Source organism: Mustela nivalis (genome assembly GCF_964662115.1).
Source record: "Mustela nivalis genome assembly, chromosome: 15".
Classification (NCBI taxonomy): domain Eukaryota; kingdom Metazoa; phylum Chordata; class Mammalia; order Carnivora; family Mustelidae; genus Mustela; species Mustela nivalis.
The window spans coordinates 45,260,300-45,404,478 of NC_139034.1; the positions used below are offsets into that span (position 1 = coordinate 45,260,300).

The 144,179-nt window shown below is 36.4% G+C and overlaps 2 protein-coding genes across 2 annotated transcripts; one reads left to right on the plus strand and one right to left on the minus strand.

The window, feature by feature from the left end:
* Positions 1-25,314: 25,314 nt before the first annotated feature.
* On the minus strand, positions 25,315-31,308 carry PCDH20 (protocadherin 20). Its single transcript, XM_082701497.1, has 2 exons — positions 30,486-31,308; positions 25,315-29,407 (listed from the first exon to the last, which is right to left on the minus strand). The coding sequence occupies exons 1-2, from the start codon at positions 30,615-30,617 to the stop codon at positions 26,681-26,683; spliced, it is 2,859 nt and encodes a 952-aa protein (XP_082557623.1). The 5' UTR covers positions 30,618-31,308; the 3' UTR covers positions 25,315-26,680.
* Positions 30,747-117,693, plus strand: LOC309849169 (uncharacterized protein; the record flags this gene model as incomplete). Its single annotated transcript, XM_082701498.1, has 7 exons — positions 30,747-30,950; positions 32,820-32,924; positions 37,263-37,433; positions 60,380-60,575; positions 102,017-102,124; positions 116,816-116,903; positions 117,002-117,693. 3 exons carry the CDS (start codon positions 30,747-30,749, stop codon positions 37,281-37,283), a joined length of 330 nt encoding a protein of 109 aa, XP_082557624.1. The 3' UTR covers positions 37,284-37,433; positions 60,380-60,575; positions 102,017-102,124; positions 116,816-116,903; positions 117,002-117,693.
* Between the last annotated feature and the right edge of the window lie 26,486 nt (positions 117,694-144,179).

Here is a 144,179-nt window from a genome sequence, read left to right on the forward strand (position 1 = left end):
GAACAAGATCTAACTACTGGTAAATAATATTCCAGAATGTTTGCTCTATATCTATTATGGGTAAGCCCAATGTGAAAAATTTTAAAAATGTATATCTCAGAGAATAAAAATATTCTAGGGTCGCCCGGGTGACTCAGTGGGTTAAAGTCTCTGCCTTCGGCTCAGGTCATGATCCCAGGGTCCTGGGAAGGAGCCCCGAGCCCCGCAGGGGGGCGGGTAATCTCTGCTCAGCAGGGAACCTGCTTCCTCCTCTCTCTCTGTCTGCCTCTCTGCCCACTTGTGATCTCTGTCTGTCAAATAAATAAAGAAAATCTTTTAAAAAAAGAAGAAAAATATTCTGTCATCAAAATATTACAAAAAAGCCCAGTTATTTTACTGTGAGGTTATAAACATAACTGAAGAACTTCTTGATAGAACAAAATGATTTCTTACTTTGAGTAGAAATTAGTGCCTCTTTGAAAACTCTTCACTTTTCTTTTTTTAGGAAAATTAGCTCAATTTTTAAAAAAGATTTTATTTATTTGAGTGAGAGAGACAGAGACAGAGACAGAGATAATGAGAGAGAGCACAGGTGGGGAGGAGAGGGAGAAACAGTCTCCCCATGAGCAGGGAGTCTGATGCAGGGCTCAATCCCAGGACCCTGGGATCATGACCTGAGCTGTAGGCAGACAATTAACCGACTGAGACACCCAGACACCCCAATAAGCTCAAATTTTTATATTGAAAATGCCAGGTAAACCCTTGCCTTAGATTGTATTTATTATATAAACCTTCAGCCTCCTATCTCTTTTCCCAAGTCCAATGGCATGTGCTCCTATTAAAAGTTAAAGTAAATGACCAGCTACCTCGAAGATCAAGGGTGACTGACATTAAAATAATTCAAAGCCAGATTTCTAAAGTGATGTTATTAAATATTAAACATCATTATAATAATAATTTAATAAAAAGTCATCTATAATATATAATAAAAAGTTCTATTTCATGTAAAATTAGAAAAATGGTTTATTTTGATGGATTAAAAAGGTAAAAAGGGCATTGTTTTAATATAGATTTCATGTCATGTATTTAATTGATGCAGTTATAGATGCATTTCAAGTGATCTTTTGTGAAAGAAATATTAATACTCATGAAAAGGCGAACTCAAGTGATTGTAGGTAGTGTGCACTATATGCTATTTAAGAGACATTTTTTAAAATGCACAATTACTTTAGTATTTTCTAATTCAATTACACAGAGAGTGACAGGTTCTGGACAGACCCTAGTGGTGCTAAGGACAAATTCCTGGTCTGTCAAGAGACACGACTGGGCCCATTTGTGGCACAGAGCCATCAGGACACTGTGTATCTGTCCTACCTCTATTCCTGGCTCAAACAGAAGCCGGATCTCCCAATTGGTCACCTACCACTGCTGGGACATCTTCCTGTGTGTGAGGAGAGAGAGAGAGAGAGGGAGAGAGAAAGAGAGAGAGAGAGGGAGAGAGAGAGAGAGAGTGTGTGTGTGTGTGTGTGTCTTCTATATAAAATTCCCTTTTAATCCACACCAAAGATCTGAGAAAAATTTTGTTAGAGAATCACATCAGTCTTTCAAAGAATGCAGCCTACTTTCCATGTTGCTGTAATACTGAACATGCATAGATTTTCTCCAGAAAACATGAGCAACAGAAAGCATATCCTACAAAAAAACATCCTGCTGATAAAACACATGTGGCAACCAGGTCTCTGGAGATTTGGAGACGCTGCCTTCCTTCAAAATAGATTTAAACTTAAAAACAGAAAACACTGTGAGTTCTTTTCTTCATTTGAACGAAGACTACATTGCACTTGTAAGTACACTATCTAGGGAGTATTCTTAGGAATGGTTTGCACATTTCAATTTAATTTCATTTTAAAACATTTTATAGCCCTTATCTTGTGTCAGATTTTTTTTTTAATTCATGCATTGTTCCTAAAAACATACCAGGTAAGAAGATATTTTTACTCTATTTTACAGATGAGGTGTATAGAGTACTTTTTTTTTTAATTTTTTATTTTTTATATACATATATTTTTATCCCCAGGGGTACAGGTCTGTGAATCACCAGGTTTACACACTTCACAGCACTCACCGAAGCACATACCCTCCCCAATGTCCATAATCCAACCCCCCTCTCCCAAACCCCCTCCCCCCAGCAACCCTCAGTTTGTTTTGTGAGATTAAGAGTCACTTATGGTTTGTCTCCCTCCCAATCCCATCTTGTTTCATTTATTCTTCTTCTACCCACTTAAGCCTCCATGTTGCAAATATCATTCTCAATGGAGAAAAACTGAAAGCTTTTCCACTAAGGTCAGGAACACGGCAGGGATGTCCATTATCACCACTGCTATTCAACATAGTACTAGAGGTCCTAGCCTCAGCAATCAGACAACAAAAGGAAATTAAAGGCATCCAAATCGGCAAAGAAGAAGTCAAATTATCACTCTTCGCAGATGATATGATACTATATGTGGAAAACCCAAAAGACTCCACTCCAAAACTGCTAGAACTTATACAGGAATTCAGTAAAGTGTCAGGATATAAAATCAATGCACAGAAATCAGTTGCATTTCTCTACACCAACAGCAAGACAGAAGAAAGAGATATTAAGGAGTCAATCCCATTTACAATTGCATCCAAAACCATAAGATACCTAGGAATAAACCTAACCAAAGAGACACAGAATTTATACTCAGAAAACTATAAAGTACTCATGAAAGAAATTGAGGAAGACACAAAGAAATGGAAAAATGTTCCATGCTCCTGGATTGGAAGAATAAATATTGGGAAAATGTCTATGCTACCTAAAGCAATCTACACATTTAATGCAATTCCTATCAAAGTACCATCCATCTTTTTCAAAGAAATGGAACAAATAATGCTAAAATTTATATGGAACCAGAAAAGACCTCGAATAGCCAAAGGGATATTGAAAAAGAAAGCCAACATTGGTGGCATCACAATTCCGGACTTCAAGCTCTATTACAAAGCTGTCATCATCAAGACAGCATGGTACTGGCACAAAAACAGACCCATAGATCAATGGAACAGAATAGAGAGCCCAGAAATAGACCCTCAAATCTATGGTCAACTCATCTTCGACAAAGCAGGAAAGAATGTCCAATGGAAAAAAGACAGCCTCTTCAATAAATGGTGCTGGGAAAATTGGACAGCCACACGCAGAAAAATGAAATTGGACCATTTCCTTACACCACACACAAAAATAGACTCAAAATGAATGAAGGACCTCAATGTGCGAAAGGAATCCATCAAAATCCTTGAGGAGAACACAGGCAGCAACCTCTTCGACCTCTGCCGCAGCAACATCTTCCTAGGAACAACGCAAAAGGCAAGGGAAGCAAGGGAAAAAATGAACTATTGGGATTTCATCAAGATCAAAAGCTTTTGCACAGCAAAGGAAACAGTTAACAAAATCAAAAGACAACTGACAGAATGGGAGAAGATATTTGCAAACGACATATCAGATAAAGGACTAGTGTCCAGAATCTATAAAGAACTTAGCAAACTCAACACCCAAAGAACAAATAATCCAATCAAGAAATGGGCAGAGGACATGAACAGACATTTCTGCAAAGAAGACATCCAGATGGCCAACAGACACATGAAAAAGTGCTCCATATCACTCGGCATCAGGGAAATACAAATCAAAACCACAATGAGATATCACCTCACACCAGTCAGAATGGCTAAAATCAACAAGTCAGGAAATGACAGATGCTGGCGAGGATGTGGAGAAAGGGGAACCCTCCTACACTGTTGGTGGGAATGCAAGCTGGTGCAGCCACTCTGGAAAACAGCATGGAGGTTCCTCAAAATGTTGAAAATAGAACTGCCCTATGACCCAGCAATTGCACTATTGGGTATTTACCCTAAAGATACAAATGTAGTGATCCAAAGGGGCACGTGCACCCGAATGTTTATAGCAGCAATGTCCACAATAGCCAAACTATGGAAAGAACCTAGATGTCCATCAACAGATGAATGGATCAAGAAGATGTGGTATATATACACAATGGAATACTATGCAGCCATCAAAAGAAATGAAATCTTGCCATTTGCAACAACATGGATGGAACTAGAGCGTATCATGCTTAGCGAAATAAGTCAAGCAGAGAAAGACAACTATCATATGATCTCCCTGATATGAGGAAGTGGTGTATAGAGTACTTTTTAAAAGTGTTTATGGTTGTCATGAGAATGTACCTGGTATTCTGCTACTACAGAGAATATAATTGACCAAGGGTTCTAGGTGCTGTACTTTGAAATCCATCCCCATGTTTGTACCATGGCTGTACCTCCCACAGGCTGCTCTAGGACAGTGACTTTGGGATACTATGGCAAACTGTTTTCTGGCAAACATATGGCCGCCAGGACTCCTAGATGGCTGACTTGACCAAACATTCTTGAGACTGCTGCTTGAATGGTGGTATCAGATGCTTCCACTCTATATTTTCTTTCTTTCTTTCTTTTTTAATGTATATATATTTTTTAATTTAAAAGAGAAAGCAGGGGCAGGAGCAGAGGAAAGAATCTTAAGTAGACTCCTCACTGAGTGCAAAGCCTGATGTGGGGCTCAGTCTCATGACCCTGACTGAGAGGATGACCTGAGCCAAAATCAAGAGTCAGACACTTAACCCACTGAGCCACCAGTTGCCTCTCCACTCATCCTTTCTAAGCTCAGTTCTGCTTAACTGTTCCAAAGGATGAAATGCATGGAAGTGTTTCATTTCATGATTTTAGTTTGTCCCTGCATTGTGAAAGTTTTTAAAGAATGCGATGAATGAAGAAGAAGAAAACAAAAATAAATGAAAGAAGAAATTAATTTCCATTGTGTTCAATTTCACTTATTAATGTAAGTGCAGAATCATAATTAATATGCCTGAAAATAATTCAACACCATATTCAAGAAAAATCAGAAATGAGTATCAATAGTGTTTTTAAATATGATGAGATACCACCTCATACCTGTCAGAATTGTAAAATTAATAACACAGGAAGCAGCAGATGTTAGTTAGGATATGGAGAAAGGGAAACCCTTTTGCACTGTTGGTGGAATGCAAACTGGTGTAGTCATTCTGGAAAACAGTATGGACATTAGTCAAAAGTTAAAAATAGAAGCATACTATGATCCAACAATAGTATTATTAGGTATTTACCCAATGAATACAAAAAATACTGATTGGAAGGGGCACATGCACTCCAATGTTTATAGTAGCACTATCAACAATAGCCTAATTGTGGAAAGAACCCAAATGCCCATAAAGTGATGAATGGATAAAAAAGAAATGGTATGTATGTGTGTGTGTGTGTGTGTGTGTGTGTGTGACATTACTCAACTATCAAAAAGAATGGGGGAAATCGGAAGGGGAGGTGAACCATGAGAGACTATGGACTCTGAAAAACAATCTGAGGGGAATGAAGTGGTGGGGGGGTGGGAGGTTGGGGTACCAGGTGGTGGGTATTATAGAGGGCACAGATTGCATGGAGCACTGGGTGTGGTGCAAAAATAATGAATACTGTTATGCTGAAAATAAATAAATGTAATTTTTAAAAAAATGGACTTTGGAAAAAAAAAGAATGAAATCTTGCCATTTGCAATGACATGAATGGAGCTAGAGTGTATTCTAAACAAAATAAGTCAGAGAAAGACAAATACCATATGATTTCACTCATATGTGGGATTTAAGAAACAAAACAGATGAAGCTAAGGAAGAGTAAACAACGAGAGAGAAGCAAACCATAAGAAACTCTTAACTATAGAGAAAAAACTGAGGGTTGCTGGAGGGGAAGTGGTGGTAGTATGGGCTAGATGGGTGGTGAGTATTAAGAAGGGCACTAGGGATGAACACTGGGTGTTATAAGTAAGTGATAAATTGTTAAATTCTATTCCTGAAGCCAATATTACACTATATATTAACTAACTAGAATTTAAAAATTTGAAAAAAAAAGTGCTGAAATACATTTGCTAGTACTCAAAATTAACTTTTCAAAAGAAACTAGATTGGTAGTGTGAGATTATTTTTTAACATGATAAAGAAAACTATCTCATATTGTATTAAAATTTAATGTCTTTTAAGTTTGTAAATGGGACCAATCACTTTTCAAAAATAACTGTTAAAAAAAACTATTACAATAACTGCAAAAAAAATAAGGCATAAAATAAATGTAAAAACTAAGGGAAAGTGAGTTTTTAAAATTTTTAATGTAAAGGCACTAAACATTAGCTTAGTTTTTCTAGTTGAAGAGAAAAGCTCTAAATGCAAAGCAGCTTACCCCTGAGTTATCAAAAGTCCTAAGTTGTGAAAGACCGTTATATTCAGGCACCTAACATTACCTGATGAGAATGTCTGCAAATTCTAAGTGCTCTTTTTCTGTTAAGAGGAGAGAAACACAATCTTTTTAAAAAGGGATAAAATTCTGGATTTAAAAAATTATAATAAAAAGATCATAATCAGGCGCCTGGGTGGCTCAGTTGGTTGAGCGACTGCCTTTGGCTCAGGTCATGATCCCGGACTTCTAGGATCGAGTCCCGCATCAGGCTCCCAGCTCCTTGGGGAGTCTGCTTCTCCCTCTGACCTTCTCCTCGCTCATGCTCTCTCATTCATTCTCTCTCAAATAAATAAATAAAATCTTTTTTAAAAATGATCATAATCCAAGTGATAACTCAAAATATAAAAATAATTATTAAATTATATTTTATTATTACATATTCATATGAGAGTTTGTAATATGAAATGTGTAAATATATAACATTATTTTGTCACTTGATGCTAACTTTTAATATTTTAGGTAAAATATAGTGCTCATAATAAAACAAAGTTAAGATTGAGCCATATTATTATTCTATTTATTAAATATAAGGTTTCATTGCTGTCAAGGTCTTGTGCATGAGTAAATTAACTGACCTAGAGCTGAATTCCAAGCCACAGTAGCCTTTTGCAAACACATTCCATTCACTTGTCTTCTTACTAGATTATAGATGATTTGGGTATGAGAGCCAAGATTTAATCACTTTTGCATTCCAGCCAAGAGGGAACCACATATGAAACTGGTTTCTTCTATTAAAATCTTTGTAATACTTACTGTATTTTATTGGAACTTAGGTATCATGGATTATAACATGTACTGCTAAGACAGCAAGAACAATGCCAACTCCAAGTGTAAAATCCATCTCTATTTTGGAGATGATACATGTACAAAATTTTGCCTCTTAGAATTCATGAGCTATGATAATATCACCTTTACTATCAGTTCTGCAATCCTTATGGAGAGCTTTAAAAGAAATACCCATGGTCTTGAGCCTTGGTCTGCTTGCTTAAACTCTTGAACTCAGCCAAACCATGATCAGCACCTTTCAAGACTAGAATATAAATATTCACAGATTCTGATCCCTCGTGTAACTTCTCTTCAAGTAAACCCTAAGTGTCTCGAGTATCTTCTTCTCCCAAATTCCCACCTTCTATTCTCTATGGGACCACCAGGAGTAATTTTGTTCATCCTAAACCCACCATTTTGTATTTGCATGGTCTAATTACAGATGCATCCCTCTTTAGTCCTCTGTTCAACTCATATTGTCCTTTCTTTTGAGCCGGTTTCCCACTCCATCTGTCCCCTAGTTTTTTAACTTGCCTGACCCAAACTCTATTGTGCTTGTAGCAAGTACATATTTTACAGTTTATATGTTCACATGTATAAAAATGCAACCATATTTTTCTATATCTCAATTTAACTTCTATTTTAAACATCATTCCACTCAGTAATGGAAAACTTAATCTTGCCAATTCAAAGTGAATTCAGTCAAATTTGTTATTTCTGTTTAATATGGGTTTATAATTCAATCATTTTAAGATTTAAATGTACTTCTGAGGTCTTCTCCTTAGCCTTCCATAATGAGGTTAATTAAATTTTAAGTCCTGCTAGGCACACCTCTTGCTAGAGTGTCATTGTGGACATAGGACTCTCTAGATTCTTCAGGATATAAAATAAAGCTGAGGTCTTATGCTTGGGCATAAGAATGGTGAGCTGAAGAAATTATATTATTCCATTTCCATTTCGCCTTCTGCTGCTAATGACCCAATAATATATGAGCTATAGCTTCATAAAATTTCCAGTGGGGGTGGTCCAGGCTATCCTGGGGAAATCATCTCATGGCAGGCTGAACTCAGATTTAGAAGCACAGGTTATCCTTACTCTTGGACTCCAACTTGCAGGGTTCCAGACCGGGAGGTGGAGGCAGTGATTTCCCACCACCACTCACCCACCATCTCTCACCCACCTATCCTCTGTCATATGCACAAATTACTTCTAACACATTAGCCTTTCTTCCCCCAAACTTTTTCTTTTTCTTTACACATCCTGAGTTTTCTAGCTTTCTAGATATGGGCTTTTTTCCTCACATCTGAATCTTAAGCTTTTGTTCCTGGAAGCGGAAAATGTCGTGTCTTTTGTTCCTGACGTGAATCCAACTATTCACTGTTAAGAGTGGTGATCCTGGCTCCTACACTCTGAATTTCAGTGATCATGGGTAGCAGAACAAAGATTCTACAATTTATGTCTTAGATTAGTATTCTGTCACACTCAGTTAACATCTTCATTCTCTAATTTTTTCTTTCATTTTCTGAACTAAGCAGAAACATGGCTTTTTCTAGATAATGCTACTTCTCTAATGCCCTTAATTCTCTAATTCCCCATACTTCATGTGGCTCGGGGTCAAGGGATGCCCTGTATCCTCGTTATGAACCTGGTAATAACTTTCATCACCCCAATTTCCTGTAGGAACTCCTCTTATGGACATTCCCCCCCAAAAAATTCAGGGCATTGGAGTGCCTGGGTGGCTCAGTCAGTGGAATGTTGACTCAGTTTTGTTTCAGGTCATGATCTCGAGGTCCTGGGTTTGAGGTCTGCATCAGGCCTCCCACTCAGCAGGGTGCCCGCTTTCTCTTTGCCCCGCCCCCCACCGCTTGCATGCTCTTTCCTTCTGTCTTTCTAAAATAAGTAAATCATTTTAAAAAACACAAAAATAGAGAGCATTTATAGGATGGAATTTTAAAGAGGACACTAATCTAATGAGATATACTTGACATCACTTTTCAAACTGTGATAACAAAAGTGAGAATTTTCAAATAATTTAAATAAAACCAGTCACGTTACTTTAAATGGCCATTCAATTTAGGGGTATAGAAATCTTGAGAATGAGAAGGTGAATGAAAACGGATTTAGGGTGGAAATAGTGTGTTGATATTTAGAGTTGATAAAAGGTGGGGTTTTTTAAATTTTTAATTAAAAAATAATTTAGGATTCATCAGAGAAGTCATAAGACCTGTGATTTTTCTGTGGGTACAGTGAGTAAATAAATAAATGCTAAGGAACAGTGGGGGGAAAAAAACCAAAGCTTTCTGTTTCATGTCACAGTGTTTTAGAAGGATACATTTATATTCTTTTTTTTTTAAGACTTTATTTATTTATTTGACAGACAGAGATCACAAGTAGGCAGAGAAGCAGGCAGAGAGAGAGGAGGAAGCAGGCTCCCTGCTGAGCAGAGACCCCCTGATGCGGGACTCAATCCCAGGACCCTGAGATCATGACCTGAGTCCACTGAGCCACCCAGGTGCCCTGGATACATTTATATTCTGCTATAATTTTCTTGGTCACTGCCAACCCCAAAGTTCATTGTCTTTCCCACTTATTCATAGAAGATATAGCATATTCCTTGCAGTCATCCCTATTTCATTAACTCCTGACACTCTCTGGGTTACTTTATCATCCAGGTAGTTGATCTAGGCACCAGTGTAGTATTTCATTGCCTTCTATACAGTGACCCTCTTACCTACAAGATGTAAGCCTCTGCTTCCCCTCCCCCTCCCCCGGGGCACACTTTGGACCAGGCATTTGGCCAGAACTGCTCCACTTCTAAAATAAGAAATATATTGTTTTGTCTGACCATAACCTTCTAACCTACTCTTAACTTAAATAACTCAATTCCTCCACCTGATTATGTATTCCTAACCTATGGTGTCCTCTGCTTTCTCCAACTCAGCTCTCTCATCAGAATTGTCTTTCTCAAGTTTAGTGTTATGTCTGCTTCAACCACTCTAGTATCTTCTAGTATCTTCATCTCCTCTGCCCCATTTTCTTTTCATTACTACTGTCTCAGAAAATCTATCTAGGTTGAGATTCATAGGTCCCTTTTCTCCCTGCTGGCATCTGTGTGCATGAAGAGTGATATAGAAGATCACAAAATCATGCCAATTCATGTTTAAAGCATCCATCACTGTCCTTTTCCATAATTAGCTCCTTTTCCTTTTCCAAAAGCAGTTATTTCAAACATCCTCCACTCTCCACAAATTTCTAGCTCTACCATCTCCCCTTAATTCTCAACAGATGATTTCATCTTTCTACTTCTTTGTCCCTCACAGAGAGAATAGGTAATTACTCCTTTAAGTTCCTTCAACCAACTTATAATTTCACCTATTCTATAATATCATCCATCTCTGACCTTTACCTCTTCTTTGGATAACATGCTCTGTGCCTGAATTATCTTCAACCTGAGCTATTGATTCTTCTTTATTTTCTCCTTCTTTATCTCCCTTCATATTAATTCCACTGCATCCGATATTTTTCCAGGAGACAGGAAGAAAGAAAACTTCCTTCAACCATATACCACTCTTCAACTTTGCCTCATATTTCCTCCCTCTCTCTCAAAGCCACTTTTCCAAAAGGGAATTGTCTGTTCCTATTTTTTGACGACTCTGAATTCTACTGCAGTTTTGCCTTCCCTCACACCATGCCCCGAAACTCCTCTTGTCAAGGCCACAGTGACCTCTTTGCTGCTAAATCAAATCTAGCATTTTAAAATATACAAATTATTTTCACCTGCCTGATGTTCTTTTAGTATTATTTCAATCTCATAGTATTATCTACATTTTCTGAATAAGAAACTGACACTCTGAACTCTAATTTGGTCAACATCACAAACATAACTACAGCTGGCAAAAGTTGAGCTTGAATCAAGGGATTCTGATTCACGATCCTCTATTTTGTGATAATAAAATAAGGTGAATCAATTATATTCTCATATTCATTATTCCATGGATATTTACAATTTATTTTTTACTTACTATCCTATATTTCCATGGCCTACATTGATAGCAGATGCCACAGCATCTGAAGTTATTAATAATTTAGATGACCCAGAAATTTCTGGGAAAAGGGGAAGCTAATGAGAATAGTTTTGCCTCATGAATTTCTGAGCAAACATAAAGACACTGAACATGTTAGAGACAGACTAAGTAATGTAAATTGACTCGGGCAAAAAATCTAAAAAAAACCCAAAACAGTGAAAGAGTAAAATCTCACCCATTGTGAGAAACTAGTTTGGGCTTAAAAAAACAAATTTTGAATGATTTCTAATCTGATGGGGGAAACAATTCCAATCTTTTCTCTTTTTCTTTATGAATCTCTTTCCATGGAGAAACTTATATTTTGGTGATAAGAAAATCATGCGGAAGAATAGATACAACCCACAAGAATTTTCAGTGCATCACTATGGCATTGGTCTGTGTGAAAGGCCCTGAAAAGTGGAAGAAAGTAAGCTCTCCAGAGTAGGCTTTTCTAAAGAAATTGCACTTGAGCTAAGACTTAATCGATTGCATATGTTTTTCAGATGGATAAAGAGGAAAGGCATCTAAGCAGAGGGACCAGCATGTACAAAATGCAGAAACATAGATATCCTGATGTGTTTAGAGAACACAACTACAACTAGTTGTCCCAATGAATTATTCGTCAAGGCTTTAAAAAATATAATTACCAGGGTGACAATTCAAAATAGTTTGGAGGACTAAAATCAGCAGAGTGGGTTTATTGTTCACACACTGGAAAGTCTCCAGAGTGGCTGGTTTCAAGCACAGATGGATGGGAGGACTTAAAAGATGCCATCAGTTCATTGTTCTGTTTCCCTCTCCTGTCTTTCTCTCCCTTTCCTTTCTCCCCTCCCTCTCCCTCTTTTCCCTTCTGTGTTATCCTGATCCTCACAGAGGCTCTTACCACAGAGAAATCAAAATAGCTACCAGCAGTGCCATATTCCCATATTCCTGGGTCACAAAGTATGGATTCATTTTATGACTACTATCCTGTGCGTGAATGCAGATTGCTTGATAATGTGTCCCCTACTGGCCTGTCCCACCTTATTTTTTATTGTCTACACATATTTCAGTTATACACATACCAGATTAAGAAATTCTGTTCTAGATGAATGGGGAATCATTGTCAGGAGTGTGATAAATTCATGTGTGAGAAAAACAAGATGACTCTAATAATTTTACAGATAACATAGGAAGACAAAAAATTGCTATGGCATCTGTGACAATTCAGACAATTATTGTCTTTACAATGTTTATGTCATAATCTAACCAATTATATATTGATGTAAATATGGGGTATTTTCATCACTGTTAAACTCTGTGATAAAAAATATGGTCATACACGCAAGTTTGAAGCTATTTTCTTTGGTTATCTTTTTAGAAGTGAAGTGCAAAGGGGAAGATAATGCACAATTTAGAATGTATGCATACATTCTAAATTATTAGAATGTATTCTAATACATTAGCCAATATGCCTTCCAGAAAACAATTTGGCCAATAGACTTCCAGAAAACAATTCCCAGTTTTTACTTGCATCCGCAATCTACTTATTTAAATTTTCCAGCAGCACAGACTCCTTGAAATTATGTAGCTTTGTAATTGTCAATATGCTAATGCAATTATGTTAGAAGAGAATTTCTCTATGTGTATTTTCACAAAGCAGGATCTGTCTGTAGTTATCTTAATGTGTCCATTTATGGTTTGGTTGGTAAAGGGTGAAAGAGATGGTTGTCTTAGCACATTTACTATCTGGTGACTTAATTTTTCATCATAAATATGTCAGTGTTCTACCTAAAGCAGTATGACAGGTGTGAGAAGGAATTGACAAATCAAACATTTTTACAAAAACAATAGGTTAGCAGCGCAGATTAGAGAGAAAGGAGCCAAATGAAGATGGCATATATTACTGGCACCATGTCTCAGATGGAAGGGCCAGGAAAACAAATGAGAGAACCATTTGGATGTAATTAGGAAGCAGGAGGCAGGAAAAAGAAAGAAAAGTCTTGTAAACTAAGAAGCAGATGATGCCTCTCTAGCCAACTCCCCAAATCTTTCAGCTTGCCTTTCCTGCTTGTTCTGCAATAACAATGTACATGGACACTCGCTGAAAATGTATTCATCCTGGAGATTATTAATAATTTTGAAACTGAAACCAGCTGCATACAAAATACTGTAGGCCAAATGCTTCAATTGATTCTCCTGGCTTTTATGCATTCCCTATTAAGACATTTATCTCATTAAATTGCAATTTTATTTTTCAGTGTCCTTAACTAAACTCTGAGCTCCAAAGAAGAGTTCTGATAGCATGTTTGGATAATATCTCTGTACGTGCCACATCTTAGATGCTTAATGAAAGTTCTTAGTAAATTAATTTATGAATTACTTTTCACATATCTCCATGGGCTTCCTTCCCACCCGCCCCCCATTCAAAGCAACTGAAACTCAGAATGAAACACACCACTTTTTAAAATTATTTGTCCATTTCATCAGATATTTAGGGCTAAGCCCTGAGGATACAAAAAATTGGCCTTGGAAATTTCTATACCCTTGAGGTATAGTACTTTAAATAAGGCAGCGTGGGCAAGGGGAAGTAAAAAAGAAACCAATTTTTGAACTGTGTCCAAGATCTAGTGTTCCGCACTTACGTGCATTATTTCCAGTCCTCAGAACAACTCAAAAGGCATCTTCCTGTGTGGATGCTTTGAGGACTGTGGGGCTCATAGGTACTTACAAAATGTACTTAAGGTTTTAACACTGGTAGTTGGAAGATCAGGATTAGTAAATGCTAATTTTCTATACCTCGTCAAATGCTGCTGGTCCTTACTTACTTTCTGGAGCTCGACAGTATTTTTCTATTTCTTTCCAGTCATACAAAACAAGAGGATGAATAGGGAGCTTGTCATCAGCACCTCCTTCATTCCTAATAATTAAAATTGATAGTAATTCTGGTTTGGTCGCCCTCAGATTTTCATGCTTAAAATAGATTTTCTATATTTTTCTCTTACTCTTCTTCCTTACTAAATACCTCTCATATTGGTAGTTGAAATGGGATCCTAGAAAAGACAGCCTCCTGAATAACTACATTTCTTTCGTTGCCCTAGTGGCCATATGTGAGACTTCTGTTACCCACTCCCTCGCTTTTGCATGAGCCGGAACATACGATCTGTGTATGCACTCCCAGGCTTAACTCCAAGCCTCTGCTCAGTTGCCTTTTAAAGTCAAGATATGACAGTTTTCTTCTAAAGTCCATAATTATTCCAATTTATGTGTAAGGACCGCCTGCCATTCTTGCTTTCATTCTTTCCACAAATATTTGTGTAACTCTCTCGTGGGTAGAAGACATTATTTAGGTCCTAGAATGACAGCTTTTTATTTTTAAGACAAAGTTGCTATGCGCATCAGGTTTACATTCTAGTAACTGTCCTAGACCAAAATCTCCAGACATATGAGTTACCATTCTAGCTACTTTGCCTGCTTTTGATGATGATGATGACAACATTCTGATGAGGGAAGAAAAAAACAAATCAAAACAAAAAGACCTGATTCACGCAAATCTATAGGTTCAGTCTTTAGGGAGTGTTGGAAATTGCATCTTTTTTTAATAGCAGCTTCGGAGAGGATGCCAGTGATGAAGTAAATCCCAAATAGGCTGAATAGTAGAGTTCAAATAAAATTGGCAAATTACAGGAATCACGGGACTCACACCTGGTGATTCTCAAACTTTGTTTCACATTCAGGTCACCTAGAGACCTTTTAAAAAATCTTGATTCCTATCCTATACCCCAAACCCATTCAATCAGAAAGTTGGTGGGTGAGACCCAGGTATCAAGTTGCTGTTTTGTTGTTGTTGTATCTTTGTTTTAACTCCCTGGGTTATTTCAGCATGCAGGCAAGCTTGAGAGCCAATGATCCAAACCCATTTTTATCAACCTTTCATGTACATGCAAATCAACTGGGGATCTTATTAAATACAGATTCTGGTTTCATAGAGCCTGGGTGGGCCTAGGTTCTTCATGCCCCAGGACTAGCCAGATGTTTTTACTGCTGGTCTGAGCTGCACACACTGAGGGTCAAGGCTCTAACCAATAATTCTCACCTTATCAGGGCTGGAAGATCTCTGGAGCTAGCCACTAGCCCTTTACTGGGCAGTGGTTACTTCACAACCCATTCAGGACAGTGGAGGCATATCAGCATTCTCTGACAAGGACAACTTAGGGGAAAGCTTTCAGGGAAGAGATTCCACACCCAAGCCTGAGCAGGAACTGCTAGGACCTAGATCTGCAGGTGCTGATCTCCTTGAAGGTGTTCTGGAAATACCATCATCAGGACACATGGTTTGCTTACTGATGTTTACCCAATGGCCAAGTCTCCAGAAGAGAAGAGAAGACCAGGCTTTTCACCTACATGAACTTCAGTTCTGTAGTTTCTGCCTATTCTAAATGTATTTTATAAGTTAATAACCTGACTACAAATTGTTCCACAACCTAGTGTGTGGTTAGACAGCTGATGGTAGAAAAGACCTGTACCTTTTGTAGAAGTAGAGCTTAGAATCGAGCAACTTCTAGAAATGAGTTATTTGGCCCCAAGAGTGATCACCCCAATTTCTTATAAAAATGTGTTCTAGCTTATCACATAAGATCCCTTGTCTCTCCAATTCTTTCTCCTTAATTTTTTTTTCCTTAACTATGTGAAAATTCTATTCTTGGAATATGTTTTTATTTAAAAATTTTTTAATGTTTGAATTTCAAACATACTTGAACTAGTGTTCCCAATTTTTTTCTTAGATTAGAATTTAGAACAAAAATGCTACTCTCATAAAAAATGGCTGACATACAAAATGGAAGAGAAATGTATATGTTTAAGAAAGGGACCTGTCTTTTTGCCAAATGAGGAATAACGTGACTTTGAATTTTAACCTTTCAGTCATAGGAGTCCTGATAGGAATCCAAAATATTTGACAGTTCTTGCAAAATGATATTATTCTACCAGTACAAAATGTATTCTATAATAAAATTCTATTGGACTATTACATATTGGCTATGCCAATAATAATGTTCAATAAAAGTCCATGCATACTTAATCAATGATTCTAATGAACTTCATCTTCTGTGAATTTATTGTATAGAGGTAAACAGCTTTTGAATAGGAAGTCAAGTTGGTAGAAAAGGAGAATAAGAATGTATTTAAAAAAAAAAAAAAACTCCCAAAGTGCTTGTTTTCAAAGAATTAAAGATTCCAAATCACTTCAAACGATCCATCGATTAGAGAGACTCATCCATTAGGAAGGCTCTTTTTTCTGCAATAACAAAAGAAAGATACATCATGCATCTTTTTTTTTTAATCAGAGCAACCTTTTACATATGCAATCATAACACATCCACCCACAGTGTATCTCAGTGACAAATATCAGCCATTCAATTCATCTCATCCCAAACTGGGTCTGAGATGAATTCAACAATTCAGCACTGTTCATTCCAGCTCTAGTCAACCGAGAAAATCCTTTATGGTAATAAAAGCACCTCTGGTTTTCTGTTTATTTCTGTGACTTAGTAAAAGTAAAATGAACACAGAATCTAACTGGCAGGGTTTCGCTGACTAGAACACTGTACGTTTGTAACACATGATTTTATTTTCCATATATATTTATATTGATTATTTTTTTTCTTTACTTAGGAAAGCACAATTAGGTATGTACTTAACACTCCTGTAAAGAAAAATTCAAACATCTGTTGTAAAAATTGCCCAAAATACAACCAGATTTTGTTATAATCATTCAGCTAAACTAAGATTCATGCCCTTAGTGGATCTGTAATATGTTTTTCAGGATACTGTCATAGTTTCTATTACTGCTTTAACAAATTACCACCAAATTAACAGCTTGGAGTAACACCCATTTATTAACTCCCCTTCCTCTAGTCAGAAGTCCCAATACAGAGTGACTCAATCAGTCCTCTGTGTGGTGCTTTGTAATGCAGACATGGAGGTGTCAGCAGGGCTCTGTGGCTTTCTGGAAGCTCCTCAGATGTCCACTTCCAAGCTCAGTCAGGTTGTTTGTGAATTCAGTTCCATGTGGTTACAGGGCTGAAGCCCCTCCCCGTGATCTCGTTGACTGTGACTTAGGAGTCTTATTTCCTTAAGTCTGGCTATCCCCCCAGTTCTAAGATCCATAATGTCAATTACATTTGTGAGCCCCCTTTTGCCGTGTTAAAGAACATATCCATAGATCCCACGCACAAAGAAGGCATGGTATCTTTGGGGCATCATTCTTCTTCCAGATAGACTAACAGAGGGATTCTGAGAATGTTGAGCTTCCGTTAGGAAACACTGACAGAATGGTTGAGTATGATCAAGGAAGCTCAAAGGTGAAGAAAACATTGCTGTCTGAAGTTTCCTCCTAGTTCAATGAGACAGATATTTTATAAGTTTTCCTAGATATTTTACCTGTCTTTTCATTTTCTTTCTTTTTTTTTTTTAATTTATTTGACAGAGATCACAAGTAGGCAGAGAGGCAGGCAGAGAGAGAGGGAGGAAAACAGACTCCCTGCTGAGCAGAGAGCCCAATGTGGGGCTCAATCCCAGGACCCTGGGATCATGACCTGAGCTGAAAGCAGAGGCTTTAACCCACTGAGCCACCCAGGCGCCCCTTACCTGTCTTTTCTAATATGTACCTTCACCACTAAGGTCTTTTAGAAATCATCTCCAGTTGAGTTAATTGACAATCACCACCCAATGGTTTGACAGAGAATACTGATATAACACGGCACTTCAAACTGTGTGTCCTGAGTCAGGCATAAAGCACAAAAAAGAAATGAATTCGACCCATTTAAGTTGTATTCAATGTCTTATTTCAAAGAATCTTACAAGGCAACTTATACTTAGTTATTCTTCACAGAAATCTGTGCTTTAAATTGCTAACCACATTCGTAAATGAGATGGGGAAAATGGTAGGTTCTATAGTGCTTTTTGAAGGATAAAGTCTTTTGTGGACTAGATAGAGAAATCAGACATAGGCAGGACAGTTGGCTTTGCTAAATTTGAATGCTCAGATGATTCAGTGTAAGTATTTTAAAGATAAGCTAAATACCTGTTATTGAAATCCCTCTCCTTGCAGTGAATGTTAACTGCTATTTACAAAAAAAAAAAAAAAAATCCTGTAAATAAAATGGAATTTTTACTGTCAAAAAATGAAGGATCATAAATTGAAAGCTGTCTCAAAGCAATAGTGTTTTTTTAGCACCTGTTTTATGGTTAGCATTACTCACATTCATTTAGACTCTGAAAACGTTTAGGATCTTATAATTTAACTATAAAATGTGAAGGAAACTGATTTCCCAAATTAATAAGGCAGGCAGGGGTGTGGGGAGTATGGTGAGGAGGACGGTGAATGCTGCTTTTCAAAAGAGAAAAAAAAACTTTAATATAATTTAATTTTTTTTTAGAATTTTAAAATTATTATTCACTTAAATTTTTATTTCTCTGCCCATCCCACTGTACCTTTAAAATATAATTTTTTTCCCATGAATTTTCTAGAGTTTCCTTCTCTGGAGTATTTTTTCTTCATAATAAGATGGAGAATTCAAAATGTGTATGCAGTAATTTTTATATATTAACATTAAAATGTTCTCTCATCATACATTTCACCAGATCTCATAACTTTGAAAAAAAAAATAGTGTTACATAGTAATATGTGAAAGATTTACATAACAATTCCCAGTGTGCATTTTATATTCCTATTAAATCAAAGCTTCACATTGCCAAGAAAGCACCTTAAGAAAACTTATTAACACAAAACTATGAATTTGAAATGATTTAAAGTGTATTTGCAAAATAGAAATCAGTGCTATTTGTGAAACATAGTGTGGCAGGTTGCTTGTACATATGTAGAGTCAATGAATATCATAGTTACATTTTAATTATTCTGAAATCTAAAATTTATGATCTTTCTAGGGGGAGTAACTGGTTTACAGTGCCTCTTGCATTTCTTTCGTTTTTATTTTTCTATTGCATTTATTTCTTTAATTTTTTAAGTGAAAGTTTCCTTTGAGAGTTATAGGGAATTCCAGTTTTCAAATTGAATGAAAGAAATATGTTATAAAATTCTTTAAATTTACCCATTCTACCCACAGAGAACAATTTCTATTCATTAATTCATTTACATTACAAAGATGATATTCCCCCAATAATTTTTATATTCTTCTTATTAGCTATTGATATACTGCATATCTCTGGGTAACACCCTGATTTGCTGTCATGACCTTTGTCTCTCTGGTAGAGGTACGCAAGTGAGAGGCATAGGTGATGAGCTGATAGAGGAAGCAACATACTCATTTCTATATTTGAGTAGTTCCCATTAGGTTTTCCCCAGCTGGGGAGTAACCTTTTTGGGGATGGAAGAAGACTTACCTTGTGACTAGCACAATATCTTGCTTGTAATAAGCATTGGCTGATATGTTTAGCAAAGGTGTTTAGTAAATAAATAGTTAATGATAATAGTTTTTAACTTTGTTGAGGATTCAGGATATTGTACCCAAATCTGTAAGAAGGACAATAATCCAAAGTTCCTTTGAGGTAGTGAAGTTTGTGATTTAGTGAGTTCCTAACATTCAGTCATTCTGGGTTTATCTTCATTTACCTTACTATATAGGTAAGCCTGGTCATCTTTATTTTCTTTCTGGTGTTTTTGTTGTTGTTTTTTGTTTTGGAGGGGATTTGTTGTTGTTGTTGTTGTTGTTGTTTTTGCTTTTTATTTTCTAGAAAGGGGGAGAAAGAGAGAGAGAATCCCAAGCAGGCTCCATGCCCAGTGCAGAGACCAATGTGGGGCTTGATCTCACATCCCTGAGAGCATGACCTGAGCCAAAATCAAGAGTCCGATGCTTAACTGACTGAGCCGCAAAGGTGACGCAATTCACTGTCAAATCAATCACATCCTTTCATCCACACTTGGACTTACATTTTCTATAATATAAACAAGAATTTTGCACAAGTAAATAGTTATTCCTACATTTTAAATCAAGTTTATTCCTTCTGTGTTTCTGTAGGGTTCATAAAATTGTCCTTGATTATTCTCCCCTAGTCTCTAATCTTTTAAAGTTTTATGTTTTCTTACTATTTTCTTGCAATTACCATATCTGTCAAATTGTAGAGGCACCTGGGTGGCTCAGTCAGTTAAGCATCTGCCTTTGGCTTATAGGATTCTGGGATCAGAGCTCAGCATCTATTAGGCTCCCTGCTCAGCGGGGAGTCTGCTTCTCCCTCTGCCCCCACATCCCGTGCTCGCTCTCTCTCTCACTCATTTTCTCTCTCTCAAATAAATAAAATCTTTAAAAAATTATAAAATAAAAAAATACCTAATTGTATACTTTTCTATATTTTTGTTTTTAATATAAGAGAATAATAAAATAATAAGTTATCTTTTTCTTTACCTTTAAGCTTTATCTTTGAAATTGTGGGTTTTTTCCTCCCAGTGCATGCAGGGAAAATACATGAATCTCAATAATTCAAATGAATAAATTAGTTTTGATTGACCTCATTTTTAGCTGAGATTTCATCTCAGAGGTTTTTTATGTTAATTTTTGCTATTGTCTTTGTAAGTATAACACTGGTTAACTTTCTTATGAAGATAAGAGGAAATATATGTTTTAAGGGAAATATTTGAAGGAAAAGTTGGATTTTGTTTTTAGTAAGATTTTGAATATTTTTTTCGTTCGTGATTCCTGTTTTATCTTCTAACCCCTTATATTGTCAAGTTTTTTCCTAGGTATTCTATAGCTTAGTTTGTTCAACTGAAAAAATGAGAGGGTTGGACTACATTATCTCTAAAGTATCGTGGTCTGACAAGTTAAATCAAAGTCCTGTCCCTCATGAGATTTCCAAATGAGAAAGGACATACGAATTCATTGTAAAAGGAGGGAAAAAGTCAAAGGACTCAAGAAGTGAATAAGCTCATTAGATTGCTTTGACTATATGGGCCTTTAATGTAAAACAGCATCAACTTTATGGATTTTTATTGTGTAATAAAGATATTGATTCAATGAATTTGAATGAAGAATGAGTAAAAAACTGCTAAGATAATTTCATGACATGCTAGTTAATTCCAAAAACAATAGTAATAGCTAATTTTTGTGGAGTACTATACTTGTGTGAAATACTTTGCATGAATTAACTTATTTGATTTGCAAAATGTTACGAGGAGATAGAACAAATTCATCATTTCCACGTGGATGAGATCTTTGGAGGGGCAATTTTTTCAAAGAGAGGACAAATAACTTTTCTTGAAGCTAGGACTGCATACAATACTGTTTTTATATCTTCTATACATTTATTTAGCCTAGATTGGAAACTTCCACCAGTGAGTACTAGATACTAGTAAATTATTCATTCACACAGGATAAACTGAGGTATAAGATACGTTAAATGACTTCTTTCATCCCAAAGTGATGTTAAACCTCAAGACCTATGTACTTCTTGACTGTAATTACCTATTTCACCTGCCCCTAGTTCTTGGATCTTGTTCAGAATTGCCTGCAACAGACATATCACTGTTTCTTGATATGCACACAACATTTGAAATTATATTTGCATCTTATTGATTTGTCCATTTGATATTTTGTTGCCTTTTTTCTTAAAATTTTAGTATGACTCTTCTGCCTGTGGAGATGTTTAGTGCAACTACAAGCAAAATATTGCAAATGGACAAAATATTCTTCATGAGGTCAACTTCATGTTGGAATATCTACCACATGGACACACAATAATGTTTGTTAAATTGAATAGAATAGACAGTCATAAATACGAAATAAACTGGGTAAATTAGTGCCCTTTATATTTCCATCTGTGTCATAAAACCCAAGATTAGAAAGAGGGTTATGGCTCCAGTGCTCTCATTGCTTCTTTAATGTTTAGTAAATGAGTTCCCTATCCTTAGCAAATTTGTAAAATAGCCTCGAAAGCCAATTTTGAAAATCGTGAATTTTCTGGCTTCTCACATGTGGATTTTTAATTTCTATTGGTCTCACAAGTTTATAGCTTTCGTGTATAGCTTTGTCAGCTATAACTTATTTACCTGCTGTATTCCATACTGAAATATATCTCATTCGTATTCCCTTGTTTAAGGCCCAACCTTTCCCTTGAATTATCACTACTACCAGCTGTGGTCTCTAGAATCTTTTTCAACAGAAGCTTCATACATGCCCCAAATGATCTTTTTAAAACACAGATTCCCTGGGATAAAATTGGAACCTCCAAGTATGACAATGAGTCCCTTCATTATCTGAAGTACACCTACAGCTCCAAGCTCATTGTTCATTCTCTGCATCCCCTCAGCCACAATTATGATTCTTTGAGAGGGCCCCAGTTAGAAATCGGCCCCTTTGGGAAGCTTTCTCCAATACTTTCTAAGATTGGGTTAGGTCCTGTTCTTTTGACGTCCTGGGAGTAGGCATTTTCCCCATGCAGTGTTTTGAGATTGGTAGGTCTTCTTATTGGCCTTCTACACCATAATCTAAAGTCAGGGGGGTTGGGGGGGGGGTTGTGCCTTGGTGGCTCAATCGGTTGAGCATCTGTCTTTGGCTCAGGTCATGATCCCAGCATCCTGGGATTGAGCCCCACATCAGGCTCCTTGCTCAGCGGGAAGCCTGCTTCCCCCTCTCCCACTTCCCCTACTTGTGTTCCCTCTCTTGCTATATACTCTCTCTGTCAAATAAATAAATAAAATCTTTGAAAAAAATAAAGTCATCAAGAGTCAAATACTCTGTCTTGCTCTCAGTTAAATCCCTGGTAATTAAGAGTACTAAAATAAATACGAATGGAATGAATGAATGAATGAATGTTTGTTTTAATGATCCCAGTATTTAAATTCTTGACACTAGTGGGTTTAAGGCTTAAAGTTCATCCAATTTTGTTCAATACCCTTAAAGGAATACATTCCCAATTTAGGGGTTTATCAGAGAAAAAAAAATGCTACTATTTTAAAAACAGTTCTGTACAATGACATTTAAAAATTATTTTAGACTGTATGCATGTATGTATATATTGATCTGAAAAATAAATATGATCTTTTCTTATCAGATATAAAGACAACTATAAAAGACATTATAGGAGTCTTCTTTTTTTGAGAAATTATCAATTTTCAAAATTTTTTTCTTGCTTTGAGTCTATTTGTATGACTGTCATTTCTACCTTTTAATAAAGATTTATTTATAATTCATATTGTGAAAGCACATGGGTAAGCAGAGATTGCACAAGTCAGCCAAATGGTATTTTGCAGCAATTGACTGTTTTTTTGAAGTGAGCAATCTACCTTAGAGGGGAGAAAATTCTCAGGTATCTGTCTCTGGCCCCTGTGAACTGAGATTGCCCAATGTTGAGTTGAAAAACACCATATGTTCCATACTGTCTTCCCTTACATTCTCCATGGTCTGTCAAAGTTCAAGACCCCACACTCTTCACTTCTCCAACAAGAGATTAGAACGAGTGTCCATTGACTCAGGAGAAGATTGCATAGTTCCTCCTTTTATAATTGTTAATTGAGACATTTTCTGGGAGCACAAATTGGAATCCTTATGAGGTATCTTACTGGAATCAAGTCAACTTTATACCATCCCTAATATTGTGCCAGTGATTTTTCCATAACAAGATTATTTCCGTTGTTTTCATAAAATTCATGAAGAACACCCCAAAACACAAAGGATTTGAATGTCATTTTCATTACACTCGTACTACATAAAATTGTTTTCAAAGAAGAATATATATTTTTTCCTTTTTAACCATTATTGATAGAAGCATAACTGCCAAGACAACTTTTTTTTTTTCTTTAATAGGGTCAGGGAATCTACTCTGAAGACTCAAGTAACGTAAATTGTTTTTTCCCCCTGTAGCTGAAATTGCTATGTTGCTTTTAAATTTCCCAATTCAAATTAATGAACAATTTTCTCTGTAGTATGAGAATGGCTTTGGCAGTGCAAAGATCAGAGCAATCTCTTCTTCATTAAATTGGGCAAAGAGGATTCACTGGTTCTCAAACTGTTAAATGGATATTGGGGTTTTTAATGAATGGAACATTTATTTTTGTGCCAACTCAACTAACAACATTGACATGATTAGCATACATTTTGGCAACTGTTCTAGCACAAGGTGTTAGTAAAAAGGGGCTTTTATCTTTGAGCTTAATTTACTTAAACTTTCCTTGTTATAAATGCTTTTAATGTGAATGAGATGTTTTTTGGAAAGGAAATCCTGGCACAAGAGGTTGTTCAGAAATACGCCTTTTTACTAACGTTACAGGCATTTCTCATGCTAGAGATGAAGCCTATACCTCCAAACACATGAACTTTCTTCAAATTTAGAAATAAACAGAATATTTTGTTACTTATACTCATGGTGAAATCACTGCCCTTAGGATGTTTTTTAAATTTGTGGTGCTACGTATTTCAGATGTAGTTCCTTTCTTTTAAAAAGAGAAAGAAGATATGAAAATAACTAGAGTATGGTTTCCTCCATTGCTATACATTAATTATGAATGAAAATTTTTGAGGGCTAAATGATCTTAGTTTCTTAGCTCAGGTGCCTCTCATACAAAAGAAATTTCCAATAAGAATATATTTCCTTTTTGTAACAAACAGTACTGCTTCTGACTCTTATTTATTCAAATTGTCAAACTGAAGAAAATAAGAAAAATGGGTTAATACAAATTTGAAAGGTCCTGGGTGTTTGTATTCAATTTTTTTTTTTGCAATGTAGTTTTAAAATATATTGAAAGCTATTGTAACACAGCTAACAAGAGATTTGTCAGAAGTATGTAGTAAAATGAATGTGTATAGTTGATACAAAGCCAAAAATTAATATGCATGTGCACACGCATGGGAATAAATTTTCATCCAAATGCCTGTCAAACATCTAGGCATACTCTCTATTATTTACATATAATAAATATATTAGATATATATCTATATATATATCTACACACACATTCAATGATTTACCCAATGTTTAATTGAGTAATGAATTAGTTTAATATAAACTTTAGCAAATAGCATATTTACTTTGCCCACATTTACTTCTAAAAGCAAACAAATGACAGTAGCAGGCACTTCAGTGAAAGAACAAGCCCATGTTCAAATATAAAATGGTAAAAATGAGAAAGAAATTATGAAAATATATACCTTTAATTTGCAGACATATAAACACGTTTGGTACAGTACAGACACATGAGGCCAAAAAAGTAGAGTGATCCAGCTTAAGCTAACACATTCCTTGTTTACACAGATATTTTGCTATAGCTCTCATATAAAATAAAATTCCCAGCTCAACACAATGAAGTAAAAGAGATCAATCACTAAGGAACCAGCTTGCTTCATTGCAAAGGATTCAGTAAAAGCTAAGTTATCAAAGAAATCTGCTGCTGGGCTTACAAATAAACTCTTGGACCTAATCCAAAGCCAAAGAAAGGAAGCCAGAAACGGTAGCCAACAAACCCAAACAACAAAAAGATAAGTATAACTTTTATATAAAGGGCCCAACTAAAACAACCGGTAGTGTACACTAGCTTCTAGAATAACTCCGCTTTAATATGATTTTTATTTTCTCAGGTGATAAATGAATTCAAGCACATAAAAACCTAATATTTAACCCAACTATGAAGTACTACCGACAAGTTGTCAGAGCATCAAAATGTCATAAACACCTACGAAGCAACTAAGGATTGAAACAGGTCTTTGCTCCTGGCTGTTTTCCTTGGACACAATTTCCAGTTACAATGTCTGTAAGGGAGAATATACACATTTCCCCTGTAATAATAGCAAGCGCAGTGGTAAAGGGAACAGAAAGCCATTTGAGTACATGGAGAGCGAAATACTCTTCAGCAGGTCAACTCTAACACACACGGCCATGTTTTCACCCTTGCTAAAAAGAAATTGCGCTTCTTTGTAACACCTTCTCTTTCAAACTATACATGATGTACTTGTGAGGTAATAAACATTCTGTTTACAAATGCATTTCTTTTCTTTCTTATCATACATTGAAGTGCAGTGAAATTCAATTTATTTCAATTTCATATCTCTTAAATGTTAAAAACAATATATTTAAAATATACTCTTTCGTTAATTTCATGTACAACAACTGTCCTGTACAATACCGCAAAACAGTTCCCTGCAAAGGAGCAGCTGATGCCCTCTTGTGGTTAAAGGACTTTTTAGACAAAAAGATGCAATGTACCATTTTCTTACCTTATTCTCAGGTTATATCATTCTGCTTGGTGAATGAAAGCTGCAAACCATGTCCAAGCTTTTTTATAACAGTTCTATAGCTGTTAGTACTAACTTTCATTAAAAAATGCTGTACACATTTTATAACCTCTGATTTTAAGTTTAAAAACTTGTAAACAGCTTATTTACAATATAGTACAAGTTATAAATTAGTCGTCCTTCATTGGAACTGTCATCTACACACTCTTGTTTAGGTGATAGAAACTACCTAGAGTCAGCTACATCTCTGTGCTATTCCACAATGAAATATCAAATATTAGAAATAGCCATTGGTTTCCTCTCTCTCATATGCAAGTCAATTTTTCCTTTGAGTGGAATTTGTACTTCCAAATTTTCGTCTTCCCTGTGATGTTTTTTCCCTCTCCTTAAGCAGATGTATATGCCCATCCCTGTTACAAGTGTGAGAGAACCCAAGCTTATTACAGAGAGTGCAACTAGAGTGGGCACACAGGACACAGACTCAACTTTCCGATGAGTTGGTTCTATTGAGATCTGTGGTTCTTTCTCCTCTATGTTGATTTCTGGTTCCTTTCTTAGAAGACTCTCAATGTAGCTCTCATTACTGACAGTGTCATTGACAAATAAGTTCACCATGACTGTGGAATGGAGAGGTTCTGGGTAACCATGGTCGCTCACTTTCACCAGTAAACGATGAAGTCCATAGTCTGTCTGCAGCAATGCCTCTTCCAAAGTAATATTGCCAGTTTTAGGGTCAATCCTAAAGGACTCAGGCCTAGGACCTCTTCTTCCTATGATGCTGTAAGCTATGACAGCATTCATGCCCGTGTCTTTGTCAACAGCATAGACCTCTGTAACTGGGGAGCCGGGGAGAGTAGAAGGCAGTACCAACAGGTAGGACATGTTGGACTGAGGAAATAAAACCAGAGGAGGATTGTCATTGATATCTAGAAGGAGAATTGTGATTTTTGCAGTCGAAGAGAGGGCAGGCTCACCCCCATCAACAGCTTCGACCCACAAAGTATAGGAGCTTTGCTGCTCTCTGTCCAAAGAGACTTTAGCTCTCAACATGCCCTTTCCTGTGTCTATGACAAAAATATCACTCTGGTTCACCACCGAGAGGGCTACCCAACCATTTCGTCCAGCATCAGCATCTGTGACACTAATTACCCCAATTTCACCATATCCTGGAAAGTTTTCTGGCACAAAAAAGCTGAAGTCCTTGTTGATGAACCTAGGGCTGTTGTCATTTTTATCCAGCACGGTGAGAGCCACAGTGGCAACTGATTCTCTGGGTGGCTTCCCAGAGTCAACGGCTCTGACTGTGTACCTATACTTTTCTTTCTCTTCTCGGTCCAGCTGAGTGGAAACTGTCAGAATTCCTGTGACACTGTCTAAGGAAAAATATGAGGGGGCATCAGGTCCCAGGAAATAGGAAACTTGGCCTCTCTCTCCACTGTCCGCATCCGTCGCGTACAGCTTTGTCAAAAAGGCATTGGGCGCATTATTTTCTTCAATCGTTAGTTCCAGCAAGGGTTGCAGGAAAATAGGAGCATTGTCATTGTCATCTAAAAGTTGCACTTTAATAATTTTTTTGACATGAAATCCCTCTGAGTTCCAGGCCACCACGGCTATTTCATAGAACTGCTGTAGCTCATAATCCATCAGTTTTGTGGTTTCCAGCAAATATTCATTATTGTATGGTTTGTAGGGTGATAACCTAAATGGTCCTTCACCGTCCAGGTAGCAGTTCACCTTGTATTTACCCTCTGGATCTCTTATGGTGAAGAATGCAATTGGAGTGTTAATGGGCTCCAGTTCTTTCAGGTAAACAATACCATCTACCTCATTGGCTATATAACGAGGAACAATTTCAGGTGGTCTGAAAATGACTTTGATGATGGTCACCAGTGCCGTGGTCACAGCAGGGATGCAGCCTGGCCCGTTAGCAAGGATGGTGAGCTTGTGCATTTGCAGAACACTTCCCCCAATCTTACTGAAAAGTTTAATGACTCCGGTGGTTTCGTCCAGATGGAATAAATCCTTGGATGCTTGTGGAACTTTCTGGCTGTAAGCGTAGGTGATCTGAGCATTGGTTCCCAAGTCTCTATCCACAGCCTGAACAGCTGCAACCGGTGTGCCCACTGTAGCATTCCCAAACACAGTGACATTGATCTGTGAGTCTGTGAAGAGAGGGCAATTGTCATTAATGTCAGTTATGCCGATGGTGAGAGTGGCGCTGCCCAGCAGTGGTGGAGACCCACCATCCTCTGCTATGATGATGCTCACATACTGGTCCTGGGTCTCCCTATCCAGCAGTCCCATGACAATTAGGTAAGGGGTGCGCTCCCCATTCTCATTCTCCTCCACATCCAGCGTGAACATGCGGTGGTAGTCCAGTAAGCGGTAGGTCTGCACTCCGTTCGTGCCTACATCTGGGTCCATGGCAGGATGCTCTATGGCGAGCCGAGTGTTTATAGGTGCATTTTCTGGAACCCAAACCGAGATTTGGGAAACGGGGAACTGCGGGGCATTGTCATTGATGTCCCGGATAGCGATTTTCACCTTCACAAACCTAAAGTATTCCTGAGGCAGGACCAGCACATCCAAAAGCAAAAGACAAGAGTCAGAGGAAGGGGAGGAGGAGATGGAAATACTGCCGCCCCAGGCTGCTCCTCCACCTCCTTCAAGACACAGGGCCTCCCTGTCGATCTCCTGGGCCGAAGTGTGCAGCTCCCCGGAGCGGTTGTCTAGGGTCACGTACTGACCACTCAGTCCCCGGGAAGCCAGGCTGAAGGAGAGAGGGGGGTTCCGCTCAGCCACCGGGCGCTCCGGCAGCTGCGACAGCTGGTCCTGCCTCCCGGCAGCGCGGGGCACCAGCCGCAGGTCCTCCGCCAGGCTGCCGATGAGCACCCCCGCGGGCAGTCCCTCGTTCAGGCTGTACAGAAGCTCCGTGGCCCGGCTGTAACTCGCGAGGCAGTTGAAGGGTCCCACGAAGAGGAAAAACAGAAACAAATGCTGAAAGGGGAGGGGGAAGGGAGAAGGCTCGTTACACACACGCGGAAACACGGAGACTGGAGTCAGAAATCAGGGCCACAAGGTCATATTTGCCCCCATCCCCATTACCAAAGGCAAACCCTCCAGTCGGAGAGGGATGAAGAGGAAAACTTGCTGCAAAGAAGAGATCTATGGGGCAACACTGTCGCCAAAACTTAATTTTTTCTGTTCACTATCTACCCTCCCCCTCTTTTCCCCAGCTCCCCAACGGCGCCCTTATTCAATTAATAATCGGAATCCCCAGCCATAAAACATTCCTGGAAACACACGCCAGAGTGGAGAGCACTCAACTCAGGGACTGCGCAACGCCGCAGGGAAACCACCCGTGTAGGTTATGGAGAGAGAGAGGTTGGTAGTGGAGAGGGGACTGAGCGATGATGGGCAATTCATCATTTATTTCCCATTGAAATGTTTCTACCACTAAGGTCTCCGGAACGCGAAATGTGTCACATCCCTTATTTTGAGAACACCACCACCAACAATATCAATAACAATATTGTTATTATTATGTGCAAAAACACAGTGACACTTTCCCTTCGGAACTAGCCCCCCCCCCCCCATTAAATAAACACTTTAGGTCAGAGAAGTAATTTTCATTTTAGCTCTCATCCAGGGTCAAATCGAAAGGATCTGAATCTCCACCTCCTAACAAGCCCTCCCTAGTCTCCCTCCCCTAAGGAAAAAGAAGTAAACGCAGAAAATGCTTATGCAAAAACAATTTGCCTATTACAGCGGACAGTCCTAGCAGGTGCCGACAGCAGCAGAGAAATCTCCGCACCCCAGTATCTCAAGCGGATCGAGCCCCCCCCCCCCAACATCTGCCTACATTCCTATTTCAGAAACTTACTTTCCCGACCAGAAGACGTGCCTATTTCTTGCTAAAAGGAAGACACCTTATGCCAAACTCCCTTCCCCTCCCCCCCAACCTTCCCGTAAAGTTTGGATTAAGGGAAAGGTTTGAAAACCCATCAAGAGTAGCAACTGCCTCACCGGACTGCAACTTGTCGGGGCTGCAGGGCTCCCGGACCCCAAGCCTTACCGGCAGGTTTCTGTGACTGGTGCTGCTCCTGGGACGACTGAGACGCCCCATATCCAGGCGCGGGTGCCAGATCGCCGGGCGCCAGCTCACTGCCAGGGCCCGCGAGCTGCGCGCATTCCCTCGGCCGCGCATTCCCGGGGAGGCTGCAGTCAGCGCGCTCCTGTCGGGAGGGCGGCAGAAGACACTCCCTCTCTGTTCATGCAAATCGCTGGGGGAACTTCAGCCAATAGTCACTGGCTCGTCAATTAAGGACGCGAGCTAATGGCGGGGGGCAGCAAGGCGCGGGGCAGAAGGGCACGGTCATGGTTTCCTTCCCCGGACGCAGCTAAGTCCAGACCCCGCCAGAGGAGCCGGAGCGGGGGACTTGCCTCTGAAGACTGCGACGAGGTGCCACCCGGTCGGGCACTGGAGCGCGTGCCCACCAGCCTCCCTCCTCGCCGCACCAGTCAGAACTCCAGTCCACAGGTTGCGAGCGCGGGAGGGAGATTAGAATAAATAAATAAGCCTGCACGTATATCTGAATAGAGAGGGAGAGGAGGTCGGCGCTACAGGGCAGCCACAGGCGCGATCCCCAAACGCTTGCTTTTACCACCAGTGCTTCGGAGAGACTTGCTTCCAGCGGCGTGTGCACAGAGAAAGGAAATCCACTCTTCTCTGCGGAGGGAAGGAACTTCAAACTCTTTTTAAGGTGGTTTGAGCCGGGAGAGCAAATAGATGAATTCGGTGAGGGTTTTGACATGCTCTAATTTTTGAATCTTCGCTGTTGGTGGTGGCAGGCTTCTGCTAGGTTCCTAGTTGTAAGCGCAAGGGTCTCTGGGTGTCTGCCCTGTGGTCTTACTTAAGAGGCAGTTGTGGCTTCTGGCCAAGGGAAAGAGCCCAGGGGGAAAGTGGAAACAATTGTGTGGTAACTAACACAAGTAGTTCTGCCTGTGGGCAATTTTAACGTAATTCTCAAAGGGGGGCATTTTCTTTTTTCACTCACTGAAGCTTAGGTTAAAAAAAAAAAATTGGTTACTTTTCAAAAGGTCGCTTTTTTTCTTTCTCTTGGAATGCTTACTGGAAAGCTTTCCTCTAGAAAGGAGTCCTGGAGGGATGTGGTGCAAAAATGCTTGGATATTTCCTCTGATTCTCACACTAAATAGTCATGTGACCTGTATCTTCATTTATAGAATCAGGGCTGGTGAGAGAATCCAATGCTATAAGTCTGTGAAACGCTTTTTGATCTTCAGGGTGCTGTAGAAATAACGGAAAAGACCACGGGCCTTTCCCTGAGTAGATATTTCTCTTCATCACTGGGTTTCCAGATAGACTCTGCACTGCCCTGAGCATAAAGTCCTCCCCATTGCATATTTAGTGACTGAGCCCGAATAGAAAAATCTTCCTCTTGGGTCACAGAAAGATCTGACATCCTGTGCTTTCCATAAGAACCACCTTAATGTTCCTATTCTGCCCTATACTGACTAGAATCTAAATTGGTTGGCTGAACTAATTGTTTTGCTCCTTCCTATTTTCTCTTCATTTCTACTAATTGTAGAGACATGGAGTCCTAAATATTGGCAACACACTACATCAAAGCACCTGGTGTGTGGAACAGTTACTTACTGTGCAAATGGGACCATACATGGAGTACACAAAATTCCCTGTGGTATATATCTGGCGTATGATATGGATCTGATTTATAAACTTAGCTCCTTTAAGCTCTTTAGAATGAAATCGGAGTTCTGATGAAGAGGTGAACACGCAGAGGAACATGTACACGTGGGTGTGAAGCCATTATACTGCTGATAAACAAAGCACAGTCAGGGAATTAGGATATGTCTTTTCTTCAGCTGCTAATTCTGCCCTACAGATGAACTTTTACCATAATTGGTAAATCTTTACTGAGGGATCTGTAGTTGAGACACGTCTGACTCTTAATCAGAACCAAGCTGCTTCTGAAATGTGTTTATGTCTTCACACAATACCCATAGCTTCTGGAAGTTTGGGATACATGGACAGAAGCAGGCAAAACATCGGCAGTGAGAGTACATGCAGCCTGGACCCCCCCCCCCCAGTCTGAATAACTTTTATGTCTACCCAGAAAGCAACCGTGATAGACTGTGTATCCCCCTCAGTTGACGTCCTCTCTCATAGGTTAAAATCACTCACCTTTTATTTTGGTGGAAATATAGGACTCTCTTACCTTAATTTGTTCTTTGTTTACAATGACAGTACACTAGAGCTGTCATTTATGAAGATAATCCAGTTGAAGTGACATCACCTCTTTGTAATTATTTTGTTGACTATCTTTGGTTTCCCCTGGACTCATAAGCTCTTTCTTTCTCTACTTTGCAGTGGATACTTTCGGCACAGATGCACCATTTTCAAGTGTCCCCAAACCACACCCCAGGGGAGTTTTGGTGTTCTGACCATATCATCCAGCTGATCTCTATGGAAAAGGTTAGTACTTCTCCTCCCCTTCATTATGTAGGCAAGAAATCTAATCTATATATTCTAGAATACATAGATTTAGCAATAATTTTTCTAGAGTCTTTCTAGAAAGCATGACCATATTAACTATAATGTAAGTTGAAGCACAGTAGTTCAACATTCTGGAGATAACGTTTACAGTGACAATAATAACTCCCATGGCACTGTGATTGCAAAGTCCCTGGATGGAAGTTTGTCATCAAAATTGGAAGAGCTTGGCATGATTTGAGGTAAAAGCTTCATGTTGCAATCCAAACTCTTAACTGAGCTACTTGTTAGCTTCTTTCCTTTTTGAAGATCTAAGCAGAGGTTTCATGCAGGATTACACTGTAATTAGGCCTCAGAAAAAATAAAAGTCCAAATATTCTTCTTTCTTCTCTTGTGCCTTCATTCTGGGTACAGTGAAAACATTCCCAAACTCCTGTGCCTGAGGATGGCAGCCCTGTGACCTACCATCTGGTGTGACATATTTCTTTCTAAAGATGATCTGGGGAGCTTCTGTGCTATTCCTCCCTTGAAAATAATACTTACATACTAGTCAGATATCTCAATTGCTCTGGGCCTGCTTCCCAGGTGTTTTGTAAAAATTGATCTAGAAGAATAGTTAGATTATATGCCTCCCAAGCCTATTTTTTCTATAGACAAGGAAAACAATTTGATACAATAGATGGTACACTGAACAGAACCAGGAAATTTGGATTCCATTCCCTGGGTTGCTCCTAGGATACTGTGTGACTTTAGGTAAGTAATCACACCTCTCTGTTTCAAATTTCCTATAAGTACACTCCTACATACTACATGGACTCATATGCATTAAGTGGCTTACCTAATATCTGTCATTAATAGACACTAAATAATGATACACAGGTTACTTTGGTAAGTATTTACTGCCTGAGATCACTGAAAGTTAATAATAATTTTCATTTACTGCAAGTTTCCTCTCCTTGTAGTCTTACCTCTTTATAAAGTATAAGCATGCTTATAAGTGTTCATCAGGATACCATCTTCAAACTTTGTCCATTTATCAAACATACCCTAAAATTTTAAAAATATTTGAAGTACTGTGTTTTCCAGGTAACTTTTATAACTGAGCCATTTAAAGTTTTTCAGTAACAGTATGGTATCTACAAGTTTCATGTAATCAATATGAATACACAGATAGCTAAACTTATTTTGAACTGTAGTTCTATAAATGTTTTAAGTAATTGAAAGGTGTAAATAAGTATAAATTTAGCATATGACCTTATTTTAAGATCACTCCATTTTTACTTGTTAATATATGAAATTAATGATCCTTTTGGATGACTCACATGTATGTGTGTATATTTAGGATATATATTATATATATGTAAGTGTAAATCATAAAATTTAGGAATACAATATATAGTATAATATAAAATAATAAATACATAATTAAATGTTTTATATACAACATATTTTTTAAATATATTCTTTTTTTTAAAAATTGTATCTATTTATTTGACAGAGAGAGAGAGAAATCACAAGTAGGTAGAGAGGCAGGCAGAGAGAGGCGTGAAGCAGACTCCCTGCTGAGCAGAGAGCCTGATGCGAGTCTCCATCCCAGGACCCTGAGATCATAACTTGAGCCGAAGGCAGAGGCTTAACCCACTGAGCCACCCACGTGCTCCGAAAACATATTCTTTTATAATATAAATTATATATTTATACACATTATATATTTATATACATTACATAATACATATACATAACGAATGCATACACACACACATTCTTTTTCTTATCCAACAATCAAGACTGAGAGATTATCACATTTATAAAATTAATACAACACTCAAAAAATAATAAAATCAACCATTTATTATCAGTTATGTTTTGAACATGCTACTAGGTGCTTTACATGTTTATTTGCTTACTCTTCATAACAGTTTTATAAGGTAAGTATTATTATTTTAATTTCTCAGCTATAAATTGCAGGCTTGTCAGTATCTTTGGCCCTGAACCGTGGCCACCAAAGCACATGTTCTTTCTACTCCATACACCATAACACCATCTTCTCACCTGAATGGATGGATCTAGGGCTTATATACATTTAAATGTATTTCAAGCCAACAAATGTTTATCACTCACCTGTAGCAGGAGAAACATTGGAGGCATAGATTTGCTATATGATGCCTTTTTGAAGTAAAAACTTCATTAGTCAATTACACATAAACAGAAACACACCCTCCTCTGTGTTTGGCCAGCTTTATTCTTCTTATGACTTGTGGGCCGAGAATATATTATGTGTATAGATGTATTGTATGTACATGAAAGCCCTGAAAAGTTCTAAGTAGTTTTATGGATCGCCTCATTAACCCTCATTTTGTATATTAGTTGAGAGCAAGAGAAGTGCTGCATAACTAATTCAAATCTTAAAAGTATTCCTATTTCTTGGAATAGTAGATCTTGGCCTCGGGATTGGCTCTGATATTAGAGAATAACTTAGAAAAAGCAGTTGCTTTCTCATCATCTATGACTTCCAAAAGCCTTGATCTTAAAAGTTGCCCTAAGTACCAGTTAGTTACTTTATATTATTTTATTTTTCCAATTTACAAATATACTTAAGAAACAGTCATGGAGGAGCTCCCCCTCTTTCGTAGGGCAGATGTTCCAAGACCTTTAGGGGATGCCCTGAAACCCCATGTTGCACTGAAGGCTGTTTCTTCTATACACACATAACTATGAGAAAGCTTAATTTATCAGTTAGGTACAAGAAGAGATGAACAAAAACTAACAAGAAAGTAGAACAATTTTAACAACATACTGTAATAAAAGTTATGGGAACGCGGCCTGGCTCTCTCAAAACATCTTACTGTACTGTATACTCACCATTCTTGTGATGGTGTGAGATGATAAAATGCAGACATGATGAGATGAGGTGGGGGGGAATGAAGTGGGCGGGCACCGTGACTAACATTAGGCTACTATTGACCTTCTGATATATGTCAGGAGGGTCATCTGCTTCTAGACTCCAGTTGCCCGTGGGTAACTAAAACCCCTGGGAGAGAAACTGAGGGAAAGTTGTGTGTGTTGGGGGGGGGGGGGCTGTAATTTAGGTAAATTGTTATTCAAGTATATCAAACTTGGAAAAAAGCTTACATTGCACTTTACCTACACAATTCAGAGATTGTAAGGCTAATAGCAAATTAGCATATTGGTTCTTTTGCTAAAACAGCTTTACAGTTGCTTTAGTAAGTAAATATACTATTTATACTACGTGCACAAAAGGACACAATTAAGATAATTTACTATAATACAAACTTGTATTCTAAAACATTGAATACTAAACTGTGCAATATATGTGACTTTAGACTATACTAACTAGTACGGTCTTTTTGTTTTAGAAAACTGTGTAAACACATCTTATGTTTCTCCTTTTTCTCTGCATATTCCAGTAGGAAGGGTAGAGTAGGGTAGAACAGTTAGGTAGGGTAGAATAGTTCTTTTATTTTCAGGACTTAATTAGCCTCACTTGAACAGGGATACGTATAGCTGGGCAAATCATCAGAAAACCCCAGGCCTAATTTTAGCTCACATTTTCAACTTTCTTTCCTGATCCTCAAAATAAATTTTGAAAGTCATTTCCAACTCATTTAAATTTCACATTCTTTCTTCTCACTTCTGGTAGAGGTGATAATGAGCAGTGAAATCATCAAAAGAAAGGTAGTAGGATTGAGGAGGAGACAAAATGAAAGGCGTGGAAAATCCACAAAGTGGATCAGCCGCTGAATAATGAACAGTTAAGGGAATGCAGTTTATTGATGACACATGTGCCTTACTTCCTGGAGTCAGACCCTGAGAGACTTGAAAGAAGGGAGAGGTATGGGCTGTGAGAGGATAAAGTAATCACAAGCCCTGTAAATTAGCATAGAAATTAGGTCAGGGGCAAAACAAATCCATTGAAGGAAAGAAATCATTTTATGTTTTATTGTAGGGCACTGATCCCAGCCCCCCGTGTCCCTCGGATACCAATTCTTCACTCCCAAGCTGGAGTGTAACATTTGGAAAAGCTTCATGAAAATTTGTTCTCAGATCGTGTTTTTACACGGATCGACGGATCTTTTGCCTGGCTTTATAACATCTCTTTTTATCTGATTCTTTGACTTGACGCTAAGGTAGGATTGTTAAAACCTGCGTGGCTCTTCTGATCTCACTGTGTGGGGTGTATGAAAGCCCTGAGCTGGTATCGCAGGGTCAACGAAAGGCTCTTTCAGTGACGTAAAAAGTCAACATTTTCACGGGGTGGAACTCTGATCATTAGCTGCTTCTTGCTGGATATCATTTTAGGAAAAGGGAAGAGAGTGCTGACCTCAGTTTCATTTACTGCTAACGTCTACCAATTACGGAGTATGGAACTTCTGCCTGGTGCACGGGGAGCCTTAGCTCTGATCTTCACAAGGACCCCACAAGTTAATGATGACCCCGTTTTAAAGATAAAGAATCTGAGAATTCCAGAGGGTAAGTAGGTTGCCTGAGGTTGCACAGCTGGGAAGTGGCCAAGCTAGGACTGAACAAGAAAAATTTGAGGTAGTTTATTGTAATGTTGGTGAATCTTTCTTTTATATATCCACTGAAATAAGCACATGTATTGAATATTGAATACATGTACATTATAAACAATGCATAGAATGTGCTAGCAACAGAATTATTAAAAAATACCAAACTTGTAGAAAAATTGAACAATTATTGACAAAATGTAAATGTCATGTTTTTGAAATAACACATTTTCTTCTTTCTTTATTTGGATTGTCAAGAAAAGGAAGTTGATTTTAAAAATGAATTTTCATTAATGGTTTGGAGTTATATACCAATAAGACATTTAGGTAAAAGTAATATTCTTCTGGATGATGAAATCATAAATATCTTAAAGGCTACCCAATTCTTAATTATAGATATTTAAATATGATCAAGTTGGTATCAACTTTAAGTGCAATATTAATAAATATAGTTTTTTTCTTCTTAATGGATAAGTAAATTCTTTGTTAACTAGATTTTAGTGAAGCATCACTAATAATAATTAGCTTTTTTAAAAAAGTTTTTATTTATTTATTTTACAGAGATCACAAGTAGTCAGAGAGGCAGGCAGAGAGAGAGAGGGGGAAGCAGGCTCCCTGCTGAGCAGAGAGCCTGATGCCGGGCTTGATCCCAAGACCCTGAGATCATGACCTGAGCCCAAGGCAGAGGCTTAACCACTAAGCCACTCAGGTGCCCCTAATAATTAGTTTTTAATGACAAAATTGTGTTATTAATTTATTTTAAATATTTTTGTGTCTTTAGAATTTAAAGTAAGACCAATGTAGATAAGGTGACTATTACTAGATAATATTTGTCCTAATGCAGAATTTTGATTTTGTTCTATTTAACACTCATAAAGGAGAAAAGAAAGCTAGAAAGAAAACAAAGCATAAAAAGAAAAAAAAAGATTGATTTGTGTGGGAAGCAAACTTTTTCTGCAGTATTTTTCTCTAAATGGAAAGGATTAAAAATGCCTCGAATGTGCCATAAGCATGACATGTATTTTCTATAGAAGCAATTTTTTTATTCTAAGTGAGGAAATATATGACATGTTTTCTTGAAACAAACAAAAAAAAATTGCCACTTCCATATTCCAATAGATTAAAAAAAAAAAAGAAAACACCCAAATCTATTAGAGCTCTGTCAGAACTTGTTAAACGATTAAGTAATGATTGTAAAAGGCATTTGACACACAACATATACTAGTCATAAAGCTGAGAAACCTAAGACCGACTTGCTGGATGTGAGCATGAATATTCTGGCATTTTTGTAGTATTTCTGGATCAAGATTGATTCCAGGTACCATCTCCACATATCTGTCCATAGATAAGGCAATCTCTTCTAGGCTAGACGTGAACAGATCCTTGGACTCTGGATCACTGCCAGTCTGGTTCTCTGAGGTGTGAAACCACAGCCTACTGTTAACTTCTCAGTAGTAATCAAACCAGGAGCGAACTTTTATTTATTTATTTATTTGTTTGTTTGTTTATTTATTTATTTATTATTTAGTAAAAGAACAGGTTTTCACTTCCACTTAGGTTAGTCAAAAAAATGTTAGCTATCTTGAGTCACCTTTATCTTTTTCCCTCCAATAGATTTTGGCAAGTAGACTGCCTACTCCTTAGACATTTTCAGATGCTGAAGGATGACAGAGACAACACAGAAGATGCTAGACTCTTTTTATTGTCGTTGCTTCGTGTATTTACAGCCTGCTCTCGTTGACTTCACCTGTTCGTGGTCCACTTTTCCTGACTCTGTTACACTACACTTAAGTATGTTTTATAGATAATACCTCTGACCTAGATTGACTTTGTTGGATTTCCTCTTCTTACCATGTAACTATTAAGTTTCTCCAAAGATTCTGTTTCCTTCTAATCACTCACCGGAAAGCCCTTCCATTATAATTCCAGTCATCTCTTTCTATATTTAGGCTACCCAATGCCCCTAAATTCTATACATCAAAAACTTTTCCTGTTACCAGAAGTCATCTGCTGGTGAAAATGCCTTTCTCCCAGGTTGACATCTAAGCTCTTCCCTTAAGAACACTTGCTCCTTCTTATTCAAAGTGGCCTGTTCTTGGTCAAATAATGTTAACATGAGGCTGTGCTTCTAGCACAGAACAGAAATATTCATGCTTATAAACATACTAATTACTGAAAGTAGTTCATAAATATCCTGAAGCCAGTAAGTACTCTTGCCATTTGTTGAGAGAGGGCAGAACTGAGGTGCCTAGTTTTGTTTTCACCCTATCAATACATACAGAACTGACTGTTGAAACATAGCAGATACAGAAGTTTGACGAAATCACATAGCATTACTGAGCACTGTTGCCTGAGAAAAATCAGCAGTCTGCCTCCCAAGAGGCCCCAGAGAGTTGAATTAGAGTCCTGAGGATATAATAACAGCTACCAGGTTTTGAACATTCATGGGACTAAGATATACAGTTGACCCTGGATCAACACAGGAGTTGGGGGCTGAGCCTCCAGGCAGTTAAAATTCATATACAACTTTTGACTCCCCCAAAACTTAACTGCTAATGACCTTCCCAATAAGCATTAAAAAATCAATTAACACACACTTTGTGTAAGTATTACATTCTGTATTCTTATAATAAAGTAAGCTAGAGAAAATAAAATGTCATTAAGGGAACCATAAGGAAAAAAAATACATTTATACTATACTATATTTTAAAAATCTGCATATATGTAGACCTATGCCGTTCAAACCCATGTTGTTTAAGGGTCAACTGTATCTACATATATGCATATTCACATACAGAGACACATACTTACATGTGTACATATGTGTGTGTGTTGTACATAAATTCTCACAATAGCCCTATCAAATAGAAATAACTGTTTCCAAGTTAACAATGGGGACCTTATAGCTTAAAGCTTTATGTACATTATCCAAGATCATACAGCCACATTTAAAGAGTTTTTCTTTTATTTTATTTTTAAGTAACCTCTATATACAATGTGGGGCTTGAACTTACAACCCCGAGATCAAGAGTTGCATGCTCTACTGAACTGAGCTGGTTTAGGAACCCCCACACAGCCATATTAAAAACCTTCCAAGCATAACCTTAATTCAGGCACTCTATGATACTAGACTATACAGTTGTACAAGTTGAAAAATCTAATTTGGGGAAGGAGGGGAGACAGTATTTTAAAATCTCAGACTTAACTCATATTGACCCAGTCTGACTATATGTTCCAATTTCCTAAGTCTGTTTCAGCCTACTGGCTCAGGGTATCGATAATACCAATTTTCACTCTAAAATACTGTGATTTAGATAATGAAATATAAGGCAAACTTAAATGAGCCATATTTATAAGATTGGTGTAGAAACTTCAATGTACAATTGAAAATATAACTGTTACAAAGATTTTCTTACTTCTGTGGCATGGTCAGTGCATTCTTCTCTGAAGACAGATCTAAGTGGGAAGCAAAAGAACTAGGAGAATCCAACCATAAAGTGAATCAAATGTTTATTCATAGCAGGCTGAGTCTAGGATGGTGCAGCCAATGAGAATGGGATACTCGCGGCCATTTGGCTTCAGTTCCAGGTCATGGCTCAGTAGTTTGATCTGTACTTCCTCTGGGATGTTCCCTTTATTGTTTCCAAAGTTGGTTGTTCTCTCTGCTGATGAACACATGCTTTAAAAAAATAAACCAACTGGGGTGCCTGGGTGACTCAGTGGATTAAGCCTCTGCCTTCAGTTCAGGTCATGATCTCAGGGTCCTGGGATTGAGTCCCACATTAGGCTCTCTGCTAAGCAGGGAGCCTGCTTCCTCCTCTCTCTCTCTCTCTCTCTGCCTGCCTCTCTGCCTACTTGTGATCTCTCTCTCTCTGTTAAATAAATAAATAAAATCTTAAACAAACAAACAAACAAATACTTTAGGGTATGACAAGAAGCCTGAGGAACCATTGTACTTTCTTAAGTGAGCAGTTCCATGCTTTTGCTGGGATTGTGTGATCGGTGAGAGGGTGTTTTTCCTTAAGGTGGAGGTATGGAAGGGCATTTCACTGTAGTCTTCGTAGGGAAAAGGGGACCACATTGTGCTTTTGAGCCTCTTTGCAATCAGATGGACCTGGCTTCAATACTCTATACTCCAAGTTACCCATGGTGTAGCCTTGAATTTTTTTTTTTCTTTGCTATTTTTTTATTAACATATAATATATTATTTGTTTCAGGGCTACAGGTCTGTGATTCATGAGTCTTACACAATTCACAGTGCTCACCTTAGTATATACCCTCTCCAGTGTCCATCACCTAGCCACCCCATCTCTCCCATCCTCCTCCACTCCAAAAAACCTGTTTGTTTCCTGAGATTAAAAGTCTCTTATGGTTTGTCTCCCTCTCTGGTTTTGTCTTGTTCCATTTTCCCTCCCTTTCACTATGATCCTATGTCTCATTTCTAAAATTCCTCATATCAGTGAGATCATATGATAATTGTCTTTATCTGATTGACTTATTTTGCTTAGCATAATACCCTCTACTTTCACTCATGTCCTTTCAAATGGCAAGATTTGGGGTTTTTTTGATGACTGCATAATATTCTATGGTATATCTATACCACATCTTCTTTATCCTTTCATCTGTAGATGGACATCTGGGATCTTTCCATAGTTTAGCTGTTATGGAAGTTGTTGCTATAAACATTGGGGTGCACGTGCCCCTTCAGATCACTGCATTTGTATCTTTGTGTACCCTTGAGTTTAACAATTCTTTTTGAAGACTCAGATTTTCCATTTGATAAAAATGGTTGAAAATTTTCCACAGTCGTCATTTGCCAGGCACTGTCACAGGAGCATTACCCATCTTAAAGAATCTAATCTTCATGCCAGTCCTATAAACTAGGGACTATGAACAGTCACTGTTTTAATAGGAGGTATAAAGAGGCTTCATAACTTGCCCCAGATCACTCAGCCAGTGGTGGAGGAGCTGAGATTGGAAATGAGGCAGTGTGCCTCCAGAACTTGCCTCCCCAACACCCCTGTTCTTTGGTAAAACAGGATTGAGAGTACTTACCTACCAGTGGTACGTATTTAAATGAGGGGATGTGTTTAAAGCATGTCACGGTCCCTGGCACAGAGAAAGGTTCAGTCAGTGCTAGCTGTGAAAATTGTAGCTCCATTCGCTCCTTTCCCTCTCCTTCCCATCCTTCATTTTCACTCAGATTAGACCATGGTTCTTCTATTTCCCGCACCACATAATTATCACTATTGCTATACCTTTTTCTTCGGTTAGGAAGTCCTATATTGTTTGCTTTGCTTTTTCAAAACATGCATATTCTCCACAGTCCAGTGCATGGTACCTTTTTCATTCTACTCTTTTGTGCCTTCATCCACATCAGTCTTGATTCCTTTGAGATTTATTATAATTAGATTATTAGAATAAGTTATGACCATTTTGCGTATCTCCACACATTCTTCTATATCATTTTTAGAGAGAATAGAATATTTTTAAAAGACTTTATTTATTTGACAGACAGAGATCACAAGTAGGCAGAGAGGCAGGCAGAGTGAGGGGGCAGGGGAAGCAGGCTCCCTGCTGAGCAGAGAGCCTGATGTGGGGCTCGATCCCAGGACCCTGGGATCATAACCCGAGCCGAAGGCAGAGGCATTAACCCACTGAACCATCCAGGTGCCCCAAAGGTTTTATTTATTTATTTGACAGACAGAAATCACAAGTAGGCAGAGGCAGACAGAGAGAGAGAAGGGGAAGCAGGCTCCCTGCTGAGTAGAGAGCCTGATGAGGGGCTCAATCCCAGGACTCTGAGATCATAACCTGAGCCGAAGGCAGAGGCTTAACCCACTGAGCCACCCAGGGGCCTGGACAGAATAGAATTTACTCATATAGGTTTGCCATGTGTATATACACATTTTATTTATTTCAATATTTCGTATAAATATCTTTTCAATGAAGCATCCTTTACCACAAAAAATTTGCAAAAAATTATTATTTAGTATATTACTACATATTGGATATCTCTTTTGTTTTTTTTTTTAAAGATTTTATTTATTTATTTGTCAGAAAGAAAGAGTACAAGCAGGGAGAGCTTCAGGCAAAGAGAGAAGCAGGCTCTTAGAGCCTGGAGTAGGATTCAGTCCCAGGACCCTGGGATCATGACCTGAGCTGAATTCAGGCACTTAACTAACTGAGCCACCCAGCATCCCTGGATATGCATTTTAAATAGGATATAAAATTTAAGGTTTTCTGGTATGTTTCAGTAAATATATCTCAAGAATTTTTTTGGTAGTTTGTAGTAGCACTTGTAGTATATGAAGGTAATCATTTGTCTATTGATATCAGTACTAGAGAATATATATATATATATATATATATATATATATATATATATATTTCCAATATGAGAGTTCCAAATAACATGTATTATTGTTTTGATTGGAATGGTAATAATTTGGGAAAATGGAAAATTTCTTTTATGTTTTTCATTTTCAGCAGAAATTGGTAGTTTTTCTTATTGCTTTATAGAGTTCATTATACAATAGGAGTCACGGGGCCATTATTTTCTTTCAGATATTTGGTAAATTTTTAAATTATTTGCTCTGTCTTGACTTGTAGTTCCCCAATTAAATAACAAGCTCTGTATATATCATGGTTCATACAGACTGGGCAAAAGGTTAATGTTCAACTAATAATTTTTAAATGGCTGAAAGCACTTAATCTCTTAGATTTTAATTATTTATTAGATATTTTTAAATGTCTTTAAGTTTCACTAGCAACACAGATAATAAATTTCTAAACACAGGAGACTCTGCCTATTTATGTAGTACTTGCATAGCACTATTTATTTAATTTAAATGAATATAATATGTATTAACATTAATGTACTTTGACTATAATATGTATTATGTAGTACTCTAATGTGAGCATACACGGTATAATTAATATTCCTTTACCAGAGTTAAAGTGTAATGTGGCTAACTCTGTTTATTAAAGGAATATGAAATTCTTTCCTTCCAGATTCAATATAGGAAGTGTCATATTCTTATTTTCATCTCTGCTGGATGGGACCTCCTAGCATCCAGAGACAGTTGGTCCTGTGAGATCTGCTAATCCATTTGTTCCTTTCTTTGGTCAATAAATTCTTCCCTAGAGTTCAGCAAAATGACAATAATGTAAAGACACTTTGCTCCTCCAGGGAAAATGTTTTCTTTTTTTTTCTTGGCTATGATACACTGTTCTTTTCATTTGGGGCTCTAGTTTAAAACATGAGGGAGAGTGGTAAATGACCAACTGAATGAAAATGAAAACTTAAGAGTTGCTGTCCCAATAGAGTAAAAGCCTTTGGGTAAGGAGTGATTTTCTTTTATTCCTCTTGTGGTCTATGGTATATATTTCTTATCTGCAAAGTACAGAAAATAACCCTTTTCTCTGATGTCGTGCATATTAATGAAAAGTGTGTCTATAAAGAGCTTAAATTTCTATAGTCAAAAAAAAAAAAGTTCTTTTTTCACTTTTAGGGTTCAAGTAGTCTTCAATCCCAAATCTTGACAGATAAAGCTATTACCAGAGCATTACAGAAGAATCCTGCTGTAATCTTTTGTACTGCCATGTCTGTTAGTCTTCACTACTGTTTCTTTCTACCTTCCCCTACTTCTCCATTTTATCTGGCTTATAGTCCACTATATAATAGAAAAAATGTATTGTTTCTAAAAACCAAGGTTATTATTAGTAAGTCAGTAACTGGGATATTTCACATGACAAAAGTATTATATATCCTAGTAGAGCTATTTTCTATTACAGCAGAATTTGAGACTTTATTTTTAATTTGAGATGATAGGCATTGCACAAATGTGAATTCACTGCTGGCTAAATCTGGACTTTATGACAGGTATAATTATATTCTATAATTTAAAATCTAATAAGTGAAGATATATATAAAATATTACTATTGATAGGAATTTTAAAACTGTACTGATTGGGGCACCAGGGCGGCTCAGTCAGTTAAGTGTCTGCCTTTGGCTCAGGTCATGCTCTCCATCAAGGTCTTGGGATAGAGCCTCACATTGGGTTCCCTACTCAGCAGGGAGTCTACTCCTTCTCCCTCTAACCCTCCTCACCCCCTAACTTGTGTTCTCGTTCTCTCTCAAGTAAATAAAATATTTTTAAAAAACAAAACAAAACAATAAAAGCATATATTGATCTTATGCTTAATAAAGTCTTCCTGATGACCATAAAACTAATTAGATATTGTTATTATTCCAGATACAGATGAGGAACTGAGACACAGTGACTATGTTAGCTATATTAGGCAAGGTCATGCTGCAGTAACAGATTAATCCCAAGCTCTCAGCAGCTTCACACAAACCATATTTATTTCTTGCTTATATTACATGTCTACTATTGGTCTCCATGTACTGTCACTCAGGACCACGTTGATGGAATTTCCACTGCTTATGACCCCTCCATCCCATTTCTTTTTTTTTTTTTTTAAGATTTTATCATTTATTTATTTATTTATTTATTTATTTAACAGAGAGAGAGAGAGAGTGAGAGGGCAAGAGAGGGAATACAAGCAGTATTTCACTGCAGAGAAAGAAGCAGGCTTCCCGCTGAGCAGGAAGCCTGAGGTGGGGCTCGATCTGAGAACCCTAGGATCAGTATCTGAGCTAAAGGCAGATGCTTAATGACTGAGCCACCCAGGTGCACCCTTACATCCATTTCTTAACTTTGAGGGACACTGTTTTGGGAAGGAGAAAACATGGAGAACTCATGCTGATCTCTGCCCCACTATGCTTGTATCTTTTCCACTCATAGGCCATTGGCCAGAACTCAACATATCTCTTTCTCATCTGTAAGAGTTAGAGAAATATAGTCCTCTCTGTGCTCAGGAAGGAGAGGAGAATCACATTTAAACCCTTAGAATAATTTTTTAAAAAAGTTTAAGTAACCTGTCCAAAGCCCAATAACTGATAAATAGTGGAACTGGGGTTTAAATCCAGACAGACTGGTTTCAGACCCTGTATTCTTTTTTCTTTTAAATTAACATATAATGTATTATTTGTCCCAGGGGTACATGTCTATGAATCATCAGTCTTAGACACTCACAACACTCACCATAGCACATACCCTCCCCAATGTCCATAACCCAACAACCCTCTCAATACCCACCCCCCCGCAACCCTCAGTTTGTTTTGTGAGACTAAATGTCTCTTACGGTTTTTCTCCCTCCCCATCCCATCTTCTTTCATTTTTTCCTTCCCTACCCCACAAATGCCCCACTCTGCTTCTCAAATTCCTCATATCAGGGCAATCATATAATTGTCTTTCTCGGATTGACTTATTTCGCTTAGCATAATACCCTCTAGTTTCATCCAGGTCATTGCAAATGGCAAGATTTCATTTCTTTTGATGGTTGCATAGTATTCCATTGTATATATATACACAACCTATTGTGGACATGGCTTCTATAAACATTGGGGTGCACGTGCCCCTTTGGATCACTACATTTGTATCTTTAGAGTAAATACCCAATAGTGCAATTGCTGGGTCATAGAGTAGCTCCATTTTCAACTTTTTGAGGAACCTCCATGCTGTTTTCCAGAGTGGCTGCACCAGCTTGCATTCCCGCCAACAGTGGAGGAGGGTTCCCCTTTCTCTGCATCCTCACAAGCATAAGTCGTTTCCTGACTTGTTAATTTTAGCCATGCTGACTGGTGTGAGGTGGTATCTCATTGTGGTTTTGATTTGTATTTCCCTGATGCTAGTGATGTGAAGCACTTTTTCATGTGTCTGTTGGCCATCTGGATGTCTTCTTTGCAGAAATGTCTATTCATATACTCTGCCCATTTCTTCTTTTTTTTTAATTTTTTAAAAGATTTTATTTATTTATTTGATAGAGAGAGATCACAAGTAGGCAGAGAGGCAGGCAGAGGGAGAGGGGGAAGAATGCTCCCCGCCGAGGAGAGAGCCCAATGTGGGGCTCGATCCCAGGACCCTGAGATCATGACCTGAGCCAAAGGCAGAGGCTTAACCCACTGAGTCACCCAGGTGCTCCCCTCTGCCCATTTCTTGACTGGATAATTTGTTCTTTGGGTGTTGAGTTTGATAAGTTCTTTATAGATTTTGGATACTAGCCCTTTATCTGATATGTCATTTACAAATATTTTCTCCCATTCTGTCAGTTGTATTTTGGTTTGGTTGCCTGTTTCCTTGCTGTGAAAAAGCTTTTGATCTTGCTGAAGTCCCAATAGTTCATTTTTCCCCTTGCTCCCCTTGCCTTTGACAATGATCCTAGGAAGAAGTTGCTGCATCTGAGGTCGAAGAGGTTGCTGCTTGTGTTTTGCTCAAGAATTTTGATGGATTCCTGTCTCACGATGATGTCTTTCATCCATTTGGAGTCTGTTTTTGTGTGTGGTGTAAGGAAATGGTCCAGTTTCATTCTGCATGTGGCTGTCCTATTTTCCCAACACCATTTTTTGAAGAGACTGTCTTGTTTCCATTGGACATTCTTTCCTGCTTTGTCGAAGATTAGTTGGCCATAAAGTTGAGGGTCTATTTCTGGGCTCTCTATTCCTTTTCATTGATCTATGTGTCTTGATGATGACACTTTGTAATAGAGCTTGAAGTGTGGAATTGTGAAGCCATGAACTTTGTCTTTCTTATTCAACATTCCTCTGGCTATTTGAGGTCTTTTCTGGTTCCCTATAAATTTTAGGATTATTTGTTCCATTTCTTTGAAAAGCATTGATGGTATTTTGATAGGGATTGCATTAAAAATGTAGATTGCTTTAGATACCATAGACATTTTCACAATATTTGTTCTTCCAATCCATGAGTATGGATTGTTTTTCTATTTCTTTGTGTCTTCCTCAATTTCTTTCATGAGTACTTTATAGTTTTCTGAGTACAGATTCTTTGGTTATGTTTACTCCTAGGTGTCTTTGGTTTGGGGTGCAATTGTAAATAGGATCGCCTCTTTAATTTCTCTTTCTTCTGTTTTGTTGTTGGTGTATAGAAATGTAACTGATTTCTGTGCATTGACTTTATATCCTGACACTTTACTGAATTCCTGTACAAGTACTAGCAGTTTTGGAGTAGATTCCTTTGGGTTTTCCACATAAAGTATCCTATCATCTGCAAAGAGTGATAGTTTGACTTCTTCTTTGCAGATTTGGATGCATTATTTTCTTTTTGTTGTCTTATTGCTGAGGCTAGGATTTCTAGTACTATGTTGAATAGCAGTGGTAATAATGGACCTCCCTGCTGTGTTCCTGACCTTAGGGGAAAAGCTCTCAGTTTTTCTCCATTGAAAATGATATTCGCTGTGGGTTTTTCATAGATGGCTTTGATGATATAGAGGTATGTACCCTCTATCCCTATACTTTGAAGAGTTTTGGTCAGGAAAGGATGCTGTATTTTGTCAAATGCTTTTTCAGCATCTATTGAGAGTATCATATGGTTCTTGTTCTTTCTTTTATTAATATATTGTTTCACATTGATTGATTTGTAGATGTTGAACCAATCTTGCAGCCCTAGAATAAATCCCACTTGATTGTGATGAATAATCCTTTTAATGTACTTTGGATCCTATTGGCTATTATTTTAGTGAGAATTTTCACATCTGTGTTCATCAAGGATATTGGTCTGTAATTCTCCTTTTTGATGGGGGTCTTTGTCTGGTTTTGGGCTCAAAGTAATGCTGGCATCATAAAATGAGTTTAGAAGTTTTCCTTCCATTTCAATTTTTTGGAAAAGTTTTAGGAGAATAAGTATTAATTCTTCTTTAAATTTTTGGTAAAATTCCCCCAGGAAGCCGTCTGGCCCTGGGCTCTTGTTTGTTGGGAGATTTTTTATGATTGCTTCAATCTCCATACTAGTTTTGGGTAATTCAGATTTTCTATTTCTTCCTGGTTCAGTTTTGGTAGTTTATCTCTCTCTAAGAATGCATCCATTTCTTCCAGATTGTCAAATTTGCTGGTGTATTGTTGCTCATAATATGTTCTTATAATTGTTTGTATTTCTTTGGTGTTGGTTGTGATTTCTCCTCTTTCATTCTTGATTTTATTTCTCTTTTCTTTTTTGGTAAGTCTGGCCAGGGTTTTATCGACCTTATTAATTTCTTCAAAGAACCAGCTCCTACTTTCATTTATTTGTTCTACTGTTTTTTGCTGTTGTTGTTGTTGTTGGTTTTGTTTCTATTTCATTGATTTCTGCTCTGATCCTTGTGATTTATCTTCTGCTGGGTTTGGGCTTTCTTTGCTGTTCTTACTCCAGCTCCTTTTATGTGAAAGGTTAGGTTGTATACTTGAGACCTTTCAAGTTTCTTGAGAAAGGCTTGTATCGCTATATACTTTCCTCTCAGGACTGCCTTTGCTTTATCCCACTGATTTTGAGCAGTTGTGTGTTCATTTTCATTTGTTTCCATGAATTTTTTCAATTCCTCTTTAATTTCCTGCTTGACCCATTCATTCTTTAGTAGGATGCTCTTTAGCTTCTGTGTATTTGAATTTTTTCCTACCTTCCTCTTGTGATTGAGTTCTAGTTTCAAAACATTGTGGTCTGAAAATATGCAGGGAATGATCCCAATCTTTTGGTACCAGTTGAGACCTGATTTGTGACCCAGGATGTGATCTATTCTGGAACATTTTCCATGTGTACCAGATAAGAATGTGTATTCTGTTGGTTTGGGATGGACTGTTCTGAATATATCTGTGATGTCTGTCTGGTCCAGTGTGTCATTTAAGGCCTTTATTTCCTTGTTGATGTTTTGCTTGGATGATCTGTCCATTTCAGTGTGGGATATTAAAGTCCCCTACTATTGTTGTATTATTGTTGATGTGTTTCTTTGATTTTTGTCATTAATTGGTTTATATAGTTGGCTGCTCCCATGTCAGGGGCATAGATATTTAAAATTGTTAGATCTTCTTGTTGGACAGACCTTTTGATTCTGACATAGCGTCCTTCCTCATCTCTTATTATAGTCTTTGGCTTAAAATCTAATTGATCTGATATAAGGATTGCCACTCCTGCTTTCTTTTGATGTCCATTAGCATGGTAAATGGTTTTCCACCCCCTCACTTTAAGTCTGGATGTGTCTTTGGATCTAAAGTAAGTTTCTTCTAGACAGCATATTGATGGGTTTTGTTTTTTTATCCATTCTGATACTCTGTGTCTTTTGATTGGGAGCATTTAGCCATTTACATTCAGGGTAAACATTGAATGATATGAATTTAGTGCCATTGTATTACCTGTAAAGTGATTGTTACTGTATATTGTCTCTGTTCCTTTCTGGTCTACTACTTTTAGGCTCTCTCTTTACTTAAAGGACCCCTTTCAAATTGTCTGTAGGGCCATTTGGTGTTCACAAATTCTTTCAGTTTTTGTTTGTCCTGGAAGCTTTTATTTATTTATTTATTTATTTATTTATTTAAGATTTTATTCATTTATTTGACAGAGATTACAAGTAGGCAGAGAAGCAAGCAGAGAGAGAGGAGGAAGCAGGGTCCCCACTGAGCAGACAGCCTGATGCAGGGCTCCATCCCAGGACCCCAAGATCATGACCTGAGCTCAAGTCAGAGGCTTAACCCACTGAGCCACCCAGGAGCCGCAGAGCCTCCATGTTTTATTGTAGCTCATTAATAGCTTTTTAAATTTCAGCTTGATTAGATTTTAGTCCTTTTATTTCTCCAGAAAGGGCTTTTATTTCTCCAGAAAGGGTTTCTCGAATATCTTCTATGCCTTTTTTGAGCCCAGCTAGCACCTTGGGAATCATCATTCTGAACCCTAGATCTGACATATTACCAATGTCTGTATTGATTAGGTCCCTCGCCTTCAGTACTGTCTCTCTTTTTTTTTTTTTGGTGCTGAGTTTTTCCACCTTGTTGTTTTATCCAGATAAGAATATATGAACGAAAGAATAAAATACTAAAAGGATGGCAAAGACCCCAGAAAAATATGTATTAACCAAAAGAGACTGAAGAGACCCCAAATTGGAAGGAGAAGAAAGGGGATTAAGGGAATAAAAAATAAATTTTTTAAAATATACATATATATTAGACTGGTGACTAGAAAAGAGCCACCCACTTGATTTTGGGTGTATTTTGGTCTCTTAGAAGAAACTACTTCCTAAAATTTTAAAGAAAGAAAAACTTATATATATACAAAATATAAGGGTAAACATGATGAATGCATGGAATATGACTGTAAAGATGAAAATTTTAAAAAATGAATTGATAAGATAAGTTGGTTGGAAAAAGAAGGGAAAAAAAAGTGGAGAGAATTTGCTCAGGCTGGAGACTAGAACAAAGTCCTGTGCCAGACAGATTTAAGGTATATTTTGATCTATTAGAAGAAATTGTATCCCAAAATTTTTTAGAATAAAAAACCTATATATATGCAAAAAATAAAGTTAGATATAATGAACGATAAAATATGACTATAATAATGAAGGTTTAAAGAATTTTTTTAAGAAAATATTGTTAAGATAAACTAGAGGAAAGAGGAGAAGTTAAAAAATTAGAATAAGAAAAAAAATTTTAAAAATTAATTAACTTTACAAGACTAAAGAGTCCTGGGGAGAAAGCCATGAATTCCATGCTTTGCTTTCTCCTAGCTCTGGAATTCTGCTGTTCTCCTTGATCAGTTAGCTGGATGTTCTTTCTGATCTTCTGGGGGAGGGGCCTATTGCAGTGATTCTCAAATGTCTTTGCCTAAGGTAGAATTCCACCAGCCTTGCTAGGGGCTAGGCTAAGAAATATGCTTGGGTTTACTCTTGGGAACTTTTTTTCCCTGAACACTTTCTGTAAAGCTCTGGAGAATGGGAATGAAAATGGTGGCCTCCCAATCTCTGGCCTGGAGGAGTCGAGAGCTCAAGGCCCCACTCCTCAGTATGCCCTCAGAGCAAAGCCGTCAATCACTCCTGTCTCCTTGGTCTCCAGCTGTGTGCCGAGCTCACCCAGCCTGTGATCAAGCATTTCAGTCTCTGGCACACAGCCCCTTTTGGAGTCTCCAAGCCCAGCAGAGTCCTGCCCTGCTGTTCTTCCAGTGAAGGAAGTTGGGTCTCCCTGTATCTGCCACTTGTGGGGTACCTGCTCAAAGAGCAGTGGTACAACTGTGCCGTGGATCATAGTTAAAGGTAAATCCAAGCTGAGAGCAAAGGCCTCAGCTCTGTCTATGTAGTCAACTTCCCTGCTCTGATACCTGAGAGCTCTGCTACACACAGGCACCCCCAATCCTTCTGTTACCCTGCAGGGCCTGAGAATACAGTGTCCCTGTGAGGGCCTGAGACTACAGTGTCCCTGTGAGGGCCCCACCCCTGCTTAGCCTCTGGAGCATTGTCCGTCAGTGAAGTAGACTTCTAAAAGTTTGGATTTCGGGCTCCACAGCTCCACCACTTGTCGGGAGCCATCCCCTCCCCCCACAGTCTATCTTCCCATTGTTTTAGATTCACTTCTCCCCACGTCCTACCTTTCAGAAAGTGGTCAATTTTGTTTCTCGAATTGCTGCTCTTCTCCTCTTTGATCACCTGTTAGGTTTGTAGGTGTTGGGAATGGTTTGATGACTATCTAGCTGAACACCGGCAACCTGATATCATGTCAGTCTGCTACTCCTCCACCATCTTGACTCCTAAAAAGCAGACCCTATACTTTTAACACCTCACTATCATTTATATCTGATGACACCTGATGTCATTTTATGACCTCCATTCTTGCTCCAAATTATATACTTACTGACTTGTTTTGGAATCATTTATTCCAAAATCCTTTGCTTTAAAAAACAATAAAGAAATGGCTTCTTAAATATTCATAGATATACTCTTATCTAATATACCTCCATAATGACTACAGCTGTTGAGCATGTTCCCAATAAATATTATATGTATTTGAATTTGCATGCAGGTATCATATATAATTAACATATAAATATATATGATATTTACAACAAACAGCAATAACTGAGACTGTTCCAATGCCTGCCTCGTTTACGTACCTTAATTGCTCATTCTCTTCAGATTCTTAAATTTCAAAATATATCTGTTATTTTGTAAGGCTACTAGTCAAGATGGAGGACAAAGCATTCAAGACAGTCTACCCATATCCTGGGACTATTGAAATTCTTTTTTTCTCAGTCTATAAAGAAAACAATATTTAATAACTCTGAGCCCAGGCAAACTCTGCCTCCTATCCTAAGTAAATAGTAGATGAATTTCAGATTTCCTTTATTATCATTTACATAGACTCTATAAAAGCTATAAATGCTGAGATTTGATTTTCCTATCCATACCTCTAGTCTAGTCAAGGAAAACAAAAAACTAAACACACATTAGATTTCAGAATATCTTCTTGTTATTGCCTGTTCAACAGCAAATAATATGAGGATCATAAAGTCTTGAAGAAGATGCTGAATTTCTTGTGGGAATGGATAAAAGTGCTCCCTGATGTGTTAAACTCATTCTAAGAAGTACTTACTGGGGAAAGAAAGACATTTTATTGTCAAAGGAATTTAGGTGTACATAAGGTTACAGATTTGTATGGGCCTGCTAGAAAAAGTATGTGCAACAATGAAATAAAGAATTTAGGATATTGAAGGTCCTGATTTTTTGTGTTTAGAGATTGGTGTCTTTCTTTTGATTTGGATTAAATTGTAACTCCTTCTAATTATTTTATTACTCTGTCAGAAAAAATTTGAAATCATTGACAGTGATATAATACCATATATTAAGAATATAATAAAACCCTCTAACAATGCAAATAGAATAAATATAGTTAAACTCAGATGTGGTTGTCTTGTACTTTTTTAACGTTAGAATTATCTATTAGATTTACACACATTTAGATGCTTTAGGGCCCAATTCATGTTAAAAACCTCTCACTTTATATATAGGAAAAACTAGGCTCAGAAAGGTGAAGGTCATGCCATAAATGTCTCACTAATCACAAGGTAGAACGAGTGAATTCTATTTACAGCTATCTCACATTGGCACATATTTCTCTTTTATTTTTCATTGAATTACAGTACTGATAAATTTTCAATTGTGGATATTATGATCTGTTGTAATTATAGGTGAAGACACCTACTATAAATTTCTTAAGTTTCATAAATGAAGCAACAACATCGAGGCAATGCACAAGTAACCTTATATCAGCATATAGTGAATTAGACCCTGATTAGCTTGACATTGTAATGAATTTAGTTGTGATTTTAGAAGGCTCAATGGACCTTTCACCTTCTTATTCCACATCAGGATATTGCATATTACATATTCCTTCTTATTCCACATAATCCTTCAATACAATTTTAGTCATCTCCAAGACCCTCTTACAAGGTGTATGAGATTATGACACGAACAATTACATAAAGTAGCTTTTAACTTCAAAAATAAACTGTAATTACAAGCTTTTACTTTTTTATATCAAAGCATTTTTAATCGTAGTTCAAAGTTTGGTTTTTGTAATATTTATTTCAGTATCTCTTATACTACATTCCTTCAGGGAAATTATTTGTGTTGTTCCAAAACAACACAGGACAGGAGGAAGTCTTTCTGGTCTTATCAGTCAACAATTAACATATAACAATAGCTAAAAAAGATCTAAAATGTTAATAACATACTGAAATTTGTTTCTACCTGCTCACAGATTTCCAGTCTTCTTTCTTTGAGTCTGCTATAAACCAGTCACAGTTTTGGCTGGTGTAGAATCCTGTAGGATGTCATAGAATCTTGAATTAATGGGAACAAGATATAGACTTTAATTCTCTCTCAGCCTTCCTATGATCTTAACCAGATTATCGACTTTCTTCAGGGTCTCAGTTTCATTATTTATTTAAGAATGTGTTGGATTAGAATCTCTAAATTTCATTACTTAAAAATTCTGACTCAGAGTCTCTGTAACACATTTTACAATTTAAACATTAGATAACAGTGAAATATAGAATAACTTTTTTTATGAATTGATAACTTTTTCCTTATATTCCACTAGTCAAAAGACAACTGATCCTTAAATTCACATAGATTTTGGAGTTATTTGGCCAAACTAATCCCATTATATTATGCTAAGGTCATAGTCCTGTATTGGAAACTCACATTGGGTAGCAAGACTCAATAGAAAATAAAAGTTCTCATTTTAATCAAAGGGCAATAAAGAAATAGAATTATCTTTATTAGTAATTAGAGAAATTAAAAGTAAGACTTCATTGAGATGGTATGTTTATACTTGCTAAATGGGTCAAAATTAAGATGTCTGACCAAACCAAGTGTGGGTAAACATAAGAGTCAGTAGGAATATTCATACACTGATGGTCTCTTAGTGGTAGATCAGTTGATCCTCCTGCCTTAGGGAACAATTTAGGACTGTTTAAGGTTATTTACATATGTAAAAGAACTGTACTTTCTTTTTTTTTACAGAAGGGAATTATGAATATACAATCCAGACTAGTAGTTATATCTGAGAGCAAAGCAGGGGATGGCATAGAAAAGGAACAAAGATTGAAAAATCATGGGGTTTGATCTAGTTAAGTTCAGTGGTGGGTTAATTCATCATTTTTATTCAGAATTTATTTGTATGTGACATATTCTTTTGCTTGTATCAAGTATTATGCATTGTAAACATTAAATAGTAATTATAGCCATGTGTACTTTTATAAATTGAATCTCAACTTTTTGCTAAATTTTTTTCTGGAAACTGTAAAAATTTTTATGTAAGAATTAACTGTTTTTTTCTCAGAGGGAAAAAATTATTATCAGAGGGTAAATTAATATTCAATGAATTGATATCAAAGAATTTCAAGATCTAGTTGTATACAAAAGTGAATAATATTGAGACAGCTGGAAGTAGAGGGGTCAAATGATTTTAATATCCTGTTACGTGAAGAGCACTTGTAAAGTGTTAATGGAAGCACATAAAAGAAATCCCCATTAATTCCCTAAGACTTAATGGGGATTTCTTTTATGTGCTTCCATTTAAAAGTTAAGAATATAACAAAAGGAATTTACTAGACAGGAAAAGAAGTAGAGCAAACAGCATGATCAAAGATGGTCAGGAGTACTAAAGCAAAACATTTCAGGGAGAGGAAGTTGCCCAGTGACTGTGACATTTGAAGGCCATAAAGTGGAGTGGTGGGGATGTATTAATAGAGAGGAAAACCAAGATATGAGGAGTGTGCCCTCCATATTAATACATTTGGATGATAATTGTCAAAGAATTGAGAAAATTTCTGGATGACTTTGATTTCTTTCTTTGATAACTGGGAACATATTTTATGGGGAAAGGTGAAAAATAATCCATTAAACTTGTTAGGTTTCATATTCCTTATTTGAGAAAGAATGACAAACAAGAGTACTTAGACATGCAATTTCTGGGGAGAGGTGAGACTTAGAGATGTAATTATATTTTTAAAAAACCAGCTTAAAAGTGGCAGGAGAACCATGGACTGCTTAAAAACATCTTGGGATAATGCTTAGGGAAATGAGAGAGTCAAAGGCAGAAATTTGGATTATAATAATCAAGAGGCTGCTGTAAGAGGCTGAGAAAGAGAAATCATATTGGTAGGTCTGACAAAAGAAGTAATCATTTCAATAGGGAATAAAGGGTACTCTTAATAGAGTCCTTAGGTGTTAGACACTGTACTGAGCCCTTTACACACTTTATTTCATGCCATCCTTCCCACAGTCCTTTAAGCAATATGTTATATTCCTAATTTTAAAAATGAGTTGAATAAAGCAGAGAACAGTTAAAATTGCTTAATGCCACACATATCCACTAATTGTTAGAGATGAAGCTGAAACTGTTATTTCTGAGTACAGTTCACACTCTTAAGTGCCCCCTGTATCAGAAGAGATTGAGAGTTGATAATGCCCAAAACCAGAAATTAATCAAGTGGAAATTAATTAGAAAATGAAATCAAGATTGAAAACGAGGCCATTGGATTTAGTGGGTAGTAAGAGCAAGTTGGTGTTTTAGAATGAGGAATCAATTAAATCTTGGGGAATTTATGGAAAAGTATTTTTTAAAATGTAACTTGAAGGTAAGAAGTTTACAAAGGAATTATAAGACAAAGATGAGAAGCAGCCATGATTTGTATAGTTAGACAAGCTGAGCAATGATGGACAAGTTACTTAATATTTCAGTATCAGCTTAATCATCTCTGAAATGTAAACAGTCCTCAGTTTGCTTTGGAGGGGTTAATTGAGCAACATATAAAATCTGTCATTATGAGGATTGGATAATGGAAGTTTACATAACATTTGCAATCCCCTAATATGAGATTTTACTCAGTTCTACTTTTGAGGAATGAGCAGGATGGAAACCAGACTGCAGTGTGCATACTGAGGAGCAGATAAGAATGTGGTAGTGGATATATGAATGTAGAATATTTTGTAGCATTTGACAGTGAAAAGAATTGCATTAGGGATTTAGTTGAATGGGATGATGGGAATTAAAAGAAGAAAAGTTTATAGAATAGAGGGAGAGATAAAATGAAGATGGGAAAGTGGATGGCTCAGGTGCCTTCAAAGAGCTGGGTAGGATAGAGTTGAATCATATGACTGAAAAGATTAAATTTGTGTGGCTTCCCTGGTAATTTGTTTCTTTCCCTTCTTTTTAACCCCTTTGAATAACAGGTATTGAGTCATCTTGCAGTGGAAATTCTATTTGACCAATTTTCAGAATATCTGAGGCAGTGTCCTCAGGCAGGTCTCAGTGTCTGCTACAGACTGAATGTTTGTTTCTCCCCTAAATTCATATGTTGATGGTATTTGGAGGCGGGGAGGGTTTGGGAGGTAATTAGGTTTGGATTAGGCCTTGAGAGTGGGGCGATCATGATAGGATCAGTGTCCATATAAAGAGATACGGGATCTCCCTCAGTATGTGACATCAAGGAAAGTCTGTAAAGGGAACTGACCACGTTGGCACCTTAATCTCTGACTTCCAGCCTCCAGAACCATAAGAAATATTTTTTTGTTATTTAAGCCACCTTGTCTATACGGTATTTCCATTTATTTATTTAAGAGAGAGAGGGAGAATATGCTCACATGCAGGGGCAGGGGAGGAGGGGCAGAAAGAGAGGGAGAAGCAGACCCCTGGCTGAGCAGAGCTGCTATCCCAGGACCTCAGGGCCCCAGAGATCATGACCTGAACTGTAGGTAGACACTTACCCGACTGAGCCACCCAGGTGCCCATATGTGATATTACATTATAGCAGCTTCAGTGGACTAAAACTGTGTCCCAGGGTTTACTTGGTTTACCCATATGTATAGTGAGGCCATCGGACTGAGAATCCTTGAAATCCTTTCCTGTTATTCTGACTTCAGTTCTGACAGTGTCTAAAACAGTTTCTTCTTGAATTTGGTGCTTGTCATCTTTTTCTTTGTTCTTAACCCAACATTAATCCTTAAACTTTGTGGGAGGGGAATGACAGAAAGCAACTTGAGGATGTGTGAGGGTGGTTAAGGAGGGGAACTTTCAATAGTTAGCCTAGGAAAGCATAGATGTTTATGGGATAATGATGTACATATCAGGATCAGAACTTTCACTGTGTTTTCTTCTCTCTTTCTCACATCCTGTTTCTTTCTTTCCTTTCTTTTGTTAAAATAAGAAACAAATGGAATACAGCCTTGAAAATTCCCTGAGCCAGAATTTAGTCATACCAATTTAGTCTTACAAACAAAGTTTAGGTTAGTTTATTTTCCAAGACTAACGTGACCTGGGTCATTTCTTGCTTGTGCCTCTGGAAATCATCAGCAATACTTGAACTCTTTTCCATAATTGATATGAGGTGACCACTAATCAATTTCGTATCATTTAAGAGAATTCTAATATTATAACCAACCACTGCAAAGAATAAACCATCTCTACTTTCTCACTGTATAAGCCACTTTATGACAATATGCCCCTGAGCCTCTTTCCATGTTTTGGTCTGAGGGTCCTGGTTCACAAACTGTCTTTTTGGTGTGTGCACAAGGAACTTTAATTAATTACTATTTCAGTTAAATCATTGCTTTTACTTCAGCAATTTCTAACTTTTGACACTTTCTTTTCATTCCTTCTGTCCTTTCTTCCTTTTTCCCTCCCCTCCCACTTTTCAAAATGAAATTAGGAAATAGAAAAAAAAAAAAGCTCTTTTTATTCTATATATTCAAGTAAGATAGTGAACCATTTAATGGTTAAACATTTTAGATAATCCATTTAGATAATTTCTTTACAAGTCATTTGGAAAATTTGAAGGTCAACATCTCACATTATTTCATGGGCCCTTCCAAGCTCTAATTTTATGGTTACTGCCTATTCTTGTAAAAGCATATTCACATACCTTATACTAACATCCCACACAGACCTTCAAACAGTCACACACACCTGCACACACACACACATACACACACTCCCCCAACAAATACATCCACCTGCACCTATACCCACATGAATGCTAATAGATACAAAGAATAAGTAGGAATAAGTAGTAATACAAATTTTCTGACAAGTTTATTTTATGACACTTTTAGAAGACACTGTAAACCAAATATTTTCAAACATATTTTGATTTGGGGAAGAGTTTTAAAGATTCCCTTCTAAGAAAAGTGTTGAAATATCAAGTATTTTAGAAATCTTATCCTGTTAGCTTTTTTCCCAATTATTTCTTAGGAGGAAAGTCTTAACATAATAATGATTTCTATATTGTGCTGGATAAAAGTGTGGTCTATGATACAGTGCTAATATGATACGGCTGAAATGCTTAATACCATAAGTCTTTCATACCATTTCTTATCACATTAACACAGGGACAGCATTCCTCTCCTGGCCAGCTTAGTCTCCCCATTGCCTCCAAATATTGGAGATTCATGAATATTTAAAAGTTGTGACAAAGCTCTTGTTGACTCTGTGCTATGGTTCAACAGCTGAAGTTGACTCTTTTTTCTTCCAGAAGTTGGATTCTCTCAAGGAAGTTTCTGTCACCTGCAGTGGAGTACAACACCTGAGAGAAAGGGGTAGACTTTGCCAGACAGTTCTCAGAACACAGGAATGAGGATTCTCTGATAGCATTCTGTGTCATCCAATTGACTACACAAGACCAATGGGCTACAGGCAGCATGTCTGCCATGCTGGCAGCAAAAGGAGAGGTATGTATAGCCAGAGAGTCTTCTATTTCTTCATTGCCAAGCTTCTTGCTGAGTTGCTTGCAGTTGCCAGTGTAGCAATTTGACAGTTTACTATTGATCCCCTTTAAGCTGAGAGTTTTGCGTAAGTACTTTGCATAGGCACTAAGCCATTTCGTGTATTTGACTGTGTAATTCTGTATTATACCTGATTCCTTTTCACTGAGAGACAAAAAAATAACAGCAGTGAATGAATCTGTATTCCCCTGTGACTGCTAATTTGTAAGTTTTTCTTTTTGCAAAGTAGATAGGGAAGGCATTCATTCAATGCCTATAAAATGTGCTGTAATCATCTAAAAGTATTAAGAAAATATACTTTTTTAATAATCTCTTCTGGTTTTAATAGGACTTAGATAAAATTACTATGTATGAGGTATAGGGGAATGGTCATTTGATCAATTCACATTTATTCGTTGTTCAGAGGCTTTGGATGCTGCCCTAAGAACTGAGCACAATAAAATGAATATATTTAAACTTGATTAACTTATATTCTTTTTGGGAAAAAATTCTATCTTTACTGGGAGAAAATTTTTCAACTTTGATAAAATATTTCACTATAATTTTCACAGCTTTAATATTTAGCCAGTCTAAATTTAGCAGTGAGGACAAGTAAGAATTACTTCACCTTCTGACTTTAGCTACTGTTTGTTATGAGTCAACAATAATTTAATATTTATTATCTTATATTAAAATACAAGATTGTGAATGGCTGTAAATGTCTACAAGATTCTCAGTCAAGTTGACTTAAACATTTTTGACACTTACTATCTCCCATGACAGAAGGCCTAAACACAAGGTGAATTCTAGACAGACATTACTGGGGCTGTGGTTCTACTCCTCCTTGATTTTTTTCTCTGCACTCTGTCCCTTACGTCAGTATTTTTATCCTCAGGCTGACAAACTTCATGATTATGTCAAAGCAAAATTTGCACTAGACAAAGTCAAACAGACATTGAAGATCTTATTCAAAACTATTGGGTGGACATAGGAAGTGTAATGTTAAGTAAGGTAAGTCAGAGAAAGATAAATACTATATGATTTCACTCAAATATGGAATTTAAGAAACAAAACAAACAAAGAAAAAAGAGACAAGCAAATGAATGAAATCCCAGACCCTTATATGCAGAGAAAACAGTGGTAGTTTCTAGATGGGAACTGGAAGGCGTGGATGGGTAAAATAGATTAAGAATACATTTATCATGATGAATACTAAGTATTGTATAGAATTGTTGAATCGTTATATTGTACACCTGAAACTAATATAACACTATATGTTAATTATACTTCAATAAATGATAATAATAAAGCTATTGCAATAAGAGATAGTGGTCAGAACTGAGTCTAACTCAACTATGGTGAAAACTGGGAGGATTTTTTAGAGCTAGGGTGGGGGTGTATCATAGGCCTTCTTAACTGGCTAATGGTTAATCGGAGAAAATCAAGCTATCTTATACCTTCTGAAACTATTTGGAGCAAAGAGACTGCAGAAGGTAGGCTCCTACTCACCCATAGAATTGGGAGGGAGGGGTTCTATCTTCCCTGATGATTACATTTCAAGGAGATGGCTTTAAATCCTTGAAAAAGACAGCCCTGGGTTGCAAACCTGGCAAGGCTTTTTGAAAGATCTATATCTCAAAAGGGAAAAAAAAAAAGAAAAAGAAAAAGATTTATAACTTTTCTAAGGTAAATCTCATAGGAAAGGGAAGTCAAGGCCTACTGAGTCAGGCAGAAACCTGTTTAAAGTTTAGTTAAACTGGGGGCTACAAAGGCTGTCTTGATCAGTTGTAATGTGGTTTTTAGTAACAATTAAAGCAACCTGTTTCTTTAAGGTTACTTGAAGAGAGAAAGAAAATTGTATCTTCCAACTACTTGTACTTCCAACTTTGCATTTAAGTTCTTCCTCATAGACTGGTTAGTAAATTTAATATGCATGCTGACTCCTGAAGAGCAATAATGATTAACAGGAGAAGGTCATATGGTGATTGTCCTAAGTTTAGACTCCTGAGACAGTCATTAGAAATGGGGATTTTTAAAAGATTTTATTTATTTATTTGACAGAGAGAGAGCACAAGCAGGGGGAGTGTCAGAGGGAGAGGGAGAAGCATACTCCGTACTGAGCAGGAAGCCTGATATGGGGCTCGATATGGGGCTCTATACCAGGACCCTGGATCATGACTGGAGCTCAAGGCAGCCATTCAACCAACTGAGCCACCCAGGTGCCCCAGAAATAGGGATTTTATTATTGATTTACGCTCACCCTGAAGTTGGCAATGCAGAGACTACTTGAATTAAATTTGGATTCTATTGGAAAAAAGAAAGGCAAAATGGTTCCTGTATGGGCAAGAACCATTGCCACTATGTTGTATTTTAAAGATCTTCTTAATATATTTGTTGTATTTGGGAGAGGAGTATAGGTATTTGTTTAATGAGTATAAAGCTTCAGTTTTGCAAAATGAAAAGGTTTTAAAGATTGGTTGTACAATACTATGAATATACTTAACACCATTGAACTATATACGTAGAAATAATTAAGAGGGTAAATTTTATGGCCATGCATTTTTAATACAACAAAAAATTTAAAACATGTATCTTCATAAAAATATTGGAGTAATTAAGGATAACTTAAATTAATCAGTTTTTGTTGTCTAATCATTGTGAAATTTTATTTCTAATGCTTATGAAGATTTTGCTCTTAAGGATATTTTAATTTTTATCTCATAATAATATGTATCAGTGTTAACACTGCTGCACTGAACATGATATACTCTCCTCTAGAAATATTTATTATAAAAGCCTGTTAAACAATTTGGAATTAATTAACTTATTTTCAGGACAAAAGGCAGAAAAATAAATGCATGTATATAAGACACTAGGGTGACATACTTTAAATCCACAAATTGTTTAGAAAACTGTAAACTTAGTCCTAATACAGATCTAAAACTACCACTGTCTCTCTCACAAGAATATATACAACTCTTAGCTGTACTATAAGGAAGTGACTAGCTTTTGCTTCTGAAAACAGGACATGAAAAAAGCTTTGGTTTTATTAAGGAAGTAATTTTGAAAGTTGGGGATTGATAAAGAAAGATACATAAGAAATAAAAATGTCATTGTTAAAATGTCTGTACTGCCTAGAGCAACCTATACTTTCAATGCTATCCCGATCAAAATTCTACCAGCATTTTTCAAAGTGCTGGAACAAACAATCTTAAAATGTGTATGAAACCAGAAGAGACCCAGAATTGCTAAGGAAATGTTGAAAAAGAAAAACAAAACTGGGGGCATTGCATTGCCTGATTTCAAGCTTTACTATGAAGCTGTCATCACCAAGACAGCATGACATTGGAAAAAAAACAGACACATAGACCAGTGGAACAGAGTAGAGAGCCCAGAAATGGACCTGCAACTCTATGGTCAACTAATCTTCGACAAAGCAGGAAAAAAATATCCAGTGGAAAAAAAGACAGTCTCTTCAATAAATGGTGCTGGGAAATTTGGACAGCTATCTGTAGAAGAAAAAAACTTGACCATTCTCTTACACCATATACAAAGATAAACTCAAAATGGATAAAAGACCTCAACATGAGGCAGGAATCTATCAAAATCCTAGAGGAGAACATAGGCAGTAACATCTTTGACACCAGCCACAGAAACTTCTTTCAAGACATGTCTCCAAAGGCAAAGCAAACAAAAGCGAAAATGAACTTTTGGGACTTCATCAAGATCAAAAGCTTCTGCACAGAAAGGAAACAGTCAACAAAACAAAGAGGCGACCCATGCAATGAGAGAAGATATTTGCAAATGACACTACAGACAAAGGGCTGATATCCAAGATTTATAAAATACTCCTCAAACTTAACACACACAAAACAGATAATCACATCAAAAAATGAGCAGAAGACAAGACACTTCTCCAAAGAAGACATACAAATGGCTAACAGACACATGACAAGATGTTCATTATCATTAGCCATCAGGGAGATTCAAATCAAAACCACACTGAAATACCACCTAGCACCAGTTAGAATGGCCAAAGTCAGTAAGACAATAAACAACAAGTGTTGAAAAGGATGTGGAGAAAGGGGAACCCGCTTACACTGTTGGTGGGAATGCAAGTTTCCCTTTGGGAAACAGTGTGAAGATTCCCTAAGAAATTAAAAATAGAGCTACCTTATGACCCTGCAAATGGATATTTACCCCAAAGATACAGATGTAGTAAACAGAAGGGCCATCTGTACCCCAATGTTCATAGCAGCAATGGCCACAGTCAAACTGTGGAAAGAACCAAGATGTCCTTCAACAGACAAATTGATAAAGAAGATATATACAATGGAATATTATGCCTCCATCAGAAAGGATGAATACCCAACTTTTGTATCAACATGGACAGGACTGGAGGAGATTATGCTGAGTGAAATAAATCAAGCAGAGAGAGCCAATTATCATATGGTTTCACTTACTTGTGGAACATAAGGAATAACACAGAGGACATTGGAAGAAGGAGAGGAGAAGGAAGTTGGGGGAAATTGGAGGGGGAGACAAACCATGAGAGACTGTAGAGTCTGAGAAACAAACTGAGGGTTTTGGAGGGGAGGGAGGTTGGGGTTTGGGAGGGCCTTGTGGTGGTTATTAAGGAGGGCACATATTGCATGGAGAACTGGGTGTGGTGCATAAACAATGAATCTTGGAACACTGAAAAATTAGAATAAAATTTTTAAAAAAGAAATAAAAATATCTTATGGATATATAACATTGTAGGACAAAGTTTCATAAGTTGTCCCATGAGGAAGTTATTTTGGAACAAAGTAAAGCATGCAACTTTCCTAATCATGATGAATCTCCTAAAATAAATGTGAAATACTTCTCCATTAAGAGAAGATTTATGGGTTCTACTTTATGAGTCATTAGTACATGAATATACTTCTTGGGAAGTATATATGAAGAAGGATGAATGCCAGCTTGTTAAGAATTAATAAAATTGGGTAATGTCTTAATTGTTTACTTAAATTTTGTTTTTCTAGACTATAAACTTACAAGTTTATTAAATTTTTATATAAACTTTATATATTTATTCCAAGCTTATTCAGAATATTTAGACATATCTGATATAACTCCATTCAAATAGGGAAGAATAATTTTATCCATAAGAAGTTAGTTCTTGACAATTTAATTGGAGAGTTCATTTCACATGTGCAACATTTGCCTAACCAGTAAATTAGAATGTTAAAAAGTGCAAGTAGAGTTATACATTATGAAACCCCATTAACTATCAACCTCAAAAAACCATGAACTTTTGACTATCGGAAACGCAAGGGATAAGGGGGCATTGGGAAGAACTCACAGCCACTTGGATAAGCTATTGTAAATTCATTTGATAAAATGGTCAAGTTAACACATTCTCAGTCCTTCATATTACATTTTGTTTTCAAGAAAAACGACTAGTTATTTTAAGGAAAGAATTATACCTATAGTTATTAACATTTTTTTATAAATATAAAGTTTGCTATATAAAAAAGTTCAGGAATAATTTTCTCTTTAGTTTGAGATAAAGCTATTTGTATACAAGTTATGAATTTGGGTTTTTTTAAATAATTTTTATTACTGAATTAATAGTGATTATTTGGGATCACTTGGCTTTTCTATGTGTAAAGACACTTATAAATGGGGAATTTTGTCACCATTTCTTGTCATTAGCACATTTTTTAAATTTATGTATTTATTTAAGAGAGAGAGAGAAAGCAGAAGGGAGGGACAGAGGGAGAGGGAAGACAGAAACTTAAGCAGACTCCCAGCTGAGCACCAAGCTTGATATCAGGCTTCATCTCAAAACTCAGATCATGACCTGAGCGGAAATCAAAAGTCAGACACTTATTCAACTTGCCGTCCAGGCACCCCTGCCATTAGCACATTCTTATGTTTTCTTTTAAATGAAACAGCAGCAATATAGTATCATCAGACAAGAGCATTCAAGAGAAAGGATAGAAAAAAAAAAGTTACATCACATAAATATTTTCCATTTCTCTTTAAATAAAAATTCTATAAGCTATGTAGCCATCATTAAAAGAAAAAAACTTCAGAAAAACAACTGAAATGCTAACAATATCACTTTTAATCTATCCAAATTTTTAGGAAAGGATAAAAATCCATGTATTTAAACCTGGCACTATAAGTTGTCTTTACCCTGTGGACATTTGTTTGTATAGACCAAATGGCTATGAAACTGAGCTGTGTTTTTGGCACTTTAGGGACAAATAGATAAGAGCCAAAAACCAGGGGCGACTGGGTGGCTCAGTGGGTTAAAGCCTCTGCCTTTGGCTCAGGTCATGATTTCAGGGTCCTGGGATCGAGCCCTGCGTCACGCTCTCTGCTCAGCAGGGAGCCTGCTTCCCCGTCTCTCTCTGCCTGCCTCTCTGCCTACTTGTGATCTCTCTCTCTCTCTCTGTCAAATAAATAAAATCTTTAAAAAAAAAATAATAATCCAAGAGCCAAAAACCAGGTTTTGTACAAGATAGAGTTTGATACTCTTGCCCATCTTAAGTTTAGACCTGATTGGCTATGATTTCATGGCAAAAGCAATTGGAATTATAAGGATTTCATCGAAAACTCAGTTTAGTGTTCTGGCTCCTGAATGGTCCAGTGAACTTCACATGTATAACTGGACTAAATATTTTCTGGAAATACAGTGCCCATAGGATTCCAGACTAATGAAATTCTTTTCTTGGAAAAAGATCTACTAACCCAGAACTCAAACTACCTAAATTTTCATACAGTGTTCAAGTTATAGCCTAAAATAACTGGACACACAATAAGACACAATAAATAAAAATCAGTGATAAACAACAACAAAAACCCAACAGCACAAAAATTTGAGATATTGAAATTATCAGACACAGGTTATGAAATAACCAACTTTAAAATATGTGGGGAAAATCTTGGAAATAATTACAGAGAACAAGAAACTATAAAAAATTAAATATTGATTTGGAAAACAACCAAATAATAACTCTAAAGGTAGAAAAGATGAAAATTAAGATTAAAAACTACAGATTAAATGCAACAAAATGAAGCTTATTAATCTGAACTATTAATGAATAGAGAGAGGATATTGGAAAATATGAAATAGAAAATAGGAGACATTGAAGATACTATAAAATTATAGTAATCTCTTACTTATATATTCTGTAATATATATTTATAATAGAAATTTTTATTTCTTTTTAACTTTGACTTTTTAAAGATTTTTTTTTTCATTTGTTTGAGAGAGGTGAGGAGGAGCAGAGGTTGAGGGAAAGGGTCAAGCAGACTGTGCTGAGCATGGAGCCCAACACGAGGCTTGATTCCAGGACCCTGAGATCGTGACCTGAGCTGAAATCAAGACTCAGTAGCTTAACTGACTGAGCCACCCAGGCACCTCAGAAAATTTTGATTAAAAAAAAATCTAACCTGGAATATTATACCCAATGAATATATATTTCAAAATCACTTGCAAAATACACATCTTCTGGCACCTGGGTGGCTGAGCTGGTTAAGCATCTGCCTTTGGCTCAGGTCATAATCCGTGCCTTGGGATCAAGCCCTATATTGCATTGGGCTCCATGCTCAGAGGGGAGCTGCTTTCTCCCTCAGGCTCTGCCCTTCACCCTGCTTGTGCTCTCTCTTCCAAATAAATAAAATCTGCAAAATACACATTTTCAGAGAAATACAGACATACAATTCATCACCCAGAGATGTACACTGAATTATAAAGAATATGTGTTAGTATAACGCAAAGTGATCTGAAATGGAAGATCTGAGGGATAGAAAAGAATGAGGCACCAAAATAGTGGGGTAAGTATTTGGGGGAGGGGAAACAATGAGCATTAATTGTATAAAACCACAAACAAATAAGGAAAAAACCCAAACACAAGAAAATGTTTGGATTATAGGGAATTAAAACAAATGCAGAAATAGTATATAAACTGAAAGAGAATAAACCATTTTAGTAAATTAAAGTAATTACTTTATCAAGTAAGAGAACAAAATTGTTGATTCAAGTTAGATTGGGCAAGTGTAAGTAGAGAATGCATGTTGAAATCCAGTGAACCAATACAGAAGACCTGATTTTCAAATCAAACTCCTAACCCATATCAAGCTTTACCATTAATTTCAAGAATAGAGATGATAAAGAGGATCTGCAGAGCAGGGAGAGGTATTGAGGTATCTACCCAAGTCTTTCCTTCTCTTAAGGAATATCCAGTCCCTGTCCAGACTGGAAGTCATTCCTAAGTGAGATATAAAAATCTCACTTTATAGCTGGGAGGGTTCATTCATGTCCATTTCATATGCCCAGCTTAAAATGATGTATTCTTAGAGAAAATGCTTCTTAAATTTATGGATTCTAAAAGGCTTATTACTATAAGATTACTTATTACTATAAGTAATCCTTTAGCCTGAGAGTCCTATTTAAAACATTCCATAAAGACTTACTTACTAGAAAATATCATAATCTATTTAGCTAGAATACCAGTGGTCATGATGATCAGGAAATTAAGTCAGGTCATCTGCCTTGCTGTCTTTATCCTGAAAACATCCTTCCTGTAATTTGGAAAGGAATGTAATTAGAGGTCAGCTGTTTAACTCCATCCTTTCCACAATGGCAACCAATGAAAGAAGCAAAATATGTAACTCTCATATTGGTACAAAAGAAAAAGTGGAATGGTAACGGAATAATCATTTAATTTTACAGAGGCAAAAACAGAAGAAAAATAGAAAGCATAAAATAAGATGACAGAATTAAATATAAATATTGTAGCAATCATATTATATGTTAATGTATAAATGTGTTTGAACTCAAAGATGATAATTATTTGACAACAAATATCCATCATAAGTTGTTTGTGATAAATCTGAATTAGAGTAATATAAAAAGTCTTAATGTAACATTTACATTAATTTAGGCTTATAAATACCAACCAAAAGAAAGCAATTTTAAGTACATTGATGACATTCAAAATGTGCTTTTTTTGCAAAAACCATTATTAGAAATAAAAATTACTTCAGAATGATAAAAAGATTCAATTCACTAGAAAACTGTGCTATTTTAAATTGTCTCCCATAATGTTCTTAAATTATGTATTGCAATTGAACTAAATCCATAATTATGGTGGTTGATTTTATTTGTTTATTTATTATCATCTATCTATATCATGATGGGATTCCTTTATTCAACAAATAATTGTTCAGTGCCTGCTGTGTACCAAGAACCACTTTTTTCCAGCTTTACTGAGGCATAATTCAAATACAATTGTAATACTTTTAATTAATAATTTCTATTAACATATAATATATTATTTGTCCAAGGGGTACAGGTTTTTGAGTTGTCACAAACAAGAACAAGTTGTCACACCCAAGAACCCCCTCCACAACCCCATCCCCCAGCAACCCTCAGTTTTTTTGTGTGAGATTAAGAGTGTCTTATGGTTTGTTTCCCTCCCCATCCCATCTTGTTTCATTTTTTTCTTCCCTACCCCCCAAAACCCCACTCTGCCTCTCAAATTCCTCATATTAGGGAGATCATATAATTGTCTTTCTCCGATTGATGTATTTTGCTCAGCATAATACTCTCTAGTTTCATCCAGGTCATTGCAAATGTCAAGATTTCATTTCTTTTGATGGTTGCATAGTATTCCATTGTACATATACATACCACTTCTTTTCTATCCATTCATCTGTTGATGACATCTAGGTTCTTTCCATAGTCTGGCTATTGTAGACATTGCTGCTGTAAACATCCAGGTGCGTGTGCCCCTTCGGATCACTACATTTGTATCTTTAAGTTAATTACCCAGTAGTGCAATTGCTAGTTGTATTTTCAACTTTTTGAGGAACCTCCATGCTGTTTTCCAGAGTGGCTGCACCAGCTTGCATTCCCACCAACACTGTAGAAGAGGTGCCCTTTCTCCAAATCCTCCCCGATATCTGTCATTTCCTTACTTGTTAATTTTAGTCATTCTGACTGATGTGAAGTGGTATCTCATTGTGGTTTTGATTTGTATTTCCCTGATCCTGAGTGATGTGGAACACTTTTTCATGAGTCTGTTGGCCATCTGGATGCCTTCTTTGCAGAAATGTCTGTTTATGTCTTCTGCCCATTTCTTGATTGGATTATTTGTTCTTTGGGTGTTGAGTTTGATAAGTTCTTTGTAGATTTCAGATACTAGCCTTTTTACTGATATGTCATTTGCAAATTGTCAGTTGTTTTTTGGTTTGGTTGCCTGTTTCCTTTGCTGTGAAAAAGATTTTAATCTTGATGAAGTCCCAATAGTTCATTTTTGCCCTTGCTTCCCTTGCCTTTGACAATAATTCTAGGAAGAAGTTGCTGCATCTGAGGTCAAAGAGGTTGCTGACGTTGTTCTCCTCAAAGATTTTGATGGATTCCTGTCTCACATTGAGGTCTTTCATCCACTTGGAATCTGTTTTTGTGTGTGGTGTAAGGACATGGTCCAGTTTCATTCTTCTGCTTGTGGCTGTCCTATTTTTCCAATACCATTTGTTGAAGAGACTGTCTTGTTTCCATTGGACATTCTTTCCTGCTTTGTCGAAGATTGGTTGACCATAGAGTTAAGGGTCTATTTCTGGGCTCTCTATTCTGTTCCATTGATCTATGTGTCTGTTTTTGTGTCAGTACCATACTGTCTTGATGATGACAGCTTTGTAATAGAGCTTGAAGTCTGGAATTGTGATGCCAGCAATTTTGGCTTTCTTTTTCAACATTCCTCTGGCTATTTGAGGTCTTTTCTGGTTCCATATAAATTTTAGGATTATTTGTTCCATTCCTTTGAAAAAAAATTGATGGTACTTTGACAGGGATTGCATTAAATGTGTAGATTGCTTTAGATAGCATAGACATTTTCACAGTATTTGTTCTTCTAATCCATGAGCTTGGAATGTTTTCCAATTCTTTATATTTTCCTCAATTTCTTTCATGAGTACTTTATAGTTTTCTGAATACAGATTCTTTGCCTCTTTGATTAGTTTTATGCCTAGGTATCTTATGGATTTTGGTGCAATTGTAAATGGGATTGATCCTTAATTTCTCTTGCTTCTGTCTTGCTGTTGGTGTGTAGAAATGAAACTGATTTCTGTGCATTGATTTTATATCCTGACACTTTATTGAGTTCCTGTATAAGTCTAGCAGATTTGGAGAGGAGTCTTTTGGGTTTTCCACATAAAGTATCCTATCATCTGTAAAGAGTGATAGATTGACTTCTTCTTTGCTGATTCGGATTCCTTTTATTTCATTTTATTGTCTGATTGCTGAGGCTAGGCCTTCTAGTACTATGCTGAATAGCAGTGGTGATAATGGACATCCCTGCCTTGTTCCTGACATTATGGGAAAAGTTCTCGGTTTTTCCCCATTGAGAATGATATTCACTGTGGGTTTTTCATAGATGGCTTTGATGATATAGAGGTATGTACCCTCTATCTCTACACTTTGAAGAGTTTTGATCAAGAAAGGATGCTGTTCTTTGTGAAATGCTTTTTTAGCATCTATTAATAGTATCATATGGTTTTTGTTCTTTTTTTTTTAATGTATTGTATCACATCAATTGATTTGTGGATGTTGAACCAAACTTGAAGCTATAGAATAAATCCCACTTGGTCATGGTGAATAATTCTTTTAATGTACTGTTGGATCCTATTGGCTTGTATTTTGGTACGAATTTTTGCACTTGTGTTCATCAAGGATATTGGTCTGTAATTCTCTTCAGTGTGGTCTTTGTCTGGTTTTGGCATCGAGGTAATGTTGGCCTCATAAAATAAGTTTGGAAGTTTTCCTTCCATTTCTATTTTTTGGAACACTTTCAGGAGAAATGGAATTAATTCTTCTTTAAATATTTGGTAGAATTCCCCTGGGAAGCTGTCTGGCCCTAGGCTCTTGTTTGTTGGGAGACTTTTGATGACTGCTTCAATCTCCTTACTGGTTATGGGTCTGTTCAGGTTTTCTGTTTCTTCCTGGTTCAGTTTTGGTAGTTTATACATCTCTAGGAAGGCATCTGTTTCTTCCAGATTGTCAAATTACTGTTGTATAGTTGCTCATAATATGTTCTTATAATTGTTTGTATTTCTTTGGTGTTTGTTGTGATCTCTCCTCTTTCATTCATGATTTTATTTCTCTTTTCTTCTTGAGAAGTCTGGCCAGGGGTTTATCAACCTTTTTCTTTCAAAGAACCAGCTCCTAGTTTCATTAATTTGTTCTACTGTTCTTTTGGTTTCTATTTCATTGATTTCTGCTCTGATCCTTATGATTTCTCTTCTTCTGCTGGGTTTAGGCTTTCTTTTCTGTTCTTTCTCCAGCTCCTTTATATGTAGGGTTAGGTTGTGTACTTGAGACCTTTCAAGTTTCTTGGGAAAGGCTTGTATCACTATACACTTTCCTCTCAGGACTGCCTTTGCTGTGTCCTGGAGATGTTGAACAGTTGTGTGTTCATTTTCATTTGTTTCCATAATTTTTTTCAATTCTTCTTTAATTTCCTGCTTGACCCATTCATTCTTTAGTAGGATGCTCTTTAGCTTCCATGTATTTGAGTTCTTTCCAACTTTCCTCTTGTGATTGAGTTCTAGCTTCAGAACATTGTGGTCTGAAAATATGCAGGGAATGATTCCAATCTTTTGGTACCAGTTGAGACCTGATTTGTGACCCAGAATGTGATCTATTCTGGAACATTTTCCATGTGCACCAGATAAGAATGTTTATTCTGTTGGTTTGGGATGGACTGTTCTGAATATATCTGTGGTGTCCATCTGGTCCAGTGTGTCATTTAAGGCCTTTATTTCCTTGTTGATGTTTTGCTTGGATGATCTGTCCATTTCAGTGTGGGGTGTTAAAGTCCTCTACTATTATTGTATTATTGTTGAGGTTTTTCTTTGATTTTTGTCATTAATTGGTTTATATAGTTGGCTGCTCCCATGTTAGGGGCATAGATATTAAAATTGTTAGATCCTCTTTTTGGACAGACCCTTTGAGTATGGCATAGTGTCCTTCCTCATCTCTTATTATAGTCTTTGGCTTAAAATCTAGTTGATCTGATATAAGGATTTCCATCCCAGCTTTCTTTTGATGTCCATTAGCATGATAAATTTTTTCCCCAGTAAGTGATGCCATATGGTATTTGCCTTTCTCTTCCTGGCTTATTTCACTTATATAATTCACTCCAGATTAGTCAGTGTTGTTGCATATGGCAAGATCTCCTTTTTACTGGCTGAATAATATTTATTTATAAATTGATCGACACCAAGGTTATTTCAGTGTCATGGCTATTGTAAATAATGCTGTAGTGAACATGGGTGTGCAGTTATCTTTTCTTTTTTTTTTTTTAATATAATTTTTTATTTTTTATAAACATATATTTTTATCCCCAGGGGTACAGGTCTGTGAATCACCAGGTTTACACACTTCACAGCACTCACCAAAGCACATACCCTCCCCAATGTCCATAATCCCACCCCCTTCTCCCAAAACCCCTCCCCCCAGCAACCCTCAGTTTGTTTTGTGAGATTAAGAGTCACTTATGGTTTGTCTCCCTCCCAATCCCATCTTGTTTCATTGATTCTTCTCCTACCCACTTAAGCCCCCATGTTGCATCAACACTTCCTCATATCAGGGAGATCATATGATAGTTGTCTTTCTCCGCTTGACTTATTTCGCTAAGCATGATACGCTCTAGTTCCACCCATATTGTCGCAAATGGCAAGATTTCATTTCTTTTGATGGCTGCATAGTATTCCATTGTGTATATATACCACTTCTTCTTTTTTTTTTTTTTTTTAAATTTATTTTTTATTTTCAGCATAACAGTATTCATTATTTTTCACCACACCCAGTGCTCCATGCAATTCGTGCCCTTTATAATACCCACCACCTAGTACCCCAACCTCCCACCCCCCACCCCTTCAAAACCCTCAGATTGTTTTTCAGAGTCCATAGTCTCTCATGGTTCACCTCCCCTTCCAATTTCCCCCAACTCCCTTCTCCTCTCTAACTCCCCATGTCCTCCATGCTATTTGTTATGCTCCACAAATAAGTGAAACCATATGATAATTGACTCTCTCTGCTTGACTTATTTCACTCAGCATAATAATCTCTTCCAGTCCCGTCCATGTTGCTACAAAAGTTGGGTATTTGTCCTTTCTTTTTTTTTTTTTTTTTTTTTTTTTTTTATAAAAATATATTTTTATCCCCAGGGGTACAGGTCTGTGAATCACCAGGTTTACACACTTCACAGCACTCACCAAAGCACATACCCTCCGCAATGTCCATAATCCCACCCCCTTCTCCCAAACCCCCTCGCCCCAGCAACCCTCAGTTTGTTTTGTGAGATTAAGAGTCACTTATGGTTTGTCTCCCTCCCAATCCCATCTTGTTTCATTTATTCTTCTCCTACCCACTTAAGCCTCCATGTTGCATCACCACTTCCTCATATCAGGGAGATCATATGATAGTTGTCTTTCTCTGCTTGACTTATTTCGCTAAGCATGATACGCTCTAGTTCCATCCATGTTGTCGCAAATGGCAAGATTTCATTTCTTTTGATGGCTGCATAGTATTCCATTGTGTATATATACCACATCTTCTTGATCCATTCATCTGTGGATGGACATCTAGGTTCTTTCCATAGTTTGGCTATTGTGGACATTGCTGCTATAAACATTCGGGTGCATGTGCCCCTTTGGATCACTACATTTGTATCTTTAGGGTAAATACCCAATAGTGCAATTGCTGGGTCATAGGGCAGTTCTATTTTCAACATTCTGAGGAACCTCCATGCTGTTTTCCAGAGTGGCTGCACCAGCTTGCATTCCCACCAACAGTGTAGGAGGGTTCCCCTTTCTCCACATCCTCGCCAGCATCTGTCATTTCCTGACTTGTTGATTTTAGCCATTCTGACTGGTGTGAGGTGATATCTCATTGTGGTTTTGATTTGTATTTCCCTGATGCCGAGTGATATGGAGCACTTTTTCATGTGTCTGTTGGCCATCTGGATGTCTTCTTTGCAGAAATGTCTGTTCATGTCCTCTGCCCATTTCTTGATTGGATTATTTGTTCTTTGGGTGTTGAGTTTGCTAAGTTCTTTATAGATTCTGGACACTAGTCCTTTATCTGATATGTCGTTTGCAAATATCTTCTCCCATTCTGTCAGTTGTCTTTTGATTTTGTTAACTGTTTCCGTTGCTGTGCAAAAGCTTTTGATCTTGATGAAATCCCAATAGTTCATTTTTTCCCTTGCTTCCCTTGCCTTTTGCGTTGTTCCTAGGAAGATGTTGCTGCGGCAGAGGTCGAAGAGGTTGCTGCCTGTGTTCTCCTCAAGGATTTTGATGGATTCCTTTCGCACATTGAGGTCCTTCATCCATTTTGAGTCTATTTTTGTGTGTGGTGTAAGGAAATGGTCCAATTTCATTTTTCTGCATGTGGCTGTCCAATTTTCCCAGCACCATTTATTGAAGAGGCTGTCTTTTTTCCATTGGACATTCTTTCCTGCTTTGTCAAAGATGAGTTGACCATAGATTTGAGGGTCTATTTCTGGGCTCTCTATTCTGTTCCATTGATCTATGGGTCTGTTTTTGTGCCAGTACCATGCTGTCTTGATGATGACAGCTTTGTAATAGAGCTTGAAGTCCGGAATTGTGATGCCACCAACGTTGGCTTTCTTTTTCAATATCCCTTTGGCTATTCGAGTTCTTTTCTGGTTCCATATAAATTTTAGCATTATTTGTTCCATTTCTTTGAAAAAGATGGATGGTACTTTGATAGGAATTGCATTAAATGTGTAGATTGCTTTAGGTAGCATAGACATTTTCACAATATTTATTCTTCCAATCCAGGAGCATGGAACATTTTTCCATTTCTTTGTGTCTTCCTCAATTTCTTTCATGAGTACTTTATAGTTTTCTGAGTATAGATTCTGTGTCTCTTTGGTTAGGTTTATTCCTAGGTATCTTATGGTTTTGGATGCAATTGTAAATGGGATTGACTCCTTAATATCTCTTTCTTCTGTCTTGCTGTTGGTGTAGAGAAATGCAACTGATTTCTGTGCATTGATTTTATATCCTGACACTTTACTGAATTCCTGTATAAGTTCTAGCAGTTTTGGAGTGGAGTCTTTTGGGTTTTCCACATAGAGTATCATATCATCTGCGAAGAGTGATAATTTGACTTCTTCTTTGCCGATTTGGATGCCTTTAATTTCCTTTTGTTGTCTGATTGCTGAGGCTAGGACCTCTAGTACTATGTTGAATAGCAGTGGTGATAATGGACATCCCTGCCGTGTTCCTGACCTTAGTGGAAAAGCTTTCAGTTTTTCTCCATTGAGAATGAAATTTGCGGTGGGTTTTTCATAGATGGCTTTGATGATATTGAGGCATGTGCCCTCTATCCCTACACTTTGAAGAATTTTGATCAGGAAGGGATGCTGTACTTTGTCAAATGCTTTTTCAGCATCTATTGAAAGTATCATATGGTTCTTGTTCTTACTTTTATTGATGTGTTGTATCACATTGACTGATTGCGGATGTTGAACCAACCTTGCAGCCCTGGAATAAATCCCACTTGGTCGTGGTGAATAATCTTTTTAATGTACTGTTGAATCCTATTGGCTAGTATTTTGTTGAGTATTTTCGCATCTGTGTTCATCAAGGATATCGGTCTATAGCTCTCTTTTTTGGTGGGATCCTTGCCTGGTTTTGGGATCAAGGTGATGCTGGCCTCATAAAATGAGTTTGGAAGTTTTCCTTCCATTTCTATTTTTTGGAACAGTTTCAGGAGAATAGGAATTAGTTCTTCTTTAAATGTTTGGTAGAATTCCCCCGGGAAGCCATCTGGCCCTGGGCTTTTGTTTGTTTGGAGATTTTTAATGACTGTTTCAATCTCCTTACTGGTTATGGGTCTGTTCAGGCTTTCTATTTCTTCCTGGTTCAGTTGTGGTAGTTTATATGTTTCTAGGAATGCATCCATTTCTTCCAGATTGTCAAATTTATTGCCGTAGAGTTGCTCATAGTATGTTCTTATAATAGTTTGTATTTCTTTGGTGTTAGTTGTGATCTCTCCTCTTTCATTCATGATTTTATTTATTTGGGTCCTTTCTCTTTTCTTTTTGATAAGTCGGGCCAGGGGTTTATCAATTTATTAATTCTTTCAAAGAACCAGCTCCTACTTTCGTTGATTTGTTCTATTGTTTTTTTGGTTTCTATTTCATTGATTTCTGCTCTGATCTTTATGATTTCTCTTCTCTTGCTGGGCTTAGGTTTTCTTTCTTGTTCTTTCTCCAGCTCCTTTAGGTGTAGTGTTAGGTTGTGGACCTGAGACCTTTCTTGTTTCTTGAGAAAGGCTTGTACCGCTATATATTTTCCTCTCAGGACTGCCTTTATTGTGTCCCACAGATTTTGAACCGTTGTATTTTCATTATCATTTGTTTCCATGATTTTTTTCAATTCTTCTTTAATTTCCCGGTTGACCCATTCATTCTTTAGAAGGATACTGTTTAGTCTCCATGTATTTGGGTTCTTTCCAAAGTTCCTTTTGTGGTTGAGTTCTAGCTTTAGAGCATTGTGGTCTGAAAATATGCAGGGAATGATCCCAATCTTTTGATACCGGTTGAGTCCTGATTTAGGACCAAGGATGTGATCTATTCTGGAGAATGTTCCATGTGCACTAGAGAAGAATGTGTATTCTGTTGCTTTGGGATGAAATGTTCTGAATATATCTGTGATGTCCATCTGGTCCAGTGTGTCGTTTAAGGCCTTTATTTCCTTGCTGATCTTTTGCTTGGATGACCTGTCCATTTCAGTGAGGGGAGTGTTAAAGTCCCCTACTATTATTGTATTGTTGTTGATGTGTTTCTTTGATTTTGTTATTAATTGGTTTATATAGTTGGCTGCTCCCACGTTGGGGGCATAGATATTTAAAATTGTTAAATCTTCTTGTTGGACAGACCCTTTGAGTATGATATAGTGTCCTTCCTCATCTCTTATTATAGACTTTGGCTTAAAATCTAATTGATCTGATATAAGGATTGCCACTCCTGCTTTCTTCTGATGTCCATTAGCATGGGAAATTCTTTTCCACCCCCTCACTTTAAATCTGGAGGTGTCTTCGGGCTTAAAATGAGTTTCTTGGAGGCAACATATAGATGGGTTTTGTTTTTTTATCCATTCTGATACCCTGTGTCTTGTGACAGGGGCATTTAGCCCATTCACATTCAGGGTAACTATTGAGAGATATGAATTTAGTGCCATTGTATTGCCTGTAAGGTGACTGTTATTGTATATGGTCTCTGTTCCTTTCTGATCTACCACTTGTAGGCTCTCTCTTTGCTTAGAGGACCCCTTTCAAGATTTCCTGTAGAGCTGGTTTGGTATTTGCAAATTCTTTCAGTTGTTGTTTGTCCTGGAAGCTTTTAATCTCTCCTTCTATTTTCAATGATAGCCTAGCTGGATATAGTATTCTGGGCTGCATGTTTTTCTCGTTTAGTGCTCTAAAAATATCATGCCAGCTCTTTCTGGCCTGCCAGGTCTCTGTGGATAAGTCAGCTGCCAATCTCATATTTTTACCATTGTATGTTACAGACTTCTTTTCCCGGGCTGCTTTCAGGATTTTCTCTTTGTCACTGAGACTTGTAAATTTTACTATTAGGTGACGGGGTGTGGGCCTATTCTTATTGATTTTGAGGGGTGTTCTCTGAACCTCCTGAATTTTGATGCTCGTTCCCTTTGCCATATTGGGGAAATTCTCCCCAATAATTCTCTCCAGTATACCTTCTGCTCCCCTCTCTCTTTCTTCTTCTTCTGGAATCCCAATTATTCTAATGTTGTTTCGTCTTATGGTGTCACTTAATTCTCGAATTCTCCCCTCGTGGTCCAGTAGCTGTTTGTCCCTCTTTTGCTCAGCTTCTTTATTCTCTGTCATTTGGTCTTCTATATCACTAATTCTTTCTTCTGCCTCATTTATCCTAGCAGTGAGAGCCTCCATTTTTGATTGCACCTCATTAATAGCATTTTTGATTTCAACTTGGTTAGATTTTAGTTCTTTTATTTCTCCAGAAAGGGCTTTTATATCTCTCGAGAGTGTTTCTCTAATATCTTCCATGCCTTTTTCGAGCCCGGCTAGAACCTTGAGAATTGTCATTCTGAACTCTAGATCTGACATATTACCGATGTCTGTATTGATTAGGTCCCTAGCCTTTGGTACTGCCTCTTGTTCTTTTTTTTGCGTTGAATTTTTCCGTCTTGTCATTTTGGCCAGATAAAAGTAAATGAAGGGGCAAGTAAAATACTAAAAAGGTGGCAACAACCCCAGGAAAATATGCTTTAACTAAATTAGAAGAGATCCAAAATCGTGAGTGGGGAGAAAGGGGATAAAAAGAGGTTCAAAAAGGAAGAAAGAAAAAAAAAGAAAAGAAAAAAAAATTTTTTTTTAAAAAACGAAAACACCTGAGAAAAATGTAAAAAAGAAAAAATATATATATATTAGATAAACTAGTAAAAAATCGTTAAAAAACAAAAAGGTAACAGTTAAAAAAAAAATTTTACCCGAAGGCGAGAAGAAAAAGAAAAAAAGAAAAAAAAAATGAAAAAGAAAAAATTAAATTAACTGCAAGACTAAAAAAAAATCACAGGAAAAAAGCCATGAGTTCCGTGCTTGGCTTTCTCCTCCTCTGGAATTCTGCTGCTCTCCTTGGTATTGAAACCGCACTCCTTGGTAGGTGAACTTGGTCTCGGCTGGATTTCTTGTTGATCTTCTGGGGGAGGGGCCTGTTGTAGTGATTCTCAAGTGTCTTTGCCCCAGGCGGAATTACACCGCCCTTACCCGGGGCCGGGGTGAGTAATCCGTTCGGGTTTGCTTTCAGGAGCTTTTGTTCCCTGAGCTCTTTCCGTAGAGTTCCGGAGGACGGGAACACAAATGGTGGCCTCCTGGTCTCCGGCCCGGAGGAGCCGAGAGCCCAGGGCCCCACTCCTCAGTGCGCCCTCAGAGAACAGCGCCCAGTTACTCCCGTCTGCCTGACCTCCGGCCGCGCTCCGAGCTCACCGAGCCTGCGATCGGTTCAAGGTAACACCGAGCTGTGAGCTTACTGTCGGCTCTGTTTCTGTAGCCGGCTTTCCCGTTCCAATACCCGCAAGCTCTGCGACACTCAGACACCCCCGATCCTTCTGTGACCCTGCAGGACCTGAGGCCACGCTGACCCCGCGTGGGCTTCGCCCCGGTTTAGCCTCTGGACTGATGTCCCTCAGCGGAACAGACTTTTAAAAGTCCTGATTTTGTGCGCGGTTGCTCTGCCGCTTGCCGGGAGCCGGCCCCTCCCCCCGGGGTCTATCTTCCCGTCGCTTTGGATTCACTTCTCCGCCGGTCCTACCTTTCAGAAAGTGGTTGTTTTTCTGTTTCCAGAAGTGCTGTTCTTCTTCTCTTCGGTCTGCCGATGGATTTTCAGGTGTTTGCAATCTTTAGATAAGCTATCTAGCTGATCTCCGGCTAGCTGAAGCAGTCTCAGCTTGCTACTTCTCCGCCATCTTGACTCCTCCCCTATACCACTTCTTCTTGATCCATTCACCTGTTGATGGACATCTAGGTTCTTTCCATAGTTTGGCTATTGTGGACATTGCTGCTATAAACATTCGAGTACACGTGCCCCTTTGGATCACTACGTTTGTATCTTTAGGGTAAATACCCAATAGTGCAATTGCTGGGTCATAGGGCAGTTCTATTTTCAACATTTTGAGGAACCTCCATGCTGTTTTCCAGAGAGGTTGCACCAGCTTGCATTCCCACCAACAGTGTAGGAGGGTTCCCCTTTCTCCGCATCCTCGCCAGCATCTGTCATTTCCTGACTTGTTCATTTTAGCCATTCTGACTGGTGTGAGGTGATATCGCATTGTGGTTTTGATTTGTATTTCCCTGATGCCGAGTGATATGGAGCACTTTTTCATGTGTCTGTTGGCCATCTGGATGTCTTCTTTGCAGAAATGTCTGTTCATGTCCTCTGCCCATTTCTTGATTGGATTATTTGTTCTTTGGGTGTTGAGTTTGCTAAGTTCTTTATAGATTCTAGACACTAGTCCTTTATCTGATAGGTCGTTTGCAAATATCTTCTTCCATTCTGTCAGTTGTCTTTTGATTTTGTTAACTGTTTCCTTTGCTGTGCAAAAGCTTTTGATCTTGATGAAATCTCAATACTTCATTTTTGCCCTTGCTTCCCTTGCCTTTTGCGTTGTTCCTAGGAAGATGTTGCTGCGGCAGAGGTCGAAGAGGTTGCTGCCTGTGTTCTCCTCAAGGATTTTGATGGATTCCTTTCGCACATTGAGGTCCTTCATCCATTTTGAGTCTATTTTTGTGTGTGGTGTAAGGAAATGGTCCAATTTCATTTTTCTGCATGTGGCTGTCCAATTTTCCCAGCACCATTTATTGAAGAGGCTGTCTTTTTTCCATTGGACATTCTTTCCTGCTTTGTCAAAGATTAGTTGACCATAGAGTTGAGAGTCTATTTCTGTGCTCTCTATTCTGTTCCATTGATCTATGTGTCTGTTTTTGTGCCCGTACCATGCTGTCTTGATGATGACAGCTTTGTAATAGAGCTTGAAGTCCGGGATTGTGATGCCACCAACGTTGGCTTTCTTTTTCAATATCCCTTTGGCTATTCGAGGTCTTTTCTGGTTCCATATAAATGTTAGCATTATTTGTTCCATTTCTTTGAAAAAGATGGATGGTACTTTGATAGGAATTGCATTCAATGTATAGAATGCTTTAGGTAACATAGACATTTTCACAATATTTATTCTTCCAATCTAGGAGCATGGAACATTTTTCCATTTCTTTGTGTCTTCCTCAATTTCTTTCATGAGTACTTTATAGTTTTCTGAGTATAGATTCTGTGTCTCTTTGGTTAGGTTTATTCCTAGGTATCTTATGGTTTTGGGTGCAATTGTAAATGGGATTGACTCCTTAATTTCCCTTTCTTCTGTCTTGCTGTTGTTGTAGAGAAATGCAACTGATTTCTGTGCATTGATTTTATATCCTGACACTTTACTGAATTCCTGTATAAGTTCTAGCAGTTTTGGAGTGGAGTCTTTTGGGTTTTCCACATATAGTATTATATAATCTGCAAAGAGTGATAATTTGACTTCGTCTTTGCTGATTTGGATGGCTTTAATTTCCTTTTGTTTTCTGATTGCTGAGGCTAGGACCTCTAGTACTATGTTGAATAGCTGTGGTGATAATGGACATCCCTGCTTTGTTCCTGACCTTAGCAGAAAAGCTTTAGTTTTTCTCCATTGAGAATGATATTTGCGGTGGGTTTTTCATAGATGGCTTTGATGATATTGAGGTATGTGCCCTCTATCCCTACACTTTGAAGAATTTTGATCAGGAAGGGATGCTGTACTTTGTCAAATGCTTTTTCAGCATCTATTGAGAGTATCATATGGTTCTTGTTCTTACTTTTATTGATGTGTTGTATCACATTGACTGATTGCGGATGTTGAACCAACCTTGCAGCCCTGGAATAAATCCCACTTGGTCGTGGTGAATAATCTTTTTAATGTACTGTTGAATCCTATTGGCTAGTATTTTGTTGAGTATTTTCGCATCTGTGTTCATCAAGGATATCGGTCTATAGCTCTCTTTTTTGGTGGGATCCTTGCCTGGTTTTGGGATCAAGGTGATGCTGGCCTCATAAAATGAGTTTGGAAGTTTTCCTTCCATTTCTATTTTTTGGAACAGTTTCAGGAGAATAGGAATTAGTTCTTCTTTAAATGTTTGGTAGAATTCCCCCGGGAAGCCGTCTGGCCCTGGGCTTTTGTTTGTTTGGAGATTTTTAATGACTGTTTCAATCTCCTTACTGGTTATGGGTCTGTTCAGGCTTTCTATTTCTTCCTGGTTCAGGTGTGGTAGTTTATATGTTTCTAGGAATGCATCCATTTCTTCCAGATTGTCAAATTTATTGCCGTAGAGTTGCTCATAGTATGTTCTTATAATAGTTTGTATTTCTTTGGTGTTAGTTGTGATCTCTCCTCTTTCATTCATGATTTTATTTATTTGGGTCCTTTCTCTTTTCTTTTTGATAAGTTGGGCCAGGGGTTTATCAATTTTATTAATTCTTTCAAAGAACCAGCTCCTACTTTTGTTGATTTGTTCTATTGTTTTTTTTTGTTTCTATTTCATTGATTTCTGCTCTGATCTTTATGATTTCTCTTCTCCTGCTAGGCTTAGGGTTTCTTTCTTGTTCTTTTTCCAGCTCCTTTAGGTGTAGGGTTAGATTGTGTACCTGAGACCTTTCTTCTTTCTTGAGAAAGGCTTGTACCGCTATATATTTTCCTCTCAGGACTGCCTTTGTTGTGTCCCACAGATTTTGAACTGTTGTATTTTCATTATCATTTGTTTCCATGATTTTTTTCAATTCTTCTTTAATTTCCCGGTTGACCCATTCATTCTTTAGAAGGATGCTGTTTAGTCTTCATGTATTTTGGTTCTTTTCAAACTTCCTTTTGTGGTTGAGTTCTAGCTTTAGAGCATTGTGGTCTGAAAATATGCAGGGAAATATCCCAATCTTTTGATACCGGTTGAGTCCTGATTTAGGACCGAGGATGTGATCTATTCTGGAGAATGTTCCATGTGCACTAGAGAAGAATGTGTATTCTGTTGCTTTGGGATGAAATGTTCTGAATATATCTGTGATGTCCATCTGGTCCAGTGTGTCGTTTAAGGCCTTTATTTCCTTGCTGATCTTTTGCTTGGATGATCTGTCCATTTCAGTGAGGGGAGTGTTAAAGTCCCCTACTATTATTGTATTATTGTTGATGTGTTTTTTTGATTTTGTTATTAATTGGTTTATATAGTTGGCTGCTCCCACATTGGGGGCATAGATATTTAAAATTGTTAAATCTTCTTGTTGGACAGACCCTTTGAGTATGATATAGTGTCCTTCCTCATCTCTTATTATAGTTTTTGGCTTAAAATCTAATTGATCTGATATAAGGATTGCCACTCCTGCTTTCTTCTGATGTCCATTAGCATGGGAAATTCTTTTCCACCCCCTCACTTTAAATCTGGAGGTGTCTTCGGGCTTAAAATGTGTTTCTTGGAGGCAACATACAGATGGGTTTTGTTTCTTTATCCATTCTGATACCCTGTGTCTTTTGACAGGGGCATTTAGCCCATTAGCATTCAGGGTAACTATTGAGAGATATGAATTTAGGGCCATTGTATTGCCTGTAAGGTGACTGTTACTGTATATGGTCTTTGTTCCTTTCTTATCTACAACTTGTAGGATCTCTCTTTGCTTAGAGGACCCCTTTCAAGATTTCCTGTAGAGCTGGTTTGGTGTTTGCAAATTCTTTCAGTAGTTGTTTGTCCTGGAAGCTTTTAATCTCTCCTTCTATTTTCAATGATAGCCTAGCTGGATATAGTATTCTGGGCTGCATGTTTTTCTCATTTAGTGCTCTGAAAATATCATGCCAGCTCTTTCTGGCCTGCCAGGTCTCTGTGGATAAGTCAGCTGCCAATCTCATATTTTTACCATTGTATGTTACAGACTTCTTTTCCCGGGCTGCTTTCAGGATTTTCTCTTTGTTACTGAGACTTGTAAATTTTACTATTAGGTGACGGGGTGTGGGCCTATTCTTATTGATTTTGAGGGGTGTTCTCTGAACCTCCTGAATTTTGATGCTCGTTCCCTTTGCCATATTGGGGAAATTCTCCCCAATAATTCTCTCTAGTATACCTTCTGCTCCCCTCTCTCTTTCTTCTTCTTCTGGAATCCCAATTATTCTAATGTTGTTTCGTCTTATGGTGTCACTTATCTCTCGAATTCTCCCCTCGTGGTCCAGTAGCTGTTTGTCCCTCTTTTGCTCAGCTTCTTTATTCTCTGTCATTTGGTCTTCTATATCACTAATTCTTTCTTCTGCCTCATTTATCCTAGCAGTGAGAGCCTCCATTTTTGATTGCACCTCATTAATAGCTTTTTTGATTTCAACTTGGTTAGATTTTAGTTCTTTTATTTCTCCAGAAAGGGCTTTTATATCTCTCGAGACGGTTTCCCTAATATCTTCCATGCCTTTTTCGAGCCCGGCTAGAACCTTGAGAATTGTCATTCTGAACTCTAGATCTGACATATTACCAATGTCTGTATTGATTAGGTCCCTAGCCTTCGGTACTACCTCTTGTTTTTTTTTTGTGTGTTGAATTTTTCCGTCTTGTCATTTTGTCCAGATAAGAGTATATGAAGGGGCAAGTAAAATACTAAAAGGGTGGCCACAACCCCAGGAAAATATGCTTTAACCAAATTAGAAGAGATCCAAAATCGTGAGGGGGGAGAAAGGGGATAAAAAGAGGTTCAAAAAGGGAGAAATAAAAAAAAAAAGAAAAAAGAGAAAAAAAAAAGAAAAGAATTTTTTAAAAAAAAGAAAACACCTAAGAAAAATATAAAAAAGAAAAAATATATGTATTAGATAAACTAGTAAAAAATCGTTAAAAAAGAAAAAGGTAACAGTTAAAAAAAAATTTTACCCGAAGGCAAAAAAAAAAAAAAAAAAAAAAAAAGAAAAAGAAAAAAATTAAATTAACCGCAAGACTAAAAAAATCCCAGGGAAAAAGCCATGAGTTCCGTGCTTTGCTTTCTCCTCCTCTAGAATTCTGCTGCTCTCCTTGGTATTCAAACCGCACTCTTTGGTAGGTGAACTTGGTCTCGGCTGGATTTCTTGTTGATCTTCTGGGGGAGGGGCCTGTTGTAGTGATTCTCAAGTGTCTTTGCCCCAGGCAGAATTGCACCGCTTTTACCCGGGGCCGGGGTGAGTAATCCGCTTGGGTTTGCTTTCAGGAGCTTTTGTTCCCTGAGCGCTTTCTGTAGAGTTCTGGAGGACGGGAATACAAATGGCGGCCTCCTGGTCTCCAGCCCAGAGGAGCCGAGAGCCCAGGGCCGCACTCCTCAGTGCGCGCTCAGAGAACCGCGCTCAGTTACTCCTGTCTGCCTGACCTCCGGCCGCGCTCCGAGCTCACCGAGCCTGCGACCAGTTCAAGGTCACCCCGAGCTGCGAGCTTACTGTCGGCTCTGTCTCTGTAGCCAGCTTTCCCGTTCCAATACCCACAAGCTCTGCGACACTCAGACACCCCCGATCCTTCTGTGACCCTGCAGGACCTGAGGCCACGCTGACCCCGTGTGGGCTTTGCCCCGGGTAGCCTCTGGAGCGATGTCCCTCAGCGGAACAGAATTTTAAAAGTCCTGATTTTGTGCGCGGTTGCTCCGCTGCTTGCCAGGAGCCGGCCCCTCCCCCCAGGGTCTATCTTCCCGTCGCTTTGGATTCACTTCTCCGCCGGTCCTACCTTTCAGAAAGTGGTTGTTTTTCTGTTTCCAGAATTGCTGTTCTTCTTCTCTTCGATCTGCTGATGGATTTTCAGGTGTTTGCAATCTTTAGATAAGCTATCTAGCTGATCTCCGGCTAGCTGAAGTAGTCTCGGCCTGCTACTTCTTCGCCATCTTGACTCCTCCCCAGTTATCTTTTCAATATAGTGACTTCATTTCCTTTAAAAAACACCCCAATAGTGGAATTGGGGATCATACAGTAGTCAATTTTTAATTGGTATTCATTTTTTTTTGAGAAATCTCCTTCTTGTTTTTATAGTGACTATACCTATATATTTATTTATTTTTATTTTAAAAATATTTTTTGTTTGACACAGAAAGAGCACAAGCCCAAGCAAGGAGGAACATCAGGCAGAGGCAGAGGGAGAAGCAGATTCCTGCTGAGCAGAGAGTCCAACACAGGGCTCCATCCTAGCACCTTGGGATTATGACTTGAGTCAAAGTCAGATGCTTAGCCAACTGAGCCACCCAGGTGCCCCATGGCTGTACCAATTCACATTCCCTTTCATATTAATAGTAGACAAGAGTTTCCTTTCTCTACATTCTCATTAACATTCAATTTCTCTTGCCTTTTTGATAATAGCCATTCTAATGGATAAGAAGTGATATCTCATTGAGGTTTTGATTTGCATTTCCCAATGATCAGTGATGTCGACATCTTTTCATATACCTATTAGACATTTGCATGACTTCTTTGGAAAATTGTCTCCTTCTTTGCTCATTCTCTGTGGATGATCTTGGCTGCTGCAAAGTGATTCGTCATAGGCTCTGGGGTACCCATGTGGTTGTAGGAAGCATCTTCACTAATGCAACACCAGACAGCCATATTATAAAGAAATTAGGTAGAAACTACCAGTAATGTCAATTTATCAGCTGTACTATTTGTATGTACCATTTGGGTTTATCTATAAACACTGTCAAAAGCTTCAGTTTTTAAAATTTACTTATTTCTGGTATTTATTTTGACACTTACTGATTTACAGCATTGGCAAGTGGTATGTGATTTTTAAATCTCAACAGTTTATTCATACTATCATTGAATACATGTTGATCACATCCACATTGTATGAAATGTGGTAACTGACATGTAATCAGGACATGATCTCATATTGTTATTATTTTTTTAAATAATTGAGTTACTGAGGATTTTGTTTTTGTTGTTGTTGGTGGTGGTGGTGGTGGTGGGGTTTTTTTGCCTTTGAGTTATAAGAGTTTCTTATGGATTAACTCCATATGAGATATATGATTTGCAAATATTTTTGCCATTCTCTAGGTTCCCTTTTGATTTTGTTGACAGTTTCCATAGTGGTGCAGATTTTTAGTTTGATGTAGTCTAACTGGTTTTTTTTTTATTATTTTTAAAATTTTTTTTGCCGGTGCTTTTGGTGTCAGATCCAAAAATATCATTTCTAAGACCAATGTTAAGGAACTTATTTCCTATGTTTTCTCCTGAGACTTATATGGTTTTTAATCTTATGTTTAGCTATTTTATTCATTTTAAGTTGATTTTTGCATGTAATATAAGATAGAAGTTTTGTTTCATTAATTTGCTTATGGATATCTTGTTTTTCCAGCACCACTTATTAGAGAGACTATCCTTTCTTCATTGTGTATTCTTGGTGCCTTTGTTGGAAATTAGTTCATGTATTTGTGTGTGTTTATTTCTGGGTTCTCTGTTGTGTTCCATAGTTCTATATGTCTGTTTCTAAGCTAACACCATAATATTTTGATTACAATGGCTTTGTAGTATGGTTTGAAATAAGTAGGTGTGATACCTCCACTCTTGCTCTTCTTGTTCAGCATTGCTTCAGCTATTCAAGGATTTCTGTGGTTCTATAGGAATCTTAGGACTGTTTTACCTCTTTTTAAACTCATTTCTCTTAGTAATTAGTGAAACAGGCCAAAACTTTGTTGAGCATGTAGAAGATATAAGAAACATTTTAGCAATTTTATCCTAATGCCACATATAAAATATTTCACCCAACAACTATAAAATATTCATTGAGCACACATGACATAAATGCAAAAATTAATCATATGCTAGTCCATAAATCATGTCTCAATAAACTTCAAATGACTCAAATCATACGAAGTACACTCTTTGACAATGGTATCTTGGTCTAGATATCAATTATAAAAGACAACTTAAAGGTCTCCTGCATGTGGGGATTAAAACATTTAAATCTGTATGACCTACTTAAAAGCTAAATGCTGAACTCTAAGAGTTCCTAGGTTGGGGTTGATAAGGGTAGATATAGGAAAGAAAAAAGTAAATAAATAAAATTCAGTTATATGTAAGAGGGAAAAAATGAGAGGCAAAAGAACACAGACTAATTTTCAATTCATAAATTTATTTTAACAAGATAATGAAGTGAGCATAAAGGCAGAGTAAGGCATGTATAAGCATGAAAAGACTTAAAAATTTATCTCCAGTGCAAACTTTATTGCTAAGATACTGAAAGAAGTTAGTAAACTGGTTGAGGTAAAAAGCTAAGATATAAGAAACAATGTAACTGACTGAAGAGAGTAGTAACAAAGAGTTTCCGAATGGACTGTAAACTTACCGGTGAAAACAGATTGGAGATGGAAGATTCCAGGAAGAAAAGTCCAGAAATCAGACAAACACATAAAGTAAATTAATTAATTAATTAATTAAAATTTAGAAGAGATATTCTTGATGCCAGATTAATAATTTTCAATCACGATTGCCTATCAAATTACATTGGAGAGCTCTAAAATGATAGCAGTGTTTGGGAACCACTAACAGATTTTTAATTTAATGAGTCTGGGTAAGGTAAGTGCTGTGTGCGTAATAGATTTTTGCAGGGGAGAGGGTACCTCACAGGAGAGGGCTGAGTTCATCACACTACTTATTTTATGGCCATTGCTGTCATGGATCTTTGCAAGATCCCACTTCTAATTTTCTTATTTCCTTTTATCCTTATGCCAATTTTATTTCTTTTTCCACCATAAGACACCTTTTTTTATGTATATTTGTTATGTATTGTCTGTATCTATAATAACTGTGTGTAAGCAGTATTATTTTGAAGGCATGTATTTAAGTAATGTTAAGTACTAAAGACTTATACATCCCATTCTTTTTTTTTTTTTTTTTACTTTCTTTTGAACATTATAAGGCCACTCCATGTTGTCTTTGTATTTATTCCATTGTTTCTGTGGGATACACAATTTACATGAAGCAACAAGGGATATCACCTGACAGGATTCTAGGGCAATTCTTCTGCTAGTTATGCAGGGTCTCACACATTTGCATTCATATGTAAGATCTTTAAGTGTTAGGCTAACTTGGCCTCTCTCTCCTCCTGGTTTTTCACTAGAGGTTCTTTACATCATGTTGTCTCATGGTTCCCAGAAAGCAGAAGCAGAAACTCCAGGCAGATCCTTTGAGACCTAATGTAGGAACACAATATCATTTCATTCTCATTTTATTGGTTAAAACAAGTCAAATTCTATACCAGATTCAGGAGGAAGGGAAACAGACTGCTTGATTGATTTTAAATTTTATTTTATTTTTTTTTCAGTGTTCCAAAATTCATTCCTTATGCACCACACCCTGTGCTCCATGCAATAAGTGCCCTCCATAATACCCATCACCAGGCTCACCCCATCCCCCACCCCCCAAAACACTCAGAGTCTACAGTCTCTCATGATTCATCTCCCCCTCTGATTTCCCCCAACTCCCTTCTCTCCATCTCCCAATATCTTCTGTGTTATTCCTTTTGCTCCACAAGCAAGTGAAACTATATGATAACTGACTCTCTCTGCTTGACTTATTTCACTCAGCATAATCTCTTCCAGTCCCATCCATGTTGATACAAAAGTTGGGTATTCATCCTTTCTGATGGAGGCATAATACTCCATTGTATATATGGACCATATCTTTATCCATTCTTCTATGGGAGGGCATCTTTGCTCTTTCCACAATTTGGTGACTGTGGCCATTGCTGCTATGAACATTGGGGTACAGATAGCTGGTCCTTCTTTTCACTACATCTATATCTTTGGGGTAAATATCCAGGAGTACAATTGTAGGGTCATAAGGTAGCTCTATTTTTAATTTCTTAAGGAATCTCCACACTGTTTCCCAAAGGGGCTACACCAACTTGCATGCCCACCAACAGTGTAAGAGGGTTCCCCTTTCTCCTCATCCTCTTCAACACTTGTTGTTTAGTCTTGTTGATTTTGGCCATTCTAACTGGTGCTAGGTGGCATCTCAATGTATTTTTGATTTGAACCTCTCTGATGGCTAGTGATGATGAACATTTTTTCATGTGTCTGTCAGCCATTTGTATGTCTTCTTTGGAGAAGTGTCTGTTCATTTCTTCTGCCCATTTTTTGATGTGATTATCTGTTTTGTGTGTGTTGAGTTGGAGAAGTTCTTTATAAATCTTGGATATCAGCCCTTTGTCTTTAGTGTCATTTGAAAATATTTTCGCCCATTGCCCTCTTTGTTTTGTTGACTGTTTCTTTTGCTGTACGAAAGATTTGATCTTGATGAAGTCCCATTTGTTGGTCCCATTTTTGCTTTTGTTTCCTTTGCCTTTGGAGACATGTCTTGAAAGAATTTGCTGTAGCCGATGTCAAAGATGTTACTGCCTATGTTCTCCTCTAGGATTTTGATAGATTCCTGCCTCATGTTGAGGTTTTTATCCACTTTGAGTTTATCTTTATATATGGTATAAGAGAATGGTAGAGTTTCATTCTTCTACAGATAGCTGTCCAATTTTCCCAGCACCATTTATTGAAGAGACTGTCTTTTTTCCACTGGATATTTTTCCCTGCTTTGTCAAAGATTAGTTGCCATAGAGTTGCAGGTCCTTATCTGGGCTCTCCACTCTGTTCCACTGATCTATGTGTCTGTTTTTGTGCCAATGCCATGCTGTCTTGGTGATGACAGCTTCATAGTAAACCTTGAAATCAGGCAATGTGATGCCCCCAGTTTGTTTTTCTTTTTCAACATTTCTGTAGCAATTCTGGGTCTCTTCTGGTTCCATACACATTTTTGGATTATTTCTTTTAGCTTTTTGAAAAATGCTGGTGGAATTTTGATTGGGATGGCATTGAAAGTATAGGTTGCTCTAGGCCATATAGACATTTTAACAACGTTTATTCTTCTGATCCATGAACATGGAATGCTCTTCCATCTTTTTGTGTGTTATTTACTTTCTTTCATGAGTATTGTGACGTTCTTTGAATGTAGATACTTTACCTCTTTGTTAGGTTTATTCCCATTTATCTTATGGTTCTTGGTGCTATAGTATAATGAAAAGGGGTAGATCATGACTAATACCAAGGAAATAGAAACAATCATCAGAAATTATCATATAACAGTTATATGCCAATAAGTTAAGCAACCTAGACAAAATGGATGCATTCCTGGAAACCTATAAACTTCCAAAACTGAATCAGGAGGAAATTGACAACCTGAATAAACCAATATCTGGTAACAAAATTGTAGCAGTGATCAAAGACCTCCCAAAAAAACAAGAGCCCAGGACCTGATGGGTCATGGAAAATTCTACCAAACATTCAAAGAAGAAAAAATACCTATTCTTCTGAAGCTGTTTCAAAAAAGAGAAACAGAAGGAAAACTTCCAGACTCTTTTTATGAAGCCAGCATTACCATGATCCCCAAACCAGGCAAAGACCCCACCAAAAAGGGGAATTTCAGACCAATATCCCTGATGAATATGGATGCCAAGATTTTCAACAAGATCCTAGCTATTAGGATCCAACAGTACATTAAAAAGATTATCCACAAGGGGTACCTGGGTGGCTCAGTGGGTTAAGGCCTCTGCCTTCGGCTCAGGTCATGATCCCAGGGTCCTGGGATGGTGTCCCACATCAGGCTCTCTGCTCAGCGGGGAGCCTGCTTCCTCCTCTCTGTCTGCCTGCCCTCTTTGCCTACTTGTGATCTCTGTCTATCAAATAAATAAATAAAATCTTTAAAAAAGAAAAGATTATCCACCATGACCAGGTGGGATTTATCTATGGGATGCAAGGGTGGTTCAGCATTTACAAATCAATCAATGTGATAGAACAAATCAATAAGAGAAGAGAGAAGAACCACATAGTCCTCTCAATTGATGGAGAAAAATCATTTGACAAGATACAGCATCCATTCCTGATTAAAATGCTTCAAAGAATAGGGATAGAGGGAACATTCCCCAACCTTATAAAATGTATCTATGAAAAGCCCACAGCAAATATCATCCTCAATGGGGGAAAAGCTGACAGACTTCCCTCGGAGATCAGGAACATGACAAAGATGTCCACTGTCACCACTGTTATTCAACATAGCACTAGAAGTCCTAGCAACAGCAATCAGACAACAAAAATAAATAAAAGCGGGGCACCTAGGTGGCTGAGTGGGTTAAAGCCTCTGCCTTCGGCTCAGATCATGAATCCAGGGTCCTGGGATCGAGCCCCACATCGGGCTCTCTGCTCAGCAGGGAGCCTGCTTTCTCCCCTCTCTCTCTGCCTGCCTCTCTGCCTACTTGTGATCTCTGTCTGTCAAATAAATAAAATCCTTAAAAACAAACAAATAAATAAATAAATGCTATTTAGATTGGCAAAGAAGAAATCAAACTCTCTCCCTTTGCAGATGGCATGATACTTTATACAGAAAACCCAAAAGACTCCACCCCAAACTACTAGATCTCATATAACAATTCAATAATGTGGCAAGATACAAAATCAATGTACAGAAATCTGTTGCTTTCTTATATACTAACAATGAAAATATAGATAGGGAAATTAGAGAATCAATTCCATTTACTATGGCACCAAGAACAGTCTGTTTTTTAATGGGTTAAATGATGAATAACAATGTTATGTTGCAAAGGGCATGGACAAAGAAAGGCAGGCTTCCCTGGGACTCTCAATTGTAACTGTCAGCCATGTAAGGAAAAGAAAAAGACCCCAAAAATTCTAAATCAAGGAAAAATAAGAAAATGTAAAAAATAGACAGTTGTAGACCACTGTTTGGCTCTGAATAATATTTGCGTCCCCATTATAATAATATAAGTATTATTTGTTAATATGAGTATGGAGTGTGATCATTTGGGGAAGGCTAAATGGTCATCCAACATCACAAAATATGAACAAATCACTTATGAAATGAATAAATTAAAGGAAAGCAGCACAGTATATTATGTTTTAAATTCAGAATAAATGCTTGAGGAAATAACTTGAAGAGCTGAAAGTTGTTGTCAGTAGGGTGTTGTTTATGGATAGGAAAAACCAGGAATTCCTGCTTTCCATCTGGTCCTTTTCTTCAATGTTGTAATGTGTGTACAAGAGTTATTATGATTGAATTTTAAGGAAAATCAAGACTAAATGAAACCCAAATGCCTAAACAAATAAAAACAATTATGTTCCTGATTTTTTCTTAAAGTATCTCTTGATTAACCTCCCTACAACAAAGTCATCCAATAACTACGTAGCATAGGTAAGACACTGAATCAGGCAAAACCTCTCTTACACACTGTAGACTAGGATTTGAAGTACGCATGTTTATTGACAGACTCCAGGAGGAATTTTTTCTCAGTGCAAGGCTGAAGAGAATGGTCTTTTAAAAAGGCATGGACTGAAAAAAAAAAAAAAAAAGGCATGGACTGAGTTGCCTGGGTGGCTCAGTGGGTTAAAGCCTCTGCCATCCGCTCAGGTCATGGTCTCAGGGTCCTGGGATCGAGTCCCGCATCGGCCTCTCTACTTAGCAGGGAGCCTGCTTCTCTCTCTCTCTGCCTGCCTCTCCGTCTACTTGTGTTCTCTGTCTGTCAATTAAATAAAATCTTTAAAAAAAAAAATAAATAAAAAGGCATGGACTGAAAAAAAAAAAAAAAAAGGCATGGACTGGGGTGCCTGGGTGGCTCAGTGGGTTAAAGCCTCTGCCATCCGCTCAGGTCATGGTCTCAGGGTCCTGGGATTGAGCCCCATATTGGGCTCTCTGCTCGGCGGGGAGCCTGCTTCCTCCTCTCTCCCTCTCTCTCTCTCTCTCTCTGCCTACTGGTGATCTCTGTAAATAAATAAATAAAACCTTTTAAAAAAATAAAAAATTAATAAAAATGCATGGACTATGATTCATCCCCCAAATAAATCTTCAGAAATTTGAGTGGGCTCAGAAATTCAACCTGAAAGCTAGGCAGATGTACCTTCGGCATGATCCCCATGGACCATTCCTGAACAGCCTGAATAAGGGTCCTTGGATTAACAAGGTTTGAATCCATTCTTGATTATAACAACAAATGTTTGGCAGGAAATCTTTGTGGTTGTGGTGGAAGTGTGGACTGGAAGAACTGAGGATCATCACTGGTGCATTACATTTTGCAAAAGCATCCAGACAATCTAAGGGCTGCAGGCAGGTCCAAGCTGGGAAAGAGGCCCTAGTAACAATCCAAAGGCTTTTGCATTTTTGTATTGTGTTTTGCTTTTAGTTTGTATATCATTCTATATTACCCTTTTGTTTTTATGAGCCCCTTCTCCTTTAAGAACCTAGCATACAGGAAAAGGGTATCCTGTTTCAATTCAGGAAAACAGCAGTTAAAGGAAAGCCTCTTTGAAACAAGGATTTGAAATGGAAGCTATGCAGATGAACATGCTTGCAAGCTGTGAAATGAAGGTATAATTTATGCAGAAACTATTTTTGCATACTATTTTTATTGCATTCATGGAAAATACACATAGGAAAATGAATATAGAGATGCCGTATCATGTTTAGGATGACTTTATCTAGGCTATAGGAATCTGGATTTCTTTTTATTTTAACCTGTAATCATTTGTATTTTCTGTAGTATCCACAACTAATTTTATGAGAAAAAATAGCTATGAGTTTTTTAAAAGACTTAAGAGGATAGTGACTGTTCTATTAGAAAAATAGGAAAAGAAGCACTAAAAAAATTCTGGATGCAATCAACTTAGCAGAAAGATTGTATTTGATAGTAAAAATAGCAAAAGAAAAGTCAATTGTTGCACAGGGCTGACTTCTGTTGATTGGTTCTTCTGTTTGCTCCCTCCTCTTTAAATGCTCCTGGAATTCTCAGTCACCATGATTATAAATCCATCCATACTTTCTCCTGCTTCTGGTTGGGTCTCTCCGTTTTCTAAGGTGGTTAGTAAATTCATAATATTCTTATATGCCCTTTTCTTCCTGATATCACTCTGACAATGTAAACAAAATCTTGAAGGTTGGATGGGTTGACCTCTTTAGATGCCATGAAGTTATTTATTTAAGGGAACTTAAACCTCACACCTAAATGAGGTGTACCTGAATACCTAAACATTGTGTAACTTATAATACAAATTAAGGCTTAGATGTAATATAATCTGTTTGCTACTCTCCCACACCTTCCCTTCCATTAAGGGTATAGTATATTTCCCTGCTTGCTGACCCTGGTCTTGGCCTCTTGATTTATTTTGGCCAATGAAGTATTAGCAGATATCAAGAAATCAGAAGTTTGAACTGTGCTTGTATGGTTGGGCTTGTTCTTATGTCTCAGCCATTGCCATAAAAGGAATTTGGCAAGATTTTCTCGCTGATCCGAAGAGGATAAGAGACATGTGGAACTGAGCTGCCCCCAAATGAGCCCTGCTCCAAACAGTCAACCATCCAGGCATGGGAACAATAATAAATTATGGTTATTTTAAGTTGCTGAATTTAGAGACTCATTGTTACACTGATAGAGAATAAGTTACTATTCTGATAATTTACTGAGAGTGGAGTGCTGTAATTATATACATATTTAGAATTGGAAAGTGGTAGGTGAGCAACCAATTCATTGTTATAGGATGCTTTAAAATTTGTAGGGTGTGTTATGTTTCATATAGGAGTACAGTAACTAACTATCACAGTTTATCTGGAATTGAGAGGTTTCTTGGAATATGGGACATTCAGTGCTAACACTGGGAAAGTTATAGGTAAATCAGGATGAGTTGACCATGTGAAATGTTAAAATATTTGGCAGGGTTGTTGCTTGCAGTAACATGTAATCTAGTAAATGGACCTTAAGAATTTGTCCATTGGAGAAAGATTGTAGTCAGGTAGGTATCAAAAAATCATCGTAGCTTCATGTAATATGATTCTGCAATATGTAGGTTAAGGAAAGAATTGTCCAGTTTGCAAGCAAAATTGTTGTCTTGGAAGCTGGAAATTTTTCCTAACTCTAGATTCTTCTGCTAATGAATCTTAAAACAAGGGTGCAGACAGTAAGATATATACTCAGGACAAAAACCAAGTCAAGGATATGTCTCTAACCCCCTTTTGTCAAATTCTCTGGAAGTGATAAAGTGGTCTCTAGTGGACACTTTCAACCAGGCAGTACGTCTCCTAGAAGATGTATGGGCCAGATATGCCCCCAAACCAAATAAGTAAGTCTGGGGAGAAAGACATTTACCCCCATCCCAAGACTTAGGGAGTCAGATATATAGAATGCCTGCAAGATATTTGGAAGATATATAAAAGTATCATAAGTCTGAACTAAAAGTTACTAAAACTACTTTAAATAGTAAATAAAATATTTCTGGGCCCCCAACTTTCTGCATGCAGAAAGCATTCTGGGAAAGGGGAAGCTATTTCATTGCTAAAAGTATTTCATTTTATAATACCACCTTCAGATATGATTGAGGAAGATGAAAACCATGTGTAGCAGCCCTGGACCCACTGAGCTCTGGCCAGGCTCCCGTTTGCCTATTTGCAGACCCATGAGAGTAAATGCTCTTTCTAAGCCACTGAGAATTGTGATGTTTTGTTACAATCAGCAATAGCTGGCTGACACAAAGCCCTTTGTATATGCTCAAAAATCAGTGTGAGGCTACATCCCTTCTATAAAGGAAATTTAAAGTTGGTAAAAGTAACAGAGAGCTGCCCCCAAGAACTGGATATCTTCTACCTCTAATTGCAAAATGGATACTTAATACATATTTACTGACATGGTATATGGCCTAGGATTGCCAAAATTTTGGAACATGGAACAGATATGTCCTGTATCCTAGTATTATTGGCATATCTGGGGAATATGGTCCATTCCTTGTATGACATGTGCTAAAAAGTAAAGAGGGAATTAGAAGTAGTAAAGCACGTGTGATGTAAATCAAAATATTCTGCTGAAATCAATCACATGACAAATACTTACACTCTTGATATGATATTTGGTTATGTTTTCACTGCAGAAAGAATCCTCAATAAAGTTTAAATCTCCCAATATTATGAAAAATATCAGTTACAAATGACTCAAAGTAATTATAAATTATAGAAAAATTAAAGTTTATAAAGTTTACAGAATTTTGTAAAATTAAAGTTTACCAAAAAAATTAAAGTTTACTTTTACAAAGTGAAAAGCAAAATAAATACATAATTAGATGATTGAGCAAAAATGATTTTGCTATGTTTTGTAAAATCATTTATACATATGAGTCATCACTGATAAAAATGCTAATAATTATTTTATAAATGTTTGTGATTTATTTTATTCTAGCTACTTTAAAATACTACTTTCTATTTTATATTTCTAGAGGTTGCATCTCTGCCATTTTCAAAGCAGAACTATTTCACGGCAGAACTAAGGATAAGAGGCAACCAAAAAAGGAATGGATAAACTTAATTTTTTTCATTAGCAAGAAAGAATTTCCCATTATATATTTTGGGTATTCAGTCAAAACCATTTATTGAGTGCTTACTTGGAACAAAGTACTGGGGGAGTATATAAATGTTTCCTTATCTCTTTAAATGTCATTTAAATAAAATAAGCAGGGAGAAAAAGGAGTAAAAACTTAAAACCCCATTAGAAATGTATGGTACAAATATAAATTTCACCTGTTAAAAACTCACTAAAAGATCTAAAGAGTAGTAGGAGTGGATAAAATTCAAGGAAACTTTCTGATGTTCTCAGAAAATAACTTTGGTTTATAAAAATAAATGCATTACTGATTAATGCTGCTCACTCTTTTCTTAGATGCCTAACATACAATCACCTCCATTACAAGAAAGTAAATTTTAACTTTGGTCTCTAAAAACAGAACTAAGTACTAACTGTATAATTATGTGATTCAGTCAGGAAATAACTTTCTTATCAATTCACTTCTGTTTCTCACAATCTGGGAAGACTTCAACCTTCCTACAAGAGCAGCTCTGTCTCAAAATAGTGAGAACTTGCTCCTGAGAAACAAGAAGACCTGGGCTGCTCTGGTTTAGAGTTACTGTCCAGAGAAACTTGCTTCATTGCCACTCACATATCTGTTCCTTACACAAACCTTCACTTTGGCAATGAAGAAGCTAAAAATAGTCAAACATCCACAAAAATGTTGTTCTAACTACATAACTCCATTAGTCATAGAGTAAAATGATCTTGTCATCACCCTATTGAAAATAAAAAGGGAAGTACTGTTCAGATTTAACATGCCCAAAGCTTCATTTTGCCTCCTCTTCTCTCACCTCCTACTTAACCTTCCTCTGATTTTTTTTTTCTCTCGGGAAATGGCATCACGATCTATCCCACTGCCTAAGCAGAGTACTTCACGATCATCTTTGCTCTTCTGTCATAGATCCAGGTTCAAATAACTTCCAAATTGCTTTTCTATTTTTAACTTTTATTTCCACTGTCCCTGGCACATGATGTACATTCGATGGATGAGAATTGTTAGTGTACACTCTTCAGCAAGGCCCTTTGCTGCTCCCCAGTGTCCTAATCTCATCTGTAGCTGTATCTTCTCATGCTCACTGAACTGTACAATATTTCCTAAACACTCACTTTCAAATAGTGATTTTGCACAAGCTTCTCTTTGGGCTATCTTCCCCCAGTTTTTCTCCCGGGTAAACTCAATAACAAATTCCCAGTCTTCATAACTTTCCCTGATATTGAACAATTCCCTGATGATGTTCTAATCAAGTTTTCTATCCACTTTTAATATATCACTTATCACCTTGCATTTTAGACGTTTTTTCCTTGTTTCCTATGGTGGCATCCTGAGAGTAGGAATCGTGTCTTATTTATTTCTGAATTTCCAGAGAATGGCAGAGTGGTTGAAATATTGAAGTTGCTCAATAACTTGTTTGCATTTTTCTGACCTCTATAGAAGCATTATGCAAATCTGATGATTTACAAAAGATTTGAATGTAATAATGTTCTCAGTGCCATACCAAGTGCATAAGTTGTCATCACATGGAACCACAGATGAGGAAAATGTTCATTAGGCCACTAAGAGTGTTATAGATGAAGAGAAGTCTGCCAAATTCTGCAAAAATACAGGACCTCCATTTAAATTTAAAGGTCAGAGGGATAATAAATAATTTTTAGTATAAGTAGATTGCAAATATTGCATGGGGCATAATTATACCGAAAGTTTATATGTTCTATGTCTGACCTTCAAATTTAACTGGGCATCCTGTTTTTATCAAGCAATCCTCTGAGTCAAGGGTAAGTAGAATGTGTGCAATAGAAGGGAAGAAATAATCAGGGTACCTATAAACTCTGGTTTGCTCTTAAGAGAACTGGTTTACATTTACTGTCTTTTTTTTTTTTAAGATTTTATTTGTTTATTTGACAGAGATCACAAGTAGGCAGAGAGGCAGGCAGATAGAGAGAGAGAGAGGGAGGCAGGTTCCCTGCTGAGCAGAGAGCCCGATGCAGGGCTCAATCCCACAACCCTGGGATCATGACCTGAGCCGAAGGCAGAGGCTTTAACCACTGAGCTACCCATGCACCCCTACATTTACTGTCTTAATATAACTTTTCCACTTCATGATAGTTCTCACTTTGACCCCCAAATATGACCTGATTTGGACATGGATCGTATGATCACAGCACATATCAATAGTAAGCTCAAATCATTATAAAAAGATGACGAGTATAATGTTGTTGATTAGTTCTACCAATACATTGTTAAATGTATAACAACCCCAAACGTTCAGCATTGATAACAGAGGAAGCCAGTTGACATTTCTGGACAGTGTGGAAAATGGTGGATGGAATTGGAGACACTCATTCAGCTGAGATGTGGGAAACAGAGTTGGTAACTACTGTCACTTATACTTTAATGTTGAACAGGGTATAAAAATCTTGGGTGTCACTTTAGGGAGGAGGTTATAGCAAATTTAGAAGGACCCTAGGACCCTAACTCTGCCTGACCTCTTCTACTTTTCCAGTTTCTGTTTGTAGCATTTTCCCTCTTGTGCAATTTGCTTCACATACTTTGTCCTTCTTTTGGTTTCTTGAATGTGACTGTCTGCCTCAGAGCCCACACATTTGGTTTTCATCTCTGCCATCTCTGAAATGAAACAGACTTTCCTCTCCTCTCCTCTGGGGATCCTCCACTCCAGTGCTCCCCTACCCCCAATCTCCATTTAAATCCCATCTTCTTAGTTCATGCAATAGTATTTTTTAAGCCCCCCCCCCCTTTTTTTTGTGAGTGTGTGCCCCTGGTTTCCCAGCTAAACAGTAACAGTAACATTTTTTCCCCTTCTCTGCATTTATCTTAATTTATAATAATACATTTTTGCTATTATTTGGTAATTTTTTGTCTTTTCCAAAGGACTGTTAGTTTGTTATTTCAGTGTATTTGACATATCTGGCATTAAATAAATACTTATAGCAAGTATGTGTTACTATAGGGAAACAGTTTAATAGAAGTAAAATTTAATAAAGACTCCAGCTGTCCAGATGCAAAATGGGCTGCCTTTAAATCACGGAGCTTGTGATCACTTGACATTTTTAACCAAAGGATGAATGACCATCTGTCAGTGATGAGGATGTTCCAGAAGGGTTTATACAAAAAATGGAGTGGGAAGTTGATAGCCTCTAAAGTCTTTTCTGACCTTTATATTCTGTGACTTACAAATGAACTTTATAGTAAAATTTCCTTATAGATTAGAACTGCTAGTATTTTATAAATAATCTTAATTATTCTGAAATGCTTATAGAATAAGACCCACTAATGATTGAATATTAAATTTCTGATCAATATTGATTAAAACAATGAGAATGATTTTCCTTGTTTTTCTTTCTTTTCCAGGTGAGGATTTGAAGACATACATTAAATCAAGGAGGTATCAAGTTGATGTTTGGGATAGATTGAGATTTGGAACTCAAGATTGAGGAAGTCTCCTTTGCATGTTGGATAGTGAGTTTCTGAATTCTTTAACTTTTTAAAATGTAAAGAAAATAAGCATATTATTTGACATACTGAATGATTAGAACTAAAATAATGTAAAAGCATTTTCAATTTCCCAGTGAAATTACAAATTAATTCGGAAAATTCTGTAATATTTTAATTCAGAAAATTTGCAATTTTCATTTTCTTGGTTTCTAATACCAAAAATTATATATGATGCCAAGTATTATAATGACATATTTCCTTTCCATAAAATAAGTGCTTCAAAACACACATCTATTTGCTTCTAAGAACTTCTCATAAAAAATCTTTATAAAATTAGACATTTGCAGTGTATCAGATACCATCACAAAAATACTATTTTCACTTACTAATAGCAATGTTTTCAGTAATAACCCAAGTTATTTTAAAATTAAACATATACATTATTCTGAAATGCATTTGCCATTATCCACATGCATGATGTTTATTTTCTTTTTATTTAATTCTTTTATTGTGCTTACTTAATCGTACACACTTTATTTATTTATTAAAAGTCTTTATTTTTAAGTAACTCTATTCCCAGCATAGGTCTTGAACTTAAAACCTGTGATCAAGAGTCACACACTCTACCAACTGAGCTAGCCAGGAACCCCTGGCATATACTTTTTAAATATTAGCTCATTAAGCCATAATAAGAACTCTCCAATTGAACCACTTTTAATTTTTAAATTTACAGAAGAGAAAACTAGATTAATAGGTATTTAAGATAGATAAATAGATGGTTAGTCAGTTGACTAAGGCTATAGGTTGTAAGCTGTGAAACTAAGATTTGAACCAAGGCTGTTCAGTTGTAGATTGATACCTTTAATCATATGTGATAGCAACTGAAATATTAACAGTGCAGTCAGATAAAAAATAAGCAAAAGTATCTTGCTCCATTCCTTCCTCGTATCTTTTACTACATCTTAGAGGCAACCACATTTAACCTTTTGTGTTCGCAACTATTTCTGGTAGATATCACCATAACTTTTAACACCTTTAAATACTCTTATTTACTAATTTTTAAAATGTGTAAATTTGAACATACTACTTCTAATTATTTTTCAACTTCCACCCCCATATTTTTTTAAGTTGTGTTTTGGTTATTTCAGTTCCTGACAAATTATGCTTACATACTCATTATTTAACTTAGAACCAAGTATTTTGAAAGACATATAATCCAGTGCCATAAAAATGTGGGATCATTTTTACCTTCTCTCCTTATAATTGTTCAGAATTATGCTACACTTTTCTTTGCTTAGATGAAGAACATGACTTTATCATACAACTTTATGATAAAATCCAGATTTTCTGTATTTTTATTTGCTTCATTAAAGAGGTATTTTATTTTATTTTTTATTTTTTAATATATAATATATTATTTGTTTCAGGGGTATAGGTCTGTGATTCATTAGTCTTACACAATTCACAGCACTCACCAGAGCACACACCCTTGCTAATGTCTATCACCCAGCCACCCCATCTCTCCCACCCCCCTCCATTCCAGCAACTCTGTTTGTTTCCTGAGATTAAGAGTCTCTTATGTTTTGTCTCCCTTAAAGAGGTATTTTAATGGCCTCCTGATTCATTGCTCATATATGTCAAATATCTATCTGATTCCATTTTATACGTAATATTTCCAACAGAATTCATAATATGGCTATTTCCTATGATAATATATATGTATGTATGTAAATACACCAAAATGAATCACTCATTATGCTTAAAGATTTTTATATAAGCATAATAATTATGTATTTGTATAATAGGGGAATTACATATATATAATAAATTTATGAATTATTTCAGTTTGAAATTTGTTAGTCCTACATAGGATGTATTTTTAGCTCTTTAGTTATAGAGCCATTTATATTCCTATGATAATCCTTTAGTCCCTGAAGAATATAAAGTAATTATGCCAAGTATCCTATTGAAAAATTTTAATACTGAGTTACCCTTTCCTCTCTGGGTCAGCTACACATATCCTTTCCTGTCCTCTCAACAAAATCAGTAATTCTGAGACTTTTAAACAAACCCAGTTCACTTTGCCCCGTATGTTACAATATTATGTTTGCTCACTGTGGTTGTCACTTAAATATTCAAGGAAACTTTTTAGTGTGTTCTCATTAGATGCAATTTCTTTATTTGCTTTTGGTATTGAACAAAGTGCTAAACATTCTGAGTGGCTTATTTGCTGAGGTTTCTTTGTTAAGAGAACATGGACATTGCTCACTCACAAGATTATACCTTCTCTACCCCACTGAAGGGGACAATCCAGCAGATAAAGAGAGGAGGAGAGAAATATCATTAGTAGGATGACAGTAAACTCAAGAAAAACAGTGTGAAATGATGTCTACTGTACTAACTTAAATATAGTAACAACATGCATTTTTTTGTTCAGATGGAGAATTTTATTTTCTCTAGATATTTTCCTATTGAAGTTCCTCAGTGTCCAGTTTTTTTTAACATTATTGTTTTTGTCCCATTTGAAACATTAAGGTTTGGGCAACTATACCATGCGAGCATAGAACATGCACATAATATTAATATTAACATTTTAAATCTCAGAATAATCAATATATTTTTTTGAAAATTTCAGCCCCCCAAATTTAAAAGTACCTTGTAAACACAGTACAAAATATAAGATTGTATGGTAGAATGGAACATTCTATCAAAAGCTTTAAATTAATAGAATGGTAAGTAAAGTTTGCCTCAGAGTTTAAAGTTTGCCTCACAGTACAAAATATAAGATTGTATGATAGAATGGAACATTCTACCAAAAGCTTTAAATTAATAGAATGGTAAGTAAGGTTTGCCTCAGAGTTTAAGTGAAGATATTCTTATATAATTGCTGTGAGAATAGTCATGCTTGAATATAATTAATGAATGTCTATAAATGGAATTTCAGTATTCACTGAGTAATCAAGAAGCTTTCCCATCCATATATTTTGGAGGGAAATACCAAAATAAACATCTATACTGCATACAGAATAACCCATGTAATGTCTAATATTTTATCATCAATATATTAATCACTACAAAGTAACATAAGTTTCTTGTGTAAAGTTTATCCCAAAATAATGACCTCTTTTATCAAGGCTTGAATCATTGTCTATCAATGGTATCAATAAGGTAACTATCACCTCATTCACAAGGCAGATGACCTGTACATCCATAGCTTCACCCCAAACTGATGGTGTGTAGTATGGTGGACATATTGGGGTCTTACTAAAGTTTTAAATCAATATATGGAGTGGAAAGAGAAAACAGGAAGGTTTTAACCATTGATTAAATTTTAAATAAATTCCTCAAGTCTTTATGGGATGATACCGTTGACCTCTGAAAAAAGGCAAGGATATGCAAATATTTTTATGAGGACAAATGAGAAAAACTTAGTTTTATGTACGTTGACGTTTTTAAGAAATAGGGAAAATGTTAGATATCTCCTCACTTTGGAAGGAGGTGATTATTTTCAATTTTGGCCCTGAAAATAGTATTTTTCCTTGATTTTAGCCTATCACTCTAAAAAACTGTCTTGTTTGACAACAGCTATCAAACATTTATTGCTAGATAGGATGATAATAGCAGAAGAATGAAGCATCCATGGATCACACATAGTAACTGGCTAGATAACATTAAAATAGTCTAAAAACATCTTTTACATAACAATTTTTTTCTTTTTCTTTTTTTTTTTAAATAACACTTTCTTTGAGGTGTGTTTATCTTAAAGTAACTAGAGTGTTTAAGAAGAAAAAGGGAAGGCAAAAAGGTGTTATTCCTAAAGGAAATAAATAGGATTAAATATAATCAGCTTGAAAAGAAGACAAATATATTCACTTAAGTAGGAAGGAAATATAAATAGCCTCCTTTATTGAGTAAGATGGGAATCTTGATTTCCCTGATTCTGAGAAAATGATAATTGGGTTAGGGACAATCAATTATGAAGAGGCAGTCTCAAAGAATAAAGGAAATAATATTGTGATGCTTATTTTAAAAAGGAATCTTACAGTGGGGGTGGGTAACCGACACTGCTGTCTTGTCTTTCTGCTTGGCTCCTGGTCTTTTCCTACTGGCATCTTTTGTCATGGGGAAGTTAATGTCATTTATGTTTGGTAATACCTTTCTTTTATTTAAGGACCTCACTGGTTCATTACTGACTAGAGAATAAGTCTGCAACTACAGAGCAGGGTGACTGTAAATGTGGGTCATGTTTTCTTTTCAATTTCATGCTCTCTCTATCACCAATTGGTCCAGGGTTAGAGGCACCAGACCACGTGGGTTCTCTGCACTGAGCACCATTTCCCTGAGTAACATGCATCTGTGCTCACACTCAGCTTTGCCTTCAGCCTCCAAGCCTCTCAGAACAAATGCCTCCAACATCTGACTCTTTCTTGGGTGAAGCAGTCACTAGTATAATATAATCTATACTGTTTTGAAGATATTTCTGTATCTGTTAATGCGATTAGTCCATGATGTCCTAGAGGGCCTACCTGTTGCTTTATTCATCTTCCTAACCCTGTTTTCCAGGCAGAGCAGAGATCCTCTAAGTTCTTTTGTAAATGAAGCTGATGTTATAAGCCATTTTGTTATTATTCTGTATCTAAACAGACCAGTTTTGTGTGTGTGTGTTTAATAGTGTGCTTAGATTTTTTTTTAATTTTTTTAATGATTTTATTTATTTATTTGAGAGAGAGAGAGCAAGCATGAGAGCAGAGAGGTCAGCGGGAGAAGCAGTCCCCCTGCAGAGCAGGGAGTCCGATGTGGGACTTGATCCCAGGACTCCAGGATCAGGACCTGAGCCGAAGGCAGTCGCTTAACCAACTGAGCCACCCAGGTGCCCCATGTGCTTAGATTTTTATGACCAGACGTTAGTAGACGTGAAGGACCTTAATAAAGATCTATTAAGGTGCAATTTATTTTTTAAATATTTATATATTTAGGGACACCTGGGTGGCTCAATGGGTTAAAGCCTCTGCCTTCAGCTTGGGACATGATCCCAGGGTCCTGGGATCGAGCCCCACATTGGGCTCTCTGCTCGGCAGGGAGCCTGCTTCCCCTCCTCTCTCTGCCTGCCTCTCAGCCTACTTGTGATCTCTGTCTGTCAAATAAATAAATAAAATCTTTTAAAAAAATTATTTATTTATTTGAGAGAGAGAGAGAGCGCACAGGTGAGGAGGGAAGAAGCAAAGGGAGAAGGAGAGAGAGATTCTTAAGCAGGTTCCGTGCCCAGTGTGGAGCACTGATCCCATGACCCAGAGATCACTTGGGGCCTGATCCCATGACCCAGAGATCACTACCTAAGCTGAAGTCAAGTCAGATGCCCAAATAATCTAAGCCCTCCAGGTGCCCCAAATATTTATTAATGTGTAATTTAAAAACAAAACCAGGGCCCCAGAGTGGTTCAGTTGGTTGAGCAACTGCCTTCCATTCAGGTCGTGATCCTGGAGTCCTGGGATCGAGTCCTGCATCAGGCTCCCTGCTCAGCAGGGGGTCCCCTTCTCCCTCTGACCATTCCTCTCTCATGCTTGCTCTCATTCTCTCTCTCTCAAATAAATAAAATCTTTAAAAAAAGAAAAAAAAAAAGCAGAAGCAAAGTTGCATATCCAACTCAGTTTTCTTTTTAAGGGAATGTCTGTCAAATTTTGTAATTTAAGGTCAATTAAGGTATTACAGACATAAGAGAGTTGATGCCATCATCAACTTTTGTTTGTTCTAGTATATTTATTTGATAAATATTAGAGATCTTCTTACTCTAATCACATCAATCTTGCTCACACTACATGAGTGACTTAGAACAGACTACTACATTGATTGGAATGATGTTAAGTAACACCTTTAAAAAATCATAATGTGGGGCGCCTGGGTGGCTCAGTGGTTTGGGCCTCTGCCTTCGGCTCAGGTCATGATTCCAGGATCCTGGGATCGAGCCCTGCATCAGGCTCTCTACCTGGCAGGGAGCCTGCTTCCCCCCTTCTCTCTGCCTGCCTCTCTGCCTACTTGTGATCTTTCTCTCCGTGTCAAATAAATAAATAAAATCTTTTAAAAAATCGTAATGATTTTTTCATTATAAAAACTACATATTTTCACTGAAATGCAAGAAGAGTTTATTTTACTGTAGAAATCAGTAGAGAGATTCTTCAATTAAAATAACGTGATTTTTTGAAGTAGGAAGATTATTTCTAATTGAATATACGTGTCTAAAACTTTAAAATGTTTTCCAAATATGAGACCACAAGTTTTTACAAACACATAATTTGAATGTGAGCAAATCAATTAAGTTCTTAGCATACACATAAACACACATACAGGTACACATAAAATTTGTTTTTAGATTGTTAGCCTATAAACAACCCCGAAGGGCGCCTGGGTGGTTCAGTGGGTTAAGCTGCTGCCTTCGGCTCAGGTCATGATCTCAGGGTCCTGGGATCGAGTCCTGCATCGGGCTCTCTGCTCAGCAGGGAACCTGCTTCCCTCTCTCTCTCTCTCTCTCTCTGCCTGCCTCTCCATCTACTTGTGATTTCTCTCTGTTAAATAAATAAATAAAATCTTAAAAAAAAAAAAAAAACCCGAAATGCCAATAGTGAATAAGATACAGCAGTTTGTTAAGGTGACTATGCAGACATGTATAGTTATAGAAATAATTCATGCAGTTTTCAATTTATAGCAGATATTCATGTCCTTATAAGTTGTGTGTGTACGTACATATATAAATATAATAAATCATCACCAAGTTGTATATATACATTATTATTCAACATCCAAATACCCACAGTTTGTTGGATTTTTGATGAAAGAAAATATATTTTCTGTATAAAGAAATATTTTACAAAGAGTGATTTTATAGCTACAGTTGTGCCTCTAGTCACAGATTGTATATTGTTTATGCTCATAATTATTGAACAATAATTTTGGAGCAACCCCTATGTATCATAACATTTAAATATACTTACAAAGTCTGTGACTACAGTTACAACAATATATTTCACTTAACATTAAAACAGTGTATTCTCAAGGAGTTGTAGGCAAGAATAAAGGTCGGTATGAATGCTCATTCAAAGAAAAGCTTTCTTCTCTTCTTTTTTTTCTTTTCTGTCTCTTTAGGTATTGGTAGGCTTTGGGCATTCTAGCTATTGTTTAGCATCTTTTTTCCCTCATTCTTTTGCTTGTGAACCTACCAGGTGTCTGCATGATGTCATATTTTATTGTAATTTATTTTTCTTAAAACACAAACCAAATATGTGACCCCACTGTTTGTAATTCCTCAGTGGTTCCTCAGGGCTAAGAGGGCTAACTGGGGTAAAAGATTCCTTCCAGGGGTGCCTGGGTGGCTCAGTTGGTTAAGACTCAGACTCGATGCCGACTCGGGTGGTGATCTTGGGGTTGTGACATCAGGCCCCACATCAGGCTCTGCACTCAGTGGCGAGTCTGCTTGAAATTCTTTCTCCTGCTCTCTCTCTCTCTGCACTTCCCTCACCCCCACTTTCCCTCTAAATATATAAACGCTTTAAAATAAAAATAAACAACAAAGGCTTTCTTCAGTCTGATCCTGCCTGTCTTTCTAGCCTTATCTCTCCACTTTTGTTGATCAGGTTTTTTGCACTTGGGCTATTTTTGGGTCCTCATTAAGCCATGCAATTCCATGTGTCTATGCCTTGCCTCTTGTAAACTTGGAAAACTATTATACTCTTCAAGATATAACTCAAAATGCTGTTGCTTACTTTCTTCCTCTGTTCTATACATATCTGTATGTGTAGCCCAGTTGCCATCAATCCAGCTTTATTTTATTATTGGTGTATATATCTGATCCATACCTGACTGGGAATGCCTCTAAATCTTTGCATTGCCTTAGAACAATGCTATACTCAAGGCTGTGTAAAAAGATAGAATGACTGACAGTGGGGTAAATTAAGTATTTGTCTTGCAAAACAATCGCTAATGGTAAGTTTGGACATGATTAATTTAAAATATAGGATGTTTGTTTACACCTCTTTTTAATCTCGTACATGTAGGAAGACTCTCTTTAGATTGGCCTTATAGCCTCATATTTATGTTTTTAAGCTTATGAATTTTTCAAATACATAAAAATATTCCTTCCACTCTGCTGGCAATTGTGTATTTGAAGCTCAAATTCAAGAAATCAGAAGAAATAGAATGATATGATCATAAAGATGTATACATGTTATATAAAATTTATACATGTTACATACATATAAATATTATGTATATAAGATATATACACATATCAGCCACTTATAGTTTATATATATCATACAAAAACATATGTATGTGTAATATATGTATATAAGTGATTATTACATTTACATATACTTGTCTTTGCAATGAATTTATGAGGACTAGATATATTCAAATTAATAAACTATAAAAATATTCAAGATATAATACATAGAATGGACTATAAATGTGAAAATTGACAAGCTAATTGAACCATAACAGAGGCAATACTTAATAGATTGTGAAAATAGAAACACAGATAGATAAATATAATGTCATAATGCTATACGTAATACTTTTTTGTTATTTTCACATGTTAAAATTCACCATGTTGTTAAAATGTTACTAAGGTCTTAAAAATATTTATGCTAGAGTTTGTAGCTATTGTCATATATGATACTGTTTGTTTATTTTAATCCGAACATTCCTCTTGAATATCTAGATGTTTTTCTTAGGTTCACATTTTGAAAGTCAATGTACATAACTTCAGTTTTGACCAATAGCATTAAGTTCCTTTGAGCTAAATATGCAAAACGTTTTCAGTATTATTTAAACCAGTGGTTTCAAACGAAGGTGGCTCATGCTCAAGCGGACCTATAACAATGTCTGTTTTGATGTCACAACTTGGGGAGTGGGTGCTGCTGACATCTGGGTGGGCTAAAGCCAGGGGTGCTTTTAAACTCTACAACACACAGGACAACCTCCCACATTTGACCCAAAATGTTGATATTGCCAAGGTTGAGAAACCATGCTTTAAGCAAGTTGTGTTCAGCTACATTTAGAGGATCATTAAAAGAAGTAGCCCAAATTCCTGTGTGACCTAACTAGCATTAAGTAGAATCAAGTTCTGTTATTATTTTGCATTTAAAAATCATTAAAAAAAAAAACTTTCAAAACCTCCACTCAAGTAATGATATTTTTCATTTCTTTCTAAATTTGTTGATTTAAGGCATATAATCATATCTTAATAATTCTTTACATTGGGATCAAGTCCTTTTGTTCAGGACCATGATGTGTATAGTATAATAAATTAGGCACGTCTGTGTTCAGCAGAACAGGTTTCCTGCATATCTAGAGCCTGCATATCGTAATCCACTCTTCCCTGAAAAGCATCTAGTGGAAATGGAAGAATAGAACTTGGGAGCTAATCTAGACCCTCTGTCCTCTCTAGGCAACATTCTAACTAAATTATGCTATGTAAACAACAACAACAAAAATTAAGTTTTCCTTAGAAAAAAATACTTCCAACCTTCTTTAGCATCCAGAACAACTCAGTTGATATGACTGAGGCAGGGTATATTGTAAGATAAACCAGGATCACTAATAGCCTTAATTTGTTCTCAGAATAAGTAGATTGTTATCAAAATAAGTGATAACTAAATGATCTGTTGCCATGACACCAAAGTATTGTGAGTGAACTCCAAAAAAGTTGCTCTGTTAAAATCCATTGCAAATTATGTTCTATTTGGAGTAAAAAATATGTTGAGTCTCACTCTCAGTATATTTATAATTACCTTCTTGATCAGTTTATTAAATGTGGCTCTAATAACATTTTAAATTTCCTTTTAGATTTATTTCTGTGAAGAATGTCTCATAAAGTCTCATTTGTATATGTCAGTATGTGTGTATCTTGGACCATGCATTTATATGGTGCATATATGTCTGATATATATTTGGTATGTATGTGTGTGTGTATATATATATATATGTACGTGTATATATGTATGTACATATATATATAGTTAAGTATACTTAAAGTGGTCATAAATATAAATATTTATAAATATAAGCTTTAATCTACCTTAATTCTATAATAGGAATACGTGTATGATGAGGGACACTGAACACTTGTGTTAGGTTATTTATTCTTTTATGGGAAACCATATTCTGAATTAGCAGGGAGGTGGCTTTGTGGTATATATTTAGTTAAATTTTTGTTTGTTGATTCATGCAATTTAACTAAAAGAAGAAAACATAGTAATTATTTTAAGATACTATTATAAAAATCCAAATCTTCATTGAATGAGGGATGGTTTTACTTCAGTGAAAACAAACATGTTTAATCCATATTACCTGCCTTCAAGGAAGATATAATTTGTTGCACTATATTGTCAACAAACTATTTTAATACAAGTCAGAATAAAGAATGTCTTATAATAGAGTTAGAAGTAAAATACAATAAGAGGGAGTAATTATATCTGATTGGGTTGAAAACAATCATCATTAAGAAGATGAGTCTGGGGCTAGGGTTTGAAGAATCAAGAAGATTTCCATAAATAAAGGATAAAGGTATCAAGATGCAGTTTCAGGCAACATATTCTTTCTTACAGTCAATTAAATTTAATTTCCTATAATGCATTTTGTTTTCTACAAACTTTCAATAAAAATGTGAGCATCATTTATCATAATCTGATCATAGTACAGGAGAGTAAATTCAGATAAATTGTCAATTGTCATAGCCTCTGTACTTTAATTTTTAGAATATATGCCATTTCTTTACCTAAGTTAGCTCATAGTAAAATCAAAATAATTTTAATAATTTCTAGAAGTAGACACTTTTGAGTTTAGTGTTCCATCATATCAGCCTATATTTTGTGCAGTAGTGCAGTTAGTAAATTTATTCCTCTTTGCTTTCTTATGGTCTCTTAGCCCATGAGAGTCTCTCCAGTTTCATTTCAGTTTATATGTGACATAGCAGTGCAAAGTAAGGGTGGAATGGGAAATAGAGACCAGAAATACAGGGCTGTATAATTCAGTGAAAAAATCCAAAGTTAATGCTGAGTGATTGGGTGATATTTAGAGCAAAGAGCAGGGAGACCAAATAGGATAATGCTGTTGGGTAGGAGATAGGGTAGGAAAGACAAAGATAATAGGACAGAATATACGTAGGAAGTACCAGGAATATAAGCTATGGTTGTATGAAAATAGACAATTAGGAAAGCAGAAGTCTTAAATGACTTTTGGGTTTGAGTTTCAGAAGCTGGGTTGATGCCGGTGCCCTCTGGAAGTTAAAGGATCCGGACAGAGACAGAGAGATACGGAGTCCTTTTTCTAACATGCTGAAAGTGAGAGATCTCTGGATAGTCAGTAAACAGAAATAGGCAAGTTCAGGGAAAAAGCTGGGCTTGAAATTTAGGAGCACTTATCATTATGATACAGATGACATTTGAAGTGGCAGGAATAGATGTAGATGCAAAGGGGAAATGGCTGATAGGAGAAGGCAGGAGAGCCTGGTTAGGATGCCCCCAAACTATACACAACTGTTAGGACCGTTTCTTCCCACTCTCTCTCTGTCATTTGTTATTTCTTCCCAGGTACACCTTCTCCTCCAGAATGCACACCTTCTCCGCCAAGATGCACAGGGTCAATATAATATTGCTTTATCCACACCTCCTGTGATTCACCTCCTGTTTTTCATTTACAAGCACAAACTTCTCATGCTCCCCCAAAAGTCAACAGATGACATGAGGCTGCTTCTACTAGTCCTTACTAAACTGTGTACTAATTTATGTGACTCTTCCCAGGTAACAAAAATGTTTCAATCCGGTTAATTATGCAATAACAAATGTCTACTCTTGGGCATTCCATTCCCTGGAGGATGGGCAAAGAGAATAATTCTGTTTATAATTCCTGTTAACACCTCTTGAATTATGCTATGATAGAATCGGACTCCTCTGCCAGGCCACACAACCTGTTCTGCTAAGTGTCAGAAAATATTCCAGCCTAACCACCTGCAAAATTGTCATGAAGGCAGAGAATAGTACTATAATTGGGTATGGTTGGTACTTTATTCTCATTTATTGCTTTTTCCTCCACTCAGAGTACCTACTCAGATTCCCTCCCACTTCACTGGCCACACCATCTCAGTAACTGTGACTGGTTCCCTCTCCTCCTCCTGGATGGAATTCCTGTCCTGTGGCTATGGGTACCCTCTCACCACATGATATCCCAATGGCTTTACATAAACTCGATATAGTGATGACTTCCAAATGAACAGGCCAAGCTTCTGCCACTTCTCTTCACCACATACTGCTCCTTCAAGTTTGGAGTCCTATAGCCTACTTCTCTCTTACTGTCACTGTGATATTGGTATTGAATATCTGGTAAGCATCTTAGTTAAATATATCCAATACCTAACTCTTGATTCTACTGCCCCCCACCCAGTTTTCCCAAAGCAGTATAGCCCCATCATTTACCTGTAGCTCAAGCCAACATACTGACAGCATCCTTGATTTGTCTCCTTTCCTGGTAACCCACAGTGACCTGATCAACCTTTGCTATTGCCTCAACATTCAAATTACAGTCTCAATCTAATACTGTTCCTTCTGGCACAGCCTTAATGCTTCATCTCTTGCAAGGAATTAGGAGTAATCTTCTAATAGTATCATGTCATCTATGGTGTCAACATAACCGTGTTCATTTCCTCTTTAGGGTCTTTGAGTTTGCTGGTCTATCTGCAAAGTATCTTTCTCCTTTATATCTTTGTATGGCTTGTTCCTTTATTTAATTCAAGTCTCTGCTTAGATGAGACCACTTCAGAAAGAGGTAGAATTATTGCCCTTTGTAAATTATTCCCTGTCCTCATCACTTTTTATTTGATATCTCTGCTTTATTTTTCATCAGAGTATTGACATTTTGTTATATATTTATAGTTTTATTTGTTTGCCATCTGCCTCCTTCACTATTTTTTTAAGTGCTATGAAGGCATGGACTTTTCCTTCTTCACTTCTGAATCCCAAGAACTTAAAATACGACCTGACTATTAATATTCAGAATTATTTGTTTAGTGATTGAGTGGATTATTCAAAGGATTTAAAAATTTGAGTCTTTTATGTTTGACATGACCCTGCCTTAAACCTTTACGATTCCATTGGAAGGAATATAGGCAAAATATTTAAGGATAAAGGAAGGTAAAGCACAACAGCATTCTCTGATTAGTTCCATTAGTGATCTTACACATTTGCCTGCATCTTCTAAGTGAGCATTCATGTTTTATCTGTTGCCCCTATGTTTGTATTAAGACTCTTCAAAGAGTGCAACAAGACTGCCTTCTTCCTAAGAGTTTTATTTCCTCATGCTGAATGTAGGACTTTTATATTTAGAAGCACAAACTCTTTCCTAATTATATACAACCTACTGTTCTAAATTTTGCATGCCACTTTGCAGTTTAGTGCTATGCGATTTACTTGCTACCAATTTTGGTGTCAGAAATTTGACATTTAGATTGCTTTTGAAAAGTAATGGTAAAGTGGATTTAGTACTGAATGAAACTTAGCATCTGCTTTCTTGGCTTCTTTTTAATTGTTTCTTTCTTGCTCTTATGTCTAATGATCCACCCACAAAGTCATGACTGTAGGTCAAATCCTCATCATGATTTATAAATCAAGAGAAAATATTTTTAACCCTGACTAAGCTAATTTTCCCAGGAAATTTTCTCAGAATACAAAGAAATAGAATTCAACTTTTAGAGTTTGTTAAATAAACACCTACACCTTAATTCACATTTCTTAAAGATGTTATAATTTATCAAAAGAACCTAGCAGAAATATTGGTTTATTATGAATTTCTCCATTAGCTAGATTCATTTCGTGGTTTGGTATTTTTTTTTAAAGATTTTATTTATTTATTTGACAGAGAGAGATCACAAGTAGGCAGAGAGGCAGGCAGAGAGAGAGGAGGAAGCAGGCTCCCTGCTGAGCAGAGAGCCTGAGGCGGGACTCGATCCCAGGACCCTGAGATCATGACCTGAGCCGAAGGCAGCGGCTTAACCTACTGAGCCACCCAGGCGCCCCGTGGTTTGGTATTTTAACTAACAAATGAATTATTCCAAAATATTGAACAGCATCAGTTGTAGTTGTGGTTATGTTAGGTCTCTCTCTCTCTATCTCCACCCATCTATCTATCTATAAATATACATATACATATAGGTATACACATGCATATACATATATGTGTGATATATATATAATTATGTGTGAATATAAATATGTACAAATAATCAACAAAGCACTAATTAAAATTCATAACACTTAAAATGAATACAAATTCAAATCTTTCTTGCTTTGTTTAATGCCTGGTCTTCTATTCACTAATTCATAAAATTGAGTTTGTGGGCATTATGTTGAAATACTGCAAAGCCTCTTGGTAAAATATGGTAATACCTCTTAATAGGACATAAATAACAGTATTATTCAAAATTTCCCTTAGGGTGTTCCCTAATTTTAGTTATACTGTGAGACAGCTTGAAAAAGGGCAAACGCATTAAAGGACTTCATTGTGAATATTTTCCAACCTGTAAAATAAGATTGAAATTACTTTATTTACAGTTTTGCCTTTGAGCTATTTTTTTCCTTCATTGTAAAAGAGAGCAGCTGGTGGTATTCCCAAATGTTAGCCTAACTTGAAACATTCTCACATTCCTTTTTGCTTGTTTGATATTATCTTTAGATATCACAGCTACATAATAAGAATCTCCTTTGGCACTTGAAAACTGAAGATGGGAAGGGCTCAAATACTTACACATCTTAGAGTATAGGCAAGTGAATGTCTCTTGCAAAAAGTTATATTTGATATTATTCTTATTTTCCATTAAGTCCATGATTTCTAAGCTAAAACTTTTTTTTCTGTTTACAGACTGAAATCCAGCTTTACAGATCACCACAGTCAATTTTACATTTGATTTCAGGGGGCTATATATGTTACAAATGGCAAGATCTCATTTTTTTTTTTATGACTAACATTCCATTGTATGTATATATACTATTCCTCTTTATCCATTTATCTATCTATAGACACTTGGATTGCTTCCATATCATGGCTATTATAAATAATGCTGCTATAAACATAGAGGTGTGTATCTATTTGAATTAGTGTTTTCACTTTCTTTGGATAAATACCCAGTAGTGGGATTACTGGATCAAAAAAGAATGAGATCTTAAAATTTGTACCAACATGAATTAACTTAGAGGGTATAATGCTAAGTAAAATAAGTCAGACAGAAAGGCAAATACCATATGATTTCACTCATATGTGAATTTTAAGAAATAAAACAAACCAAAAAAGGCAAACAAGAGAACAGATTCTTAAATACAGAGAAAAAACTGGTATTTGCCAAAGGGAAGGTGAGTAGGAGGATGAGTGAAATAAGTGAAGGGGATTAAAATTACACTTATCATGATGAGTGTTCTATATCAATATATAGAATTATTGAATCACTATATTGTACATCTGAAATTAATACTGTTTGCTGATAATACTTCAATTTTAGAAAATATGTGAATAAATAAACAAATGGGCTATACAGTATTTTTTCAAAGTTAATAAAAGATTTCAGGTTGTTTCGTTTTTGTTTTTACAGAAAAGAATGTGATAACTTGATTACTTCAATAATTTTGTTGCTTGATACATGTTCTTTTCATAATTTTCAGCTGTCTCAAACTTCATGTCTTTTTTTGAAGAAAGTATCTCTCAGAGTAAATTTCTTCAATTTTTATTATTTATTTATTTATTTGACAGAAAGAGAGAGGGGAGAGAGAGAGGCAGTGAGAGCAGGAACACAAGCAGGCAGAGAGGGAGAGAGGGTAAAGTAGGCTTCGGTGGAGCAGGGAGCCCAGCTTGGATCCCAGGGTCCTGGGATTATAACTTGAGTAGAAGATGCTTAAACACTGAGCCATCCAGGTGCCCCCACTTCAATGTTTTAATTATAAAAGTTTAGTGATATAATTAAAGATAATTGACAATTATCTTCTAAATGTTCAGGTAGACACACAAAACTTAGCCATTGAAATTCCATTAAATTTTACATTATATGAAAATTTTTAAATATATTACTCCAAGGAAAATGTTTTATTCCAAGGAGTAAATCCTTGGAAAGATAAAACACATTTGTGTGTTTTTGTGTCATACACTTACTGCGTCTTTTTTTCATTGTAGTTGATATAGAATGTTACATTAGTTTGAACAGTGACTGAACAATTCTATACTTAACTCAGTGCTCACCACTGTAAGTACAGTCACCATCTGTAAGCTCACCTGTAAAGAGAGCTATTTCTGGTGTTTGATAATTGGCATGCAAAAATGATTATAAAATGATGTTCTTCTTACTGCAAATCTTCTTTTGTAATATTTTTTCAAAACATACCAAGCAAACATTCAGTAAGTATAAATGCACACAGATCCCCTTATAGGAAAAATGTTCAGTTGCTTGATTTAGTTTATTTTCTTTAATGACAAACTACACTGTCCTTAATATTTGTGCATAACTTTTGATAATTTCCACTGCTCCTCCTGTAGAATATTTCTGTGTCTCATTTTCTCTTTGGCCAATTCTTACTCCACATGAACCGATAATCTGTATAATCAGTCTCAAGTAAAAGTAGAAAAAGGAAGGGAATTGAATGCATCATCAATCAATACATTGTTTTTTGTTATTTTCTATCAAAGCCACCTTACTCAAATAATAATTATTCCTGAGTTTCTGTACAAAATGGAAGCCATAGGGAGCAAATACAACTTTCTTCTTGCATTAGTTGGGATCTTTATTTGCTTATTTTTTTGTTTTTGTTGTACACATGCAAGAAACCCACTTGAAGTAGCAAATAATCAAGGACTTATATAAGTGTAATGTCTCATGGTTTATTATGGCTTCAGGCAAGGCTTGGTCCAGTGGATAAAACAGTTTCAGCAGGGCTTTGTTTGCCTTTCCCCATGTCCCGAATTTGCCTTCATCTGTCATGCCATCATTTGGAGGCACACTGTCTCTGAGGTGGGGAAATGGCTTATGTGGTTTTCATAGCAGCGCAATGTATGTACACATCTGCATATGGTTCTTACTGCTTAAAGTTTAGAAATAGGGGGGAAAATTCACAGAGAAATGATTATAATTGAATAGGTCAGAAGTCTATTAAGAAGAAAATTGTGTTGGCAAAAAAGCCATGAATTTGGGAGAAAAGCCTTTATGGTGCAAGCCTAAACTCTTACGGTAGGCCCCCAAACTTGCATGAGAAACTGAGAACTGTATAGTCCCAACATCATCACATTCAATAAAACCCACATCAGATATTGCCGCTGAGAATAATGGGTAAAGAAGTATTTCCCAGATAGCAGAACAACGGTCCATATAGATGACCAAAACTTACTCAAAAATGTTTTCCAGAAAGCAGAACCACAGTTTAAAAAAGGAACTTCTTTTATGTCTATGACTGTGAAATCTTGTATTTCATCTGCCCATCAGGATTCCAAACTTACTAAATGGTATGTCCCTAATCTTCCCTTTACCAAGTGGAAGTTTCTATTACAGTTATCCTGATCCTACTATACCATTAAACAGTAGGTAAATTTTCTTTTACTTCATTGATCTTGAAAACACTGGATCACTTTGAATCTGCTGGGTAAGACTACCCATTTCCAGAAAGTATAAATATTGAATTGGATTTGGTGACTTGATGAGACTTCGGATTTTTTTTTCCCTTTAGAGTAGAATTAGTATGTTCTATATGTGAAGAGAGCAATGGGCTATCTGGTGACCACAAAACCAGACTGACAAAAAGTACTGGGATTCACCAACACTGATGTTCTTACCTTTCCGGGACACAAAGCTAGATCACATTTCCCCACTTATTTCATCTAGATGGGGCATACAATGAGCTCTTGCCATTGGAACATGATATGTCTCTTGTCCAGGACAACATAGTTAAGAGTAAGTATGCATGCTTTCAACTCTTTGTAGTTTTTTTCTTCTTCCTCATCTGCTGGCTAGATGTGACAGCCATTAAAGAGTGCTAGAAGACCTAGAATATGACAGAAGAAAAGAACCAGGTACCTCACTTGTTCCACAGAGAAGAATGCTGGTTACACACATCAAGTCATAATGTATGCAAGAAATACACTTCTATATGAGCTAAACCACTGAGGTTTGGTGTAGTTTGTTTGCTTGTTTGTTTTAATGATCATCTAGGAACTCAAAGAAAATGGAAAGAAGAGAAATCTAGGTAAACATACCTAGGTGCAATAAACCTAAGAGTATAAGAGCATGAAAGAGGGGAAAAAAATCAAGAAGAAAGGGATATATTAACGAAGTCACATTTGTTTCCTCGAAAAGACTGATAACATGGAGTCCATTTGGCATTACAGATTAGTAAAGAAAGGGAGAAATGCAAGGAATGAAACATAACTATCTCATATGGAGAATTAAAGGGTAATGGGCAGACCTTTGGAAATCTTAAAATATGACCTAAAACTGTAAGTCTGAGCTGTTGAAACATGAATTAGATTTTCAGTGACAAAACAATACCAATTGTCATACTGTTAGCCAATGGCTTATTTTATTTTCAAATGAAAAATCCCATAAGCAATTTTTGTTTTTCTAAATGGACAGTATTTTTATGGCATTGGAAGATATTCTCCCACAAGATAAGAGCATCTTTCTAATGCACACATTTAAAAGAATGAAAGAAATTTAAAATTTTTACAAATATAGACAGCTGTTGCAGCAAATAAATAGACATATTTCTCCATCACTGCCTGTGTATGATTATATCAGTCAACAATAGATTCAGCCTATAGCCTGATGTGTTATGAGAAAGGGAGATGGAAGATTTTGTTATTTCAGAGTTTTAAGTTAATATAAAACTAAATTATACATTTTTCCTGCTGTTTGCCTTTATTCTTTCAGAACCGCTTATTGGATACCAGCTATATATTTCCAGGCACTCTCCCGCACATTAGGGTATAATATAAAGAAGATGATATCTGTGCTCGTGACTTCTACTATTCTCTTGTTCTCAACCCTGAATATGATCTCATGCACATAGACCCTGATGCAGGGCCAAATGTCTCCCCAGCTAGATGAAGGCAATTTTTCAGATACGTCAGTTAGAATTTTGTGACTTCGTAGCATAGCTGTTCAAATGTAAACAACAGAGTCTAGACTATACTTTCATTTCTGTCCTGGATTACTTACTTCGAATGTTCAATTGATTGTGCTTAATCTCTTCTATAATTTTAACCACTGTGTATCAGACTCCTTTAATGTACTATGTCAGATCCTCTATATCTGACCTGCCTCCAGGAGTTTTTGCCCATTTTTTCCATGCCAAGTGCACAATTGGCTAATCAACTGTTTGAACTCTAACCTACTTCCATGGGGGCAACCATTCCTTAGTTGCTGAATCTCCCATGTCATGCCATGGTACTTCCTACTAATGATGAGGCTTAAGATACCGGGGGCACCTTTCATGCACAGCCGAGTTAAGTCTGTGGAATGAACCTTTTGCTGATGGGATCACTACCCTTGTAGTCTCAGGACCCCCTGAGATGTACTCGATTAGAACTTTAAGAATAAGAGAGCAGTCATACTTGATGGCAAGCAGTAGTCAACCCAGTCACAGAGACTTTATTGGTTTGACTGACTGACTCCCCCTTTTTCTCCCTTTCCTTATTTGAGACTTTAGCCCCTAAAGTAATAACATGTAAGACTTAGCCTCATAATGAACTTTCTAGGCAATCTAGATGAAGAAATTCTTCCTTTCTGCTGATTCTGGTAAGTAGATTTAATCTCTGGAACCTAATCAATCTCTCCTCTATCCTTTACCTCATCTGACGAATGCCACAGACTGAGTTACCATAAAGCTGTTAAGTTCAGGGCCTTTCCCATACACAGCCTCTTCTTAAACCTACTGCCTAATACGTCCACATGACCTACTGATATAAACTTGAAATCCCACAAAAACTAGTCCTACTCCAGGCTATTACACTGTCATTTGGCTTTCAACATGGTCCAATTTTTTGAAAATTGCCTGCATTTACCACTACCTGCCCTTCCTCAGATCCAACTATGATATGTTCCAATACCACTGAAACAACTATGGTATGTTCCAATACCACTGAACCATTAAAATTGCCCTTACTCATTTCCCCAGTGAGGTCCTTCTCATTAAATCCAATGGACGACATTCTGCCCTTTATTTGCTTTCCTTCCTCCCTTCTTAAAAACACACCTAATCACTTCTTCCAGTAAATACTCTTCTCTTGTCTTTTCCAAAGCCATGTTATCTTGATTTTTCTTTCCGTTCTTTTCCGGATTTTATTCTGACTCTTCTCTAGGTTCTTATTACTTCATGGATTTTCATGTTTGGTTTAGTTTTTCCCTTCTCCTCTTCTCCATTCATGTATGAATCTTATGTGATGTTACATAGCCCCCATGGTATTAATCACTATCTATTTAAAGTTGATTCCCAGACAAGTAAATGGAGCTTATATTTCTCTCCTGATTTCTAAATATGTATATCCAACTACTAGCATCTTTAGTTGAACATTCTTTTTCTTTTTCTTTTTTTTTTTAAAGATTTTATTTATTTGACAGAGATCACAAGAAGGCAGAGAGGCAGGCAGAGAGAGAGGGAGAAGCAGGCTCCCTGCCAAGCAGATATCCCGATGCGGGGCTCCATCCCAGGACCCTGGGATTATGACCTGAGCTGAAGGCAGAGGCTTTAACTGAGCCACCCAGGCGCCCCTAGTTGAACATTTTCAAATGGAAACACATTTGAATATGTCTAAAAGAGAACTTATCCTCTTTGTCCCCAAATCTTTCTTTAGTTTTTCTTCCACAGTTGATGGTACTGCTCTCCATCCAAACAGCCAGGCCAGAAACTTAGAAATTATTCTTGTTAATTTCCTTTTTTCAAAACTTTCTCATATTTGGTCAATCACCAAGTAAACTAACTTTGATTTAATGAACATCTTTCAAATATATTATTTCTATTTTCTTCCAAGTTTAAGTTTTTGTCATAGCACATAAAGCTCACCCTTAAACTTCCTTAGTCTCATGTATTGTCACCTCTCTTCACAGACTTGACTCCAGTCATTTTAATATTGTTTAAATTCCTTGAATGTACTAAGCTCTGTAGGCCTTTCAAATGTGTTCTATCTAACTGGAATATTTATTCTCTTTCAATCTCCCCCATCCTTCCACCTTGTCTTGTGGAGTATAACATTCAGAAGTTGGGTAGAAGTATTTCTCTTCACCCCTATTTTCTTGTTTTTTTTTGTTTGTTTGTTTGTTTTCTTAATCTTGTTGGGTTGATTAATCAAGGTTGTGGCTTCTCTCATATCAGGACATTTCTTCTTGAGTAACTTTTCCCCAATATTAACCTCTGCTTTTTTCCCCCTCTCACAAACATTTAAGAATATTTAATCCTGTTTCCAGTGAAGACAACATAAAATCATATCCAGCTACTGAATAAGCCTCAAGACTAGAGTTTAAGTTGATGTCTATTCTTTTTAGTTCTATAGCAAAGCTACACTGGTATTTTCCATTATGTGAAGGAAATAGAAAATACAACAGCCATGTATAATGTACATACATAGTGGAGAAGTAAGGTAGAAAGTTAAAAATAAAAATAAGGTATATGATATAGTAAGCTAGAAAATGCAAGGAAGTTCTCATTATATTTCATGTAACAGTTATAAGTATAGAGCTGTGTATATGGCTTTATTCCTCCACTATGCATATTATTATTGTGTCTTTAATATTCAGTTATATTGGGGCACCTGGGTGGCTCAGTAAGTTAAAGTCATGATCCCAGAGTCCTGGGATAGAGCCCTGCATCGGGCTATCTGCTTAGCAGGGAGCCTGCTTCCCCACCTCTCTCTCTGCCTGCCTTTCTGCCTACTTGTGATCTCTGTCTGTCAAATAAATAAATAAAATCTTTAAAAAAATATTCAGTTTTATTTTCAGTTGGTACGTTTCTTTGCAAGCAAGATAACCTCAAACTTTCATGTTTAATTCTTGTGTCATCAAGGTTCATTGGACCCAATATAATGCTGAAGTTTTTTTATTGAACAATTAAAACAACTTATAAAGATTGATCTTTTGCAATTTTTTTTACTTTATAAGAAGTCTTCTAAAAAACAAAGGAGAATTTTTTAAACAAAGAAGAATATTGAATGATTTTGCATATAAAATTGTAAAATATATTTTGCATATAAAATCATATAAAATTTTATATAAATATTTTTAAAATTTTACAATTTTTTCTAGAAGTTATTTTGACATCACTCATCAATTATTATCACATGCTAAAAAATAACCAAAATAATTAGGAAATAAACAAAGAATGGAATTATCCAAAAGGATCATGCAATAGTAAAATAAATAAATACTGTATGTCATCTGTAAATTTTCTTATTGTTCTATCAAAGTACTGCATTATCTTTTACAAAGATACAAATAATGTATAGAGACACCATGTTTGTAAGTTTTAAAAATTTTTTACTTTTATTAGACTGTTGAGAATTCAAATTTATAAAAATTTTCTGCTCATGATATCAATGAGAAAATATTTTTTAAAATTACAAAAGAAGAAATTACACAATCATGAGGCAAATGCAGAGACCTATAACAGCACTCAGACTTGAATAATGAGGATGGTATTGATTGTATTTTACTAGTCTTCATATAATACTATCTTAAATGAATTTTTTCAAATGAGTAAAAGGCTGAGGGACTTTTCTTTCTTTTATTTTCCCCAAGAATTAAGAATGGGGGACAGGAGTTAGTAGGTTTTGAGGAAAGTGTGGAATATTTTAAACAGCCTTTGAGATGAAAGGAGGAATAAGAGAAACCAAAAGCAACACAGGATCGTTCATTTGTTGTTGCCGATCATCAAATTATAGGTATACCTTCCACCCTGTTCTGTGCTTTTTTCCCTGCAAGAAAAAAAAAAAGCTATTACAATAATGCCTTTATTTTATTAATGTTGAGCTCTCAGGCACAGAAAAATGGAGTCTAATATCCTCTCCTTACCTGTTCTTTACCTCCTCCTTAGAGGAAGCAGGAATATTTGTCTTATTATTCCCAAGGAAGAAAATGTGTGTAGTTGCAAGAGGAAAGTCTTATTCTAGATTTAAAAGGTTCCTCAACCATCAAGAATAGAGTTGGGAAGTAGCTTTTGATGGTTTCTTCCAAATTCTTAGGTATTTGAAAGCTCACATACACAAAAACTTTGCATCTGTCAAACTTTGAGGATACGGCTTTTCTTGTCTCTGTGCTGATAAGAACATGAGGAGTTAAGATATTCCGTTTCTTAAGTTCTTAGTTTCTTTCCATAAATCTTGTACTTTTTGATAACTAGGAATTTGAAGTATAGATATTTTATCTATAGAATGTGCTTCATGTCTTCGTGTAATTATTAATAAAGTTCATTCTCATTATCAAAAGAGATATAGTTGGATCAATAAATTATGTGGTCAGCGTAGAATTTTTATGCGATTATAGAATTCTATTAAATGCTCACGTAAGAGTCAGTTCATCACCAGATGGACACCCTCATGATCACTTTAGGCAGAAGAAAATGTAAATTGGACAAACTATTGGGCAATTGTGTGCTTATTCAATCAGGATTAACTGATACCTTCTTGGGAAAAAGTAGTATAATTATCTTCTTTAGTTCAGATATTTCTACACATGGTTGTAATGAAGAGCTAACAATGTTTATTGTAGAAGTTGAGAGCAGCTGAATGGATTAAATTAGATAATTACCAGCTGTTGCTCACTTCAAAAATTGGCTGGAACTCAGAAAAGAGCCACTTACAAGACCTAAGAGAGTTGTGTGACATAGTTAAATACTCAGGTGTCATACAGAAAGACAATGGCTGTGGTCTTTCTCCACACTTAAAAAGAGAGAAAGATTTATTAAGTGAAGGAATTTTGCTTAGATAATATTCCACTTTTATGAGGATTTAAAAACCTCATTTTCCAATCCCAGTACTTAGAATCATGGGATGTTTTTTATAAGAATCATGATTATTTTGGATTAACAGCTATATGTAAATTGGATAGCCAGCTTTCCAAATCCCTTTATGTACTTAAAATATATATAAACTGTATCAACACTCGATTAAAGAGTCACATTATTGTTCTGAACTGCTGGTGATAATGTTTTTATATTTTTGTCATTGGTGATTACATTTCTGCATTTCTTCTTTTTTTTCTTACATTTTTGTATTTCTATCACTGCTGATTATATTTCTAGGAGTGTTGGTTATTACTTAGCACCGCTGATTACAGAGATGTGGGCAATTTGAAGTTTCCCCCATTATAATTAGTTCTCCTTTGATGGCATATTTTTCCACTGTCATTGCCTGTATAGTGTGGCACTTGTTGACTTTTTTGAGATGTGACTAAATTGCTATTTGCAAGGAAATGTTCAAGGGCTTCCACTTATGATATAAAGAAATAAGTTGTGATACAGGATTTTTGGTTGATCATAGTAATTTATTGAATCAATATGCCACCCATATCTATACTGATATGTTTTGAAAGAAAATTTTAGAATCTATCAGTTATGCCAGTGAGCTTTAAGTAATGACTTCAGCTTTATTATGTAATAAACAAGTGTTGCAAGTATAGGAGGCAGTAATATTTCACTCATTACCTTAGTAACAAGTTCTCTTGTTTAGTCTAGACCTGGATTTAATAAAGACTCTAAATGTGGGAAATTGTAAAGTGTTCTTTTGAACTTCATAAATTGTGTTCTGTTTTCCAGAACTACAATTATTTGATTAAAAGGACTTCAACTTGAGTATGCAGCAGGGCCACACATTAAAATCTGAAAATTTGTCATTTACAAATGAAGACTCAACACAATGCATTTTTTGTTCACTGGGACTGTTTATAAGCTGCTGAATAATGGGGTCAATTCTTCTCTCTTTGAAGGGCGTGTAAGTTCAACTCTTTTGGATAACCAGCTTCACTGTTTTTCTATATTTAGTGTTTCAATTTTCATTCAAAGAAAAGTCACATTATTTCTCAAATGACATTTCTTCATATAGACACTTAACAGCCTATACTGGAATATCAATTAATATAGGAAAGAATTTAGAATAAACTAGATAGAGCATTTTACTATGTCCTGGGTAGATGAGTTAAAGAAACTTTTCTAAGGCTTTTTTCTTTAAATAATAAAAGCATTTTCATTTATATTGAGCTTCACAAGTTGTTTCTTTAGGATAGTATACCTGGGCTTTGGTATAAATTCCTATTAAGCCACATATAGTAAAGCAGAAAGAAGCCTAATAATTTATGCTAAATTATTGTAGTGAAAAAATCCAAATATAAACTAGGTCATTCTCCCATATTTGTTTTATAGATCAAGCTGCCTCTCCCAATTAAATGAAACTAATATCATGACCCAGGACACATTAAGATTTGTCTAGAAATCTCCAAATTGTAGCTCCAGCATTAGCTCTTTAAGGGGAGACAACACAATCTTCAATTTATAACAGAATAATCAACAACAAATAGATTAAAATTTTTGAATTTAACATTATATAATCCAAAGTTTCTATAAGTCTATAAAACCTTCTCTATCCTACCTAATTATCTCGTGATTTTCCCTCTTACACTCAGACTTGTACCTTGCACATACTAAGCATGTTGACTCAGGTGCTTGTTCACGATACACACTTATTTATATTCCATTTTTTATTCATAGTCAATCTAGCCTCCCACTTCTGCTGCAAGGCATCTCTGACCACGTATGTCTTTTAACATCACTGTGTTTTCCAGCATGCTTGTGGAGCTCTGATAGATATTAGTTTTCTTTCTCCCAGCTCCATTGCCTTCAAGTAACTTGGAAGGTATTCAATGATCTAAAAATAGTCACTTACTATAAAAATTGAATATGTAATCTTTGAACAAAGAGATGATATTTTTAGTATGAAAATCCCTTCTCTTAATCTTCATTTTTCTCTACAACACTCACAATCAACCACTAGTATTATATGTATTTGTTTGCTGTCTTTCTTTTTCTATAGGATGTAAAGTCTACAAGTGAGGAGACTGTCTGTTTTATTCATTACTGAGTCCCCTGAGCCTATCACAGTACCTGATTTATTCCATAAATATTTGTTGAATTTTGAATGAAAGTCAATAAACATTTTAAGATATTAGGTTAAGGAAGGTTGGTTTAAAGATCAACAAAAATACATCACAAAGTACTTCATTTTTTTTGGCCTCTGTCATTAATGGTGTTTATTCCAAGGATGATAAAATATTTAAGTGATTTTAATTCCATGGGTAAATTACAAGCCCATGATCCCTCTTTATGTATAGATTTTACAATATGTTACTTCAAATGTATTTGAGTAATTCTTCAAAAATTATTTAGGTATTCTCATCCTATATTTTATTGATTGTTCAGTGGGGTTATGTGACAAGAGAAAATTATTTAAATATTTATAATGTTGATGCTACCTTTATTATTTAATAAAAGGGTTTTTTTTTTAAAATAAGTATAAGATCCTTTTGAGGGACTAGTTCTACTATTCTTATTTTGTTTTGATACTTGAGCTTCTGATCATAAGTACATTTCTGCAGGACTCCCTAGGGAAGTCTGGCATAATTTCTATTATTGTGATTGTCCTTAACCATGCTTTATTTAGGAGCCAAAGCAAAATATCCTCTAGTAAGTTCATGTCAAAAAATGAATCTAGTAACCTTATGTCCATCAGCTTCCAGGTAACTTTATACATTAATTTAAACTCTAGTTTTTTCTTTGGGATTATCTGGATAAATATGATTTATTAAATAAGAAGAGCAGTTCAACGTTAGTCATATAACCATTAAGGAGTTCCTTAAAACATTCCCATATTGTAATCCTTCCTATCTGATTTTAATCTGGATGTTATGAAGTTAGAGAATAAGAATTATAAGTTTTCCTAAGGGGACTTACTTAAAGGAAAATGAGTGTCATACAACACATATACAGATAGACACACACAAACACACACACACACACAAGCCTGCACTTAAGAAAGTAAGATACAGTTAGAAACAAAACTGTGACATGGAGATATTGGTAATCTTCACATTAAAGAATTATTTAACGTTAAACCCAACAAGCTGAAGAACTTGTTTCTGTCACTATCTCCCCCAAAATGAGGAAGTGCAATCTTGATCTGTATGTGAATTTTGTGATTTAAGTATGCATCCATCACGAGATGAGCAGTGAGTACTTTACTTTTATTTTTGACTCAAAAAGAAAAACTCAGGTAAGCACATTTGTCTACTTTACCAACCATACCAAAGCAGCCTCTGTGATCCAGGAGTCATCAGTATGAGACTCAAAGGAGCTTCTTCGCGTCACATTTCAGGAGAAAGCAGCACATGATTTGAGAAAACAGACTACTATGATGAAATTTTATATGCTTATTATCAGTGCTTATTCCCAACTTCTCAGTATTAAAATACAAAATTCTCAAATGCCTGAAAGGCATAATGGAATAGTTGAAATATATATGAAATTTGAGAGAAACTATACAGTTTAATGATACATAATTGAGTACATGTCTACTTTTGAGCAAAAATGTGAGAAAGTGAGAAAAGGGCAGGAAACAAAGACAGAGAAGAGTGAGAAAGGTTGAAAAAGAGAACATTTAAATTCAAGAGATAATATCAGCATTTTGGAAACTATGAAGTGTGAGAAAAAATCATGGATATTATGGGGATTATAATATTCTTGAGAAGACAAGAGGAATATTGGAACTAACAGATAGCAATAAAAGATTTTCTGTCAACACATACTAGAAGGTGAGCTGCTACAAGGAGAAATTTTTATCATTTATTTCATTGACGCGTTCTGACGTCCTATGACAGAGTCTGACACATAATAGCTATTTGAGAAATATTTCTTAAATGAATTTAATGGTAAATTCATATAATAAATAAGAGTTTTCTATTGATAGATGAAATTAATTACTTACTTCATTACATAAATTCAGTGGTTTCCAGGGAGAAAGAGATTACCTTGGGGTATATAGTAGTATATTAGATGTGTTGGTAGATATTAGGCTAATAGATATCCAGATAGCTAGATATGAAGGGTTAGGCATAACTCATTCAATTCTTGTGTTAGTACATTTATTAAATAATTGTCATGTGACCATCAATATAGCGGGTCCTATGGATACAGAGATAAAAGGTGCAATATCTGGCTTTGCATAGCCTATATCCTAAGAAAAACAAGAAAAAAAAACATTCAATACACACAGGCAACTATTTGCAATACAGGAAAAATGATATGGTGGAGATACAAACATACACAGGGCATAAATGTCTAGTGAGCCCTGAATATACAAAGAATGTTTGGAGGAATTGGAAACTTGGATGATTCTGAAAAACTAATATGTAACAAAAGTAAAGACAAGACAGAAATGCCTCTTCATCATCAGAAATGGTATCTACAAATGCCTTGGGGTTTGAGAGAGCTAGTGCTTCTGGAAAGTAAAAGTGAGGAAGATACTTGTGGAGGAATGGCAGGGCACTGCTGAGCTACAGAGCTTGGGTTTTATGCCATTGGTGATAGGAATCATGGAATGATTCCTTGCCACTGGTTATGTGGCAGATTTTTCTGAGAAAGGTCACAAACAGAAGAAAGAACTGGATGAGACCTCTCAGAACATGAGAATGGGCTGAATGTAATTGAGAAAGGAGATGGGGAAAGTATAGTTCTTTATTCAGATAAGAAATGATGGGTGAGGGCCTGAACTAATGTAGGGAAAGGTTGGAGTGAAATGAGTAGGATAACACCAAGAAATAAATACATTATCATGGCTGATATTTACTGACTACTTTTCTGTATACTGTTGTACACTTATCCACCCTTTTTTTTTTTTAAGAATTTTTGTTAAGATTTTTATTTATTTGACAGACAGAGATCACAAGTAGGCGGAGAGTCAGGCAGAGAGAGGGAGAGGGAAGCAGGCTCCCCGCTGAGCAGAGAGCCCGATGTGGGACTCGATCCCAGGACCCTGAGATCACGACCTGAGCCAAAGGCAGAGGCTTTAACCCACTGAGCCACCCAGGCGCCCCTTATCCACCCTTTTAATTTAAATAACAACCATGTGTAATTATGTCTGTCCCCACTTTACAGATGAGAGATCTCAGAAAGAGTAAGTGATTTTCAGAATGTCACAGTTTTAGTATGTACTGAGGAAGTGGTCAAGATGGAATTTAAACCTGGGTAGTCTGATCTAGCATCCCTATTCTTAACTACTATATGATCATGCCCCTAGAGAGACAAAATACTAATGAGAGATAAAATACTAATGAGGTAGGATTAACATTATTTGCTGATTAAAAGGATAAATACTTGAGGGGAAAGAGAAATCATTTAAGATGATTCCTAAGTTTCTGACTTGGGGTGAAGTTTCAGAGTAGACTAATTTCACTGAGAACAGGTTGACTATGAAATGCACATGGGGCGCCAAAATGAAGATAGTAGGCAATGCGATTTATCATTGTATGTAGCGGAGAAGCTACATACATCATACATACACACATCATTGTATGTAGCTGAGAAGTCTTAGCTAGGGATCTAGAAGTTATGATTCCAAAGGCTGTGACTTTATGTGTGGCCGTTGAGGTGGCTGATAGTCTAAGAGTGACCTGTAATGAATGTGGCATTCTAGAATAGGTAGTCATTCTCTTGGTTAGGATGCTTTGGACTGTAAGCATCTGGAGGCCTAAAATTGGCTTAACAACAAGAAAACAAACTCCCTCAAGTAACAACTTGACAGCAGTTCTCTGGATTGTTGTAACATTTCAACACTGCCATCAAGAGCTTGGGTTTCTTTTATGTCTGTGCTCCACCGTCTTCATTTTGGGCTCTGCCCTTAGAGGGTCTCTACTGTGGATGATTACAAAGTTGTAGGCAAAAGACATTCATATTTGAGACCTCAGATATGTTTTAAAATCTCATTGACTAACCACAAAATATGGCCACCCTTAAGCCTATTGTTAGCCAGGAAATGGAACCACTCTGATTGGCTCAGTCAACTCAGCGTCTACCTACCTATCAAGGATGCAGTAAATCTCTCTTGAGAAACAATGGGGAGTGGTAAATATTTTAACAAAGTTGAAATTCAGTTAGGTGTAAAGAGTGGAATGGACTGTTACGTAAGCAATGAATGTTTTTTCTACTGCAGAAGAGCAGATGAAAACACAAAAAGGAGTCAGTAAGAAGACAGGAGAGGTAAAAAGAAAATGATAGAATGCTGTGGTTCAAGGGAAAAGAATACTCTCACATAAAGCCCGAAAAAAGGATTCATTTTAATTTACACTGAAAAGATATATTTTTCTTTACTTTTCCCTTCTTTTCTCTTTTTGCGTGCACTCTCTTTCTCTCTCTCTCTCCCTCCTTCCCTCTCTCCCTCTCTCTCTTTTCTCCCGTGAAAAGTTATGGTGAGATAAAGTAAAAGGGAAAACATGGTTGGAGGAAGGAATGGAGATGAAAAACCAAAGACAAGTGAAAAATATTCTTTTAGTTTCACTCAGAAGAGAGAAATCAGGTGGTAGCTAGAAAGGCTCTTGAGGGACTTAGGGAAATCATTGACCACATTGTAGGTTTCTGATCTCAGAAGCAATACATACACTTCCAAAAATTCAATGACTGCGAAAATATATGTTATATAAAGTGATATTCTGCCAGATTACACCACCAAAAATGCAATTATTAAGAGTGAGTATAAATTCCTATTGTTGTGGTTGTGTATAGGCTTATTCATGTAAGAATAACCATAATCCTTGACAATTTGCTTCTTTCTAATCACTATATGCTGGATACCATTTTATATCAGTGCAGATAGGTGTCCAGAATTCCTTCTGATAGATGAATAATGTGCTGTCATCTGACTATACCATTCATTCTATAGCTAAATCTTTAATGGTAGACATTTTTTACTTTTTAATGATATACTCAGTGAGGAAATTTTATATTTATAAATACCAAACTTTCCTAGAAATCAACTTCTAGATGCAAAATTATTATTTAAGAAAAACAACTTTTACCATTTTTAAAAACCTCACCAAATATTTCTCACTGAATATATATACAGATGGACAAGACTTGAAATCTTTCAATGTCAAGAAGTGAACTCTTTATGTAATCCTCTATGTAATCTTCCCTAATATCACCAGAAAGAATTAATCTCTCTACTTTTTTTTTTTTTTTTTTGCTTACCTACAATATGCTATTCATACCTCATAAGTAACATGTTTTCTTCACTCAGCATTAGAAGAAAATGAGGACAAACATGTCTGGTTCAGCCTTTTTGTCTCTTTCAGCAGCTCACATATTAAGGACCATATGAACATTTAACCAAATGACTTAAATAAGTGAGTGAGTAAAAGCCAATAAAAACAAAATTATGGTGAAAAAAATACATACTTTTGGGTAAACAGCGTAAGTATGTCCTAATTTGATGATACAAAGATGTTAAAAATCAAGTATAATATTTTAAATTTTATATTTAAATTTTTCTTGCTCTCCAGACAAGTTGAATCCATCATAAAACTTATGCTGTAAAAATACCCAAAATGTCCTGGATTATTCAAGAAGCAGCATTGATCTTTTGATTATAGTGTCTTTAAAAGAGAAATAAATTAAGTTATAATTAGACACAAAGATGCCCTTTTACAGAAAATGTATATGGATATTAAGCATTTGCACTATGAAGTATTTGTTAAAAATTGCTTGTGGTAAACATGGTCCACTTAAAGCTGACATTCTCCCTTGATCTCTGGGGCTGTGGATTTTATTACAACATGTCTTGATGAAGCTAATGAAAAGTTTCATAAAATCAACTCAGTTGAAAAGTGTAGTCCAGAGAAATGATGTTTGTTTTCTATTATTAAAGCAGGTTGACCAATGTCTTCTACTTTTTTTAGCCTGGGATGAGATCAGTACGGAGCATTCAAAAAAGCTTCACAGTGAAGCCTTTTGCTTTATGCTAATAAGTAACATCTTATAATTAAAATGAGGAACTTTTATCATTCCACAAATATTCAATTGTCACAAAATCAAAGTCGGCTTTGTTCAGTTCCCTACAAGAAACCTTGAGTCATTGAGTCAAAGCTCCAGTTGAGACAGCAAATTGTTGTTGACTCTTGATTCAATGACACAATTGTAACAAATGTGTATGAACAAAACTGTGCAGGTATCTGGGAAACTAAAAGACTACATAAGTATCTCTCTATTTTACATATTCGTGCATATTGTTTCTAATTAAAGTAACATGAGTTACTAGAGGAAAAAATGTCTAAAGGAAAAATGTTGTGCTGTATTTTTGTACGGCTTCATTAGATACAACTTTAGATTACTTATTGAATCTATAAGGCTATGTGAGCCCTCCTGTATTTTCCTTTACCTGTGCATTGCCATTTATTCTTGTCCAGGCCTTCTCTATGCATTACAGCTAGATTTTGTTACTTGGATTTCCACAATATTGTCTTTTCTGTTTTCTAATTTACTGAATATAAAAGTGCCAATCTACAACAGATGGGGTTATCTGTCCATCTGTGATCCAGTCATTGTAGCTATGCTGTGACAAGATAGATCTGAGTTATACACTCACCTCTGTGAGTTGAGTCAGCAACATTCTACATAGCAAAAGACTGTTCTGTAGGGATAGTCAAGTACTATTACTGCAGAAAGGGGAATGGATATCATGTCAAAACAAAAAATGTCAATCCCACACCTTGAGAAATGCTGTAATAGTCATTTTCCAGGCTTATATCTTTTGTTCATTTTTAAATTCCTTATATTATAATGAAATATAATTAGTACACTTAAATGAAAAGAACTTAAATTAAGTATACTAAGATATATGTACATATATGTAACATATCTATCTACTCTTGGAACTTCCTTTTTTGTTAAATCACATACTTATGATTGAATTGATTATGCATTACATTATAAAGTTATCCTTAAAATCCATTTATGGTATCTAATGATAGAGCACATTTGATCCTTGAAGTGCAAAGAACAAAAACTATATATTATTTGGAATTTAATAGCACTTAACATTTCATCTATATTTTACTGTCCTTAATTAAAATCTTTCTGCCTAACACAAAAAAACACAATATTTGATCAAAAAACATACTTTTGAAGATCAGACTTATACGAAGTTTGCTAACTTTTTAAAAACAATATTAAATATATTACTAAGACTTTATACAGTAAGTTAGTTTGTATAAAGTGCTTTACAAAGAACTTTCTCTTTTTTTCCCATTTAGTACACACAATTACCCCAAGGAGATGCAAACGTCATTCCTAAATGCAGTTTGGGAACAGTCATATCTAGGATGCTTACAAATGCATTTGAAGAATAAATTAATTAAACATGAACCTCTATCTGACTCAACATTCCAAATTGTCACACAGAGGTTTTGAAATATTAAGTTTTTTTTTAAAGATTTTATTTATTTATTTGACAGAGAGAGAGAGATCACAAGTAGGCAGAGAGGCAGGCAGAGAGAGAGGGAGAAGCAGACTCCCTGCTGAGCTGAGAGCCTGATGTGGGACTCGATCCCAGGACCCTGAGATCATGACCCGAGCCGAAGGCAGAGGCTTAACCCACTGAGCCACCCAGGTGCCCCGAAATATTAAGTTTTGTTTGTTTGTTTGTTTGTTTGTTTTAACTAATTTCAATTCTAGAATAGCACAGTAGAGAAGCACTGGAAAACTCTACCACAAGGTTTACCTACAGAAAGAAATTCAAAGTCTAACTTTGAGACCTTCATGATTCTCAACTTTGAATCATTTCATTAAAAATATCAACTCTCTAACAAATAAGGAAATAGCACTATTTTTAAAAAGACATTGCTTTAATATTTTCCTTCAAATTACCAATAACTTTTTAAAATGTGTAATATTTCATAAGGAATGCTATTTTTTGACCAAACATATCATGCATCTTTGTTTTTTCTTTGAATCAGAAAGACATTATGGGATCCAAAAGAATTTACTCATGGTGGAGCTACCTCTCCTGATAGCCCAGATCATCTGGTCTTCCCTAAGATTGAGATCAGTCTCCGGAAATAGTCAAACGGTCCTAAACACAGAAAAGCTGCAAGGGTCATTTTGGAGTGGGGTCAAAGTGTTTTTAGTTAGCAAAATACACATTTCTTCCTGTGTGATGACATTGGGTAGAATTTGGAGAAGAAGCAATACAGTTATGAGTGGGTTTGATTCTTCAGTAATTCATAAAGAAATCAGACACAGTTTTCACCATCTCTCCACTTCCCATTGGATCAGTTTTCTCTATGCCACGTTGTTTTTAATGAATTCTGGAAAAATAGCATTTCTTCTAATATCTGCTTCAGGTTTGATGTGCCAGAGTTAGACTGAGGATTTCCCATATGAAGAGGCAGAGGATTACTATCTGGTAGACAAGGATTCTTGGGGCTTGTTAGTGGGAGGAAAATGCCAGGCACCGAGGAGCTGGAAAATTAGAGCAAGAGAGCCGCCATCTGGCACACTCCCAACTTCAGCACAGGATAGCCTCCTTCCTTCATCCTCCTCCCTCCTAGAGAAATATATAAGAAAATACAGAATAATAGATGAAATCAAACTAGTAATATTTTCTTTCTTTCTGAATCCTTAGCAAAAAATTTTGAGAAAATAATGTTATGGTTGCCAAGGGTCAGTTTTAAAAGCTTTATTTAAAAAGAAAAATAAGGGGGCACATGGATGGCTCAGTGGGTTAAAGCCTCTGCCTTCGGCTCAGGTCATCTCAGAATCCTGGGATCGAGCCCTGCATTGAGCTCTGCTCAATAGGGAGCCTGCTTACTCCTCTCTCTCTCTCTCTCTCTCTCTCTCTACCTGCCTCTCTGCCTACTAGTGATCTCTGTCTGCCAAGTAATAAATAAAATCTTAAAAAAAAAAAAAAAGCCCTCAACATTAGGGCATTCTACGATTGTAATAAGCTTGTATTCTGGGTACATAACAGTAGTTTACAGGACCTACTAAGCTATTGAAAATGTGGTTCTATTATTCCACTACCATAAAAGTAGAAAGTGCCTACTGCAACATCCTTTATCATCTTCAGTGTACATAAAAGCTGGATGGCATCACTTACAAGTACTCAGGCAATGCAGGGATTTGGAAAGGTCTCTGTAAAAGGAAGCAGATAGGCTCTTCTTCCCCTCACTCCACAGCTCAGAATTGAATGTGATTTTGGAGGACAGACAGCCATCTCGGACTCTAAGGAAAGGGCCATTCCTCAAGTGACAGAGCAGGGAAGTGAAAGTAGTTTGTGTCCCTAGCGTTTGGGGATTGCCTAACAAGTTACTGAGTCCCCAACCTCCAAACATAATTAATGGAAGAACTAAGTAAGCCTTCCTCTTGTTGAAGTCAATTATTTGGGTTTTCTCTTATATGTAGCCAAACCCCTAATCTTTATTAATTACCTTATCTAGGAATAGAGAACTACTGTTTTTTTTAAAGCATGACTATGTAAAAGTCCTGAGCAAATCTGAGTTAATGACATGTTAATAATATATCTTTAGTATCTTTCCAATCACATGTCTGTAAATGTCTTTAAAAGTTGACAGTGTTGTAAAAAGGTTATTTTAATTTTGTTTCATTTTAAGTAACAATTATTTTCATGGAAAACTCATTTACACTACAAATTCAGTATGTAAATAAAAGAGAAACTTAAACAGACACAAATTTCAAGTCACGGAGCAAGCCAACTGTCATCAAATTGGAATTAGCAAAAATTGAGTATCACTACGATTTTCTGAAGTCATTATTTTCCCATTCTTTTTCTAAAGCAATTTACTGTGGGTTACAGAATATACAATTATTTTCCTCTATCACCGAGTGTTGTGGTGTTGATGAGAATTACTACTCAAGTAGCTTGGTATGACTGAAAAATCTGCTATTTCTTCCACAATTCTCTATACCATAGTCAGTGGAATGTATGTTCTAATGAGGATCAGAACTGCCGACACTCCAAAAACCAAGTGGGAGGAAATGAATTTGAATCCGTGAGTTTCCACTAGAATCTTTTTTGGAAAAATTGCATCTACATCACCCATAGCAATTATATTTTTATTTCTAAAAGGATTTAAAGCATTGAACAAGAAACTGCTCCACTGTTGGGAGACAGGAGTGGAGTGTAGATAGCACACTTCAAGGACCATGAAACACAAAGCCAGTCTTTCTTCAAAATTCTTCTGTCTTCCTGGAACCTTTAAGATATTAAAAACTTATATACCACATCTTCTTGATCCATTCATCTGTTGATGGATATCTAGGTTCTTTCCATAGTTTGGCTATTGTGGACATTGTTGCTATAAACATTCGGGTGCATGATGCAGCCATCAAAAGAAATGAAATCTTGCCATTTGCGACAACATGGATGGAACTAGAGCGTATCATGCTTAGCGAAATAAGTCAAGCAGAGAAAGACAACTATCATATGATCTCCCTGATATGAGGAAGTGGTGATGCAACATGGGGGCTTAAGTGGGTAGGAGAAGAATAAACGAAAGAAGATGGGATTGGGAGGGAGACAAACCATAAGTGACTCTTAATCTCACAAAACAAACTGAGGGTTGCTGGGGGGAGGGGGTTTGGGAGAAGGGGGGTGGGGTGATGCACATTGGGGAGGGTATGTGCTTTGGTGAGTGCTGTGAAGTGTGTAAACCTGGTGATTCACAGACCTGTACCCCTGGGGATAAAAATATATGTTTATAAAAAATAAAAAATTAAAAAAATTTTAAAAAAGATATTAAAAACTTGTTTTCTTTTTTTAACATCATTCATTATCTTATCTTCTTCAGTGGAAAAGACAAGTAAATTTCAATTGATTTATTTTGCAGAAGTGGCAGTAGCATACAAATTATGTAGTCGATTCTAGCAATATTTAAAAGATTTATTTATTTATTTGACAGACAGAGATCACAAGTAGGCAGAGAGGCAGGCAGAGAGAGAGGGGAAAGCAGGCTCCCCACCGAGCAGAGGGCCCGAATCGGGGCTTGATCCCAGGGTCCTGGGATCATGACCTGAGCCGAAGGCAGAGACCCCAACCCACCAAGCTACCCAGGTGCCCCTAGCAACATTTAAATATCAAAGTCATCTTAAATAATTACCTGAAATAACTGACAAAATTATTTCTATTTTTCAGTACTTAAGCATATAAACTCCAGATTAATACGAGCACAACAATATCCCAAACTTCTCTAAAAAGTTAATGATAAAGGGCAATTTTGCACCTTACATATGGTGTTCTATAAAAGCAAAAAATACAGAAGAGAATTCTCAAAGTCAAGAGGATAAAATCAATGCTACAGCACCATGTTTGATATGTTTGTTACAGTAATTCATGTGGAAATCATATGTAGTTGAGGAAGCAAAGCTCTTCTCTTAGTCTTCAAGTTTGCACAGAGGAAGAAAATGGGAAGAAATAGTAAAGTCAGAATATAATTTCTATTTGTATGATATGTCACAAACGTCTTCAAATACATGAGATATTTGTGCAAAAAAGGGACTATAGAAGCAGATTTTTAAAGTTTTCTACTATTATCAAATTTGTGGTTGATAGATATTCTTTTATAATAAATATATATACAAACTAGTAATAAATATACAGATTTATTCATTAGTGACAATTTGACCAATAGGTTATTACTCCTATAGCTGTGACCACAGACACAGAATACTTGTGAGTAAACAAATGATTAACACAATCGTTTTTTCAAGTCTCCTTTTTAGAATTCAAAAACAATGTGGTTTCTATTGAATCCTAACTATCATAAACTCAGAGATTTATTTTTCTAATTTTCTTAAAATTTTAGCATTTCTTCAGAAGAAGGGGTTGAAGATCCTATAATGGTTTCTTTCACTAAAAAAGAGTGTTTTTCAGTTATTTTTCAGTATATAAAAAGTGGAACCCATAACATGAGCATGATACAATTTTAAAGGACCATCATACAAAGGCACTGAATTCAAAATCAATGGCTATGGGGGGGTGTATTTCCAGTTTTAGCTTTCATAAATAAAGCTCACATAGACATTTTTGTGCTAACCTTTGGTGATCGTTAGCATTCACTTCTTTTGAGTGTAAACCTAGATTTTTTTTTAAAGATTTTTTTAATTTATTTATTTGACAGATAGAGATCACAAGTAGGTAGAGAGGCAGGCAGAGAGAGAGGAAGGGAAGCAATGCAGGGCTCGATCCCAGGACCCTGGGATCATGACCTGAACCGAAAGCAGAGGCTTTAACCCACTGAGCCACCCAGGTGCCCTGTAAACCTAGATTATTTTAAAACAAAATATATAGGTCACTTAAAAAAATGCCCCTTCTTCTGTATGTACATGTATGTGCAATACTTCATGAGAGAGATGCTACATAAAGGTAAAATAGGAAAATACAAAATTTTAGCCCGTTAATGACATAAATAGAGAAAAATCCTTGTAGCTTCAGGTTATGATGCATGGTGGAGCCATGCTTTAAATTTTAATTACTTGTCTTAACATATAGGAATAGAAAATCTTTTACCTTTTATGGGCAGAAATCTATAACAATGGGCAGAAACTCGCGTTGGAAGACTGCAGGACAGAAAGACCTGGGATTTCTGAGGATAATGGAAACCAAAAGACTTCCATGCATGGGAGGGGCCAGAGATAGACTCAACTTCATAGAACTAGGGACAAGCATGGGACTCATTCATCTGTGAAATGAGAGTGTATAAAGCAATTACTGACAGTAAGGAACGACCATATCTGTAAAGCTGCATATCCGCAGTGGTCCAAGGAGAAAGAAGACTGATGTTTCGGCATCTGCTTTAAGGCTCCATGTATCCCCATTTACTCTGGGGCAAGAACCCTGACCCACCACTTATAGAGCTGTTTCTGAATGGGCAACTTAGAACACTAGGTATTCTAATAAAATGTTATGCCATCAATTCTTTTACCAGTTACTTGTTTTTGGACATCAGATTTGTTTAATTTTATTATTTTTAAGAATGCTGGGTAAACAGTCTCAAAATTAAATCTCATCACATAATTGTGATGATTTAATAATAATGAATTTATAGAGGAATGATGAATAATAATTTGTGAATAGTTAAGTAGAAGCTTAAAAGAAAATGGGAAGTGGGATTAGAACACATTACAAAAACCTGGATCATGATAATGATTTAGTTCATGTTGAATAAAGAAACAAGACCAAACAATTGAGAAGTATCTGTACATGGCTTAGCATAAATGTCAGTGCTTAACATGAACAATCAAAAAATTAAGTAGTATCAATATAAGCATTTCATTTAGAAATATGGAAATATATATACTAGGGGGAAAGTTGAAATAATGGAAAGAATCTGCCTTTGAGTAGTGGGAGTCAGGAATGAAAAGGACTGGAATTGAGAAATTCCATTTCTCGTGTAGGCCTTTCAACCAGCCTTTTTAGCTTTATGTGTCCCTTAATTAGATAAAATTGAAATTTAAAAAAAAGTGGAACAGTGTTAGGGAGTCATACAATTTAGAGTGCCCTGCCCTCCTAGAGCACAGAGAAAATGTTCTAGAAATTATAATGTGTTATGTTCTTGACATACCAGAGAGACATGGAACTCATGTCAATATAGTCATCTTCTATTGAATTGAATTCAGTTGAATTCTTGAATAAGATTGCAAACTGTATTCAACTTTTAATGCTTGGTTTTTATTTTAGAGTTTACTGCAAGTAAATGAAGACTTCACTTTATAAATGCAATTATGAGAAATATAACTTTTTATTATATCCTAAATAATAAAGTTTGCATAGACATATCAAGTTCTTCCTTTTCAGTAGTGTTTGTATTGATCTCTCTCTTCTTTCTGTTTCTCTCTCACACACTCACATAAGCACACATACACATGCACACCCACATGCTAACCACCATGTATTTACTGGTTTGGTTACTGATATATTGTGGTATAATATGACATTTAAATTAGTATTAAAGAGAATGTTGTTCTTAAAAAATTAACAAGATGACAAAACAGATCAACACTGGTATTATTTCCACCGATTTGAGATCAGACAAAAAGTTCTAAATGTCCTTTAAAAAAAAAAATTCACCGAAATGGGGCACCTGGGTGGCTCACTTAGTTGAGCATCTGCATTAGGCTCAAGTTGTGATCCCGGGTTTCTGGGATCGAGCCCCACATCAGCCTACCTGCTCAGAGGGGGAAACTGTTTCTTCTTCTCCTTCTGTTCCTCTCCCCACTTGTCTCTCTCTCAAATAAATAAAGTCTTTAAAAAATAAAATGCACTGAAATATTTGTATCAGGTACATTACTAGCTGTGATGAAAAAGTTCTTGAAATATGAAAAACCTGACTGTTGCCTTATACTCACCTGCCCTCCAACACTCAAATATGTAAGACTGTGTTTCCTATTGCTTGTCTCCAAGTCCTACTTTTATTTTTCAAAGAAACTAAGAAGGTTTTCCTGTGGTGCTCTAATTTCTGATTGTTATTCAATATAGATACCTAAAGAAATATGTTTTAAAATGTGCATTTTTTAAAAAAAAACTTACATTTTGGACTTTTTATGCTAATATGATTAATCCACTCTCTCTCTCAAGTAAGAAAGCAACAATAACCTTCTAAAGTGTAAAATACTTCAGGAAAATTCCTGATTAGCTTTCTGCTGTTCAGTTGAATTTTCATTTAAAAGCTATAGCTTTAGAAATCTATGATTTATTCAAACTTTAGTTAAGTTGCATTCTACATATATAGCAATATATTACCCTGAGGAACTACCCAAAGAATTAAGGGAGGGGGGAAAGCCTGTCAGGAGTGGATGATAGAAAAACATCCTTTTCAGAAGAGGTATGATATTATTCACGCTGTGAAGTATTTATCACTGTCATCAAGATACCTTCAGGGATACTTTTCAAATATATTTTGAAACGTATTTTTGAATGGAAATAAAAAAATTATATATATGTGGATTTGAAATCTCTACTACATTTATTTTACTAGTAGACATTTTAATGAAAGCTAGACCTTCAGAGGTATTTATAAGTTGTTCTTAATGAATATAAAATGAGAGCTCTCTCTGTGCCCAGTGGGGTGACTTCATTCTATTTTCATCCTATAGTACTTAATCTATAGTACTTCATCTATAGTACTTAATTCTCTGATCACACATTTTCCTGGAAATTATCTCCCCCGTTTATTTCCAGAGACTTCTTTCTTCTATTTTTTTTGTCTTTCTGACAATTATTTTTATGGGTATTCTTAAAATGTCTGATTTTTTTACACACAAAATCCCTTCATGTATAGAAAATTACATTACAAGATATTTCTTATATAATACACATTCTGTTAAATAATATCTATGTTAATATAAAAAATTAAGAGTCCAACAGCAACATAAACTTAGAGAAAATATATTCAAGTCAAGATACATGAGATTTTCTCTTGCAGGGCTTCTCAGAGACTTTGACACTTTTAATCATCAAAAGATGTACTTCTAAGTAAAATAATAAGCTGAGAGAAGTTCAGTATACTTCAAATAGTAAGTTAATGTAAGTTACATCATATAGTTATTTTATAAAAGTACAAGTTTATAAACTCTAGTTTAAAATGGTAAAAAAAGTGTACAAATTTCCCAAATCAATATAATATTTAAAAATAGTCCATTGCTCTAATAACCAACATTATTATTAAACCAATGCTATTAGATGTCATATTTTGCCTATCAGGTGAGAAAAAAATAAAATCTGTGGTATCCATATTTGTAGAGAATGGGAATACTTAGATAAAGTTTCATGCAGTGCTTCAGAGAGTCAAAATTGGTACCTCTCTTCAGATGAGTAATTTTAAAGATATATTAAGCCTTAAAATAGGCATTCTAATTGGACAAATTACTTGTCCATCATTTTATTATTATTAAATTATAACAGTTATATAATGAAACTTAATTTTGAGGCTGCTTCTCCAGAGTTCTTAATAATAAAAATTAAAAAAATC

Bases quoted from the DNA above. Each gene is read 5' to 3' on its own strand.
- PCDH20 (XM_082701497.1), bottom strand. From the start codon at position 30,617: ATGCGCGGCCGAGGGAATGCGCGCAGCTCGCGGGCCCTGGCAGTGAGC. The intron at 29,408-30,485 runs GTAAGGCTTGGG...CTCCCCTTTCAG, and splicing joins CCAGTCACAGAAACCTGCCG to CATTTGTTTCTGTTTTTCCT.